The sequence below is a fragment of the Monodelphis domestica genome, chromosome 6 (assembly GCF_027887165.1).
Source record: "Monodelphis domestica isolate mMonDom1 chromosome 6, mMonDom1.pri, whole genome shotgun sequence".
Classification (NCBI taxonomy): domain Eukaryota; kingdom Metazoa; phylum Chordata; class Mammalia; order Didelphimorphia; family Didelphidae; genus Monodelphis; species Monodelphis domestica.
This window is the reverse complement of record NC_077232.1, coordinates 13,695,713-13,839,891: the sequence shown is the minus strand read 5'-3', so window position 1 is coordinate 13,839,891 and position 144,179 is coordinate 13,695,713. Positions and strand designations below refer to the sequence as shown.

The 144,179-nt window shown below is 37.0% G+C and overlaps 2 protein-coding genes and 1 pseudogene across 3 annotated transcripts in view; all 3 read right to left on the bottom strand.

Moving 5' to 3' along the window:
* VN2R645 (vomeronasal 2 receptor 645) overlaps positions 1 to 40,067 on the bottom strand; it is a gene marked incomplete at its 5' end in the record, with an annotated part of 50,297 nt that extends 10,230 nt beyond the window's left edge. The window contains 3 exon segments of the mRNA NM_001099587.1: positions 20,792 to 21,542; positions 26,976 to 27,304; positions 40,057 to 40,067. Coding sequence (NP_001093057.1) covers positions 20,792 to 21,542; positions 26,976 to 27,304; positions 40,057 to 40,067 — 1,091 coding nt within the window.
* On the bottom strand, positions 65,979 to 66,248 carry VN2R646P (vomeronasal 2 receptor 646 pseudogene; annotated as a pseudogene).
* VN2R648 (vomeronasal 2 receptor 648) lies at positions 72,563 to 139,197 on the bottom strand. 2 transcript variants are annotated; one of them, XM_056801018.1, is made up of 6 exons: positions 138,950 to 139,197; positions 136,489 to 136,780; positions 115,359 to 116,165; positions 94,917 to 95,135; positions 87,612 to 87,735; positions 72,563 to 74,080 (listed from the first exon to the last, which is right to left on the bottom strand). In XM_056801018.1, exons 1-6 carry the CDS (start codon positions 139,195 to 139,197, stop codon positions 73,176 to 73,178), a joined length of 2,595 nt encoding a protein of 864 aa, XP_056656996.1. In that variant the 3' UTR covers positions 72,563 to 73,175.
* Between the last annotated feature and the right edge of the window lie 4,982 nt (positions 139,198 to 144,179).

Here is a 144,179-nt window from a genome sequence, read left to right as displayed (position 1 = left end):
TAATGAAACAATATAAAAGACAACGATTCCAATAGAGAAAAAAGGAAAGAATTTGCTTCGTTGTGATAAATTAGGATGAAATTAAACAATAACACAAATGGAGGAATATTTGAGAAGCAATGGTTTTAAGTAAATGCAGAAAATAATTTTGACAGAAGCAAGAGCATGAAGGGAGAATTTAACATATAAAAGAGGCACCCAAGAAAGAACTTTTGCACTGTAGAAGAAAATGTAGATGGACAGGCAATTGTTGAACCTCATTCTCACCACAATTGGTTTGACAAGGGAAGAATGCATATACACATTCAATAGGGTCCAGATCGTTATTTTACCCAATTGAGAAGTTTTAGGAAAGGGAATGAAAAAAGGTAAAATATGGAACAAATAAGTAAAAAAACAGACTTTTAAGGAGAGGATGGACAAAAATAATAGGAAGGATAAACTAGAAAATAGAAGGGAAAGAAATAAGCACTGGTTGTAATCATAAATATGAATTTGAATGAATTGGACTCACCCATGATACAGAGACAGAGCACAATAGATAAGAAATGAGTATCTAACAATATGTGATGTACAAGGAAAGATAGTTGAAGCAGAAAGACCTAAAATTAAAATATGATCTGCAGTAGAGTGTGTACTATTTTAGGAGGTAAAAAACTTCAAAGGTATCAATCAAGATCTCAGATAAAACAAAAGGAAAAGGGGCCCTAATTAAAAGAGAGAGTCCAGGAAATTACCTTATGCCAAAGATACCAAAGACAAGGAAGTAATGTCAGAATATCTGGCAGCAAGATCTTCTGGTAAAGACTTCTTTTCTGAAATATATACTACATCTAGAACAGAACTAAACTTGTTAAAATAAAAGACATTTTCCAGATGATAGATGGTCAAAAGATACAAAATGACCATTTTCAGAAGCAATGAAAACTAAAACAGTTATTTGTCAGAAAATAGTCTTAGTATAAATTAGAAAAAATGGATTTGAAAACAACTGGGAGGTACCACCTTATGCTTATCAGAAATGACAAAACTTCAAGGTGATGAGATAAAAATAAATATACTCATTGATTATTGGCAGAGTAGTGGACTTCTTCCATCATTCTGGAGAACAGTTTAGAACTATGACCAAAGGGATATAAAATGGCACATATCCTTTCACCCAGAAATAATAAATCTCAGATTAGTTGCAAAAGAGATAAAAGAAAATGGAAATGGACCTATGTTTACAAAATAATTTATAGCAGTTCTTTTCCTTGTGACAAAGAATTACATACGAAGGGGATATTCATCATTGGGAAAGGGGTGGACAAATTGTAGCATGATTTGCTGGGAACCATCAGACCACAACGACGTGACAGAGTCATCCATGGTAGCTGAGGAGACCACAGAGTGGTCCTTGGTGAGATGTGATAGCCCACCTAATACCCTTATACATGACTTCTTTCATCAATGCCACTTACCTATGAATTGAAATTATTATTATTCCCCCTTATTTCCAAATAAATAATGTAAGAGCAAAATACCTGTACCCTAATTCTCTAAAACATCACCAAAAGATCAGACCCCTAAACCCAATCCCAAACAGAATATCATGGGTTAACATTAACTTAGATAAATAACTCCCAACAAAACTGCAGCTGCAGACCAAGTCCCAAAACTTCCCCACATACAGAAGCCTATTCTCATGAAGCCAGCACACAAATCAATCATAGAGGTCCAAGCCATAATTACAAGTACATCAAGCTTCAGAATGCCTCAGTGACTCGATTACACAAATCAGTAACTCCCTAGAAGACCAGTCTAAATTTGAATTGTGTTCCCAGACCCCTCAGCCTCCATGATATGTTTGTTGAATTGTCTTCTAAGAACTGCTAATTAATTATTTCATTTTATTGAAGGAAATATGTAATTTTCCTTGATTGTAAGCTCAAAACTTCTCACAGGGTAATGAGAAAATTAAGCCAGCTGTGATGAAATCATTTATCTTGTGTGCAACCTTTATTCTGTCCATAATCACAATGCAAGAATATAGAATGTTAATCAAGTGATTTGTTAAATGTTGATGTATCAGTATTCCAATGATCTCTTTGATTTTGTGTATCTGCATGCCAAGAATATGGATATAAAAATAAAGATCAGACATTGGGAAAGCGGAGCAGTTGTTAGATGCAAAGCAATCCCATGGCTGTTATGATTAAGCTGTCTTCCATTTTTTATTTTTGTTAACTGATTGTTTGCCACCAGTTGGGATACCCTGGAGTCTTGGGCAAGGGTGGACTTTGCCCGTGACATTATCTGGCACCAGAACAGGACCATTCCCGCCTATGTAAGTCCCCTTCCCCTAGCCCTAAAAGTTTTGAATGGATCAGGTTCTCTCCCTGGAAGAGATCCCAGGCCCCCCTGTGTATAGAGCAGGGTTTGGGGGGGAGTAATCCAGGGCACCCATTATAAGAGGAGCAGGCTCCCAGAGAGGAGGGGTTTCAGAACAGGTTAAGATAGGAGAAGAAAAGAGCTGCCATGGGACACAGTGAATACAAAGAAAGAAAGCTATTCACTGGAAAAAGAGGAGTTAAATTCAGCAAGACTCAACTAAATAAATTTTTGGACTTTATCCAAATTTGCAGTCCTTGGTTCACTGAGTAAGGGACATTAGATTTAAAAACTTGGGAAAAGATTGGCTTTGATATAAAATATATTATGCCGAGCATGACCCCACAGAAGCATTCTCATTCTGGTCCCTCTTTAGGGACACATTAGACCCAACTCATGAGGCCACTTGCCTTGCACAGTCCTTCTCAAACTTGTCTGCAACTGAAAAAAAACACCCTTATTATCTAGGTAAAATTCCAAGGCTGAAATCTTCAGGGTCTCAGTCTGGGACCAGGAGTCTGAAGAGGAGGAGGAGAATGACAAGAAACTCCCCTCCAGAGAGGCAGTAAAACATAACATTGATTGGGATTTTCCAGTTAGACTCAGGCCACCCCCACCACCTACACATACCAAGGGGAAAAGGAAGGAAAAAGGAGAGATGAGTCAAGGTCCACTCCTACCCCACCCTGCACTGTAGGTTTTTAGGGGGCAATACAAAATGCACAAAGAGATGGAGATTTCTCTTTTCCCTGTCCTTTATGCAGGAGGAGGAGACTCAGATGATGAAGAGGAGCCCAGGTGGGAATTTCTCCACTACAAAATGATTAAAGAAATCAAAACAGCATGCACCTCATGTGGCCCCACTTTCCCATTCACTTGAACCTAAGTAGAGACCCTTGAGGGGAACTGGATGACCCCTTATGATTGGCATCAGACTGCCCAAGCCTGTCTGACAGGTGGAGATTTCATCCTTTGGAAAGCAGAATACAAAGGAGCCACTGAGACAGAAGCAGCTAACAACAAAAGAAAGGGAAATAGGGGATCACAAAAGACATGTTGTTGGGTGAGGATGACTGGACAAACTGTGCAGAGCAAATTAAGCTGCCCAAGAAAGCTCTGTTCCAATGTACTAGCTGTGCTTTAGACTCCTGGAAAAAAATTCCAGTATCAAAAGGGCTAACCTCAGGGCTGGCCACTATCAGACAAGACTCTGAGGAAAAGTATGCAGACTTTTTGGATAGATTGTTTCAGCAAATCAAGAGAACCATCCCCCATGAAGATGCGGCTGACATTGTAATCCTTCAGCTTGCATACGAAAATGCCAATAAGACCTGCCAGGGGATGCTCCAAAATGTAAAAAGAACAGGGAACATCAGTGACTTTGGAAAGGCTTGTGAGGATTTCACTCCCTCCTTTGTCCAAGATGTGGCCATAGCAGCAGCCCTCCAGGGAAAGACATATCCTTAGATGATTAGAAATGCAGGAGCTAGAAAAGAGTGTTTCAGGTGTGGGGGAATAGGACACTATCAGAGAGAATGCCCACAGGGTGACATTAGACCAACGAGAACCCTACCACCCACATTCAACTATGGACCAAGTCCCTGTAACAGATGTGCAAAAGGTTACCATTTGCCCAAATACTGTCATTCAAGATACCAACATAATGGGTACTTATTACCTGTTAAGCCTCCTCAAAACATGCCACAGGGAAACTTAAAACAGGGCTGAGTCCCTCAAAACAATGGGGCAACAACTGTGGGGCTGTCAGAAAAACCCATTCACTCCCCAGCAATCCACTCCTTGCAGGGAGCAACACCAGGAAGCATAGGATTGGACGTCTGCACAGACTCTGGTCTCATATTGACCCCTGATTCTCCCCCTGCACTCATCCCTACAGGGGTGAAGGGGCCCCTGACCAAGGGGACAATGGGCCTCATTATAGGAAGGAGCGCTCTCTCTCTCCAGGGAATAGTTGTAACCCCTGGAGTAATAGACTCAGATTTAACAGGGGAATTACAAATAATAGTACAACCTCCAACTAAAACTGTAACAATAATGAAGGGGCAGAGAATTGCCCAACTGCTCATTCTCCCTAATGTACAAAAGGCTAATCCAATCCTCAAAACATCTAGAGGTCAGGGAGGATTCAGATCCTCTAATTGGGCATTCTGGGTCCAAGAAATAAAAAATTCAAGACCCATGAAAACTCTTAATATAAATGGAAAGAATATAGAAGGATTCCTGGATACGGGTGCAGACACTAGTTGTATAGCAGGGAAACACTGGCCGCCAACGTGGCCCAGCAAAATCAGCCCGTCTACCCTCATAGGTATTGGAAAGACCACTAAGGCAGCTCAGAGTTCTCAGATTCTAACATGGTCAGATGGGAACCTGTCAGGACAGTTCTATCCACACGTGGTCCCTTCTCTCCCTGTCACTATATGGGGATGAGACATACTATCACAAATGAAGGTCTCTTTAGTCACACGAGACGAAGATGCCCAAACGCCCCCCAATAATGAACCCCTGGATTTTCCTGAGATAACAGCTGATGCAATCACCAGGAAGTCCGATAAACCAATCTGGATAGAGGAATGGCCCCTAACAGATGAGAAATTACATGCTTTAACAAGAACTAGTACAGGAGCAATTACGTTTGGGACAAATAAAGCCAAGTAACAGCCCATGGAACACCCCTGTATTTGTCATCAAGAAAAAGTCAGGCAAGTGCAGGCTCTTACAAGATTTAAGAGCAATCAATAATGTTGTGGAAGATATGGGGAGCCTCCAACCAGGACCTCCCTCCCCAGTAGCCATTCCCAAGGGGTATGACATCATAGCAATTGATCTACAAGGTTGTTTCTTTACCATCCCTTTGTTTACCCCAAGATAGAGTCTGGTTCACCTTTAGGGAGCCCTCAGTAAATTTGAAAAGACCATATCAAAGCTTCCACTGGAAAAGTCTGCCCCAGGGCAGCAAGACAAGCCCCACCCATTGTCAGAAATTTGTTGATCTTGCCCTAAATCATATAAGAATACAATTCCCACATGCATACATAATACACTACATGGATGACATCCTGCTGGCCCACCCTGACCCTGCCAAATTGCAGGAGATTATGTCCAGCACTGTTCAGGCTCTGGCAGAATAAGGGTTAAAAATGGCACCTGATCAAATCCAGACTAACCTCCCTATCAGGTACTTAGGACAGACCATTGGGACTGAAATCTGATCTCTCATCAAAACTTACACCTGAGAGTGGATCATCTCAGCACACTAAATGACTTTCAGCACTGTTAGGGGATATCAATTGGTTTCGCCCATTCTTAAAAATCATCACTGCAGAGCTTCAGCCTCTATTTGAAGTCCTAAGAGGAGACCCTTCCCCTACCTCACCCCGAAATCTTACAGAGGGAGGGAGCAGGGCCTTGACTCTAGTAAATCGAGCAATTAGCCATCAGGAATTGTCCCACTTAGACTCTTCTCAGCCTTGGCCTCTTATAATATTCCCCACCAAGTACAATCCAAGTGGGTGCCTGTGGCAAGATTTGCAGCTTGAATGGCTACAACTGCCTCACTCTACTGGGAAGGTATCTCCTCATTGATTGTCATGTTCATCACAGAATTGATCCTGGAAGGTCATAGGCAAAGCAGGGAACTCTTTGTCATGGACCCCCCTTTCATTATCACCCCTCTAAATGCTGTGCAAGTTGACCATCTGTATTGTCAATGGAGCAACTGGCAAATCACTTTGGCAAACTACTCTGGAGAAGTCCTCTACCACCTTCCTCAAAGTCCTTTGCTGCAGTTCTTAAAGACACAGGCAGTCATGTTTCCCTCCTGGTGTTCCCCAAACCTTCTCCCCCTCCCCCACCCCCGCCCGCCATCATGGTTGTTACAGATGGTTCCTGGAATGGGAAAGCAGGAACAGTGATCAATAACAAGCCATTTATACAAGAAACAGGAGAATGTTCAGCACAGCGTACAGAAATTCTCGCAGTCGTTTATGCCTTTCAAAACTGGTTAATGTGCCCGTCAATCTGTTCTCTAATTCCCAATAAGTAGTCAAACTTTTTCCTCATATTGAAACTGCCAGCCTGCCCTCCTCTGAAAGTTCCATTGTCTCCTCCCACTAGAACTCCAAAACCGCACTCAGGCCCGCAACACTCTGTTCCACATCGGTCATGTCAAGGCCCTTCCTCATTGCCAGGCCCAATCCATGAAGGGAATCAGCTCGCAGACAGCATAACCCGGGTGTTCCTCACAGCAGTCCAGAATGCTGAGGAAAGCCACGAAATTCACCACCAAAATGGCCCCTCACTTGGACAGCAACATCTTGTCACCTGAGAAGCTGCTAGAACCATTGTCAGTAACTGGCCACACTGCCCCTCCCACTCCCATCCCCTGCCCAATGGGTTAACCTCAGGCCTCACCACCTCTGGCAAACAGCCGTGACGCAAGTCCCCTCTTTTGGCCGCCTCTCTTATGTCCATGTCTCCATGGATACTTTCTCCCCGGTGATCGTGGCCACAGCACATACAGGGGAGGCCTTCAAAGATGTCTCACAACCCCTGTTTGCAAGTTTCTCTTATATAGGAATGCCAAAAGCACTAAACACAGACAGTGGACCAGCACATACTTCTAATGCCTTTGCAAAACTCGGTGGCTCCTTTCTAATCTCCCATAGCTCGGGCACCCCCTGCAGCCCTCAGGGGCGATTATTGAGCAAGTCCACCAGACCCTAAAAGCACAAGCCAAAAAACTACGGGATGGAGATTTCTCACACTCTCCCCCCTCACATCTTAACTCATGCTATGTGTGTACTGAACCATGTGAATCTTAACAGCAATGACCATTCCCCTGTGACAAGGAAATCACTTTAAAGGACTGATATATATTAATTTAAGGTCGCCAAGGAATTCAGCTATGTAATTCCTAAATGAAAACTCAAGTCAGCCGTCAACCTTTTATAGAGTTTAATTACAAACAGGAGGAAGAAAGGAATTAGAGATAGAGAGAGAGAGGGAGAGAGAAAGGGGAGAGAAGGGAATAGGGCTTAAATACCCCTTCTGTTTAGGCTGGGCCAAAACGCCCAAGCCCTTAGATAGCTGGGGCAAAGAAAGAGATCAGTCCCTATTACTCACGTGACCAAAATGGAGAAACAGTCTTGGGGGCCTCCACCTCCAGCTTCCTTCAGAGCAAACTTCTCCGAGCACCTCTCCAACCACTCAGAGCCAAAACTCTCCAACCACACCTCATTCCTCAGACCCCTCTATATTTAAGAAACCATCCAAGTTCCCTCCCCTCAGTTCTCACATCTACCAATCACTGTCCATGTCTCCCTGTACCAATGGTAGCTCTAGCTTAAACCAGGACTGCCCAGAGGTCTGTGACTTTGCACATGTCTGTTGAAGGTCATATTCTCAAATAATTAAATCTTGATCTTTTGCTACAGCCCTTCCTAAATCCTGTTACCCTGAGTAGGGCAGAGATTGGAATAATTAAATTTTGATCTATGCTGCAGCCCTTCCTAAATCCTGTTAGGACTGAGTAGGGTGGAGATTGCAATTTCCAAGACCTGGTTCTGTCATTCCAAGTATCTCCATTGTATCAATTCTAAAATCAATCATGACTCAAAGAAATTCCTGTTCTATGCTTAAGCATAGGTCAAAGCCCTTTCCATTGTTCAACAAAAGGTTTCTGTCCTAAAGTAATCTTAAGAAGGGAGGAGGAGGAACCTCCCATGCCAATGGGGTTCACATTCCAATAGAGTTCCCACTCTCAATAGGAAATTTTTCAAATATGAAATTTCCCAATGTTGAAATTTCCAACATTTATAAGTCTAAGAAATTTTAAGGTTTACAATTTTTTGAATTTTTTTTTGTTTGAGATTGTATTTTTATAAAAATCCAAGAATTTTGCTTAAGATTTTACTGTTAAGACTTCCGGTTAAGATGGCGGCTTAGAGAAAGCTGAAGTTCAGATCTCCGGAAAACCCTTCCCGACCGATCTCAAACTAGAAGCTCCTAAGGCGCCGAAATTCAAAACGATCAACAGCACAGACCCTGGGAACCCTCCTCCTGGACCTGGACCCGGTTCAAAAGGTACGGCTCCCCTTAAAAGCCAGAACCCGAGATCCCTCGGACCTCAGGGGTAGGAGCGCAGAGTCCAAGGCTCCCGGAAGCGGCAGCCGCGCCGGGCTCAGAGAGCAGGGTCTGAGGAACAACAACCCTCAGGGTCTTCTACCCAAGTCCCAGTCCGGGTGAAAGTTACTGCCTGGGGCCTCCGCTGCAAAGAGCCGGTCGGTCCGGGTGAAAGTTACTCCCTGGGGCCTCCGCTGCAGAGAGCTGGTCAAAACAACAGCAACCCTCAGGGCGGGCAAGACAGCCTCACGGGCTGGATCCTGCTATCCAAGTCTCAGTGAAAGTCTGTGCTCTCGGAGCTTGGGGAAGCGGCAGCCCATCCCCCCGCAGGCCGACGAAACAGCCTCACGGCCAGGGATTCTGAAGGCAACTTCCGGAAATCGAGCCAGGGGGAGAGTGTGGCCTCATGGTCCGACCCTTCCATTCCAGTTCCAGTGAGGCATATTCAGTTTAACCCAGGGAACGCTCATAGAACCAACATCTGCCCAGGACTAAAGCCTCTGATCACCAGACAAAGACAAGAAAAGCCAATCCTCCACGTTCAGAGATGACAAATTCCACAGAAGCACAGAAGCCCCAAAATACCAAGAAAAATAAGAAGAAAGGGGCGACTCTGGACACATTCTATGGAGCCAAAATACAAAATACAGAGCAGATAGAAGAAGATATACAAGAAAATTCTCCAAAATCTTCCAAAGGAAATAGAAACTCTCCACAAACCCATGAAGAATTTGAATCAGAAAGGACCAAAAAGATGGAAGCCCTCTGGGAGGAAAAGTGGGAAATGATGCAAAAGAAATTCACGCATCTACAAAACCAGTTTGACCAAACTGTAAAAGAAAACCAGGCTTTAAAGCAAGAACTAATAAAGCAAAGCCAAAACACCAAGAAATTAGAAGAGAACATAAAATATCTCACCGACAAGGTGATAGATCTGGAAAACAGGGGGAGAAGAGAAAATTTAAGAATAATTGGACTCCCAGAAAAGCCAGAAATAAACACCAAACTGGACATGGTGATACAAGATATAATCAAAGAAAATTGCCCAGAGATTCTAGAACAAGGGGGCAATACATCCACTGACAGAGCTCACAGAACACCTTCTACACTAAACCCCCAAAAGACAACTCCCAGGAATGTAATTGCCAAATTCCAAAGCTATCAAACAAAAGAAAAAATCCTACAGGAAGCCAGAAAAAGACAATTTAGATATAAAGGAATGCCAATCAGGGTCACACAAGACCTTGCAAGTTCTACGCTGAATGATCGTAAGGCATGGAACATGATCTTCAGAAAGGCAAGAGAGCTGGGTCTCCAACCAAGAATCAGCTACCCAGCAAAACTGACTGTATACTTCCAAGGGAAAGTATGGGCATTCAACAAAATAGAAGACTTCCAACTTTTTGCAAAGAAAAGACCAGAGCTCTGTGGAAAGTTTGATACCGAAAATCAAAGAGCAAGGAATACCTGAAAAGGTAAATACTAAGGAAAGGGGAAAAATGTTATCTTCTTTTACTCAAACTCTCTTCTATAAGGACTACATTTATATCAACCTATGTATACTAATATGTGGGGAAAATGTAATGTATAAATAGGGGGTAAAGAAAGACCAAATAGAATAATGGTTCTCACACAAAGATTCACAGGGGAAGGGGAGGGGAAGAAAACTCCTATAAGAAGGAGAGGAAGAGAGGGGGGGGGGTTTACTTAAACCTCAATCTCAGGGAAATCAACTCTGAGAGGGAAAAACATCCAGATCCATTGGGATCTTGAATTCTATCTTACCCAACAAGGGTAAGGAGAAGGGAAAACCAAGGGGGGGAGGGGGAGAGGGAGAACAAAAAGGGAGGGAAAGAGAGGGGGGAGGGGGAGGGAACAAAAAGGGAGGGACTAAAAAGGGAAACATCAAGGGAGGGGACAAGGGGGACTGATTCAAAGTAAATCACTGGACTAAAAGGTAGAGCCGAAGAAGAAAAGGTTAGAATTAGGGAAGGCAATCAAAATGCCAGGGAGTCCACAAATGACAATCATAACTTTGAACGTGAATGGGATGAACTCACCCATAAAACGTAGACGAATAGCTGAATGGATTAGAATCCAAAACCCTACCATATGTTGTCTTCAAGAAACACACATGAGGCGGGTTGACACCCACAAGGTCAGAATTAAAGGATGGAGTAAGACCTTCTGGGCCTCAACTGATAGAAAGAAGGCAGGAGTGGTAATCATGATATCTGATAAAGCCAATGCAAAAATAGACCTGATCAAAAGGGATAGGGAAGGTAATTATATTTTGTTAAAAGGGACTCTAGACAATGAGGAAATATCATTAATCAACATGTATGCACCAAATAATATAGCACCCAAATTTCTAATGGAGAAACTAGGAGAATTGAAGGAAGAAATAGACAATAAAACCATACTAGTGGGAGACTTAAACCAACCATTATCAAATTTAGATAAATCAAATCAAAAAATAAATAAGAAAGAGGTAAAAGAAGTGAATGAAATCTTAGAAAAATTAGAATTAATAGACATATGGAGAAAAATAAATAGGGATAAAAAGGAATACACCTTCTTCTCAGCACCACATGGCACATTCACAAAAATTGACCATACATTAGGTCACAGAAACATAGCACACAAATGCAAAAAAGCAGAAATAATGAATGCAGCCTTCTCAGATCACAAGGCAATAAAAATAATGATTAGTAATGGTACATGGAAAACCAAATCTAAAACCAATTGGAAATTAAACAATATGATACTCCAAAACCGTTTAGCTAAAGAAGAAATCATAGAAACAATTAATAATTTCATCAAGGAAAATGACAATGGCGAAACATCCTTTCAAACCTTTTGGGATGCAGCCAAAGCGGTAATCAGAGGCAAATTCATATCCCTGAAAGCTCATATTAACAAACAAGGGAGAGCAGAGATCAATCAATTGGAAATGCAATTGAAAAAACTCGAAAGCGATCAAATTAAAACCCCCCAGCAGAAAACCAAATTAGAAATCCTAAAAATTAAGGGAGAAATTAATAAAATCGAAAGTGATAGAACTATTGATTTAATAAATAAGACAAGAAGCTGGTACTTTGAAAAAACAAACAAAATAGACAAAGTACTGGTCAATCTAATTAAAAAAAGGAAGGAAGAAAAGCAAATTCACAGCATTAAAGATGAAAAGGGGGACAGCACCTCCAATGAGGAGGAAATTAAGGCAATCATTAGAAATTACTTTGCCCAATTATATGGCAATAAATACACCAATTTAGGAGAAATGGATGAATATATACAAAAATACAAACTGCCTAGACTAACAGAAGAGGAAATAGAATTCTTAAATAATCCCATATCAGAAATTGAAATCCATCAAGCCATCAAAGAACTTCCTAAGAAAAAATCCCCAGGGCCTGATGGATTCACCTGTGAATTCTATCAAACATTCAGAGAACAATTAACCCCAATACTATACAAACTATTTGACATAATAAGCAAAGAGGGAGTTCTACCAAACTCCTTTTACGACACAAACATGGTACTGATTCCAAAACCAGGCAGGTCAAAAACAGAGAAAGAAAACTATAGACCAATCTCCCTAATGAATATAGATGCAAAAATTTTAAATAGGATACTAGTAAAAAGACTCCAGCAAGTGATCAGAAGGATCATTCACCATGATCAAGTAGGATTCATACCAGGGATGCAGGGCTGGTTCAACATTAGGAAAACCATCCACATAATTGACCACATCAACAAGCAAACTAGCAAGAACCACATGATTATCTCAATAGATGCAGAAAAAGCCTTTGATAAAATACAACACCCATTCCTATTAAAAACACTAGAAAGCATAGGAATAGAAGGGTCATTCCTAAAAATAATAAACAGTATATATCTAAAACCAACAGCTAATATCATCTGCAATGGGGATAAACTAGATGCATTCCCAATAAGATCAGGAGTGAAACAAGGATGCCCATTATCACCTCTACTATTTGACATTGTACTAGAAACACTAGCAGTAGCAATTAGAGAAGATAAAGAAATTGAAGGCATCAGAATAGGCAAGGAGGAGACCAAGTTATCACTCTTTGCGGATGACATGATGGTCTACTTAAAGAATCCTAGAGATTCAACCAAAAAGCTAATTGAAATAATCAACAACTTTAGCAAAGTTGCAGGATACAAAATAAACCCACATAAATCATCAGCTTTTCTATATATCTCCAACACAGCTCAGCAGCAAGAACTAGAAAGAGAAATCCCATTCAAAATCACCTTAGACAAAATAAAATACCTAGGAATCTATCTCCCAAGACAAACACAGGAACTATATGAACACAACTACAAAACACTCGCCACACAACTAAAACTAGACTTGAACAATTGGAAAAACATTAACTGCTCATGGATAGGACGAGCCAATATAATAAAAATGACCATCCTACCCAAACTTATTTATCTATTTAGTGCCATACCCATTGAACTACCAAAATACTTCTTCATTGATTTAGAAAAAACCATAACAAAGTTCATTTGGAAGAACAAAAGATCAAGGATATCCAGGGAAATAATGAAAAAAAACACATATGATGGGGGCCTTGCAGTCCCAGACCTCAAACTATATTACAAAGCAGCAGTCATCAAAACAATTTGGTACTGGCTAAGAAACAGAAAGGAAGATCAGTGGAATAGACTGGGGGAAAACGACCTCAGCAAGACAGTATACGATAAACCCAAAGATCCCAGCTTTTGGGACAAAAATCCACTATTCGATAAAAACTGCTGGGAAAATTGGAAGACAGTGTGGGAGAGACTAGGAATAGATCAACACCTCACACCCTACACCAAGATAAATTCAAAATGGGTGAGTGACTTAAACATAAAGAAGGAAACCATAAGTAAATTGGGTAAACACAGAATAGTATACATGTCAGACCTTTGGGAGGGGAAAGGCTTTAAAACCAAGCAAGATATAGAAAGAATCACAAAATGTAAAATAAATAATTTTGACTACATCAAACTAAAAAGCTTTTGTACAAACAAAACCAATATAACTAAAATCAGAAGGGAAACAACAAATTGGGAAAAAATCTTCATAGAAACCTCTGACAAAGGTTTAATTACTCATATTTATAATGAGCTAAATCAATTGTACAAAAAATCAAGCCATTCTCCAATTGATAAATGGGCAAGGGAAATGGATAGGCAGTTCTCAGATAAAGAAATCAAAACTATTAACAAGCACATGAAGAAGTGTTCTACATCTCTTATAATCAGAGAGATGCAAATCAAAACAACTCTGAGGTATCACCTCACACCTAGCAGATTGGCTAACATAACAGCAAAGGAAAGTAATGAATGCTGGAGGGGATGTGGCAAAGTAGGGACATTAATTCATTGCTGGTGGAGTTGTGAACTGATCCAACCATTCTGGAGGGCAATTTGGAACTATGCCCAAAGGGCGACAAAAGAATATCTACCCTTTGACCCAGCCATAGCACTGCTGGGTCTGTATCCCAAAGAGATAATGGACACAAAGACTTGTACAAAAATATTCATAGCTGTGCTCTTTGTGGTGGCCCAAAACTGGAAAACGAGGGGATGCCCATCAATTGGGGAATGGCTGAACAAACTGTGGTATATGTTGGTGATGGAATACTATTGTGCTCAAAGGAATAATAAAGTGGAGAAGTTCCATGGAGACTGGAACAACCTCCAGGAAGTGATGCAGAGCGAGAGGAGCAGAACCAGGAGAACATTGTACACAGAGACTAATACACTGTGGTATAATCGAACGTAATGGACTTCTCCATTAGGGGCGGTGTAATGTCCCTGAACAACTTTCAGGGATCCAGGAGAAAAAAAAACACCATTCATAAGCAAAGGATAAACTATGGGAGTGGAAACACCGAGAAAAAGCAACTGCCTGAATACAGAGGTTGAGGGGACATGACAGAGGATAGACTTTAAATGAACACTCTAATGCAAATACTATCAACAAAGCAATGGGTTCAAATCAAGAAAACATCTAATGCCCAGTGGACTTACGCGTCGGCTATGGGGGGTGGGGGGGAGGAAAAGAAAATGATCTATGTCTTTAACGAATAATGCTTGGAAATGATCAAATAAAATATATTAAAAATAAAAAATAAAAAATAAAAAATAAAAAAAAAAGATTTTACTGTTAAAAAAAATTCAAAGATTTTGATTCTGTTTGAGAAAAGATCTTCAAGAAAGAAGCTTGAAACTTTTATATCCAGAGAATGAACTGTTGCAGAAAGATGCCAAAACCCTACACTTCATCAAGAAGATCAAGAATGAACTTTGGATGTGATTGATTTGACTGAACTTTTGATTGAACACTTATTGTAACTGTATACATTTATGCCAAAAGGGACTGCCCCTAATTTGGCTTTCTGTCAATGCACCTAGCAAACATTGGTTTTGCTTTCTTTTCTTTTCTATTTCTTCTCTCACTATTCTAATTTCTCTTAGAAAATTGAATATTGTGTATATCTTTAGTTAGAAGTGAATTTAGAACTACAAAATGATTATGTTAAATGATCAATGGGGAGACTAGTCTCCCAATGATCATCAGGGGGAATTGTAAACCTTAAAATTAATATATATAATTAAATTAATATATATATCAGTCTTTTAAAGTGATTTCCTTGTCACACACCCATGGAAAGACCCCTGAACCTGGATAACGCCTTCCGTAAACCCTTTGTAAAATGGAAAGATGTGTCATCCCGTGTCTGGAAAGGTCCTGACCCACTACTAACATCAGGACGAGATTTTCCTTGTATTTTCCCACAGAATTTGGACTCACCGATCTGGATCCCCAGCCTCCTCATCGGGCCATATGTCCAGGCACCAGCAGAGGCAACTGTGGCCCTGCCCTGGTACCCCTCCCCAGTAATGCTTCATCTTCCTCTACAATCCTCTATATCATTACAATCTTCCTCTACATCTGCCTCCTCCAGATCCTGTGCACAATCTGATGGAATCTGTCCAATGTCTCTCTCCATCACCCGTTTGAACCCCCGCTCCATCAGCCTCTGCTGCTGTCCCCAACCCACCTGACAATTTCGAATCCTACAGCAAGTCCACCAACCTGGGGTTGACTCAAAGCTCTCTCACATCTGGCCTGTGATATAGTAAGATGGCAGGGCAAAGAAATAACCCCAAATCTACTTTTTGTAGCTATGCTTGCTGTACTAGCTTGTCACATAACATATCAGCTACTGCCCACTGGACAGACTTCCCAGAGCCTCCCATCCTTCATCCTGCTGCTTGCAATAATGATTTTCATTATTTATACCAATGATTCTGATTTTCTGGGAGGTCCAACAATCGCTTATATCTCACACAAGTCCGTTCCTAATTTTACTTATTTTGGCTTGTCCTACTTGCCCCCTCTATGTTTCACAGTGGGCCCAAATCCCTGTCCAGGTTGCCTTCTGACAGACATTTGCTCATAACTTACTGACTCTCCAGGAAAAGGCAGTGTAAGAAATGTATGGTTACTTCAAATGATGTCACCAGCATTTTCCTTCAACAAGTTTTCTGTTCAAACCTCTCCCATCCTCCCACGAAAAGAGATTCTAGAATTTAAATATCTGTCTGGTAAACTTTGGAATCAAATTGGTGAAGCTCATAGATTCCCTCCCTGGAGATAATGTGGGTTTCCCAGAAGGGGAGTCTAATAGGCTATTATTAATGGTTCATGTGACAAGGAAATCACTTTAAAAGACTGATATATATTAATTTAAGGTCGCCAAGGAATTCAGCTATGTAATTCCTTAATGAAAACTCAAGTCAGCAGTCAACCTTTTATGGAGTTTAATTACAAACAAGAGGAAGAAAGGTATTAGGGAGAGAGAGAGAGAGAGAGAGAGAGAGAGAGAGAGAGAGAGAGAGAGAGAGAGAGAGAGAGAGAGAGAGAGAGAGAGAAGGGGAGAGAGGGCTTAAATACCCCCTCTGTTTAGGCTGGGCCAAAAGGACCAAGTCCTTAGATAGCTGAGGCAAAGAAAAGAGATCAGTCCCTATCACTCATGTGACCAAAATGGAGAAACAGTCTTGGGGGCCTCCACCTCCAGCTTCCTTCAGAGCAAGCTTCTCAGAGCACAACCTCTCAGAGCAAAACCTCTCCAACCTCCTCCCTAGTCCTCAGACCCCACTGTCTTTAAGGAAACCATCCAAGTTCCCTCCCCTCAGTTCTCACATCTACCAATCACTGTCCATGTCTTCCCTGTGCCAATGGTGGCTCTAGCTTAACCCAGGACCGCCCAGAGATCTGTGGCTTTGCACATGTCTGTTGAAGGTCATATTCTCAAATAATTAAATCTTGATCCTTTGCTGCAGCCCTTCCTAAATCCTGTTAGGACTGAGTAGGGTGGAGATTGCAATTTCCAAGACCTGGTTCTGTCATTACAAGTATCTCCATTGTATTAATTCTAAAATCAATCATGACTCAAAGAACTTCCTGTTCTATGCTTAAGCATAGGTCAAAGCCCTTTCCATTGTTCAGCAAAAGGTTTCTGTCCTAAAGTAATCTTAAGTAGGGAGGAAAAGGACCCTCCCATACCAAGGGGGTGTTCATATTCCAATAGACTATCAGTAGGAAATTTTTCAAGTATGAAATTTCCCAATGTTGAAATTTCCAACATTTATAAGTCTAAGAAATTTTAAGGTTTACAATCATCCTTTGTTTTTGATTGGTCCCTCTATAGCCCAGGTCATGATTTCAGAGAGCTCCAAGAGTTCTCAATGGGCCTTCCAGACCTTAATTGGACTTATATCAACTAAATTTTCCTAACTGACTAACCACTTTATTGATGGTTCTACCCTGGCTGGCCATCACCCCTCTTAGTCTTTTTTGTAAACCCTTCAGCCTGTCCACTATTCACTTCTCACTATGAAGACTGATTTTCTCTCTATATACAGCAATGTTGTTACGCCCCAATGGAAAAAAAGAATTCAGACCTATCAGAACCTGCATTAGAGCACCTTTTGCATTAATCATACAGCTGCATAAAGGCTTCTCTTCTATACAGCATGTATCCCCAACAACTTATAAAATTACTCATTCAGAATGTATTCTAACAAATTGTCTTAACCCCACCATTCCTGCTTCTAGTGTGTATTTGTAAAATAACCACCATTTATCATGATCCCCATCATCATGACCATGGATTGGTACGAAGACCCAGGCATCTATCCCTTACAGTTAATATCCAATTACCTAACCCGCAACAAATGCTTTGTTGCATCCCTCATCCCAGGTATCACTGCTTTAATATCTATTATAGCATCATTAATAACAACAATCACGGCTCTCATTCAGACAGTCCACACTGCACAACATGTAGATAACCTTTCCAAGAATGCTTCCTTTGTCCTCTTAACATAGGAACACATAGATAAAGGCTTAAAAGCCTGTATAAATGTCCTTAAAGAAGCTGTTCTATACATTGGAAATCAGCTACAAAACAAAAAAGTGAGATTCAGATCAAAATGTCATGCAGAATTCAAATGGATCTGCATCTCCCCCCTCCCTTATAATCAATCAGATGTTCCTTGGCAAAACATAAAATAACATATTTTTGGCAATTGGAACCATTCAGAGTTTTCAGTTGATCTCAAAACATTACATAGACAAATCAGAAATATGAGTCACTCTGGCACCTCCCTTTATTCAGTCTCATCCATTGCTAATTCATTTTATGACAGCATCTCTTCCCTTATCTCCAACAGTGATTTGACCCACACCTTTATTGCTTAGGGATTTGCTCTTGTCTTATTTTTTCTCATTCTTCATTGCTTTCCAGTCCTCGTTGGATACCTACAGTCCACCATTAGGCAAGTCCAAATCTAACAGAAGTCTCTTCAGTTCAAAAATAAAAAGAAAGAGGGATGTTCTGGGAACCATCAGATCACAAAACTGTGACTGAGTCATGCATGGTAGCTGGGGAGACCACAGAATGGTCCTTGGTGAGATGTGATAGCCCACCCAACCCTCTTTACATGGCCTCTTTAATTAATGCTCCTTACCTATGAATTGGCAAGATTATTATTCCCCCTAGCCTCAAAAGAAATAATGCAAGAGCAAAACACCTGTACCCTATTTCCCCAAAACATCACCAAATGATAAGGCCCTCAAACCCAATCCCAAAAGAACAATTATGAGTTAACTTTTACTTGGGTACATAATTCCCAGCAAAACCACAGCTACAGGCCAAGCCCAAAAACTTCCCCACTCACAGAAGCCTATTCTCATGTGGTCAACACACAAATCAATCATAGAGGCCCAAGCCATAATTACAAGTACATCAAGCTTGAGTATGCCTCAGTAACTCAGGAACGCTCTAGCAATGACCAGAAATAATTTGAATTGTGTTCCCAGACCCCTCATCTCGATGATATGATTGTTGAAATGTCTCCTAAAATTGCTAATTAGTTATTCCATTTTATTAAAAGCAATATGTAATTTACCTTGATTGTTTGTAAGCTCAAAACTTCTCACAGGGTAATGAGAAAATTAAACCACATGTGACAAAATCATTTATCTTGTGTGCAACCTTTATTCTGCCTGTAATCATAATATAAGAATATAGAATGTTAATTAAGTGATTTGTTAAAAGTAATGTATCACTTTTCCAATTATCTCTCTTTGATTTTGTGTATCTGCATGCCAAGAAAATGGGTATAAAAATAAAGATCAGACATGGGGACAGTGGAGCAGCTTTGAGATGCAAAGTAATCCCATGGCTGTAATGATTAAGCTGTCTTCCCTTTGTTATTTTTGTTGAGTGGTTGTTCACCACCCCTCAGTATACCCTGGAGTCACAGGCAAGGGTGGACTTTTCCCATGACATCTGAGGTCATATTTGAACCCTAGACCTCCCATCACTAGGTCTGCCTATCAATGCACTGAGCTATTCAGCTGCCCTTTAGTATTGCCTTTCTTAATTGCTTTCATTTTGCCTTTCACTTTTCTGTAGCAGACTCTAAGGCAGGTGGCAATTCTAGTTAGATGGGACTAAGCAAATGCTAAGTACCCTTTTTGTCTTGGGTAGTCTTCACCAGTGTTTCAGGGCCCCTTCCCCAAGAAGACCCACATCTGGGCAGGGACCATCCTTTACTATACATTGTCAACAGTCCATTCCCTTTGACCCTACGCTCTAGCTGTGATTCTTTTCCCAAGCTTAATTGCATTCTGTCAGCATAATTTGAACACTCCCATATCCTTGTAACTGTGTCAAAGCAGCTTATCCCCTCCTCCTTCCTGAGTAACTTTTCCTGTCTGTCAAATATTCCTGACATACCACAGTTGTGCCAGGTTTGCCTCAGTGCATATTCTGTATGTCAATAAAAGTTAAGGTTTGGAGAAAGACCAGGGGACACTGACTAGGAGAATATGAGAGAAAGATAAGGAGAAGGGACAGAGCAGGAGGTGAGGGGAATGAAGAAGATAGAGGCAGGCTAGCTAGGCTCTAAGCCAGGTTACTTAGGATGATTGTCTACCCTTCCTAATAAACTTCATAAAATATATACCTCTGGGTGGAATTAAATATTGATCATTTTAATTATAACAAAACAATTGTAACGTCATTCAATTATGTTTCCCAGGTCCTCTGTTTCTCAAATGGTATATAGGTTCCCCCAATTCTTTTGTTCCTTGGTGTTGTCAATCTAGCTTGGTTGGTTCTCCCAGGGATCAGCGTGCAGAGCATCCAGAGTTCGATCCTCATACTCTGTACATTAGCGCAGCTCTATGTGGAGGCCGACTATTACACTAAACCCCTCTTCCTTGATTAAAGAGTGTTTTTTTCTGACTATTTATTAGTTCTGATTTTTTCCAAGTCAACTTTATATTTTTATTTATTCATTTATTTAAAAATTTATATTTATATTGTTGACTAAATTTATATGCCTCATCATTATTGTGTAAAAGCAAGTCCTGTTTTTCTTCCTCATTGGTATTATTTCTCTTTAAGACTATTGAATTGAGTTTCTGGAACTTCCTATTTATCCTGTGATGACTGATTGAATACAATTTCAGTTCATAGCAATGATGCTGCATTCAGGTATTTACAATATGCTCATTACAAGACTAAGTGATCTTTCTAGACCCAGATATCTCCTCTTATATTGTACGTTCTTTAAGGGTTCTCTAAGAGATAAATCTAAGGGTTCAGGAAAAATATTACCTTCCTAGAAAGAACTGAATTTTTTCCAAATTCTGATGTTGCTTTTGGGTCACTTTCAAGCAGTTGGTGGAAAGCATGAGCCAATAAATAGACTCCATTGTAGATATTATAACTCAGGTCCATTATGGTCTTATCCAAATGGATATGAGATGCATCTTCAAAGGACACACCTTCAGGGCAAAAAGAATCCAGCAGTTCTAAAGTACCCTTTTTTGAAAGTCTACAATTAAAGGCTATCTCCCAGAAACTCTTTAGGAAAATATCCTCAGTGTTCACAGTGGGTTTCACACTTCTTAGGAAATCTGTGAAACCAGGAATTTCCCTTTTGATTTGAGAAATTATTAGTGTACCATGAAAAGGGCTCATTTCTTTAGTAAAATCTGAAGAAAAATCCCAAGAAGAGGTGGTGATCAACAATTTTCCATACAAGTTAAAATCATTCATTGTAATAGACAATTCATTAAGAGAGTCTGTATTTCCATAGATGAAAATCACATTGGATGATGATGAAATGATCTTAGAAAAGAGTTTAAAGGAATTATCATATTCAAGACCCATATTTTGGGGAATTCGTTCCATGAAAGTCAGACACATACCACTCGTGGTCATCTCCTCTTTCAAATTGTTGAAGAATTGTTCCCCTCTCATGTTATCTGAAATAACCAGCCCTACCCAAGTCCAGCCAAAATGCAACATTAATTTGATCACTGTCAGATGCAGAGTGGATTCCCTGCTGCCCATCTGAAAGACATGTGGATATTGGACATTATCAGCCAGGAGAAGATCAAATGGGCCATAGCTGACCTATGTAAATATAAAGAAAAAATAATTATAATGGTGACATAGGAAATTTCTGTCCTCTTTAATATTTTTATCTCAAGCAACTATCAGAGGTGAATACATAACATGTATTAATAAATGAGTCTATGTTTGAAAGGTTATAATGAAAAAAATGTTATCTTCCTCTAAAAATACTTTTCTACTTTTACACAACCCATCCTAACAGGGCCTCTTTTCTTACATTTGTAATGAAATCAACCTCTGTGGACCATTTTTCCTTTGCTTCTAATTCTTTCATGTTGATTCCGGCAGAACATGTTGGGCATCTCTTGAATGGACCTCTAGGTTTAATATTTGATCAGAGTCGCAGATCCTCTCTAAGTGATCTCAAACATTTCTTCTTAAAATCATACATCAACCATTCCTTTATCCAACCTTGGTAGGCCAAGAAATCTTTCATATCAGGATCACAAGGAGGGACTAATGGTCCCAGAGCTGGCTCTAGACGGAAATTCTCTCTTCCAAATTCACTTAGGGGCGTAAGATGGTGACTTCACACCACTGAAATCTAATATCACAGTTGGCATTACACATTATCCCTACCCTAATAGTAAGAACTCAAGGAGATTAACTCTCCTCCACTCCAGAATTCATTAAGTACCCAAATTCCTAGTCTCTACCCCAATACTTATTCCAGCATTAGATCTCAAGTCACCAGATTTCTCCCAGCAATAAGGGAATATTTGACATTATCCTAAACTTTATCATGAATTTTTGTAGAATGAAATAAAAGAATGTTTTATAAACAGTGATTTAATCCATCTAAAATGACGCAATCAGCAAGGATATCTTGATACAGATTCCCAAACTGACACCCTTATAAGTTGAACCCACTATGGTAAGGTTTTTGGAGAAATATAGTCTCATTCTGACATCTTTATCATAACAGTGAGAAAGGGAGAAGCTAAATGAATGGTACTTCCTCATCCTATGACATGTAATCTCATACGTTATTTTTAGGCTGGTACCTATGATTAAAATTGTAAAATGTTGCCTACAAGTACGGTAATTTCATGAACAGAAGTGCAACTATGAAATGTCCCTATGTTGTCGCCACAGTTTCAAAGCAAATTCTTTGTCCTGAGTACCATTCACTAGGAAAGTATATTCTCTCTCATTGATAGAGAACATGCCATCTCACAACTCTCAAAATGGCTCCAATGAGAGAATAGGAAAATACAAATACTGCTAATAATTTTCAAAAATTGGCACACTAGTGGAATGTTGGTGTAAATGTGTTCTAATCCAACCATTTTCAAAAGGAATTTGGAATCACCTCCTATATATTGGGAAATTGTGTATACCATTTAACCCAGGAATACCACATTTACATCTATTTCCATAGATGAAAAAACTGAATGATAAAGAAAGATTTTTAAGTGTATGTAGAATTAGTTGGTGATTAAATATTTAATATTCATGTTACTTTATTGCCTATATGCTAGGAGTGGACACACTTATAAAGCACTGATTGTTCAATTAACCTCAACGTTTTTTAACCTGTCTCCTGAGACTGGATATGAGCACAGTGCATAGTACTTTTGAAAAACACACAGGACAATTGGGAGAAGGCGAGCCAGGAAAGCTGGATCAACATCCCTATAAAGAGCTTAGCAAGCCATTGCAGATGAGAAAATTGTTCTTCCAGAAAATCCCATATGCCCCTCTGCCTCTCAATATTCTTTCTTTAATTTCTGCAATAATTTCCTGATTTACTTCTGATTCTTCTTCTTTCCTCTTTTTAGGATTCTCTTAAGATTTGTTATTTTAGGGTCAGAGATTTTTATTTTTCTTGATGCCTTAGCTTCCATCTTAAAATCAATACTATGTATTGGTTCCAAGGCAGACGAGTGGTAAGGGCTGGGCAATGGGAGGTAAGTGACTTTCCAGGGTCACAAAGTTGAGAAGTGTCTGAGGCCAGATTTGAACCTAGGACCTCCTGTCCTGGCTCTCAATCCACTGAGCCACCCAGCAGCCCCCTAGGGTCAGAGTTTTTATCCAACGCTGGTCCTTCCCCAGAAATCCTTGAAGGCTTCTATTTCAGTTTCCAAGTGTTTTTATGAGGAAAATAAATTCTGCTTCTTCAGCCAATTAAAAGTCTTACCAGAATGGAGGCATCAGAAAATATCAAGATCTTTGTGGTAGCAACAATGTACCTTTCAGAACTATTTCTGCTTTATATCCATGACTGAGGCATCTTGGTGGCACCAAAAATAGTGTGCTGGACTTTGAGGCAGGAAAACAAATCTTTGTGAGTTCAAATCTGGACTCAGGTACTTATTAGCTATCTGCTCCTAAGAAGGTCACTCATCACTATTTGTCTAAGTTTCTGTTTGTGAAACATGAATTGGGGAAGGAAATAAAAAAACTACAAGAGGGTCTTTGCCTAGAAAAATCCCAAATTGGGAAGGAACAACATTTGAAAGGATGGAGCAACACAGCAGCAGAAACTTTAGAGTGCAAATATTGAACATTTCTGCTGAACTCGACTCCTGGAGTTGACATGGACAGACAATGTCATCTTCTGGCTCAGTGGCTTAGAGCAAGTTTTCTGTCCATCTGTAGCATAGCAGGCATGTTAGCATCTTGGAAATATGGTTGATGTATTGACATTGTGTCCTGAATATTCATTACCAGACAAATGGTCAGATAACTTAGTAATCATTATATGGAAAGGGACAGTCTGAAGGACTAGCAAATTCCTGGGCTGGGAGTGGCCAGCTACAGTGCCCTGGATCTGACTGCATTCCTTTATAAAGTACAGGTTCGATTAATCTCCTCCTATTTTATTTTCTCATTGTCAATTCAACCAATGTTAAAACCTATATCATGTCACGTATTCATTTATCAACTCCTACTTGACATTCCTAAGGTCTCCAATAAAAACTGGGGAACATGTGTGAGCCGCCCTCTTACTTCTCTTGCTCTTGCACTTGCTCTTGCTCCTTGTACCTCCTAATCATGCTATGGCCTATAATGGCCTCCTCATGTCTGACTGATTTATGTGGCTCAGCTGCTGTGCACATCTCCCATTAATCTCTTGGTGGTCTGGCCCATGGGGGATGTTCTGGAGTTCTCGGCTCCATGGATGTTCTCTTGTTTCTCATACATGTAATTTCTCCACTTGTTTTCTCTTTCTAGAGAGGTAATTACGGAGCTCGCGACTCCCCACATGTTTTAACTTGTGATCTCTGAGACTTTATTCCTGCATCTCTTCCTCTGACTGCCTCATCTACCTTACATCCACATTCCTCTAGCCAACAATCTCCTTCTCAGGTCACCACCTACAGGTTCTTTGTATAGGAGCTGCTGGCAGATGTATATGTCAGAATAATTTGGGGACAAGGAACCCCAAAAAGGATTCAGCAAACCTTAATATGGGAGGTGCTAATCCTTCCTGAAGACCCAATATACCTTTGGTGTCTGCCTACACTCACTCATGGCTCCTAGAAGCCCTCCCATACAAAGTGACTCCACACCAGTAAACCCTTATTTGCCAACAGTCTAAATGGGGTTGAGGATAACTGACCAGTCTCTCACCTGTTAGCCAGATGGGATATATTTACCTCAGCCCACAAGGGGCTGCCCCAACAGAATGGGCTGATGGCACCAATTTGTTCCATAGGCCATAAAGGCAGTTAAAGCGAGTGCTACAGAGCAGAGAAAGAATAGCAATTTGTGAGCAGCATTTATTTGGTGCACCCATCTGTAACTGGAAAGGCCAACAAGAACTACAGAAAGTAAACGCGATTGTTTTATGTTTTGGAAATCATCTTTTTCTTGTACTATGCCTATCACATGATACTGCTCAATCAATGTGGTTTGAATGGAATTATCCTGAATCACATTTTGGAATATTGCAATGATTTCCCTGATCCTGACTCATGAAATAAAGGCTAATTTTTATACTACCATTCATCAGACTCAGCCAAAAACAAGTGATGATCGATCACCATGATCTCTCAGGAATCAAAATTGTGAGAATACCAAAGGATAACGAGAGAAACAAGTAAAACATGAATACTTTGTGGCAGAGAAGCATCGTGGAATTGATTGAAATCCATAGATTCTTACTTTTCTAACACATATCCCCATCTTTCTTGCTATAGAGGCACTCTTGGGGCTTGCAAGTAAAAGGCATTTTGTTTTAGTATTGAATCAGCTCTTCATTCTGTCTGCTTGCCCTGATGACTCTCTATTGTAGTGTATTTTTGTGAATAAAATTTTAATATTAAAATTGTGTTTGAAAAGAATTTCAGGAAAAGAAATTTGCTAACTCCTTGAATCCAGAAAAATAAACGCTTTGAAGAAAAATGCTTGCAGAAACCTATACTGAATCAAAAAGATACACAATGAACATTTGGGTGCAATTGATTGAACAGAAGAGGATTTAGCATTTATTGTAAATGTATACTTTTATGGCAAAGGGGACTGACCCATAATTTGCCTTTTTGTCAATATGCCTAGCAAATCAATGTTTTTTCTTTCTCTCTTTTCTAATTCCCTATTATCTATAACCATTGTAAATTCCTGTTAGAAGGTGAACTATTGTATAAATCTGTATTTAGAAGGTTTTAGGACTACAAGATGATTCTGTTAAAAGATCAATGGGGGGACTATTCTCCCAATGATCATGGGGGTATTGTGAAGATTAAATTCTAATCCTCTAATTGTAACAATGAAGGTACTTAGCAAAGTAACTTCATTGTTACAATCAGGAGAGAGCTAAATTCCATCTTCACACTATCCAGACCACCAAGAGGTTTTATTTTCATCATAATATTCTCTGAGGATCCAGTTAGAAAATGCATATCAGGCACTTGATCAAGACTAACTAGAAATATGGTGTATTGATGGACAAAAATTTTGTGTTCTAAAGGCTACATTACACATTTGGCAAAACAGGCCCTAAGTGAGGAAGAAATTTCTCAGTTAAAATTTAAATATCACTGTTAACACAGAATTGGATGGTACTTGTTAGCACAAAATACTGAAGGGATGGAATGGGCTTCATACTTTTTGGGTAAACATATAAATCAATTTCCAAATAAAAAGGAAAATTCTTTATCCTGGAAGTTTTCTGAAGTAAGAGGGGAAAAAATCTTACTTCTCTCTAAACTTTTCAGAGGTTTATTCAAATATATAAAGGTGAGCTGAGAGGATAGGACTATTACTTGGGAAGATTCTTTACTTGCCTTAAAACTATCCCTAAAAACAAATAATTCAATATGGCATCACCTCATCTGAAGAATACAATGAGTTCCTTCAGAGAGGGGACTTTTTCCTTGTTTTGTATTTCTAATTTCAAGTCTATGTCTAGAGCTTCTTGATAAATGTTAACTGGCTCACTGGTGTCAATTGGCTATTTGAATGAGACAACAGTATTGCCTCTCTTACCTGTGGGACTTGATAGAGTCCTAACATGGTGGCCATGGCCATGGATAGTATAGAAGAAATTCCACCAATGACAGCCACTGATTTGTGCTGCATTTCACAATTGTAGTTAGGAATGGTTGGACCCATCCCTGACAACCAAATCAAAGAGTTCTCCACAGCTAGTTCATTAGAATGGAAGTTACTGAACAACTGGTATCCCAGAGTTATGTTGGGTAGCAAATGGGGGTCCTTGTTGATCTCGTCCACAGCAAATTGGAAAATGAGAAAATGTTGGTAATGTTTAAACATGTACCTAAAGTGACAGGAAGAAAATAAATAACTAGACACAACTTGACAGAAACAGCAAAGTTTGATATTAGAAAGGATGTAGGTCATTAGTGTTATATTTTCAAGGCTATATATATATATATATATATATATATATATATATATATATATATATGGCATAACTAATACTTAAAGGACAGTCATTGAGTGAAGGGAAAGAAGATGCTGGTGTAAAAGTTTATACATTGGTTTAAATTAAGAGTGTTCAAAAGACTGGGTCCATCTCTTCATCAGACATTGGATTATATGAAGAAAGATTGGGCAACAGTGCGAATAGTACATTGTCAAAAGAGTGTGAGAAGGAGCAGATCAAACTAATGGCTTCTGTTTCCTCAGTATATTTTAAGGTGATGTACACAGCTGAATTTGAGGAGAATGACGTGATGATACTAGAAGTTGCTAATGAAAGTGAGGATTTGGAAGAGCTGTTGTGGGAAGAAGAAGAAATCACGTAAGAAGCAGCACATGGAAGCACATTGTAACTTTTGGAATGAAAGCAGTGTGCAAGTTCTTGTGCCTTCATCAAATCTGTTTAGCAGCACCTAAGTAGGAATGAAGCAGAAGCTACTAGAAAGAATCAGGCCTGGCATCTGCCAACGCTTAAACGACGATTGGTGCTATCCAAGAAACCATCCCAGAAATTCCACAGTGGAAAAGACTAGCCATCTGTCCCTTCCTCTGCTCTCCTCATTCACTTATTAGTTAAATATATATTTACAAAAAAGCCTTCTATGTGTCAGTTACCATTCTTGGAAAGTAAATGTGGAAATTAAATCAGACTATGATTTTCTTCCATATATTTGATTGGTAGGAAATAATTTGTACACATACAACATAAACAAATGCAATCAAAGTATAAAGTAGATACAAAGAAAAGTGTGGGATTTTGTTACAGTAACATGAAAACTCAAGATAAAATACTCATAGGAAACAGTAATCATGAATAGCTTTGAAGGAAACAAAGGACATGGAGTGACTGAGTAGACATGAGAGCATCTTTCAGACCTGGGATACAGCCTGTGTTAAGGGAGCACGAAAAACTGTGATTTCACGCATGAGATAAAGTAAGTAAATCCGTTTGGAGTCAACGTCAGTAACTTGAAAGGGATTGTTGTACAATAAACCTTCAAAGGAAAATGAGGCCTGTGTGTGTCTGAAACTCTATAAGACTTTAACAGATGAGTTCTTACTTGGTTTTGAAGACCTTAATTAGGTATTGGTAGTCCATTGTGAATAGAACAGAGGATTGATATGGGCCCCGTTTTGTTATCAAATACTGTTCTAGCAGCTCTGTAAGAACCAGAACCATTCCGACCAAAGGTGAAACTTTTCAAGATACGTGATATCCTCTGCCCTTTTATTTAAGGTCATTCACTACCCTGCATGCTCTAAAAGGAACTCATTCCATTTTTACATCACTGACCATTAGGAGGTATTTCTTTCCATCAACTCTAAAATAATTTACTGGCAAATTTAAACAAACTATCCTATTTGTAACCTTTACTTAAAAGTGAAAAAATGATGTGAATTTTCAAAAGTAATCATATTTAATACATTATAATAAGTTTAATATATTATTTCAATATATTATTTAATATTTAATATATTATAACATATATAACATTTCCCCCAGGTTTCTACCATCTCCCCAACCTTTTGCAGCATTTTCTACAATCCTGGGCCCAGAAAATAACACTGAGAGACTCTCACTTTTTTGAAATATAGGACAATTCTACTCTTTCCCTCATTCACTAAACTTCTTCAATATTTCTTTCTCTTCATAACTGTGTTTCAGTCATAGTATTCTGGTATTGTTGATCTTGAAGGCAAAATTAATAATGGATATGACCTTGCTAAGTTTCTCCTTATGTGATTATTTTGCCATCCTCAAACCTTCCAATACTGTACATTGTCCTGAGTTACCATTCATTGTTTTATCAAAGCTTCCTTACCAGATACTCCTCATGCATATATTTCACCAAGCTCTGGCACAAGGTGGGACTTGAGATATTGCATTCAGGGAACATATTGCTTTAAATGACTGGGGTCCTTCCCATTGTATGCAGAACAGTGATCAGTAACTAACTTTAAAGCTGTTAAAAAGAGAATTCCAACTGTTATTAGTTTTAAGGCATACTTTAGTCCTAACAAAACCTCCTGAGATTGTTGAACTACCTTCTCCATCCCCTGCATTGTATGATCACAATAAAGATGAGACGAAGAAATTCTGGCAGAAAAGAAGAAACTAATCAAGGATGTTTAACCAAAAGAAGGGCTGCCAAGAGAAGAACTTTGAAAGAACAATATGAGGAGTCATAAAATCTTACCATGAAAAGAGGAGAATTAAAGAAGACCAAGAGAAGTAGTTTTGCCTTTACATGCCCATACCTTGGCAAAATTACACCTGCTGAGGAGTTAAATCCCACAGGAGGATCAAGGGATATTGTGCATCTCACATATCTCAGTTTGGAGATATCCTAAAAGTCTACACAATTCCATTATCTCTGAGGACATTGAGATGACCACTTACCGACAATACTAAATTCAGATTCAATCTCTATCTTCTTTCCTCAAATTGCAAAACTATCAGGAGGTTGAGAAATAATAGGGAAGGAAAGGACAGAAAGCAGAGGAAAAGATTGAGTTAATAAAAATGGGAGGAACTGTTCTAATTCTGATCTAGAAAAGTTCAAAAAGAGCCAGCTCCTTATTCAGAAGATGAATTATTTGCACAACAATGATCATAAATACAGCCAACTTTGCCATAATATTTGTTGACAGAGTTTGTGAGGCCAGGATCATTTTTTTCTTTGTTTAATACCTTCCTCATGACCTGCACATAGTGGCTAGATAATTCAGTGGAGTGAAATGGTTCTCTAGTTTATCTTTCCTAGACAAAGAGGTGGTGAAAACTCAATAGGCTTGAAGAATGCATCACACATCTAATATACATTGAATTTGTGATCATTGTGGACTTAATTGTTTGGTGCTTTATGTATAGGTACCTAATATATTAAAAAGATAGAGCTCCAATATGAAGTCATTTGACTAAGTTGTTCTAATGTTCATAAAATCTTAGAGGGACAGAGAAACCTTTTGTATTTTTCCACTGTTAAATCTCAGGAAATAAGAATTGAAGCTTTTAGTTGGATAAAACTCGGGAGTGATTGAAGGAGTCTGAATTATTTCTCTTTTCTGGGGCTTTAGTTAGTTAATGAGGGATCCTTCTCCTGGTTTGCTATATAAGTGTTGAGTCTCCCCATATGAAAATTTCATCCAAACTTGTTCAAAATATCATCCCCCAAATTTCTCCTTCAATATGCACCTAATAAGAAATACACCTTTACATATTTAGTATCAATAACCTCTTCTCAAATATGGGCATTCTTCGGGAATCTAGTTTGGTCACCAGAATCCCAACAATGAGAATATTCCCTCCCTGTTATGTCTCCTTAATCGTTGTCCTAGCTGAGTTCCTTCCATTTGTGGTGAAGAATCCCAGACTATTTGCATAGCCATATGGTGTGGCAATATAAATAGATATTTATATACTATCTCTCTTGCTATACCATATACAATGAAAAAGCTCTGTGATCAGCTTCCTGAATACCCCTTTCCTAGAAATTTCCAAACCCAGGTCTTTGCTTTAACCAAAGCTGTGAAGCCAAATAAAACACAATTCTGCCCACAAGAACAGTCAATCGGGAACATGGATAATTACATTTCACCAGTCAGAAATATAACACAGAATAACAACTTACTTTGAATTTGCAGGTATCCACCTTGGAGGATATGTGGAAGATAATTTGTCCACATAAATACCGGTCTTCAGAAAGAGGGAAAGGAAGCCCCCTATAACTAGGTCCCCTTCCTTTCTATATGTAGGACTATAATCTCTTTTTAAGTGACAAGGATGATTCCCCATCTGGTATGCAGAAAAAGACAACTGACAAAGCAGGGCCACAAGAAATCTAAAGGAAGACAGTCTCAGTTTACCCAAGCCCATGGCCAATATACCAAATGTAAAAAGATTTAAGGAGAAGTCTAAGATAATTGGGCAGGTCTTTTCTCATGACTCTATGGACATGTTCTCTGTATCTAAAGATTTTTCTTTTCTAATAAATGCTCAACTTTTGAACAATCCCTCATACACTGGAAATTCTAATGTGAGACATTAGATAGGACTCTGTTTAGGATGAAAGAAAAAGATAGAAAGAATGGGGTATATTTATAGGACATTTTTAGCTCCTGGATATTATTCACCTCATTCCCTGTGGGTAGGCAAGGAAAGTCATCATATCATCATGTCTCTCCAGTGGTAGTCAAAATAGTATGTTGACCAAAGTCTGAGAGCAAGGGCCTCCGGGGACCATTCTTCCCTGCAGCTCTTCACCTGCATCCTCCTTCCTGAGTTAAAAACTCAAGTGACAAAGTAGCTTTTAGAACTTGCTTCCATGCTTTCAATCCCTGGAGCATTAGCAGCTTCCCTGGTTTTGAGATGTCCACAAACATCTATGATCCATCTCAATACAGTGGTTATACTTCTAGAATAATATATCTACTCTGGCCAAACCAAATCTCTGCAATGACTCAATATTTCCAGATATTGCATCAAGCAGAGACCAGTTTGACATGAGAAGGGCAGGAAGTGAGAGTGAGAGTGTCAATATTGAGGGCCACAAGTTCTGAGACTGAGAAGAATTTTACATTTTCATTAACTTGATAACATGGGTCATAAGTACTTTAGCAAGTAGAGGTACACACTAAACAATAGCTGAATGAATACATGATAGTAAGGTTTTTTTTTTTTTAATTTCAACAATGGTTATAGGTTGATGAATCTCATTCTTTATAAATCTTCCTGTTACATCATTAGTGGATACCTTTGGCTCAGTAGAGTATTCCTCTCACTGATAATTAAAAAATAATCTAGAATTGGCATATATTCTATTGAACTTATAAGAGAGGAAACAGACTGAATCTGCCAGAGGAAGAAGACAAGCAGGCTCATCATACTGGAAGACCATCATGAATGGGGGAAGGGCAAGAAGGAGAGCGAATTCCAAAGGAAGAACAGAGGAACTGAGAAGATCCAGACAGCTGACCTCACTTCACTTTGAGAAACCTACCAGAGAGGTTGAACTTAGCAAACCTCTGATTCTGGAGCCCCCTTCTGTAAAACCTGATCCCAGTATCCAGTGAAGATAAATCAGAATAAGTAGGACCTTGTCTGAACGCTATTGACCAGAAGAAGATCCTCTAAATCCCTCTAGACAATCCCTTGAACTTGATAATAGCTAGGACAGTTTAAAGTCAGGACAACTCTCACAACTGATCCCTGGGGGGTCAGTGAGACAAAGCCTGACCCTGCAGGATTTGGGGAAAAGGGGTTCAATTGTTATTATTAGGGACTTCCTATTTCCCTCCTTCCCAATCACCTTATCTCACAACTCACTTTCCTTACCTTTTATATATTCTTTAGAATAAATAGCTGTTTATAAGATTAAGTGCCTACTTCATAGTAGTCAAGAAGAGAGACTTATAATCTGGGGGAAGGAAGATTATACTTCTCTCCTCAGAGAAGGAGAAGCCATCTGCCCTGTACTTCTATTTCAACCAAGTCTAAGAGGGAATAGTAATCTGTGATTCTGAAGGCAACCAGAGTGAGATTCACTAGGGAAAGAGTGAGGAAAAGCCAATCTATCCCCTCTCTTCCTCCCTTGGCTATATTACTTCTCTACCTCACTCTGGTCCTGAAATTAGTGGTGAGAGACTCCATGCTTTCTCCCTCCATTACAATGGCATCCAAGAATACAAAAGAATCCATCACCAACAGTCACTGACTGGCAATTGGAAGTGACTGTTCAGGGCAGTCATCTTGGGGTCATAGATTCTGAAAACAACTAAACATAGGATCAAGGCAGAAATTTTGATTTCTATACAACAGAAAGAGAAAAGAGGAAAAGATAGAGGATAGAAACAATTTTCCAGAAAATGATGTGGACACTTCTGGTGGTAGCCATTTCATCAAATTGGTGGTATTACTCCATCTTTGGCACCATCACTGGAGTAATATATGACATGATAAGTATTAAGAAATACTGAGATCTGATATCATTAGAAATGTCAATGAAATTGTTATCCCTCCCTGATGGATAAGGTACTCTTGCTGCTCTCTGGAAATTATACAACATTATGAAGAAGGGGATGAAGATAATTCTGGGCAAAAAGAATACAATGAACAACAATATAGATAATAGGCTAGAGCTTTTGTTCTCCCAAATGTCAACAATTACAGAGATATACCAGGAATGCAATATTAAGAAAAATGAGAAACTGTCCAAGCCAAAGGAGCTACTTACAGGGGAGGATCTTAAGGATGCTGATAATGATACAGACATATGCAAGGATACTGAGACACCTATCATAAGAGCAGTTGTGACAGTGGGGGGTGTGCACTGAGAAAATCAGGGTGGACAAACAAACACAATTTGAGGAAGTTCCAGGGGCCCAAAAGATTATGCCTCTCAGAGATTTTACTAAAGTAGTCCCAGATTCGGGTATTCTCCAGGCAAAAGAACACATGTCTTTTTCCATTTCAGACATGGATTCTCTGGAATGGAGAATGCCAAAATTCTCTGTAGAACCATTTAGATGTTTAAAGGAGCTAAAAAAAAACATTCAAACTGTATGATCCTGAATTCCAGGATGTAGAAATCTTATTATCAGAATAATTTAGCCCCCCAGAACAATCACAATTCATTAAGAAAATGAGAGAAGACAATACACTGACAAGTTGGCTTGAATATTTTGAGGATTTTGATTTTTCAAGACCATTAGCTTGACTTTCCTTAAAAAGACTAGGGAAGATCTGTTAGAGGCAAGCAAGTCCTTTTGTAGAAGTCCAAATTCTTGAGAAAATTTTGATAGATTGATGCAGGAGCAGATAGAACATCTATCTGTCTACATTGACAGATTGATGGAAAATGTGGAGTCAATTTTGGGATAGGGACAGGACAGCCAAGAATCTATTCTCCATGAAAAGAGACAATTTTTGCAGAGATATTCCCCAAATCTCAGTCATTTCCTCAAGCATTTTTGCCTGAATTTTTAATCTCTATCTCTCCAAGATCTGAGAGTCTCTGCCACATACTTATATAAGACCCATACAGAACAACAAAAAGAGAAAGAAGAATTAAAGTAGAAGCTAGAAGAGACCAAGGAAACCCTTAGACAGAAAGAGTTAGATGAGATCAAGAATCTAGCTACCATCAGGCCATTCCTATGTCAAAAACTACAATACCAAAATAGGGTAAAAAGAGATAATAGGAAATGACTTTCATGCCAGAGAGTGGGACACATAGTAAAATTCTTCCTGATGACATAAAAATATGAGTAGGGGTTCAACAGAGGTTCAAAATATCATAACAGGTCTACACAGAACAGAGGGTATAATAACAATGCATAACAACAGACATACCTGGATACATACAAACCCAAATGCTATGACCACTGCAAGGAGACAACTCCTGATCTCCAAACCATGTGACACCTGCTTACTCAGGGAGCAAAACCCCAAACTGCCAGATTCAGTGTAGGTTTCCTCTTTTACAAACTGCCATACATTAATTGGGGTCCGGTTCAACTCTTTACTCTCATCCTCACTAGACAAATGTCAAATTTTTATAATAAATTGGAAATAAATATTCATCAGGTCCTGATTGATTCTGTGCTAAGTTTTCTTTACATGAAAGACAAGAATTGTAACACTCCAAGAAGTCAATAATATCCTCATTATGACATTTTCATCCATAAATTTTTATCACAACCCAGATATATATATACACCAACCTATATACAAGAGTCTGGAAGACTCTTGTCTCAATCTTTCCATCAATTTCCCATCATGGGGCCACCGCTTACCCTACATGCATTTTCTAATTCCTTAAAACAAGATAATTTAACAATGGAGTATGCTAACACATCATCACTTATTGCTATGCTACCATGTGATCCAACATCTATATGTTTACACATAAATTGATCTCTGCACTATTTTCCTTCATAGGGCCTTCACTATAACAACCCTCCTCTGGTAACACCTATTAAAATAAGATTTCATTTTAAAATCTCACCCTTTCCATTAAGGAATTGGAGTTTACTTTATAATGTCACATAAACCCAGTGTTGTGACCCAGCTTGACTTAACTATTGCAGACCTATTTCATTCTAGTCCAGGCCTTAGAATTGGAGTATGGCCAACCATTTTATTCACAATATCTAGCACAATGCTTTGCACATAATCAGTGATGAATAAATGCTGACTGACGTCTTACTCTGAAAAAGCAAGATTGGAAAGAGAAAAGCCAAGATGACAGGGTAACAGCACTTGAAAGCTGGCACCACTCTGAGAATTCCCTAAAATCCTCCTTAAAAAGCAACCTCAAAGAGAATACTGCTGTAACAGAACCAATAAGGGACAATGGGGTGCAGTGAAGTAACTCCCTAAAAAAATGGCCGGGAATGAAGGCAGAAAAATTCCACTTAAAAACACTTTAAACAAAATATTTGATAATCTACTTGTATTTAATTCCACATTTTGTAGAGTAGTAAAAGGAATTATTTGTGGGTTTGAACACATAATGGGTTTTTTCAAGAGGAGACTAACCTGAATCTCTTATCTGATTCTCTAGCTTATGTGTGGTATTTTCCAGGTTTCTCTTAGAGAAAAATAGATACATTATTAGGTATTAAAAGCTGACTTAGGGATAGCCACATTAAAGGAAAGTTTAGGAAATTTAAGAAGATTGAGGATATTTTGTCACAACCAACATGGTCAGCCAAATTAATTGTTAAATTTGTTATGGTTGGACTTAATATTTAATTTGGTGTTTGCCAGGGATTTAATTTCTAAATGACAAAATGAATCATTTAAATAGAATTGTATTCATGGTAGTTTATTTTACAATAGAGGGAAGATATTAAGGAAGAGAGAAAAGGAAAGGGAGAGATAGCATGCTCTGGATTCCACAGATCCAGGTAGAAATTCTAAGGCCCTATTCAGGGAAAGGATTCTCAAGACAATGGGCCTTTCTCAGAGGTTCATACCTCCAGAAAGGCAGGGAAACTAATTCAGCCTTTCACTCACCATGGTGACCTTCTAAAAGGAAAGCATTCTGAAGTCTCCTGCATGAGCTCCTCCAGGGGTCCACTTCCACAGCCATGTTTCTTCACTCTAAGTCTGAATGTCTGTCTTTCAGTGACTCCTCAAGTGTCTGTCTTTCAGGCTGATTCTTCTTCTAGTCTAACTCAGAGTCAGAGGATGTATATTTCCATCAGTCTTGGTTTCCTCTATTTATAGACCTTTTTCTCTTGTGTCACCTGCCCTAAATTTCACATCTACCAATCACAGCAGATGCTCCTTTCCAGGATTGCTCACTCAATGTATGAAATGGGTGTTCACACATTTTCTGGTTAGATTATACCTTTTTGGTTATATATCATTCCTTTGGTATTTATTTGAACTTCTAGAAGTTAGTTTGTACCTTTCATAGTTAGTTCACACATTTTTGTATTTAAAATGGGTAGATCTACTTTAAATACTGAGTTAACACTTTTGGGGATTAAAATCTAAAAATAGACTGGGGATTACAATTCAATCTTCCCAATAAAGGAAGAGCTAAGTACCTTCATTGTTACAATCAGGAGAGAACTAAATCCAATCTTCACAAAATCCTGAATTCAAATCCAGCCTCAGACATTTTCTAGCTTTGTAGTCCTGAGCAAATCACTTAAGCCCCATTCCCTAGCCATTACCACTCTTCTGCCTTGGAACTGTTATAAATTCTAAGACAGAACATCTGAGATTTTCAAAAGATAAGTTCTTCATCAAAAATGAGACCATCTGGGATAGCTGGGTAGCTCAGTGGATTGATAGCCAGTCCTAGAAATGGGAAGTCCTAGGTTTAAATCTGACCTCAGACACTTCCTAGCTGTGTGACCTTAGCCAAGCCACTTAATCCTCATTTCCCAACCCTTATCAATCTTCTGCCTTATAACCAATACACAGTATTCATTCTAAGACAGAAATGAAGGTTTTGTTTTTTTTTAACGAGACAGTCATTTCCTTGGATTTTACTAAATGAAAACATGTAAATAGATAATTAAAATGAAATGCATACAAAATAAATAAAAATAATCTGGAGAAAGTTGAGAGATCAGCATCATAAGAAATATAAAGATGGAGAAATTACTCAGTTTATGGGTAGAAAAATCATATATTGTAAGAAAATCCCATATGTTGCATATATATTGTATTTTCAATTTTGTGTGTGTGTTATCACTCTTATTGGAATGTGTGCTTCTTGAATTGGGTTTGTAGATGATTTATTCTGGTCTTTGTATCACCAGAGCGTAACACAGTGTCTTGTAAATATTAAGTCCTGTAAACCTTAAAATTTCTTAGACTTATAAATGTTGGAAATTTCAACATTGGGAAATTTCATACTTGAAAAATTTCCTACTGATAGTCTATTGGAATGTGAACCCCATTGGCATGGGAGGGTCATTCTCCACCCTACTTAAGATTTCTTTAGGACAGAAACCTTTTGCTGAACAATGGAAAGGGCTTTGACCTATGCTTAAGCATAGAACAGGAAGTTCTTTGAGTCATGATTGATTTTAGAATTGATACAATAGAGATACTTGGAATGACAGAACCAGGTCTTGGAACTTCCAATCTCCACCCTGCTCAGGGTAACAGGATTTAGGAAGGGTTGCAGCAAAGGATCAAGATTTTAATTATTTGAGAATATGACCTTCAACAGACATGTGCAAAGCCACAGACCTCTGGGTGGTCCTGGGTTAAGCTAGAGCCACCATTGGCACAGGGAAGACATGGACAGTGATTGGTAGATGTGAGAACTGAGGGGAGGGAACTTGGATGGTTTCCTTAAAGATAGCGGGGTCTGAGGACTAGGGAGGTTGGAGAGGTTTTGCTCTGAGAGGTTGTGCTCTGAGAAGCTTGCTCTGAAGGAAGCTGAAGGTGGAGGCCCCTGAGACTGTTTTTCCATTTTGGTCACGTGAGTGATAGGGACTGATCTCTTTTCTTTGCCTCAGCTATCTAAGGGCTTGGGCCTTTTGGCCCAGCTTAAACAGAGGGGGTATTTAAGCCCTATTCCCTTCTCTCCCCTTTCTCTCTCTCTCTCTCTCTCTCTCTCTCTCTCTCTCTCTCTCTCTCTCTCTCTCTCTAATACCTTTCTTCCTCCTGTTTGTAATTAAAAACTCCATAAAAGGTTGACTGCTGACTTGAGTTTCATTTAGGAATTACATAGCTGAATTCCTTGGCGACCTTAAATTAATATCTATCAGTCTTTTAAGTGATTTCCTTGTCACAGTCCTTAATAAAGAAATAGTTTGTTAGTAAGGATACCTGTTAAGTACAACTTCATACCTATCAGACTGACTAATTTAAAAAAAATAAAAATAGACATTTTAGAGAGGATGTGGAAAAAAAAAGAACACTAATACACTGTAATTCGTAACCATGACCCAAGGGTCATAAAATGTGCATAACCTTTGGCTATAGCAATACCATTTTTAGGTCTCTATGCAAAGACATAAAAGACAGGGGGGAAAGGGCATATCTAAGCACAAATATTTACAGCAATTCTTTTTGAGGTGACAAAGAACTAGAAACTTGAGCTGTCCATCAATTGGGGAATGACTGAATAAATTGTAGTATATGATTTTAACAGAACATTATTGTAAAAGAAATGAGCATAGAAAAACCTAGAGAGACATATTAAATGATGTAAAGTAGAATGAACAGAACCAGCATGATGTTTCAAATAATATCAGTAATAATATAAGATAATCAACTATGAATGAATTAACTATTATCAACAGTACAAGGATCCATGCCAGCAAAAGCTATCCTGTGGCTAAAATGAGCTGAAGGAGTTTGATTGCATTGTTTGCTTAATATTCTACATTATTTTTATTTTCTAGTGTAACAATATGTTTTCTTTCACAACATGATGAACATAAAAATAATTGCTGTATAATCCACCCACAACTTACATCATATTACTTTATGTCTTGGGAAGGGGAAGGGGTGCTGGGGAGGGAGATAACTGATCACAAATTGTGAGGAAACAATGGTTAAATAATTGCATCCTAATGTAAAGAAATTACAATTATAAAAAATTATTACAATAAAATTCACCAATCAGAACTGCCAGGGAAGGTCCAAATACTGTACTGTCAGGCCAATCAGGAAGAAGACACATAACCTGAGAAAAGGGAGAATAAGACTTCTCAGGGAATCTTTTCACAGAAGAGAACATTAGACGAATCCATCATTATTTAATAGATCATATGCTTCTATTAATAAATGGTCTGATGATCAGGGAAATGTCTTTGGTGTATTTATTTAGTAAATTTCAGACACTATATAATCATGTACTGAAATGTATTTAGTCATTCCCCAGTTGATAAGCATCCTCTCACTTTCCAATTCTTTGCTAACACAGAAAGAGCTACTATGAATATTTTTGTACATACAAATCCTGTAAGGCTCACCGCCATGGTTGGCCAGCCCTGTGTGACCTCACTTGGGGTAACGAAATGAAGAGTAACGAATGGACACTATATGAAAATGCATAGCAACAAAGCTTTATTGGTTTCACACAAAGCATATATAGGTTAAGACACAAAGGAAGATATGATGTTACCGCCCAGCAATAGCAGGAACCAATAATTGGGCAGATCCATAGGAATTCATGACGTTACCTGCCAGGCACAAGGAAGAACCGAGAGGATTCCAAACAAGCTACTTTCCCACAGTCTCTCACAATTTCTCACAACCCTTATCAGTCCTCTGCTGGCTACTCCAACCTTACAGTTTCTTTCTCACAAACCGTATCAGTCCTCCCTCTGATGTTACTCCAACCTTGAGCACACAGCTGGGCAGGTTGTACACAGTTCAACCCATGACTCTCGCTATGCATCCCAAGCAGGGAGAAGAGGAGGGCTTTAACCCTTACGGTTCTGCCTCAACTACAATTCCCCCTTTTTGTTTTGCAACAGTACACGGTGTTGGGTCAGAACTTGTCCAATCCTACCCATGCTGGACACAAGGAGCTGGAATAGACAGGGAAGAAGGACCAGTAAGATAACTACAAACAGTATGAAAGTCAATATGGTTATACTCATTTGAGCTAAAGGAGGCAGCCAACTTTGGCCTGATTTAATCCAATTGTGTATAGAATCAGCAATATGTTCAGGATAAAGATCCTCAGCTAAGGAACTATCTATTTCTTCAATAATACAGTTCAATTGTTGGATGTTTTCAGAGATATTGCCTTTTAGCCAAAGACCTTGTTGATCATTTCTAATTTTTTCAAATGCATCAGACTTGTTGACTTTAGCAGGAAGAAGACAAAAAGCTGAATAACGATAATCACACCTTAATTTACCCATAATAGCTACAATTTCTACTTGATTAATTACTAACAATACATCTTTAGATATTTGTTGTAAAGCATAAAAAACCCTTGTATTGATATCTTGCTGTATATGCAAAGTTTTGGTTACATTCTGTGCAAGCCCGTGTAAATATTCTGCATCATGTTCCAGGACATGAACATTAGCTACACTTTGTGCTATAGAAACACTACTGACAGTTGTAGCAGTAATGGCAGCTATCATGGCTACAATACCTAAAACTATGCAAGAAATACATCTTTTTTTTTCTAAAGCTGATTAATTGAGATAATTTTTCCATTGCTCCATCTGCTGGTGAGTGATACCATCCCCCTGAGTGTCTAGCTTGAGTGTCTAATGTAACACTTCTATTTACTGGTTTTTCCATTATAAGTAACATTAACCTAATGAGACATATTTACTTTATCCAATGCCAGGACTATTTTTCCATAATCAGTCAAAATCTGTGTGAAATTAGCAGAATGTACCCAATTAGTTCTGGGGACGTCACCCACAAAGGTGAGCTGCATCCTCCTATAAAACAGTCATGAAATTTATAAGAATCCAGTTTCTTTCCAATACACCTTTTGTCATTATACCAATACACCCAAATCATATTTTTCCAATGAATACATGATGCCCTTTTCATGACAGCAAGGGCGGAAACATATTAACAGTATCTCCTTGTTCATATTTCATCACATATGGACAAATAGGTCTTTCTTGTCCCCAAGTACTATCACAAGATTCCCCTAGCCAACCTAGATATTGCAGTTGGCCGTAACCTTCCTATTTTACCCCATTGTTTACACGATAAGGTCCTATCCATAAAGAGTCTGACAGGTCAGGATGACTATAATAAGGCGCTTGCAGAGATCTGAGGGGCAGGCATGCAAGATGGTCTCTTTCGAGGCACACTGGGGGTGCCTCAACTAGTCCAGTCCAATTGAAAGGCACAAACAAATTTTTGGCCTGATGGTTGTCCTTAGCTTGTCTCCCAAAATGGTAAATGCCAGGAATATCAGTTAGTTTTTGTATATAAGATGACTTCCGGTTAAGCGTGTCCCATTCTGACATACTCTACCCAAGGTGGTTGTTCCCAAAAAACCCATCTCTTTATTCCAGTAGCTGCACTTAAATTCTGGAATAGAAGCAGAAGAGTCAGTATCTTATGGAGACGTTGTCAAGTCTCCTTGCGAGGCTTCTTGCGCCCTCCCCTTGTTCTTCTCTTTTTGGTCAATTTCTCGAACTCAGCGGGGAGGGAGCCATACTCTGTCTTTACCTGTGGAGCCACAAACAGAACCTCGGCTTTGCAGGACCACTGGGTGGTCCTTGCCAAGTTTGATTATCATCTTTCCACATGCCACATTTTTGTTCTGGCTCAGGGAGCACAGGAGTGGTGCCTGAATTTCGTACATAAGAAAATGCTGAAAAAAATTTTTTTCAGCTCTGGATATATTATTGGAAGTAAAAATCAAATTATTTATAGTATATACAGCTATTGCCAATCATCGATGTGGGGCGTTGTCTCCCCCTTTTTGTTTTAAAAGAAATGTTTTTTTTTTTTTTTTTAAGATCTGATTACTGTGCTCCACAATAGTTTGTCCTTGTTGGCAAAAAAAGGAAAAATTGTTTGGAAGTATAAGCAGGTCCATTATCTGTTTCAGGGAGGATAAAAATGACAGGTGAGCTACTTTCCTTGTATACTCCTGCCTTGTAATTAGCATTTACATCAACAAAAACATTAGGTCCTGATACCGGATGATCTCTTAGAATATGAGGAAAAACAATAGGATGTTGTGACAAAAAAGAAACTAAGCCTTGTGGAGTGTAGGTGGTAATAGCAATAAGGTACACTAATAGTAAAGACCATTCATCATGACTTTGTAAATATTTCTGTATTATATCTTTAGCAATGGGTACCCAGATTTCATGAAGATACTATCCTAAACCTGAGATCACATGTTCTATGCCTTTCCCATTTTGCTTTGAGATTGAACCATTCAATGACTTTTTGTTTCTCAGTTAAGGCACCTGTTGGTAGCATGAAAGTTGCAAAAATAATCACTTCTACGGCTAATTGAGGCTAATTGTGGTTAAATGGAGCCTGATTCAATTTGTCTTCTACTATCTCTAAAGCAAGAGAGGCCTCCGGTGTTAAAGTTCCAGAGAAATTCAAATCAGAACTCCCAGTATTTTGAATAACAGTTGAAATTCAGTTGTAGTAAGAAATGAATATTACCTAACAATTTCTGATTATCATTTAAGGTATTAAGGCAGTCCTTTCTTAATTATTTTTTTGAGGCATAACAGCTATTACATATAACTGAGCCCCTGAATAGAGTACGGGACTTGTTTTTTGAATCTTTTCTTGAGCAATGACTAAATGGTATTTTTGCAAGGTAATTTCCAATTAACTATAGCACTTGCTTATTTGAGATTCATCTTTAGCTGCAATAAGAATATAATCTAAATAATGGATGATGTGCAGAGCAGGAAAATGTAGTCTTAATGAAGGGCTGAAGCTACATATTGTTGGCTGAATAATCTTATTCTGGACATGGAATGTTTGCATTAAAATTCCAGAGCTTCAAATAAGCTACTCGGTCAGACAAGGCTGGCAAACTTTGTTTGTTTGAGCATTTTAAAACCTCAGTCTCTACAATTAAAATATACTCATCTTAAGTTATATCACACAGTAGTTGTTAACTCTTTGAGGTCCCTATTTCAGTTCATAAGTATCAGTGTAGAATAATTATAAGCACTTCTTTCTCCTTCCTGTGTGCAAGGAAGGGGTTAATAGCTTCTGAGAAAGTTTATCCCAAGGCTGCTTGGCTCAGTTTAGATTTATTACTTAAGAGCCTTGTCTCATCCTTCTTTAACAAGTGAGCTTACTATAATTTAAAATATTGAATTTCTCAACCCTCTTTCATAATAATTTACTCTCAGTGGATTTTAGTTTGAACTCCACAACTCCCAAATAACTTTAAGTCCTTTAGCGATGTTTCAGTGTTTAACCAAACTGAAGTACAAAGCATCTACATGCACTCCTCTCAAATTTCTGTCTAAAGTAGAATAAAACCTACTGTTTAGTTTTCTATTAGCTTAAAATATTGCTACATACCTGATTAAATTCCAATTTATAATTTGTTGTATCTATTTAACACTAGAATTCACAGTATCAATTAGTATCTCTATCCATTACTCTTATTTCTTCTGGCTTCTCCTCTTTACCATTATTGTAAGTAGAGGAAAGGTACTATCCTGAATTGTATTTAATCCTTATGACAAGCCCTTTTTGATTTCAAGGCTGTAGTTTGCATATCATATACCCTTAAATTCCTTCCTATACATTGTACACATTTTAAAAGCAATTCATATAACCTTAGTCAAAGACAACATTTAGAAATTTTCTCTTGCAAAATACCAAATTCCTAGTACTAATATTATTAAATCCCATGAACAGATTAATCACTTAAACTTCTTGTGTGTCATATAATTTCTTGTTACTAATGACAGCACATGCATGAAAATAAATCTAATTTGAAAAAATCCCAAATTTAATTTCTATAATAAGTTCTTAACAACATAACAACTTTTCTGGATGACTTTTACATCTGTAAAGTAGCCAGTGCAATTTTTGTCCTTATAAAATAAAATATTTCCTCTCTGTATCAGTCTGGCTATCAGCCACATTTAGACAATTCTCAAATTCACTGACACCATTATGCATCTCAAGATTTAACAAAATAAACTTCTAACCATGAGTTTTGTTGTGCTCAATAAAATCTGGTTAACATTATTAACATGACAAATAGTTACACAAAATTAAATTTAGAACATATCAAAATCATTACCGATACTCCCAAATTGCATACATCAAACCATTAATCTTACATGAAAAATAGCCTCTAATTGTGGAGTAAAAATCTCCCTTTTCCTGCTCTGAATTTTTCTCTTTTTCGCTCCTTTGGGGGCCCATCCAAAGGAAGAAAGAGGAAAAAATCATTGAACAGGTATTTGCTTTTGTCCTCTACTGAGGATTTTTGACAGGCAAGTTCAATCTTGCAACTATCCCATTTTGTTTTCTTTCTTTTTGTGAGTGTCCAATTTAAAAATACATAGAGAAGAGACTTTGACAAAGACAAAAATAAACAGAAACACACAACATTGTGACAAGCATGCTTTGAAAAAAAATCAGTGTTTTAGGATCCATTCTAAAGAAAAAATATAATTTCCCTCTCACCCTTAGAGTATCTCATATACTCACCACTGAGGGGATCTCTGTAGCATCAAAACTTTGCATGACCAGCACACAGCGTCAGGGGTTCTCCAAAGAGAATTGAAGGGGGGTTCCAATAAAAGAACCGGGGGGAAGAGGGTCCCTAATAGGGGACAGTTTAGAGCTATCGGGGGACAGCTTAGAGCTTTCCGAGAGGTCGGGAGAAAGAAAGATTGGAACATTATCAAAGAGGGATAATGAACGTTTTCTCGAGAGATACAACCTATCCTCTCCAATCCTCCCCATAGTGTTAACAGGGGAGTTAACCCATTCCTAGGAGATCTTGGAACTGTTTGCCAATCTTTGTCCTTTAAAAGGACAGGAATTAAATTACCCATTACTGCTAAAAGATAAACTAAAAAGCGAAAGAAATAGGGAGACAAAGTTGGGGAACAGAGGAGGCCCGCCAATGCCGCGCTCTTATCTCTGTTCAATCCCCTGCCCACCAGAGCTGTAGTCTCGCGGCAGAGGCCATTAACTCTTCATCATCCTATGACCAGCAAATGAATCAGGGTTATGAGGCATTTTGTCCCTAAATCCGGACACCATTTTTGTATGGCTCATCGCCAGGGTCGGCCAGCCCTGTGTGACCTCACTTGGGGTAACGAAATGAAGAGTAATGAATGGACGCTATATGAAAATGCATAGCGACAAAGCTTTATTGGTTTCACACAAAGCATATATAGGTTAAGACACACAGGAAGATATGATGTTACCGCCCAGCAACAGCAGGAACCAATAATTGGGCAGATTCATAGGAATTCATGACGTTACCTGCCAGGCACAAAGAAGAACCGAGAGGATTCCAAACAAGCTACTTTCCCACAGTCTCTCACAATTTCTCACAACCCTTATCAGTCCTCTGCTGGCTACTCCAACCTTACAGTTTCTTTCTCACAAACCGTATCAGTCCTCCCTCTGATGTTACTCCAACCTTGAGCACACAGCTGGGCAGGTTGTACACAGTTCAACCCACGACTCTCGCTATGCATCCCAAGCAGGGAGAAGAGGAGGGCTTTAACCCTTACGGTTCTGCCTCAACTACAAAATCCTTTTGCTTTTTTGAAGATTTTAGAATACAGTCTTAGTAATGGTATTCCTGGTTCAAAGGTTATATGTGATTTTGAAACTATAAGGACATAGTTCCAAATTGCTCTCTCAAATCATTGAATTAGTATTCAATTGCACCACAATTGCATTAGTTTCTCAATTTCCCCCTACCTCTCCAACTTGAGTCATATTCCTTTTCTGTCTTAATAGTTAGACACCTTGATAAATGTGAGGTGTGACCTCAGAGTTATTTCAATTTGTATTTATCTAATTAATAGCAATTTAGAGCATTTATTCAAATAACTGTAGATAACTTTGATTATTTCATCTGAAAACTTTCTGTTCATATATTTGACCACTTAGGGAATAATTTGTATTCTCTGTGTATTCAATAAATGAGGGGGGGCAGCTGTGTAGCTCAGTGGATTGAGAACCAGGCCTAGAGACGGGAGGTCCTAGGTTCAAATCTGGCCTCAGACATTTCCCAGCTGTGTGACCCTGGGCAAGTCACTTGACCCCCATTGCCTAACCCTTACCACTCTTCTGCCTTGGAGCCAATACACAGTATTGACTCCAAGACAGAAGGTAAAGGATTAAAAAATGAGGACTTTATTAGAGAATTTTTTATTTCACCATTATGAATACTCTGTATCATACACTAAGATGTTTTCCCTATTCATCTTCAAAAATGACCAATGCATTCTCCAAATTGCCCTGCATTTTATTCTCCCCCTTCTTCTATCTCCTCTTCCTGTTTTCCTGTAAAATAGATTTCTGTACTCAACAGAATAAATATATTCTTTCCTCTTTGATCTATTTTTAATGAAAATAAGGTTCAAACAATCCCCTCCCAATTCTCCCAGAGTGTCTTCTGTAAAAATTAAAATCAATCTTAAATATAAAATATTATTTTTAAGATATGTATTAATGATCATTAGAAGTAAAAGAACAAATAGCTAACAAACTTTTTTAAAATGTACCCATGGCTAATCAGCCTGTTTAAAATGCCTGCTTACCACCACAATAACCAAAAGGAAGTAAAGAGCCTGGGACCAGCAACTGGACTGCCTAATATCCCCTGTCTACAGGAAGTACGTAATGAAATGTAGTTTTTAGGGAAACAGATTTCTAATTGCACACTTCCAATGTAAAAACTCTAATGCTCCTCTTTGTGTGAGGTAATTTACGCAATTCTACTCGTCCCTTCACCCTTCTTTCCCTCATATTGTACTCACACTCTTACCATCTCTCTATATATACTCTGTCTAACTGCTCTAATGATAATAAAGTTCTCAGATGTCACAAATACCATTTTTCCATGGAAGCAGTTTATTGAATCCCTTATGATTTCTCCTTCCCACTAATCTTTTATGCTTTTGTTCAGTCTTATAGTTGAGAGTCAAATTTTCTATTCAGCTTTTGTCTTTTCTTCAGGAATGTTTGTAAGTAGTTATTTCATTGAATGCCCATTTTTGACACAGAAGTACTATACTCATTTGCTGGGTAAATGAGTCTAGCTCCTTTGCCCTCCACACTATCATATTCCAGGACACCTGACTCTCACATATTGAAGATGCTACATAATGGTCTTTTGTTGTTGTTGTTGTTGTTGTTGTTGTTGCTGTTTTAAATGTAGCTTTGATATTTAGATTTGTTTTTGTTTTTTTTTTACAGAATAATATATTTCCAACTTGGCCTCAGAGGGATGGAATTTGGTAGTCATATCAGTGAGTTTACATTTGGGAATCACTTTAAGATGATGACTAGTGAATTTGTCCAGTTTTTATTTTTCCTATTGACTTGAGACTATCAGGGCACTCTCCCAGGAAAATATCATGAAAAATGATATCTAGATTATTTTTTCAAAAACAGATTCCAGGTAGGTCAATATTTCTGAATTTATGCCTCCCGGTTTGTATTCAATGGCAGTAATTTCAAATAAATATTTTCTTCTATTTTTCCATTCTTTTGACATTATTTTATTGTTTCTTGAATTCTCAAGGCATTAACCTTCACTTGTGCCCAATTCTTATTTTTAAAGATTAATATTAATTTTTTTCTTTTTTGTTCAAATATATTTTTCTCAATTACATATAATAAAAATTTTCAACATACATCTTCCAACATTATGAATTCTAGTCTCCTTCCCTCTTCCCATTCAGAGGTGGTAAGCAATTTGATCTGTACCATACATGTATTATCATGTAAAATACACTTACTTATTGGTCTTGTTTTCTTTTGTTTTGTATTCTTTTCTTTTAATTTTTTAAATTTTAACAACAAATTTCTACCTAAGTATTCCAAAGTTATAGGATCCATATTGTTTCTCTCCCATCTTCACTCCCCTCTACCAGAGCTAACAAGTAATTCAATCTGGGTTATACATAAATTATCATGCAAAAATTTCCACATTATTCATATTTTATAAGTGAATAATCTAATTAAATGAAAACCCCAAAATATGTACCAAAATAAATAAGTGGGAAATCATATGCTTTCATCTGCATTCTTACTCCAACAGTTCTTTCTTTGGAGGTAGAAAGAATTCTTTTTTAGAAGTCCCTCAGAATTGTCCTGGATCACTGTACAACGGTATCTTGACACACAAGTTTAATTCATTCCATGGCCAAGCTCATAACTCAATTTTTTCAGGTGTCAAATTGAGATTGCCCTAAATTTAAATGAATAAAAGAGCAATTAATCTGTTCTATTCCCCCCCCCCAAAAAAATACACACAAATTCTTATATATAATGACGGTGAGTCATTTGAGAATCTTTTCAAAGTCATATAGAAGAGTTGACCAGAGCTTAAAGTGTAGTTATTAAGTGATGGGAAAGAAGGGACAAGTCTTAAAGTTTGTAGGTTGGCAGAAGTTATGACTGGGCAAATGATTGGATCCATCTCTTCAGAAGCCACTGGATTGAACAAAGAGGGAGAAGGTACAGTTAAAGCTCCTGACTTCTGTTTTCTCAGTAAAGTTTAAGATTAATATCTTCAGCTGAGAATGAAGTGAATGAGGGGATATTGGGAGTTTGCAAATGCAAGTGAAGTTTTGAATTAGCTGTTGTGGAAAGAAGAATAGAAAATCAAGTAGGAAACATTACACACATTGACTAGGAGCAGAGAGAACCTGATTGAGATGACATAATATAAAAGTTTTAGTGCACTCAGACGGTATTTTGTGTCTTCTTTTTTCATTTTCTTATTCACTAAATGTGTTTTCAAGAACTCCCCTTTGATATGCCAATCACTATTCTGACTGCCAGGGATCAAAATAGAGAAATGGATATGTCTTGCTTAAATTTGATTGTTGAGAAACAACTTGAACACATACACACACAATAATAATAGAAAATAGAAACACAAAAATAGATACAAAGAAAGTTCTGGGGTTTTGTAACAGTAGCTGGAAGACTCAGCTAAAACTTCTTTTAGCAAGTGGCATTCAAGATTAGCTTTAAAGGGGGGCAGCTGGGTGGCTCAGTGCATTGAGAGCCAGGCCTAGAGACAGTAGATCCTAGGTTCAAATCTGACCTCAGACACTTACCAGTTGTGTGACCCTGGGCAAGTCAATGGTTGTTTCTGGCTTAAATTTGATTGTTAAGAAACAAATTAAACATGTACACACACAATAATAATAGAAAATAGAAACACAAAAATAGATACAAAGAAATTTCTGGGGTTTGGTAACAGTAACTGGAAGGCTCAGCTTAAACTTCTTTTACCAAGTGGCATTCAATATTAGCTTTAAAGCAACCAAAAGATTTCAGGTGATAAAGATACATGAGACCATCTCCTAGATATGATGAAAAGCCTGTTTAAAGATGCCATGAAAAAAAATGAGACTCTATGTATGAGATGCAAAGAAATCAATTTGGATTCCATGTCAATTACTTCATGGGGGGTGTTCAAAAAATCTGCAAAAGGCAAGCAGCAACATTCCACCTGCTGTGCAGGTAAAACCCAGGGGAGGAAAAAGAAATGGTGCTCATTTCATATACCTCAATTTGGAGATATTCTAGAAGAGAGCACAATGGCATTTCATTATCTCTGACATTTTATAACCTCCTAATGACAAATGCAAAATCAGATCTATTATATCCCTTCCATAAATTTCAAAACCATCAAAGGATTGAGAAAGAGTAGGAAAGGAAAGAATAGAAAGCAGAGTAAAATGATTTATGTTAATAAGGAAAATGAGACAATTTTCCCTAAACCTGATCTCAAAAGGTTCAAAAAAAAGCATTCACATTATTCAGAAATTAAATTTTGTGTGAATATACTCTTCAATATAAATAACATTACTATGATAGTAAATGACACAATTTTTGAGATCATGGTCATTTTTATTTTTTAATCCATCATTCATGGCAACACCTAAGGGTGAGATTCTTTGATCCAGTGAAATTGTCCTATACACCAAAAAGAGCCCTACAATTTGTAGGACACTTCTAGGCATAGAAGTGGTAAAAACTTAATAGAATTCATAAATTTCCAAACAAACTAAAGTACAAGGCATTTTTGGTCACTATAACTTTGCATTGTTTGAGATTTTATATACAGGTTGGTGTGGAGATTAAATTTAACTCTCCCCTGCTTGTGAAGATTAAATTAATTCTCCTCTGCCCAATTTTAGATTTAATCAGTTGAAGTGTAAACACCCCATTTACACTTGAGTAAGGGAGGTCTGTGAACCAACTGTGTCATAGTGAGTGAGGTATCAGAATGGACAGTCCTAAACAAAGATTTAGTTGTAATTGGTAGAAGTAAAAGTGGAGAAAGGCACAGGAAGTGATGGAATAGAAGTGTCATTAAAAAGGAATTACAGCTTCTTGTGAGGAATTCTTCTGGAGTTTGGAGTTCGAGTTGGAGGCTGGTGAAGAATCCACTTATGAGACCTTGGACTTGGTGTGACTGTTCTTAAATCTCTCCCTTTGGACTGACACATGGTGAGTGAAAGAAATGACTCCTTTTCTGGATTTTTGAAGAGACCGGCCTCATAAGAGACCTGCCCCTTGAGAGAGGCTCCCTGCATCCCCAGGTCCTCAGATTAAGGCTGAGGACCCTCAGACTAAGGACAAATTATCTCTGCCTGGGTTGAGCCAGGGATTGGAGAAAATACTTAGTGCTTAGGCTAGATATCTTACCCTATTCTCTGTCTGATTTTCTTACTTTCATTCTTCCTATATTTTATAATTAAATTGTTAAAATAAATCTCTTTGGAATTAATTAAATTCCTGGTGACTCTATTCTTAAATACTCCAGCCCAACCTTTTATAAACCCCTCACATTTCTCCACATTGCACTGGTGTTATAGTTATAATAATAGAACTTCTATATGAAATAACAGACTAAACTGTCTTAAAGCCTAAAAGCTGAGGCAAAGATAAATGTTTTTTTTTCCACTATTTAATCTCTTTCAGGCAATAAATCCTGAAGCCTTTGACTGAATAAAACTCTGGACCGAGAGTAGGATTCTGAATTATTTTTCTTGTCTGCTATCTTAAATAATGTTGGATTCTTTAGTCTACCCAAACTTCATCCAACCATGACATAAATAACTGATCTAAGAACATCTTCAAGAGTCTGGGTCTCATAAGGAATATTGTCTTCCATGGTTGGGAACAATAACCCTTGCTCAACCAAGAGAATTCTTAGAGAATATTATTTTGCCACCTGAGTCCCATCTTTCAGTGTATTCCCTCCCTGACATGTCTTCCTTACCTGTGACCTTGGTGAGTTGCTTCCATCTCTAAGGATGGATTTGTGACTGTCTATATTGTCATATCCCTTAGTTTTTATTTCTCTGCTTCCTGTGCTGTAAATGATAAATCCTATTAATTTTTCAGCTTCCTGAATAATAATTTTCTAGATCTTTCCTAATCAAAGTCTTTGCTTTAACTGAAGTCGTGAGGCCAAAAAGCACAATAATTCTCCTGAGAAGGTCAATCAGTCTGAAATATGGATAGCTGTATTTCACCAGACCATGGGAAAAACTCAGAAATAGCAACTTACTTTGTATCTTCAGTACTTCAATTTGGAGAATAAGTGAAGTAGGACTTGTCAATATGAGTCTCAGCCTTCAGAAATAAGAAGAAACCCCCTGTGACCAGGCTCCCTTCCTTTCTATATGTGGAACTGTCATCTCTTTCGAAGTGACAAGCATGCTTCTCAGAAAAAGAAAACTGAAACAGCAGGATCACAAGTAATCTAGACAAAGAGAGCCCCAGTTTATCCAAGCCCATGGCAAATACCCAAAATTTATAAAGATTTAAGGAGCAAGGGAGTCTTAGGTGACTGAGGGTCTTTGTCCATGCATCTATAGACATATTCTTTGTCATCAAATTTTTTTCTTTTCTAATAAATGCTCAAGTTTTGCTCAGTCCCTCACACTTGCAAAATCATATTTTAAGCCATTAGCCAAGTGTCTCTTTATGACAAAGGCAAAAGACAAACATTACAGGATATATTTGAGGTATATTTTTGCCTCCAGGCATTCATCAAATCCTGATTCTGTGTCAAGTTTTTGTTGACACAAAATCAAGGTTCACAACACTCCAAGAACCTGGTTCTTGTGGGTTCACTGTGGGTTTTTCCTCCATAGATTTTGATCGCAACCCAAATATGCCTGCCCATTCTGACAGAGTCTTATCTCAGTCTTCCCACTGATTTTCCATTGTGGTGCCACCACTTGTCCTGAAGAAATTCCCTAATTTCTCGAAAAACATAAATCTAACAATTGAGCACACTAATGTTTTATCACTTAAGGCCAATATTTTCCATGTCATCCATCCTTCTTGTATTTTACCCATACATATAAGGAATGATGACTATCCTGGTTTCCTTAAAAAAGCCTTCGTTATTATAACCTTCCATCTGGTAACAACGATTAAAACAACAACAATGTGTTTTTAAAATTTCACCCTTTTGATAAAGGAGTTGGAGTTGACTTTGCAATGTTTTATCAAGTCAGGGTTGGGACGCTGCCTGAATTAACTACTTCAGACCAATGTCATTCCAAACCCAGAATTAGCTACAATTAAAGTAGAGCATGAACTATAATTTTATCCATAGTGCTTGCTCAGGACTTTGCACAAAATATTTGACAATTAAATGCAGGTTGATTTCTTGCTCTGAAGAGCAACATTGGGAGATGACAAAATTATTTGACTTCAGTCTAAAGTAGATGTTGACAAAAGATAAGTACAAGGGTTCAAGTGCAGACCTATAGACAAAATTTGGTCTTCTTATATTATTTTATACTATATTGATTTTTTAATAAAATAATTTTTTAATATTTTGAAAACAAAAAATCTGAAAGATGGAGCCTAAATTGTGAAATAGGGGTGAGGAATGCTGAGACCTTAATGAAAATCCTCTCCAACCAATCACAAAATAATGCTTCAAAATTAATACTGGAATGATAGAACCAACAATGAGATAGAATAAAGCCATTTTCCTGCAGAAAACAACAGGGAAGTTAGACAGAAAGCATGAGTTTCTTTGGGGGCTAGAAAGGGAGCCTTCTCCCTAGCAAGGCCACACCAAGGAGCACAGGCACAAGACAACAACAATTCCCCTCCAACTCCACACCTACTTCTCAAGGATCTCAACCTGGTCCCAAGACAACTTCAAAACCCTTAAGATGCTGCTGAAGCCAAAAGCAGAGCGTTTCTATGCCCACCTCTTGAAGATCTCAGCCTTAGCACAAGCCTGCAATGAGGTCCCAAGGTCTACTATAACACATGTGGCTGGTGCAAGCAGAAGGGGTGGCCCAGAGCCTCTTCCTAAGACTGCAGTAAGGCCTGGAACACCACATCTAGAAAGTCCATAGCGCACCCAGCTGCTTCAAGCTGAAGGGAATACCCACAGCTTCTGTCTGATATAACAATGAGGAATTCAACCCCAGCATAAGACAGTCCTCAGTGTTCCTGGCCAGTTTAAGCCTACAGCAAGCCCTAAAGTCACTGCCCAAATGAATGGCAACATCCTGACCCCCATTAGAAGTTTAACTCATAAGCTCTAAAGCCCATAAGCCATCAGTGGAACTTGAGGTAGACGGACTCAGCAGTGGGAAGTGGCTTTCAGAGCTCCCAGTCCACAAGCTTTCATGACACCTTAGAAGAACTGAAACTTGCAGGGAAAAGGAACTAAAGCGGAGGGTAGCAGTGAGTAAAAACTGAAGTTTAAGGGAGTGCTCCCTCTAGTATAAGAACAGAGCCCATCTCTAAAATGAAAATAAAAGTCAAGAAAAATATTGGGAAAATATTTTTAAAACAACACCTAACCATGGTTATGAGGAATATTGATCCTGATATTCATTGGTATTGATACTTATTGGTAGGCTATTACTTATTAGGAGATTCCATTGTTGTCCCTTGAGATAATCAACTGGATTTACAATTGAGGAAATTTGCTGGAGACAAGATATAGAAAACCTGTTTATTTAACTCTAAAGATTACAGGGAAAGGAAAAGGAAAAGGAAAGTTAGTTAGCATATTGATTATTATTTTTTTTTATTTAAACATTATTTTATTTGGTCGTTTTCATACATTGTTCATTGGAAACAAAGATCGTTTTCTTTTCCTCCCCTCCCCCCCCTTTCCCTCTCCCATAGCCAACGCATGATTCCACTGGTTATCACATGTGTTCTTGACTCGAACCCATTTCCCTGTTGTTGGAATTTGCATTATAGTGTTCATTTAGAGTCTCTCCTCAGTCTTATCTCCTCCAACCCTGTAGTCAAGCAGTTGTTTTTCATCGGTGTTTTTACTCCCACAGTTTATCCTCTGCTTGTGGGTAGTATTTTTTAGATCCCTGCAGATTGTTCAGGAACATTGCATTGATACTAATGGAGAAGTCTATCACCTTCGATTGTACCACAATGTATCAGTCTCTGTGTACAATGTTTTCCTGGTTCTGCTCCTTTTGCTCTGCATCACTTCGTGGAGGTTGTTCCAGTCTCCATGGAATTCCTCCACTTTATTATTCCTTTTAGCACAATCGTATTCCATCACCAACATATACCACAATTTGTTCAGCCATTCCCCAATTGATGGGCATCCCCTCATTTTCCAATTTTTGGACACCACAAAGAGCGCAGCTATGAATATTCTTGTACGAGACATTTTCCTTATTATCTCTTTGGGGTACAAACCCAGCAGTGCTATGGCTGGATCAAAGGGCAAACAATCTTTTATCGCCCTTTGGACATAGTTCCAAATTGCCCTCCAGAATGGTTGGATCAATTCACAACTCCACCAGCAATGAATTAATGTCCCCACTTTGCCACATCCCCTCCAGCATTCATTACTTTGCATAGATGTCATGTTAGCCAATCTGCTAGGTGTGAGGTGATACCTCAGAGTTGTTTTGATTTGCATCTCTCTGATTATAAGAGATGTAGAGCACTTTTTCATGTGCTTATTAATAGTTTTGATTTTTTTGGCTGAGAACTGCCTGTTCATGTCCCTTGCCCATTTGTCAATTGGAGAATGGCTTGATTTTTTGTACAATTGATTTAGTTCTTTATAAATTTGAGTAATTAAACCTTTGTCAGAGGTTTTTATGAAGATTGTTTCCCAATTTGTTGCTATCCTTCTGATTTTAGTTACATTGGTTTTGTTTGTACAAAAACTTTTCAATTTGATGTAATCCAGATTATTTATTTTGCATTTCGTAACTCTTTCTAATTCTTGCTTGGTTTTGAAGTATTTCCCTTCCCAAAGGTCTGACATGTATACTATTCTGTGTTCGCCTAATTTTCTTATAGTTTCCTTCTTTATGTTCAAGTCATTCACCCATTTTGAATTTATCTTGGTGTAGGGTGTGAGGTGTTGATCTAAGCCTAATCTTTCCCATACTGTCCTCCAATTTTCCCAGCAGTTTTTATGAAATAGTGGATTTTTGTCCCAAAAGCTGGGATCTTTGGGTTTGTCATATACTGTCTTGCTGAGGTTGCTTGCCCCCAGTCTATTCCACTGATCCTCCTTTCTGTCTCTTAGCCAGTACCAAATTGTTTTGATGACCGCTGCTTTGTAATATAGTCTGAGATCTGAGACTGCAAGACCCCCTTCCTTTGTATTTTTTTTTCATTATTTCCCTGGATATCCTTGATCTTTTGTTCTTCCAAATGAACTTTGTTATGTTTTTTTCTAAATCAGTAAAAAAAAAATTTGGAAGTTCCATTGGTATGGCACTAAATAGATAGATGAGTTTGGGTAGGATGGTCATTTTTATTATATTGGCTTATCCTACCCATGAGCAGTTAATGTTCTTCCAATTGTTCAAGTCTAGTTTTAGTTGTGTGGAAAGTGTTTTGTAGTTGTGTTCATATAGATCCTGTGTTTGTCTCGGGAGATAGATTCCTAAGTATTTTATTTTGTCTAGGGTAATTTTGAATGGGATTTCTCTTTCTAGTTCTTGCTGCTGAGCTGTGTTGGAATTATATAGAAAGGCTGATGACTTATGTGGGTTTATTTTGTATCCTGCAACTTTACTAAAGTTGTTGATTATTTCGATTAGCTTTTTGGTTGAATCTCTAGGATTCTTTAAGTAGACCATCATGTCATCTGCAAAGAGCGATAATTTGATCTCCTCCTTGCCTATTTTGATGCCTTCAATTTCTTTTTCTTCTCTAATTGCTACTGCTAGTGTTTCTAATACAATGTCAAATAATAGAGGTGATAATGGGCATCCTTGTTTCACTCCTGATCTTAATGGGAATGGATTTAGTTTATCCCCATTGCAGAACATATTATCTGATGGTTTTAGATATATACTGTTTATTATTTTTAGGAATGACCCTTCTATTCCTATGCTTTCTAGTGTTTTTAGTAGGAATGGGTGTTGTATTTTATCAAAGGCTTTTTCTGCATCTATTGAGATAATCATGTGGTTCTTGTTGGTTTGCTTGTTGATGTGGTCAATTATGTGGATAGTTTTCCTAATGTTGAACCAGCCCTGCATCCCTGGTATAAATCCTACTTGATCATGGTGGATGACCCTTCTAATCACTTGCTGGAGTCTTTTTACTAGTATCCTATTTAAGATTTTTGCATCTATATTCATTAGGGAGATTGGTCTATAATTTTCTTTCCCTGTTTTTGGCCTGCCTGGTTTTGGAATCAGTACCATGCTTGTGTCATAAAAGGAGTTTGGTAGAACTCCCTCTTTGCTTATTATGTCAAATAGTTTGTATAGTATTGGGATTAACTGTTCTCTGAATGTTTGATAGAATTCGCTGGTGAATCCATCAGGCCCTGGGGATTTTTTCTTAGGAAGTTCTTTGATGGCCTGTTGGATTTCTTTTTCTGATATGGGATTATTTAAGAAAACTATTTCTTCTTCTGTTAGTCTAGGCAATTTATATTTTTGTAAATATTCATCCATATCACCTAGGTTGGTATATTTATTGCCATATAGTTGGGCAAAGTAGTTTTTAATGATTGCCTTAATTTCCTCTTCATTGGAGGTGAGATCCCCCTTCTCATCCTTGATGCTGTTAATTTGCCTTTCTTCTTTCCTTTTTTTAATTAAATTAACCAGCACTTTGTCTATTTTGTCTTTTTTTTCAAAGTACCAACTTCTAGTCTTGTTTATTAGCTCAATAGTTCTGTCACTTTCTATTTCATTAATTTCTCCCTTAATTTTTAGGATCTCTAGTATGGTTTTCTTCTGGGGGGTTTTAATTTGTTCATTCTCAAGTTTTTTGATTTGCATTTCCAATTCCTTGGTCTCTGTCCTCCCTAATTTGTTAATATATGCACTCAGGGATATGAATTTTCCTCTAAGTACTGCCTTGGCTGCATCCCATAAGGTTTGTAAGGATGTTTCGCCATTGTCATTTTCTTCAACAAAATTGTTAATTGTTTCTATGATTTCTTCTCTAACTATCTGATTTTGAAGTATCATGTTATTTAATTTCCAATTAATTTTTGATTTGAGTCTCCATGTACCCTTGCCAATCAATATTTTAATTGCCTTGTGGTCTGAAAAGGCTGCAGTTAATATTTCTGCTTTTCTGCATTTGAGTGCCATGTTTCTATGACCTAGTGTATGATCTATTTTTGTGAATGTGCCATGTGGTGCTGAAAAGGTGTATTCTTTTTTGTCCCTATTTATTTTTCTCCATATGTCTATTAACTCTAATTTTTCTAAGATTACATTCACCTCTTTTACCTCTTTCTTGTTTATTTTTTTGTTTGATTTATCTAAATTTGATAGTGGTTGGTTCAAGTCTCCCACTAATATGGTTTTACTGTCTATTTCCTCCTTCAATTCTCCTAGTTTCTCTATTAAAAATTTGGATGCTATACCATTTGGTGTATACATGTTGATTAGTGATATTTCCTCATTGTCTATACTTCCTTTTAGCAGAATATATTTACCTTCCCTGTCCCTTTTGATCAGGTCTATTTGTACTTTGGCTTTGTCGGATATCATGATTGCAACTCCTGCCTTCTTTCTATCGGTTGAGGCCCAAAAGGTCTTACTCCAACCTTTAATTCTAACCTTGTGAGTGTCAACCCGTCTCAAAAGTGTTTCTTGAAGACAACATATGGTAGGGTTTTGGGTTCTAATCCAATCTGCTATTTGTCTACGTTTTATGGGTGAGTTCATCCCATTTACGTTCAAAGTTATGATTGTTATTTGTGGATTCGCTGGCATTTTGATATCTTCCCCTAGTTCTGACCTTTCTTCTTTAGCTTTCTCCTTTTGAACCAGTGATTTACTTTAGGTCAGTCCCCCTAGTCCCCTCCCTTGAGATGCTTCCCTTTCTATCCCCTCCCTTTTTATGCTCCCTTCCCCTCCCCCCTCTCCTTCCCTCCCTTTTTGTACTCCCTCCCCCCGCCCCCTCCTTGGGTTTCCTTTCTTTCTTGCCCTAATGGATAAGATAGAATTCAGGATCCCACTGGATCTAGATGTTCTTCCCTCTCAGATTTGATTTCACTGAGAGTAAGTTTTAAGTAATTCCACTTCACGCTCTCTTCCTCTCCTTCTCATATGAGAGTTCTTCCCCTCCCCTTCCCATGTGTATCTTTATATGGGAAAGTTTATTCTATTGATTCCCCCCTATTTCTTGAAGTTAATCTTAGTATTATCGCGGTTCCCCCCTCCCTTTTCCTTTCTTTGCCCCAACTTTCCCCAAATCTTCTTAATGCCCCAATCTTTCCCTATGCATGTTTCTTCTAACTACTCTTATGATGATACAATTTATGAGAGTTACACAAAATATTTTCCCCACATATTGATATATATATAATTTGATGTAAATGTAGTCCTTATAGAAGAGAGTTTGACTTAAAGAAAAAGATAAGATTTATCTCCTTTTCCCTTTCTTTCATATTTACCTTTTCATGTTTCTCTTGCTTTCTGTGCTTGGATATCGAACTTTCCACAGAGCTCTGGTCTTTTGTTAGCAAATGCTTGGAAATCTTCTATTTTGTTGAATGCCCATACTTTCCCCTGGAAGTATATAGTCAGTTTTGCTGGGTAGTTGATTCTTGGTTGGAGACCCAGCTCTCTTGCCTTTCTAAATATCGTGTTCCATGCTTTGCGGTCTCTTAGTGTGTTAGCCGCTAAGTCGTGTGTGATCCTTATGGGAGCCCCCTTATATCTGAAGCTCTTCTTCTTGGCTTCTTGCAGGATTTTCTCCTTTACTTGGAAGCTCTTGAATTTGGCAATTACATTCCTAGGGGTTCAGCTCAGCCCGCCCCAAGTACAGCTCTGATGGATTCTCCAGTGAAAGCGCCCTGAGATGTTTTTTCCTGGCAGTCCCCAGATCCCAAGGACCCTGGAGTGCCCCCCCCAGACAGAGATGCTCCCCACTCACTCGCTGTCCCGGTGAGCGCTCAGGTAGCTCACTCTGGTTTAGTGGGGGAGGTGGGGTGGGGGAAGGGCGGCTCAGTTCACTTTTCTGTGCAAGCTTTTCCTTCTTATTTTAGTGTGGAAATGTTCAAGCCCCACGTACCTTTGCCTCTGTGGGGTACTGGGGAGTCCTTCTGTTCCTCCAAAGGTGATTTTATGCTCCTTTGATGTAGTCTATTTCGTTCGGTGCCGGGGAGAGGAAGCGTGTGGCGTCTAGATTGCAGCCATGATTACCCGGAAGTAGCATATTGATTATTGATAGATGTATTTCCCTAAGCTACAAAGCTCCAACTAATACCCTGATCCTAATTCTTTACCGCAAGGGAAATCTTCATATCTGAATGAATTTAGATCTAACCTGACTTCCTAACTATCTGTAAATAATTTCTGTCTTACTAACCTATTCTAAAATTCTAAAAGCAAATCTTCAATTATAGAGTTTCTTAACTTAAAATAAAACTCCTGCAGCAACTTCTCCGCTATTGATCAAAACAAAAGTTCATTCTTCTGGCAGAGCACAGGAGGCTGTCAACAGTCTGTGAACTTGACAGTCTTCTGTCTGAGGAGACTGGTGCCACCTGCTGTCCGGTTCTCTATCTGCTGGAGAAAGAGTCAGAGTTTCTCATTGTAGCCATCCTCTCCTTAGGGGTTCTGGGAATTCTATTTATGTGATGTGAATGTTAGATTTTTCTCCACCCTGATTAGTCTTTAAAATGCTAGCAACCAGGAATGTCTACCCCCCTATTTAAGGATTAAGTGTTGAGGAAGATGGCCTATGACAGACATGTGCTAGTAAGTGACAAATAAGAAACAACCGACAGACCCCCGGGCTGTCCTCAGTCAAGCTTAAGCTACCATTGGTACATGTTAGATGCAGGAAATGATGTAAAGAACTGTCTATATATTTCATGTCACTTCCTCTCTCCGGCTCTCTCTTGCAAAGTTGTGACGCTCTCTCTCTGGCTTGTGTGGCTCGTGGCAGCGTGGTGGATGTTTTAGTGGTTTGGGGGTTGTAGCTTGCTGGTGAGGTGACTGGAGAAGCTCTGTAGCATGGGTTGGATGAGGCGTCTTCCCTGAGAATCCTGGGTGAGTGGTTAGGCTGATTCCTCCTTTCCTTAACCTGTTAAAGCATTATCCTTTTAGGAGGTCCATCATCTCAGAGTAGACCTTGTGGTTGGAAGCCAAGCTAGTTTTCATCTTCTAAGGAGGCCTTGTGACTGAGTTCTCTGAACTTCCCTTGGCTTAGGCTACGTTGGAGAAATATTATACCCTTTTCTCTCTCTTCTTCTTCTTAATTTCTTCCCTCTATTGTAATTAAACCACCATAAAAATCCCAAACTGATTTCAGTATTTTATTGGGATTGAATTAATCCCTAGCAACCACTAGTATAATATATTCAGTCAATAACCCCTACTTTTACCCCTTACACTGACCTACACAAAATTCTTTTCTCCCTTAACAGCTGCCAGTAGAATTTATAGCTCTCTCTATGCTAAAATCTTACTTCTGACTAAAATCTATTCTTAATTAAACAGATTAGCCAATTAACTCATACCATAGAAAAAAGATTCTGGTGCCAAAGAAGAGGAAGGCACAAATTCAGAAGGGGATGAAAACAGGTACATGCAAACCTCACAATTTGAAAGAACTTAATCAGATGTCAAAAATATAATAGGGGAGGTAGAGGAAAAAAGAATAAGCAAAATTAAAGAGATTAGAGAAGAAAAATACTCCTTCAAAAGTATCAAGTAAAAAAGAAATTAAAAATCCGGTGAAGAACAGAGTATCTTAAAAACTATGACTGGTCAGATGATAAATGTAGTTTGAAAGCTTATGGAAGAAAATAATTCCTTCAAAATTAAAAAAAAAATAGAATTAGGCAAGTAGAAGCTAACGAATTCATGACACATGAAGAAACAATAAAATAAAAACAAAAAAATGAAAAATAGAATAATACATGAAATATCTCATTGAAAAAAGTGATCTGGAAAATAGATCAAGGAGAGTGTTATGAGTATCTGTTAATTAAGTAAGCGAAAAATGATTATTGATAGGTTAGGTAATACATGATTGGAGAGATGAGTTTGAATGAACTGGATTTCTTTAAGACAGAGCATAATCTCAAAGAGATATGATGGGAAGAGAATGATCCCAAGGAGCCATTGGAAAGGCAATGGACCAAGAATTCACTCTTTGGACTTTCCTCACTAAGGAAGGTGGTTCAAGGAGGCTGCTCTATGAGTTGAAAAACATCTGTTTGGTTTTTCTTGAAACATCTTAGCAGATAGGAGTGGTGCTGCAATTCCTTCATGATCACCAACAGGTGGAAGTAAAGTATTGTAGTTGAGTGAAAGTGTCTGTGGAAAAATACTGACAGCCTGTCCTGTGTTATATCTGAGTTGAGAGAAGAAATCCAGTTTATTCTATTTTGTTTATAAAATTATATTTTAGTTTTAGGATAGAAAGATGGATATTTGGGGAATTAAATTAGATAGTGTAGAATAAGAAAGATCACTCTCAGTGATCTTCCCTTGTGGGAAAGATTGGTTTGGAGATTCATTTAGAATTTATTAGTTATAGGAAATATTTTCTTATCAATACCTATTTTTCCTTTTAATTTCCCTTTTATACAACCTTTTAATATTCATAATAAATACGGTTTTATATAACTTACCTGAACAGGAGTTTTTTTTTAACTGCTTGAGCAGCCACTTTTCCTCAACTAAAAAACCCAAAGTCAACTCAAGAGACTATCCATATCACTATCATCTATTGGTAATACCAAAACCAATAATTAATAAGAGTCAATACCCCTTATAACAAGAGACAATTTTAATAATCAATGGGCTATCTCAATGCAATGATAAAAAATAAAAGTCATCATATTAAAAGATTATATTTTATTAATATATTATATACACATATATTATATACATATATATATATAAATTGTTTTAAAAGAAAATTTCACCTATGTTTTTTAGCATTGTGATGAAATGGAATTTAAAAGAATCCAGCAATCAGCTCCTGATATAAATCCCTCCATGACATCTTTCAGGAATGCCAACATCAAATTCCAGAGTTCTCATGTCAAAGGAAAAATAGTGCAATTAGAAAAAGAGAATTCAAATATAATAGAGTCACAATTGGGATTACTCAAGATTTAGCAGTTTCCACATTAAAGATCAGAAGTCTTGGAATATGATATTCTGGAAAGCAAAAGAACTAGGTTTTCAACCAAGAATCATTGACTCAGAAAAATTCAGTATATTCTATCAAAGGAAAATGATCATTCAATAAAACAAAAGATTTTTAAACATTCCTAACTATACTATAAAGCAGTGATCATCAAAATAATTTGGTATGGGCTAAAAGACAGAAAGAGGGATCAGTGGAACAGACTTGGTATAAGTGACCTCAGCAAGACAGTCTATGACAAGCCCAAAGATCCCAGCTTTCAGGACCAAAACCCACTATTTCATAAAAACTGCTAGGAAAATTGGAAGACAGAATGGGAGAGATTAGGTTTGGATTAACACCTCATACCCTACACCAAGATGAAGTCAGAAAGGCTGAATGACTTGAATATAAAGAAGGAAACTATAAGCAAATTTGGTGAACACAGAATATTATACATGTCAGATCTTTGGGAAAGGAAAGATTTTAAAACCAAGCAAGAGCTAGAAAAAATGTAAAAACCATAATTTTGATAACATCAAATTAAAAAGGTTTTGTACAAACAAAACAAATGCAAACAAAATTAGAAGGGAAGCAACAAGTTGGGAAACAATCTTCATAACAAAAACCTCTGACAAAGGTCTAATTACTCAAATTTACAAAAAGCTAACCAATTGTACAAAAAAAATCAAGCCATTCTCCAGTTGATAGATGAGCAAGGGACATGAATAGGCAATTTTCAGTTAATGAAATCAAAACTATTAATAAGTACATGAAAAAGTGTTCTAAATCTCTTATAATCAGAGAAATGCAAATCAAAACAACTCTGAGGTATCATCTCACACCTAAGCACACTGGCTAAGATGACAGCAAAGGAAAGTCGTGAATGCTGGAGGGGATGTGGCAAAGTCAGGAAATTAATGCATTGCTGATGGAGCTGTGAATTGATCCAACCATTCTAGAGGGCAATTTGGACTTTTTCCAAAGGGTGCTAAAAGACAGTCTGCCCTTTGATCCTACCATAGCACTGCTGGGTTTCTACACCAAGGAGATGATAATGAAAAAGATATGCACAAAAATATTCATAGCTGTGCTCTTTGTGGTGGCAAAAAAAATGGAAAATGAGGGGATGCCCTTCAATTGGGGAATGGCTAAACACATTGTGGTATATGTTGGTGATGGAATACTATTGTGCTAAAAGGAATAATGAACTGGAGGAATTTCATGCAAACTGGAATGACCTCCAGGAATTGATGCAGAGCCAAAGGAGCAGAGCCAGAACATTGTACATAGATACTGATACACTGTAGTACAATTAAATGTAATGGACTTCTCCATCAACGACAATGCAGTGATCCTGAACAACTTGGAGGAATCTATGAGAAAAAAACATTATCCACATTCAGTCAAAACTGTGGAAGTAGAAACACAGAAGAAAAACAACTGCTCGAAGACAGATGGGGGGTGAGGGGATTGGCTGGGGATGTAGACTCTAAAGGAACACCCTAAAGCAAACACTAACAATATGGAAATAGGTTCTGATCAAGGACACAGGTGATACCCAATGAAATTGTGCGTGGGCTGCTGGAAGTGTGGGGGAAGTGGAGGGGCGGAAATAATGTGATTCTTGTAATCAAGGAATAATGTTCTGAATTGATTATATACATTATTTTTTTAAAAAGATTTTTAAGCATTTGTGATGAAAACACTAGACCTAACAGTTCTCTAAAGAAACTTAAAAAATATAAACAAGAAAGACAAAATTTAGAGATTCAAGATGGTCAACAGTAGTTGTTTTTTCTCTTCCTATGTGGAAAAAATATTCTTATCTTAAACTTTCTATCTTTATGAGGGAAGTAAGGAGGAATATACATAGATTGATGTTGCAGGAGAAGGTGGATTAGAATGGCATTGTATTCAAAGAAATCAAGGGGTGAAAAAGAAGATTGCATTGACAAAAAACGGAAGGAAGATACAGAAGAGGATAAATTATCTCACTTAAAGGGGCATGCAAACAGCTGGAGTCAGAATCCAGTTCCAAGCATACTATTTTCCCCTTTAGTTTATTGATGTTTTTATTTGGGGATTTTGGTTTAATATAAGTATTTTCTTACAACAGTGACCAATATGGAAGGATATTTTGCCGAATAATACAGGTATGTCTCAGCTCAAATTGATTACCACCTCTGAGAGGGGAGAGGCAAGGAAGGGAGGGAGAAAATGTCAGACTTATGTCAGAAATCATATGCTGAAAATTGTTATTAAATATAATAGGGGAAATAAATTATGTAAAAAAATAAACTAAATAAAATGTAAAAGCCATTTCGAGTTGATCTTCTTTCTGAAAAATAGGAAGCCAGATGAGTTTGTTTCAGTTTTAGCTCACCAAAGTTGAAACTAATGAACTATGACTGTTCTATGATATGAAAGGCGTAGCTGAACATATGGGAAATGCCTTTGAATGAGGAGTGGATACAGTTAAATGGGAAAAATGGCAGGAACAATTTCAGCCTTAAGACTTACAACAGTCCTTTTCTTAATATTTTGGAAAATACAATAAATTAATCATGAATAAACCAGAGACAGGCACTTTGTCAGCCCAGGACAGCATTAAATATAGAAAAATGGCTCTGTCCAATTCTTAGAGCCCATAGAGATATTCAAGGATATCACAGCAACAAAAGAGATGGGCCCATGCTTGCTGCCCACCAGGGTGAAATGGGTGAATAAATAGTATCATTTCAAAAACATTTCAAATGGAGAAAGTTTCTAAAACTCTTGGCTTCAGACTCTCCTAAGTATATTATCTTTAAAATATCCCTAAATAAAGCTTTAATAGAGAACAAAATGGAAAAAGCCTCCATGTCCACCAGGGCCTTCCTCTTGGTGCTCTGCTATATGGGTGGGAAGGAAACACAGACACTACAGAACACCAGCATGCTGTAGGCACGTGGATTCATTGAAAGTTTCTGCCAGATTCCCTCCCAGAAAAACTACCATAAAGCTAACCAAGGCCAGGAAGCCCATGTAGCCAGGACCCAGTAGAAGGTGAGGAAGCCTTCATTACACCAAATGACAATGAAGTCAGCATCAGAGTATATACCGTTTTTATTTTTTTTAATTAATTAATTTAGTCAGTTTAGAACATTATTCCTTGGTTACAAGAATCACATTTTTCCCTCCCTCCCCTTCTCCCACACTTCCCGCAGCTGATCCACAATTTCATTGGATATCCCCTGTGTCCTTGATCAGAACCTATTTCCATGTTGTTGGTGTTTGCTTTAGGATGTTCATTTAGAGTCTACATCCCCAGCCATTTCCCCTAGACCCATGCCTTTGAGCAGTTGTTTTTCTTCTGTGTTTCTACTTCTACAATTTTGACTCTGAATGTGGATAATATTTTTTCTCATAGATTCCTCCAAGTTGTTCAGGATCACTGCATTGTCGTTGATGGAGAAGTCCATTACATTCGATTGTACCACAGTGAATTCGTCTCTGTGTACAATGTTCTGGCTCTGCTCCTGTGGCTCTGCATCAATTCCTGGAGGTCATTCCAGTTTGCATGAAATTCCTCCAGTTCATTATTCCTTTGAGCACAATAGTATTCCATCACCAACATATAACACAATTTGTTCAGCCATTCCCCAATTAAAGGGCATCCACATATTTTCCAATTTTTTGCCACCACAAAGCATGGCTATCAATAATTTTGTACAAGTATTTTCCCCTAATATGTTTTTGTGGTACAAACCCAGCAGTGCTATGGATGGGTCAAAGGGCAGGCAGTCTTTTTGCATCCTTTGGCTATCATTCCAAATTGCCCTCCAGAATGGTTGGATCAATTCACAACTCCATCAGAAATGCATTAATGTCCTGACTTTGCTACATCCCCTCCAGCATTCATTATTTTTCATTGCTGTCAAGTTAGCCAGTCTGCTATATGTGAGGTGATACCTCATAGTTGTTTTGATTTGTATCTCTCTATTATAACAGATTTAGAGCACTTTTTCATGTGCTTATTAATAGTTTTGATTTCATTAACTGAAAATTGCCTATTCATGTCCCTTGCCCATTTATCATTTGAAGAATGGCTTGATTTTTTGTGCAATTGGTTTAGCTCTTTATAAATTTGAGAACTTAGATCTTTTTCAGAGGTTTATGTTATGAAGATTATTTCCCAACTTGTTGATTCCTTTCTAATTTTGGTTGCATTGGTTTTGTTTGTACAAAAACTTTTTAATTTGATGTAATCAAAAGTATTGATTTTGCATTTTGTGATTTTTTTCCAGCTCTTGCTTGGTTTTAAAGTCTTTCCTTTCCCAAAGATCTGACATGTATACTATTCTGTGTTCACCTAATTTGCTTATAGTTTCCTTTTTTATATTCATGTCATTCAACCATTCTGAGTTTATCTTGGTGTAGGGTATAAGATTTTGATCCAAACCTAATCTCTCCCATTTTGTCTTCCAATTTTCCCAGTAGTTTTTATGAAATAGTGGATTTTGGCCCCAAAAGCTGGCATCATTGGGCTTGTCATAGACTGTTGTGCTGTGGTCACTTATCCAAAGTCTATTCCACTGATCTTCCATTCTGTCTCTTAGCCAATACATAATTATTTTGATGACCACTGATTGATAGTATAGTTTGAGATCTGAGACTGCAAGGCCTCTTTCCTTCACATATTTTTTTCAGGATTTCCTTGGATATCTTTCATCTTTTATTCTTCCAAATAAACTTTGTTTTGTTTTGTTTTTCTAATTCAGTAAAAAAGCCTTTTGGTATTTCAATGGGTATATCACTAAATAAGTAAATTAATTTGGGTAGAAATGTCATTCGTATTATTTTAGCTCAACCTACCCATAAGCAATCAATGTTTTTCCAATTGTTTAGATCTCCTTTTAATTGTGTGGAGAGTGTTTTGTAGTTGTGTTCATATAGTTCCTGCATTTCTCTTGGCATATAGATTTGTAAGTATTTTATATTTTCTAGGGATTTTAAATGAAATTTCTCTTTCTAATTCTTGCTGCTGAGATGTGTTGGAAATACATACATAAATTTTGATGATTTGTGTAGGTTTATTTTGTATCCTGGAACTTTACTAAAGTTGTTGATTATAGCTTTTTAGGTGATTCTCTAGGATTCGTTAAGAAGACCATCATATTACCTGCAAAGAGTGAGAACGTGGTCTCCTCATTGCTTATTTTAATGCTTTCAATTTCCTTTTCTTCTCTAATTGCTACTGCTAGTGTTTCTAGTACAATGTTAAATAATAGAAGTGACAATGGGCATCCTTGTTTCAATCCTGATCATATTGGGAAGGCTTATAGTTAATCCTCATTGCAGATAATGTTTGCTGATGGGTTTAGATCTATACTGTTCACTATTTTTATGACAGTCCCTTCTATTCCTATACTTTCTAGTGTTTTCAAAAGGAATAAGTGTTGTATTTTGTCAAAAGTTTTTCTGCATCTATTGAGATAATCATGTGATTTTTCTTAGTTTGCTTGTTGATATGTTCAATTATATGGATGATCTTCTTATTATTGAACCATCCTTACATTCCTTGTATAAATCCTACTGGATCATAATGAATAACCCTCATGGTCACTTGCTGAAGTCTTTTGGTTAGTCTTCTATTTAAGATTTTTGCGTCTATATTCATTAAGGAGATTGGCCTATAGTTTCTGTCTCTGTTTTTCACCTGCCTGGCTTTTAAATTAAAGGAATTTGATAGAACTCCTTCTTTGCTTATTGCTTATTATGTCAAATAGTTTGTATATTATTGGGATTAATTTTTCTTTGAATGTTTGATATAATCCACTTGTGAATATATCTGGTCCTGGGAATTTTTTTCTTCTTTGATGGCTTGTTCAATTTATTTTCTGATATGGGATTATTTAAGAATTTTATTTCTTCTTCTGTTAATCTAGGCAATTTACATTTTTGTAAATATTCATTCATATCACTTAGATTGCCATATTTATTGGCATATAATTGGGCATAATAGTTTTTAATGATTGCCTTAATTTCCTCTTCATTTGAGGTGAGGTCTCTCTTTTCATCTATGATGCTGTTAATTTGCTTTTCTTCTTTCCTTTCTTAAATTAGATTGACCAGTACTTTGTCAATTTTATTTATTTTTTCAAAATACCAGCTTCTAGTCTTATTTATTAAATCAATAGTGCAAATGGTCTGCCTGCTCTGAGCTTCTCCTCTTGCTGCCTCTACTCCGCAATTGTTCTAAACCCTGAGACTGGCACAGCTTTGCCAACAAGGTTCTCCCTCCAGCCTAGTGTCCTTGCCCACCCAGAGATTCCAGCCCCCACTGCAGGCTCAGCACTGTAGGTGGGGGAGGGGTCCTAGGATCTTCCTTCTTCCTTCTCCTTAAACCTGCATGTTCTGGAGTTCAGTTTTTGGGGGGTGTACCTTTTAAGTTGGGTCCAGGAGCAGGGATCTCTAGCTCTGTCTTATGTGAAAATTGGATTTAGCTCTCTCCTGATTGTAACAATGAAGATACTTAGCTCTTCCTTGATTGTGAAGATTAAATTGTAATCCCCTGATTGTAACAATGAAGGTACTTAGCTTTTCCTTTATTGGGAAGATTGGATTGTAATCCACCATCTATTTTTTTTTATTTTAATCTGCAAAAAGGTGGCAACTCGGTATTTTAAGTAGATCTACCCATTTTAACTACAAAAAGGTGTTAAGTAACTTCAAAAGGTGAAAGAACCAGAAAGGTGTTAAGTAACCCAAAAGGTATGATCTAACCAAAGAAGGTGTGAATTAAAGAGTGGACAGTCCTAAAGAAAAGTGTCTGCTGTGATTTGTAGACATGAAGTTTAGGGAAGGTGACACAAGAGAAAAAGGTCTTTTAAAAAGATGGCAAAAGGCCAGAATAAAAGATATATTCAATACAAGGAGATCAAAGAGCTCTTTGGCTTGGAGGAGAGACTGGAAGACAGACACTTGAGGAGTGACCAGAAGACAGACACCCAGACTTCTTTCCATTTAGATGGTCACCATTGGTGAGTGAAAAGCTGATTTAGTGACCCTGCCTTTCTCGGAGGGCTAAACCTCCGAGAAAAGGCCCATCAATTTGAGACTTTTTCCCCCTAATTGGGGCTTAGACATTCTAACTGATATCAGAAGAAGTCAGAGATCTCTACCTCTTTCTCTTTTTCTCTCTCTCTTCTTTTCTCTCTTCCTTAATATCTTCCCTCTATTGTAAACACACTACCATGAATTCCATTTAAATTGGTAATCCATTTTGGAATTTAGAAATTAAATCCCTGGTGACCACATAATTAATATATTTCAGTCTCAACCACAAAGTAAATTTAACACTCATTGTTAGATTTGGTTTTCAATCCACTGGAAGCACTACGTTTTTGATTGGTGAGGAAGAGTTTATAGAGGTCTGAATTTTTGCTGCCTCTAAGCCTCCATCTTGACTCCAACTCTCTGATAAATCTCATTTTTCATAAATCTGCCTGCTATGTTACTAGTGGGTTCATAGGGCCATCCTCCCAGAGGCAATTGGGACATAATCCAGAAGAGAAAAGTACATCACACAACAATTGTCATGTTTTAATTGGGGACCATTTTACTCTCATTGACAATAGGCCAATGTCAAGATTAAATAATTTATTTGAAATAAACATTCATCAAGTCCTAATTTTGAGTCAAGTATTTTTTGGAACTAAAGAAAAGACTTAAAACACTCCAATAAATTGATGATTTCACTGTGGGTTTTTCCTCCATAGACTGTGATCAAAATCTGGATATATCTGCCCTTTCTGGGAGACTCTGGTTTTTGTCTTTTCGTTAACTTCCCAAGTTAAGAACATCTCAGGTCTTCCACATAACCTACAGTTTTACCCAAAATTATAAGGTTCCCATGGAGCATATTAATACTTCATTTCTTACCAATACTTATTGCTACTCTTACTATATGACCCATTCTCCTTATATTTTACCCATGCAGTTATGGAATGATGCTCTTTGTCCTTATTTTCCTCTAAAAAGCTGTCATTCTAACCCAATCCTATCAGGAAATACCTATTAAAAGGATTTATTTTTAATAATATTACCCTTTTGATTAACAAGTTCAAATTTATTTGTTTTGTTAATAAGTCATATCAACTCATTTCGTGACCCTCTCTGAATTAGCTTCTTGCGACCAATTTAATTCCAAGTCCAGAATTTAGCTACTAGCAAATTAGAGCACAGTCTACCATTTTATTCACAGAGTCTAGCTCTGTACTTTCCATGAAATCGTTGATTAATACATAATCCTTGACTTCTTGCTCTAAAGAGTAAAATTTGGGGAGGACAAAATGACTTGACCTCCATCTAAATAGATGTTGGCAAAATATTAGTATGTAGCTTCAAATTAGGGAAATCTTGGCTCCTACTCCTTCATTTTTAAAGAATGCCAACAATTTTTGATATCTCTTTTTCCAAGTTACAAACTTCACTGATACATATATGGTGTTCTTCTTGGTCTTCAGAACTATTTTGGTTCCTTGTTCTCAACTCTCTTTGTCACAGGGTAGGAAAAAGTGTATGTGTTTAACTCAGAAACAGAGCAACTTAAATTTTTCCCAGACTTATGGGTCTTAAAAATTTTCTCTCCTAGAACATGGGGACCTGGAATAAGAGAATTAAGGAGTACAATAAGGAAATATGTGATGTCCTCCACTTACCCAGGAAGTAAGGAAAAATCTTTCACCTTAGATTCATCCCCTGCCAAAGAAATTGCAAAGGCTGAAATCCAAAATAGAGAGTCTAAGTTTGAAGCTGCCAAAAGGTTCATAGACATGTGGTATACTTGTGATTGTACTGTGAGGTGGTTTTCAGGTCAGTTGCTTTTCTAATGATAAATATGACATTTCCTTATATTTTTCATTGTTATTTTATTTTTTCTTGATTATTCATGGAGTCATTAGCAGCAACTTGTCCAAACCTTATTTTAAAAGAATAATATTCTTCAGTGCTCTTATATACCTTTTTGTCATTTCACCAATTCTAGTTTTTAAGTTCTTTTCTACAGTGAATTTTTATACTCCTTTTCCTTTTGATTATAATAGATGCATCTTTTTAATCACTTCTCATGTAACAACAGTTTTATGTTTCTTGTCATTTCAAAGGGTGATGGAAGAAATGTAAAACAGTAGAGAATTTGGAATTTGAGATTTTAAAACTAATAAAATAAGCCTTCTGAAATTGAATTGCAAGACATATACAGAAAAAATATTTTTAAATGAAGGAAAAAAACTGAATAAGTTCTGATGCATGATTATTTTCTCACTTTTATTATGTCTTATGGCAATCAACTACTGTTACATTCAAAGTATCATTCATGAAACAACAGGAAGAGAACAATTAGGCTTTGGCAAAAGATTGTCCATAACGGATTATCATTATATGATAAAATAATTTATAGAAAGGAATCAAAGGCATAATAGCTTACTGTAGCTTGTTATACATGCAAAATCATCCTATTCAGTTGGGTCTTCATAATTCTTCAACAAATCATCTCTCCCATATTTACAATTCATCAAACAATAACCAATAAATGTAATGACTGGTATGACCCAGATAAACATATTGGGGAAAGAATAGATGTCCAGCTTTGCAAATCTTTTTAAATCAGAATCCTGGATAGGCTTATGCATATAGAGAAATGTGATATAAACTCAACCAAGAATTAGAAATCAAGCCTTCATATTTTTAAATCCGTTAATTATTCCATAATTATATTTATCATCCCTATTGTAGGTGTCTACTCCATATAATGTATTTCTATATAACTACTTTTAATTCTTCCTCTATTAAAAAATCAGGCAACATGACTCCATTCAAAATATTACTTGATTCCAATGAGAAAGAAAGAAATAACAACAGAAAATAAAAGGTATACAAGCTAGGCTATTTTTTAAGACTCTAGGAAGTTAAGAGCTGAATCTCTATGATTGGTGAGGAAGAGATTGAGATCACATTGCTCCTCAGAGACTAACTTTGTTTTTCAGTATCTCCAGAGTATTTCTGTCTGACCTCAGAAGGATCACATAGCATTTGGGAGCAAAGAAACAAGTGAGAATCCCAGCACTAGAGAGTAAGATGGACAAGACCTCCATGGCCACCATGGCCTTCCCTTTGGTGCTCTGATATGTGGGCAGGAAGGAAATCCAGACGCTGCAGAAAACTAACATGGCGAAAGTCAAATACTTGGCTTCATTGAAAGTGTCTGGCAGTTTCCTTGCCAGAAAGGCCATCATGAAGCTAACCAAGGCCAGGAAGCCCATGTAGCCTAGAACAGAGTAGAAGAAAAAGAGCGATCCCTCATTGCACTGAATGACAATGAGGGAAGCCTCGGAGTGTATATCCCTCTCAAGGAATGGGGTATGTGTTCCAAGCCAGATGCCACAGAGACACATTTGGATAAGAGTACAGATACAAATGAGAAAATAAGATGTTGTGGAGCCCAGCCACTTGCGGAGCCCACTCCCTGGCTTGGTGGCCGCAAAGGCCAGAACCACAGTTAGAGTTTTGGCCAAGATAGAAGCAATGGCCAAGGTGAACACTACTGCAAATGAGATTTGTCTCAGCAGGCAGGTGGCTTGAGTGGGAAGACCAATGAAGAGCAAGGAACAGAGGAAACAAAGGGTGAGGGAAATGAGAAGAGTGTAGCTGAGACTGCGGTTATTGGCTTTGACTATGGGGGTGTCTCTGTGCTTCACAAAGACTCCAAGGACTAGAGCAGTGAGCAGGGAGAAGCAGAGAGCTGCAGAAGCCAGAGCCATTCCCAGAGGTTCTTCATAAGCCAGGTAAGTTATTGTCTTGGGGAGGCATCTATCTCTCTCCTTGCTTGGATGCTGATCTTCAGGGCATTGCAGACACTTCTGTGCATCTACGAATAAAACAAAAATGAATCTCTCGTTATATATAGTTTTATTTCTCCAGTAAATCACAATTTTAGTCATTCTACATGAAGCTCCATCTTTTCTTCCTACTACTCCTCCGGCAGGACAAGAATTTTAGAGGCTCAATAAGATATACCCATATTTCAGTATCTCCACATCTTTACATATGGATAAAATAATGTATTAAATTATTGCTTTACTATCATTTCCTTAATAGAAAAAAATTAAAGTGTCTCTAATCCATTTAAAAATCAAACCTTCTACAATGAGGCCTAAATTGATAAATAACCAATTTACATATAATCATCTATGTTCAAAATAGAAATGAGAAAATGAAATATTTTATTATCATTTTTCATAGATAGACCGCATATCATTGAATAAATGAGATGAAAAAGGGTTTTTATTAGATTATGACTATTTTAATATTTTATTTTATATAAGTTTTATACAAGTTATATTTTATGTAACTTCAAGTCTTCTGAGTCATTTTGGGCACATGATTATGGTGATGTAAATATTCTTCAATTAAAGTGACTACTGTTAGTTTTGTAAAAGATCTTGACTTTCTCATCAGAACCTAGATTTTGCATCTGTGACGACTTCCTAGATTCAAGTTTAGTAAAAATAAATTTCTACCCTGATATCTATATGGTTTCCATGCATCTGGGTGGTATTTCTATTGTATACATATTAATTACTATAGCACCCATGACTATTCCCCATACTAGGTGGATATCTTGACTATGTACATAAATATTCAAGTCTTTTTTTTCATTTTTGGCTCAACTATTAAAAAATGGTATGATCATGAACTTTGTTATTTATTTAATCTCATGTGATTAGGCTAGAAAGTGAAATATAAAGACATAAGTGAAAGCTTATTTAAAAACAAGCTTGATTAACTGGGATTTAATCAAAATGTGGTACCTTAGAAATAATTCATCACTCAATTAAATAGATATAGTAAACTTAATCATTTTTTGAAAATATTAGGGGATAAAATATCTTTCCTACCATCAAATCTGGGATAAGAATATGTAATAAATAAAAATTAATCTTGAAGACTTTATACTAAATATATAAGTATTTATTAGTAAAGAGAAAGAAACAGAGAAAAAAAATATCACCAACAAACTCCCCTGAGTCAGTAGCCATGTTACTTCCCCTTCATCAGATCCTGGATTCCTAATGGGCCCTGATCTATTTCATAAGTTGGGGCCAAGGGGCCGAGCTACCCATATAATTGTGCCAGACAAAATGAAACCTGGCAAGGAGCTAACCTGAGTGCAGGAAGGTATGGGAGCCCAAGAGACTGTCCCTCTGCATCCTACCTTAATGTACCTGTGCCAACTATGAGTTATATTTTATGTTATTTTCACACAATATATCTGAGAAATGAATAAGGAGTAGGTAGAAAGAAGGGTGACAAGTCACCCTACATAGTTTATTTTTGGAGTACATCTACTCAATATCCCAATTTCATTCAAGTGTCACCACCACAAGATTCATAACATCCTCTTCATTACACCCATCAGGAAATGGAGGCAGCCATAAATTTTCAGCATATTGGGCCCTGGTTATTTTATTCAACCATGGCAATCAAGAGAGAAATTATGTAAGAAAAGTAAATAACCTAAAATATGGTACTCAATCTCATATATTCTATTCTGGTTATGTACTAGGAAAAAAAGCAAAGGAAGGGAAAAGGTAAATAGGTTGTGGTGAACCACACAGTTTATGTATCAGTTATAAATATTAAGTAATTCTCAATGTGGAAGACTTATCAAGGGAGTCATAAATTGCTGTTGTTTTTCCTAATGTACATCATTCCTTATAACTACATCATATTGTAAGTATATTGTTGTTATATTCCTAAAATCATTTATATTATAGAGGCAGAGCTAAGATGGCCACAGAGTAGCAGGGAGTACAAGAGTCTTCTCACAACCAATCGTTACAAAGCATCTCAAAAAGACAAAAATCAAAATCATATGAGTGAAGGGGCTCTGTCATGGGGCATAGCCTCAAAGATGGGCAGGTTTTGGACATTTCCACACTATATGGGTATAAATTACACCTAACAAAGCTCAAGTTGATCACCCCTCCATTATACTACCTACCACGCCAGAGTCTCAATGAGCACCAGTACAATCTCTAAATTCTCAGAGAGTGTCTGAAGGCACCACAGATGTACCCCTGAGGGCAGTGCAAGGCCTTGGCAGTGAGACTTGGAACCGAATGTTGAAGAACACGGAACCTGGGTACAGAATTAGGGCAGAAATGGGCTGCCCAAAACAGATGCTACAGAGACTTGAAAAATAGCCTCCAAGCAAAACACTTTATAACTCTCTGCACAAATAACTGCCTGACCCCCTCACTCAGACTTCTGGCTAGGATGAGAAGATAATACAGAACCAAAAATTAAGACAGAAAAGACCACCAACATGCAGAAACCACGATCCATAAGAATCCAAAGAAATATTCTGCATTAGAAAAGTCTTTGAACTTGGTTAAGTTTGATGGAGAAAAACAGCAAAATAAAGAAGCAACAGCAGAGAGTGACAAACAAGTAAATGCATCCAAACTTTCATTAAAAAATGGAAATTGGTCACAAGATCTCAAGGAACTAAAAAATGAGTTCAAGAACAAAGTAAGAAAAATAGGAAGAAAAGTGGGGAAAATAAATGATTGTAATTCAAAAAGAAAATAACAGTTTAAAAGACAAAATTTCCCACTTGGAAAAAGGAGCACAGAAATCAAATGAAGTAATAAGCCAATTGGAGAGTAGAAGTGATCTGCTGGAAGCCATGAAAAGTAGGATAGACCAAACTGAAAAGCAAAACCAGAAGACCATACCTGAAAATCAGTCTTTAAATACCAGAATTGGACAAGTAGAAGCTAATGATCTTGCAAAGCAGAAAAAATAGATAAAGCAAAATCAAAAGAATGAAAAAATAGAAGGAAATGTGAAATATCTCATAGAAAAGACAATTGACTTGGAAAACAGATCCAAGAGAGACAATTTGAGAATCCTTGGTTGCCTGTAACAAATTAAAGCCTTGACATCATATTATAAGAAATTATCCAAGAAAACTGCTCTGATATTCTTAAACAAGAGGGCTAAATAAACATTGATATTATCTATGGATCACTCCCTACATTAAATCCCCAAAAGGAAAGCCTCAGGCATGTTATAGCCAAGTTCAAGAGCTTGAAGGCCAAATAAAAAAATATTGCAAGCTCCCAGAAAGACAATTCAGAGATCAAGAAGCCCCAGTCAATATTACACAGGATCTGGCAACTTACACACTAAAGGACAAGAAGGCTTAGAATATGATATTCATAAAGGCAAGAGAATTGGGTCTACAACCAAGAATCTCCTACCCATCACAACTGACTATATACTTTAGTGGGAAATTATGGGCATTTAGCAAAATAGAAGATTTTCAAGCATTCTGAAAGAAAAGACCATAACTAAGTAGAAAATTTTATGTTCAAATATAAAATTCAAAAGAAACATGAAAAAGTAAACAGGAAAGTAGGAAAAAAATTTTAAGGGCTTCAGTAAGTTAAAATTGTTTATAATCAATATGGAAAAATGATATTTGTAACTTTCAAATTTTTTCACTATCATAATAGATAAAAGAATTGATCCTAGGCAGAGACTGGGTACTAAGTTGTTTAAGATGATATGTAAAAAGGGGGATAAGTGGAATAGAAGATGGCACACAGAGAAACTTAAAGAAGAAAAATAGGATCAATTATATCACATAAAGAAGCTTATGGGGCTCAGGGGGGAAGAACACTTATAAGAAGGAGAGGAAGAGAGTGATAATAGGTAATACTTAAACCTTACTCTCTGTGTAATCAGTTCTAAGAGGGAAGAATAGCCTGATCTATTGGAGTATAGAATTCTATTTTACCCCACAGAGAAGTTGAGAGGGAAAAACCAAAGTTGGAGAAATAGGGCAGGGAGTATTCAAAGTGAAGGAAAGTTGGAGGGGTTGCATTTAACAGACCTTAAAGACAAATAAGAGGGGAATAAGAATGGAGGGGAGGAAAGGAAAGTAAAATAAGTGTGCGGAATGAGGGGACTGATTAAAAGCAAAAAACTAGTGTAAAATGAAGTAATGAAAGAAGAAAGAGCAAGACGAAAAGAGGAAATAAAAATTATGTGGAATACACAGGTGGTAATCATAACTCTGAATGTGAATGGGATGAATCCACCCATAAAGTGGAAGCAGAGAGAAGAGTAGATTATAAACTAAAATCCAACATATGTGGTCTATGAGAAACATACATGAGGCAGGTAGACACACACCAGGAAAAGGTAAGAGGCTGGATCATAATTTATTGGGCATCAAATGAGAAAAAGAAAACAGGAGTCTCAATCATGATATCTGAAAAAGCTGAAGTAAAAACAGATCTGATTAAAAGAGATATGGAAGGTAATTACAACCTGATGAAAGCAGTATAGACATTGAAGAAATAACAATACTCAACATGTATGCATCAATAGTATAGCACCCAGATTTTTAAAGGAGAAACAATTGGAGCTTAAGAAGGAAATAGATAGTAAAACTATACTAGTGGGAGACCTGAAGTTTCCTCTATCAGAACTAGATTAAACAAACCAAAAAATAAATGAGAAAGAGGTAGGAGATGTGAATGAAATGAGATGTGAATGAAAATAAATAGGGACAAAACGTAATACACCTTTTTTTTCAGGAGGACATGGTACATTCACAAAGACTGACAATATACTAGGGCATAAAAACATTACAAACAAGTGCAAAAAAGCATAAATAATAAATGCATCTTCTTCTTCCAGATCATAATGCAATAAAAATTATAATTAGTAAGAGTACATGAAGAGGTGAATCAAAAATTAATTGGAAATTAAATAATGTAATTCTCCAAAATTCATTTTAAAAGAATAAATCATCAAAACAATTAATGATTTCATTGAAGAGAATGACAATGAGGAAACAACATATCAAAATCTATAGGATGCAGCCAAATAAGTACTCAGGGGAAAATTTATGTCCCTGAATGCATATATCAACAAATCAGAGAGGGAAGATATCAATGAATTGGGCATGCAAATTAAAAATAAGTAGAAAGAGAAAAATTAAAAAGCCCCAGACAAAAACTAAATTGGAAATTCTAAAAATCAAAGGAGAAATTAATAAAGTTGAAAGTAAAAGAACTATTTATTAATAAATAAGACTAGGAGCTGGTACATCAAAAAAAAAGAAATAAAATAATGTACCAGCTAATTTAATTAAAAAAATATAATTAGCTGTACTAAAAATAAAAAGGGCAACCTCACCTCTAATAAAGAGGAAATTAAGGTAATTATTAAGAACTGTTTTGCCCAAATACATGGCAAAAATATGACAATCTAAGTAAAATGGATGAATATTTACAGAAATACAAATTACCTATATTAACAAAAGAGGAAATAGAATACTTAAACATTCTCATTTCAGGAAAAATAAATTGAACAAGTCATCAACCAACTCCCTAAGAGCAAACCCCCAGGGCCTGATGGATTCACAAGTGAATTCTATCAAACACTTAAAGAGCAACTAATTTCAATACTATAAAAACTATTTGACAAAAAAATCAAAGAAGTTTTATCAAATTCCTTTTATGATACAAATATGGTCCTGGTTCCAAAGTCAGCCAGACCAAAAACCGAGAAAGAAAAGACCAATCTCCTTAATGAATATAGATGCAAAAATCTTAAATAGAATCCTAGCAAATTATTGATTATGACCACGTGGGATTTATACCAGGAATTTAAGGATGACGTAATATTATGAAAACCATCCATATAATTGACCACATAAACAACCAAAGCATCAGAAATCATATGATTATGTCATTATATGCAGAAAAAAATATTTTAAAAAATACAACACTCATTCCTATCAAAAAACAATGCAAAGTATAGGAATAGATGGGTCTTTCCTAAAAATAATAAACAGTATAAATTAAAAACCATCAGCAAGTATCATTTGCAATGAAGTCAAGTTAGAAGCCGTCCCAATAAGATTAAGAGTGAAACAAGGATACCTGTTTGCACCTCTATTATTTAACATTGTACTAGAAACCCTAGCAGTAGCAATTAAAAAAGAAAATGAAATTGAAGGAATTAAAATAGGCAATGAGGAGACCAAGCCATCACTCTTTGGAGATAATATGATCGCCTACTTAAAGAATACTAGAAAATGAACTAAAAAGCTAGTAGAAATATTCAAAAACTTTAGCAAAGTTGCAGGATACAAAACAAACCCATATGAATCATCAGCATTTCTATATATTTCCAACACAACTCATCAGCAAGAGTTAGAAAAAGAAACCCCATTTAAAATCACCCTAGACAATATAAAATAGTTATTTATCTATATGCCAAGACAAACACAGGAATTATATAAACACAACTACAAGATACTTTTCACACAATTGAAACTACATCTAAATAATTGGGAAAATATTAATTTCTCCTGGGTATGAGGAGCTAATATAATAAAAATGACAATCCAAACCAAATTAAGTTACTTATTCAATGCCATACCTATCAAATTACCAAGAATCATTTTTTTATTGAATTAGAAAAAATTATAACAAAGTTCATTTGGAAGAACCAAAGATCAAGAATATTAAGGGAATTTTTTTTTTGAAATGTGAAGGATGGGGACCTAGAATTACCAGATCTTTAACTGTATTATCAAGCAGTAGTAATCAAAACCACATGGTACTGGCTAAGATACAGAAGAGAGGATGAATGGAATAGACTTGGGGTAAATGGCCTATGAAAGATAGGATACAATAAACCCAAAGATTCCAGCTTTGGGGACAAGAACCCACTGTTTGACACAAACTGGGAAAATTGGAAAACAATACGGGAGAGATTTGATTTAGAACAACAGTCTGGACAGTCATTTTTGAAAAAAAATTTCTCACTACAGCACAGGCATTTTTAACAGTCTCCTGATGTAAGAAATCATCTCCTCTAATAGTACAAGACCCAATTGCAACTCAGCAGCTTCCATAAATTTGTCCAAGAATGCAGCAGGTGATGCCCCTAGATCTTACTTAATGTATTCAAATTTTGACCAGGCATCAGGTCTTCTTGACTTCCTTTTCATAACCTCAATTATAAATTCTCTAGCTTGTTTCAATACTCTATAACTGTACAGTGAACCTAAGTCAATTTCCTCATAAGTCTCTGATCATGGTGTTAGATCAGGATCATTCTGGGGTTTTTCTATGCACTGTTCCCTCTCCCTTCTCATTAATAGCTCTTCCATAAGAAGAGAGAAATCAGCATAGTCAAGGTCAAAGATCTCAATCGCCTTCTTGAATTTGTGGACAACCTTATGAGGTTTATCAAAATATCTAGGGATTTTCCTTTTTATTGCATCTAATTCAGCTGAGGAGAATTTCTAATGGTGTTTTAGATGAATAATCCCCCTGACTGGAGTAACAATAGGCAGGTCTCTCAAAAGAAACAACAAAGCAGGTGTTTTATCTAATGCCTCAGTTTCCCTTTCTAGTCTACTTGGGAGTATTTGGTGTTATATCACTTCCCTATGATAATTTCTCAACACCAGGCACATCAACATTTTAAAATTCAAAACCAGTTTTTTCCCTTTACATTATTTACAAGAGTTGCATTAAAACATTTCTCCATCATATTCAGCTTTGCTTGCATTAATACCATCATCTGTTTCATCTCTGAGACCGTGAATACCATTGTAAAAACCATCTTGATCTTATAGACAACAGCAATAAAAATCCATTTATATTTATATATAATAGCAACACCCACCAAAGCCACAGGTAACTGTGAACACACTGTCTGTAGTGACAATTGCATTATTGGTCTTATCATATCCCAATTTAACAATCCATACACACATCCTGGTATAACACTAAACAATTTATATGGTATCATCAGCAAATAACCATAGACAACTTCCATTAGTGCCTGTAACATGTTAGCAGTCATACAAGAGTAATGAGGGAATAACACTGGATATAGGAAGGGTTCTGTAAAATTACCCTCCACTTTGAAAAACCCAAGCCTCTATCAAAGATCTTCACTTCCACAGTGGACAGCAGCTTGTGCTCAGTGATAGATGCAACTGTGGTGCTGAAGGAGAGCAGCCTCCTCCAGCAAGCACCTTAAAATTCTACTGCCTGCTGGCACTTGATTGACAGCTTCAGGAAATTCCAAGCCTCTGAGCTCAAAGTTTCCTCTCAAGTGTCAGTAAAAATCACTGACACAAGTTTGAAAAAAATCCCTTACTCCCTTGCCCCAAAAGTAACCTAAATCCAAACCACCTGTCTCAGCCAAACTGTAATTTAGAGTGGTTTGGGGATGGGATTAGATTTTTTTTTTTTAAAAACCCTTACCTTCCGTCTTGGAGTCAATACTGTGTATTGGCTCCAAGGCAGAAGAGGGCTAAGGGCTAGGCAATGGGTGTCAAGTGACTTGCCCAGGGTCACACAGCTGGGAAGTGTCTGAGGCCAGATTTGAACCTAGGACCTCCCGTCTCTAGGGCTAGCTCTCAATCCACTGAGCAACCCAGCTGCCCCCGGGATTAGATGTTTTAATGTAGGCTAGTATCCGAAGGACAACTGTTTTGGGAAGGCTAACAAGTCTGGTCTAGGCAGAGCCTGACCTGAGGAAACAAACACAGATCACTCTATAACAGGGACAGATTGTAGAATTTATTCAACAAGAGATGGTGAAAAGGGGATTGGGGATAATCCTAAACTAATGTCAACTATCTAAAATCTGGCAGATCTAAATAACATTTCATAGAGATTTCTTCACAGATTTTGAGCTACACTGATTCTTACCTATCTGTCTAAGATCCCAGACCCTAATAAAAATAAACCTATACTAACCCCCAAACCTCCTTTTGATGGTGAAAGAGGTAGTGGGTTTTGGCAGTTAGGCAGTACAGGGCCAAGGAGAGGTCTTGGATCCATATGGATCTCAGAGCTAATCTAACAGACAGATGTTTCAGGATCACACCAGGAAGCTCTGTGGATACCAGCAATCAGGGAAGCAGGTAAGACTGAAAAGATATAGAAACTGACACCAAGAGGAAAACAGCCAGTCTCTCCAAGTCAACAAGAGAGGTGGGGAGATAGAAGGGGGTGGGGGAGAGAGAGAGAGAGAGAGAGAGAGAGAGAGAGAGAGAGAGAGAGAGAGAGAGAGAGAGAGAGAGAGAGAGAGAGAGAGAGAGAGAGAGAGAGAGAGAGAGAGAGAGAGAGGGAAGGAGAGAGAGAGGGAGGGAGAGAGGGAGGGAGAGAGAGAGAAGGAGGGTCAGAGGGAGGGAGAGAGAGAGAGGGAGGGAGAGAGGGAGGGAGAGAGAGAGAGAGCACTCAACTATTACTTAGCAACAGCTTAACTCTCCCCTGAAGAATTCCAGAATCTTTTACTCTGCTTCTCCATCTCCCTAATACTGTAAGGAAAGTGGTAAAATTTGAAGAAAACTGGCATGAGACCAGCAGGAAGATTCTGGAACTTTGGAAGAGGTTTAGGCTGACAGCAAGACAGTTAGGGGGCTCTCTGGAGAATCTCTGGAAAAGTCAGCTGCAGATTTCTTGGTGGTTATCCTTTCCTGATTCCTGTTTGCTGTTTTTCATCAAGGTAGCTCTTGTTGAGCCTGATCCAGCTACAGAGACTGTGAGATCAAGTCTGGATCCTTTTGGATCTAAGACCTTCCCTGGCCTTAGCAAAGCCTTACCTAGATCCTTTCCTTAATTCTAACAAAGGGGGCTATAGTTGAGGATTTTAGTTAAGATTAGAGACTGTAGGTTTGGGTTAGAGAGAAACAGAGTAGAAAATTTTCTAAGAAGAAATCCCTTTGAAGAGATTATTAGATCTGGTGGGGACAGATAGATTAAAATTAGTTTAGATAATATCAAATCTCCTTTTCACCTTTCCCTTATTTATTAAACCAAAACTGTCCTGTGTTTATATATTATCTGTGTTTAATAGCTCAGGATCTTGCTCTGCCTTCCTGGGCTTGTCTACCCTTCCCAAACCAGATTACTGTCCCTAAAATATCTTGCCTGAACCTAAAAGTTAACTCAGATAGTACATATATATATATATATATATATGTGTGTGTGTGTGTGTGTGTGTGTGTGTTAATAGTTATATCACTGCAGATCATTTGCTCTCTTACTTATAACACAAAGATAAATTCAGAATTGGATAAAAAATTTAAATATAAAGAAACTATAAATAAATAAGGTGAACATAGAATGATGTACCTGTCAGATCTATGGGAAAGGAAAGAATTTAAGACCTAGCAAGGAATAGAAAATACTATAAAATGTAGAATGAATAATTTTGATTACATTAAATTAAAAAAGATTTTGTACAAACAAAAGCAATGTACCCAAAATTAGAAGGGAAGAAACAAATTGGGGAAAAAATCTTTATAAAAAAAAACATTGACAAAAGTCTAATTTCTCAAATTTATAAAGAACTAAATCAGTTGTACAAAAATATCAAGCAATTCCCCCAACTGATAAATGGGCTAAGGACATGAAAAGAAATTTTCAGATAAAGACATCAAAATTGTCAATAAGCACATGAAAAAGTGTTCTAAATCTATTATAATTAGAGAAATGCAAATCAAAACAACTCTGAGGTATCATCTCATACCTAGCAGGCTGGATAATATTACAGCAAAAAAAAAGTAATAAATGTTAGAGGGGATGTGGAAAAATTGGGACACTAATGCATTGCTGGTAGAGTTATGATTTGATCCAACCATTCTGGAAGGCAATTTGGAATTTTACCCAAAGGACTTTAAAAGACTGCCTACTCTTTGATCCAGGCATAGTATTGCTGGGTTTGTACCTCAAAGAGATAATAGGGGAAAATACTTGTACAAAAATATTGATAGCCATGCTTTGTGGTGGCAATACATTGGAAAATACAGGAATGCCCTTCAATTGGGGAATGGCTGAGTAAGTTGTTGTATCTGTTGGTGCTGGAATACTATTGTGCCAAAAGGAATAATAAATTGGAGGAATTTATGGTAGCACATGGTAGCACAATCAAATTTAATGGACTTCTTTACTAGCAGCGATGCAATGATACAGGACAATTCTGAGGGACTTATGAGAAAGGACACTAGTCACATTCAGAGAAAAAAACTGTGGGAGTAGAAACAGAGAAGAAAAACAACTGTTTGATCACATAGTTCGATGGGGAAATGATCACTCTATTGTAAATATTTATAATGTGGAAATAGGTCTTGATCAATGATACATGTAAAACCCATTTGCATTGCTCATTGGCTATCTGAAGGAGGATGATGGAAGAGAAGGAAAGAATATGGATCATGTAACCATGGGAAAATATTCTAAATTAACTTAATTAATTAAAAAGTAATATAAAATAAAATCTCTTATATTTTTGAAATTTTAGAAATCAGAGTTAATGGAACTTTTCTCCTGTTATGGTATATATCAGTCAGTCAGTGCCCTTAACATTGTTATAACTATATCCTTCTTCTTTTCATAGCAAGTTTCTATGATCAGGGCAAGTCAGCAATAGAAGTTTGGTAAGTACAATATTAAATCTATTAAATAATAGATTGATACTAGACCAACTCTGAGTTCCTATAATAAAATGCAAGAAAAATTTTATAATTGTAATCATCAAATTATATATGAATTATAGCCTCCCAATGGGACAATTAGACAAATCAAAAAGACAAAAATGGATGGGATGAAAAAGTTTTCTAATTAAACAGAATAGCAAAATTTGAGAAAGCAACAGGATTTAAGAACTACATACATGAGCACATGATTGAATTCCAAGTTGTTTTGTCATAAAAATTCAGACTTTGTCTTTTAGTAATCAGTTCTTAAATATAGATTAAGGATCTGACATTTAAAATTGTAGAACTAATTGTAAAGAAAGTTAAATTATTTTCCCATTTTAATGTATCTTTCTGATCATTTTGAAAGACAGAAGAGTTTATTTTACAACTTATACCCTCATGCATTTTTAAAGATTTTTATATCTGGCACAGTATTTTGATACAGATAAAAATAGCAACAGATATGTAAAAAAAGTAATTCTCTGCCACTTCAGATATGGAGAAACAAATTTGAAACAGTACTGAATTATATTGTCTAGTCATTGCCATATTTTGTCAGAATTTTCTAGGAATCTCAACAAATGGATTAGAAACAGAAAAAGACCCTTTCACAGCTGCTCTGAAAAGGAGGCCTAATCCAGAATGTCCAAGAGACGACATTTCTAAGGATCAGCTGATAATCAGAACTAGTTCTGTTGATTAAATGGATATTGGGATTGGGTGACTAGTATGGAAAGAGATTTAATTTTTCAGATATTGATGATCATAATTATATTGCTTTAACCTTGCGTTTCGTGGTTTTTATGTTTGGTGAGTTTTGCTGCTTGCCTTGGCGATATGAATCTCTGTCTTCAAAATTAGTTTTTATAAGATCTCTAATCCATTTGATCTGTAGGTTGACATATATTTTGATTATGAAAGTATAAAAAACACATAGCTTTGACTTATAGATAATTGATTCCTTGAGGAAGTATCTTTGCCCCTCCTTCATAAGTCAAAAGATGAAATTTAAGGAATTAGAACTGCAAGTGGTAGTGAGAATTGATTTAAAGTCACCAATTTCAGGGCAGCTGGGTGGCTCAGTGAATTAAGAGTCAGATACAGAGGCAGTAGTCCCGGGTTCAAGTCTGGACTCAGACACTTCCTATCGGTGTGTCCCTGGGCAAGTCACTTAACCCCCATTGACTAGCCCTTACCACTCTTCTGCCACTGAACCCATATATAGTACTGATTTCAATATGGAAGGTAACAGTCTAAAAAACAATTTTAAGTCACTGACTCTTTCTTTTGACTCAATTCTGGATTTAATTTGGTTTCAATTCTAATCAATTATTGATCTAATTCTGTTTGTGTGTTGTGAGAAAAATTCATTCAATTAAGCAAATTGTGCAAAATCCTTATTTGATTGCTTGAATCTAGCATTGCATAGTAGGGAAGCTAAACAACCTCTAACCCACAACTTAGAGATCCTTAATTAAGAACCTCAGTTAGGCTGACCAAAAACCCAAAGACTGATGACAGGAGCTTTCTTATAATTATACATCTAAAGCAAACTATATGTATTTTCTAAAAACTGGCCCCATACTGAAAACTGGACCCAGAAAAAAAAAAGCAATTTCTTCTTGGGCAAGAACTTTGCCTTTTATTCTGTCTTCTTGACTTGTCTAATATTGTGCTGTTCCCAAAGAAGGCACACAATTCATTTGCAGTGAACACAAGTGATTGAATAAATACAGGGGTTTTTTTTTAGTTCAGAAATTTTAGTATAGTGAGGAAAACTTTTTCTCAGGTTAAGATTCAAAATAAAAAAGAAAGAAATCCAATGTCTCTAATTCGAGAGGACCATTTGTCTTGAGGCACCCACCTGTCTGATTGGAAATTTCCCTGTCAGAGCACAGAGTACAGTCGAAACAGCATATGGGCTCCCTTTCACGAATTATCTTCTTGAAACCAGGGCCACAGCTCACACTGCATATGGAAATTGGAGTCTGAGTTTCCATCAAGAGAAGAGAGAAAATATCATGGTAAGAATGACTGATGAAAGATAGATACACTGAGGCAAGGATGATTCCAGATCTCTCCCAAGGAAGGCATTTAGAATAAGGATTTGCAGTGATTCAGAGCAAGAATGATATATATCTCAATAGAAATTTCCTTCTTTTTTCTTCCATCGCTGCAAATCAATGTTTGCCCAAGTCATGATCACACACAGATGCTCCACAAAGCACAATAAAGTGCCTGATTTTTTAAACGTTTATGTGGCCGCCACATTTTCCATCGAGTACATCATACTTGTACATCTCCAAAGTGCATTTCATTTTCTACAAATACTTCTGAAGTAATTCAGTGGCCAGGCTGGTGGAGGGAAACTTTTTCTCCAAATAGACCCTATTCTTTCTTTTTTGGTGAAGAAACCTGAATGTTTCAATGAGTCACAGCTTTAGAGAGGTTATAATATAATTATTTAATTAAACCATACAGCATGATTGAATCTAAGAATCAGGTGATTTGATTGGTTTACCTTGTTTTTGAGGCTGGCATTTAGAGTTAATTCTGGAGAATAATAAAGGGTAGGATTTTTTGAATGACACAGAAGAATGAAACTGAAGCTGAATATAACTATATATATATATATGTATATATGTATGTATGCATGATCTACATTAGAAAAGGACATAACCACAAAAATTGAATTTAAAGATGCGTCAGTTTCTCATTTGTGTCCATCTCTTCCTAGCTCTTCTTGGAATTTTCTTGGTAAAGATTTTTTGCATGAGTTTGCTATTTCCTACTCCAACTGACTTTAAAATATGAAAAAATTGAGGCAAATGGGGTTAAGGATCTTGCCCAGGGTGATAGCAGTAGTAAAACGCTGACTATAAATCTGAACTGAGGAAAGGGGTCTTCTTGACTCGAGGCACTGTCCATTGCACCAACTTATCTAAATTAAGAATCTCTAAAAGAGAATTGCATACTGGGAGTTAAGATGACAAATTAAAATATAATGCACTCCTCCAACACACACACACACACACACACACACACACACACACACACACACACACACACACACACACGATCTAATTGCCTGAAAACCAAAGTAAAGTCAAAGGAAGATGTCTCATTGGGCTAAGAAGACAGAGTAGCCAAGGCAGCCCAATATCTGTGGAAAATGGAAGAACTTAAACCAGTTCAACATGCTTTGACTCTGCCAGAGGCCACAAAGCTCTATCCAGGGAGCAGACCCAGTCCAAGCCATTCAACATGCATATATCAGGCAGAGAGGGCAAGGAATGGAACCCAGCCAATGTAGGCCATTTGAAAGGGGTAGTGAAGTAAAAGAGGACAAGAAAGCTACAAAAACTCACTTAGCATCAGAGTGCCTGAGGCAGAAAGGGAGCAGAGCAGAGGACTGGCAAACTGCTGAAACTTACTCTTCCCACATGGCAACAGAATGCCTGAGGCAGCAGATCCCAAAGCAATGGAGTGACAGAGTGGGAAATCTGCCCAGCTTAAACCACTCAACAGGGGCATTGAAGGCAAAGGCAGGAATGAACACACTTCCAGATGACAGAAGAGTGTCTTGAGCAGTCAATCCCTGAGCGGGTAGTTTGTCCAGCCAAAGGCAATTGGCAAGAAGAGGAAGTAGCAGAGTAGGGACCCATCCAGCCCATAAGACAACAGGGGAACTGGTAACACAGGGTGTTGAATCTGGTTGGACAAAAACAGCAACAAGCCTCCCTATGGCAAGCTAACAGAGCCACATTCTCATTGGACTCAGTGTGGGAAACAAAGACAGTTTAGCGTACACTAAGTATTAGAGTATAGTACTCTGCAATTTATAGCAGTGCTCCCTCTACCCCATGAACTGAGAAAACCCTCAAAATATAGATAAGGAAACTGGGGAAAATGAGCAAAAAAAAATAAAAAAACCTTATCTTAGAAAACTATCTTAGTGGCAGCAAATATAAAAATATGAACTCAAAAGAAAACAATAATTTTTAAAAGGGAACATGTGAAGCTTCAGAGGAAAGTATGAAAGGATGCTTTGTCCCAAAAGAATGCCTGAGAGAACCTAGCAAGCAAAAAAACTAAATAATATGACACTTGACAGAAAACCTCTATAAATGGGGGGAAAGTCTCCTGAAGAAATCAACTCCCTAAAAAATAAAATAAGTAAAAAGAAAATGGAGACAAAATAATACATTGAAAAAAGAAGACCCTGAGGAATAAGAAAGGACAAAATAAAAATTCAAGCCAAAAAATATTGAGGGGAAAAAACACTTTAAAAAGTAGGATCAGTCAAGTGAAAAAGTAAACACAAAAACTCAAGGAAGAATATTAGACATTAAGTTAAAATTAACATTAGACAAAGAATTAATGAATCCATGTGGCATCAGGTGATAATGAGACAAATTTTAAAAATTAAAAATAAAGGAAAATGTAAGTGCCTCTCAAGAAAAATATCTGACATGGAAAATAGAAGGAGAGATAATCCAAGTATCATTGGAATACCCAAAAGCCGCAGTCAGAAAGTGAGCCTGGACATCATATTATAAGAGATCCTATAGGAATGTTTTCCTGATACCCTTGAGCAAGAGAGGATAAAGGAAATTGAGAGAATCCACCAATCACTTCCTGAGAAAGACCCCAAAATAAAATACACCAGGCCTATTATTATCCAAGTCCAGATCTCCCAAGACAAGAAAAAAAAATATAACAAGCATTCATAAGGAAAATATTCAAATATCAGAGAACATAGTCAGGATTTCACAGGACCTAGCAGATCCTATATTAAAGGCCTGGAAGTCATGAAATGTGATATTCAAAAAGGCAAAGGATCTAGTAATATAATCAAGAATTATATACCCAGCAAAACTGAAATTCATACTACAGGGGGGAAATGGAATTTAATGAAATAAAGGAATTTCAGACATTCTGGACCAAACAGTCAGAACCAAAAAGAAAGTTTACTAAACAAATTCTACATAAATAAAATGGATAAAAACCGAAAAAGATAACTTAAGGGTTTCAATAAGGCTGAATTGAGTACATTCATACATGGTAATGTAAAATTAAATTAAACCCCAAATTAGAAATCATTAAAATCAAAGAAATGTTTAATAAAATGGAAAATAAGAAAAACACTGTACTAATAAATAAAACAAGGCATTGGTTTTATGAAAAAAATAAGAAAATATTTAAATTATTAACTAATTTGATTTCAAAAAAGAAAGAATAAAGCCAAATTATTAGTATAAAAAAAGAAAAAGGTAAAATCACAATCAATGAAGAAGAAATTATACCAATTATTGGAAGATATTTTTCTAGCTATCTGCTGTTATGGTTGAGAATGAATATATTTTAGTTGGTCACCAGGCATTTAAATTCTAAATCTCAATGAAATACTCAAGGAATCGTGGAATTTTATGGTGGTTTATTTATAATAGAAAGAAGAAATTAAGAAAGAGACAGAGAGAGGGAGGTGGGAGAAGGAAGGATAGCTGCCCAGGCCTCGTCTGAACCCAGCAGGAGTTCAGAGGCCTCAGACAAAGGGCTTTTCCAGAGGTTGTTGCCTCCAGAAAAGCCAAGGCAAGGGGCATCAGGCTTATCACTCATCATGTTATTATCTAAGGGAAGCAGTCTGAGGTCTCACACTCAAGTTCTTTCATGAGTGAGTTCCACAGCCTATCCCCTCTCACAGGAAGTCATGTGAAATATAAAGGCAGTTCTTTACATCTCTTCCTGTGTCTTACATGTAACAATGGTTGCTTAAACTTGGTTTTGGAAAGCCCAGGGGGTCAATCAGTTGTTTCTGATTTGTCACGTATTAGCTCACATGGGTCATAGACCTTACCCTCCCACACTCAATCCTTAAGTGGGTGCGTCTACATTCCTGGTTGCTAAAATTCTAAAGACTAAACAGGGTGGAATAAATCTAAAATTCACACTGCCCAAAACAAATCTGAAAATCTAAGTGAAATAGATGAATATCCACAAAAATATAAATTATCCAAGTTAACAAAAGAAGAAATAGAACACTTAAACAACCCCATCACAGAAAAAGAAATGGAACAATCAAAAAAACTAACTAAGAAAAGGTTCAGAGGGCCAAATAGATTTACAAATGAATTCTACAGAACAATCAATGAACAACTAACTATATAAGTACATAAACTAGTTGGGGGGGGTAGGGAAGGAAAGCAGGCATCCTTACAAATTCTTTTTATTACTCAAATACAGTAATGATAACTAAACCAGGTAGGGCTAGAAACAAAGAAAGAACACTACAGCTCTATCTCCCTATTGTACATTGATGTAAAAATTTTAAATAAAATACTAACAGATTACCACACTATATCACAAGAATCATATACCAAAATCATGTAGATTTTCTGCTAGGAAAACAAGGTTGTCTTGATATTGGAAAAAAACATTGGAATAGATGAAAACGATATGATTATTTCAAAAGATGCAGTACAAAGAATTGGAAAAAATACAACATGGATTCCTTATAAAATAATTAGAAACCATTGGAATAAATAGAACATTCCTCAAAATGATAAATGGTGTCAACTTAAAACCATCAGCAAGCATTATCTATAATGGAAATAAAATAAAACCCTTCTCAGTAAGATTGGGGTTAAAGCAAGGATGCCCATTATCATCTCTAGTAATTAATATTATACTAGAAATGCTAGATATACCAATAAAGGAAGAAAAATAAAGATGAAAGATTTAAAAGAGTCAACAAAATTATCACTCTTTGCAGATGACATGATGATATACCTAGAAACCCCTAGAGAATCAACCAAAAAACTAATAGAAATAATTTACACCTTTAGCAAACATCCAGGATAAAAAATAAACACACATAAACCATCAGCATTTCTATTTACTACCTATGAATCCCAATAACAAGATATAGAAAAGGAAATTACATTAAAATAACTCTAGAGAATAAAAAATATTTAGGGGCATGCCTACCAAAACAATTATGCAACTAAATGAACAAAGTTATAAAATACTCTTCATACAAATAAAGGCAGACTTAAAATATTCAGAAAATACTAATTACCAAGGGGCAGCTAGATAGCTCAGTGGATTGAGAACCAAATCTAGAAATGGGAGTTGCTAGGTTCACATGTGGTCTCAAATACTTCCTACATGTATAACTCTGGACAAATCATTTAGCCCCTAATGCCTGGCTGTAACCCTTAAAATTGCACAGACTTATGAATGTTAAAAATTTTACTCCATATTGAGGAATCCTCCAATTCCCTACTTGAAATAATTCCCTACCAGATAGTGAGAACTCTACTTGAATGTGAAAACTCCTTACTATGGGAGTATCCCTACTCCACCCCTACTTAAGACTGCTTTAGGGCAGAAAACTCCTTGCTAAACAATGAAAGTACATGAAAACCATACTTATAAAGGAAAGGAGTTCTTTGAGCCATGCCTGTTTTTGTAATTGATACAATGGGATGCTAGGTGCCAATAAAGGTGGGGCAACTTGTAAACTACTTAGACCTAAAAGGTGAAAACTTACTCAGAGGTTTTCTCTTAATGAAATTAATCAACACAGCAGCATTTTTTTCTGATTTACTAAAGAGATTAATCTACTCAGCTGTGAATTCAAAATGGGCTGTCTTTTGGAAAACATCTACAGTGATTGGTAGATGGAAGAATTTAGGGGAGGTGACATAGGAGATTTTGCCCTTAAAAATAAGAGCTCAGAGAAGAGCTGGAAGTCATTCTGAAACATTCAGATTGAGGAAGGACTGGTTCTGAAACATTCAGATGAAGGAGGGAGCTGATGAAAGCAGCTGAGATGATGCTGGCCTGGTGTCACTAGAATCCTTGCTTAGGCAGACCTTGTGGTGAGTATTAAAAGACTGACTGACTGATCTCTCTCTTAAGACTCAGGTCTAGGCCATGTTGGCTTAAGGCCCTTCATACTTATTTCTTTGTCTCTCTTTCTCTCTTTTCTTTAATTCCACATTTGTATTAATTAAAATCTCTATAAAACCCAGTTGACTTGGGTATTTGAATAATTGGGAATATTTCCCTGGCGACCACCTTATATTTGATTTAAAAACCAAGACACTGTAGTGAAACATATTTTCTGTGATAAAATTACTCACCCTCTCTTATATCTATCACAATTTATGTCTTCCACCATTTTAACTCACTACAGTTTATGGGTTTCACTATTTTAAATCTTACATGGCCATTAGCACTCTTATGCCTTGAAACCAATACACTGTATTGATTCTAAGACATAAGGTAAGGATTAAAAAATATACTAATTGTTCATGAACGGTCAAACCAATATAATAAATATAATAATCCTACCTAAAATAATATACCTATCCAGTGCTATACAAATAAAACTACCCCCAAAAGTTTGTAGAACTAGAAAAAAAGTAAAATTCATCTGGAAGAACGAAAGGCAAAAATATCAAGGGAATTGGTGAAAAAAATAAATAAAGGAAGGAGGTCTACCTATGCCAGATCTCAAACAATACTATAAAGCACTAATCTTCAAAACAATCTTGTCCTGCCTAAAATTTAAAGTAATGGATAATAGAATAGATTAGGTAATCAATATAATACTGTTAATGTCCATACCATTTAGTGTTCAATAAACAAAAAGATGCAAACTTTGGGTGAAAAAATTCACTACTTGACAATAATTGCTTGAAAACTAGAAAACAGTATAGCAGATAAGTATAGACAAAAATCTCACACCATACATTACAATAAAGTCAAACTGCTAAATATGAGCTTCAGTTTCTTGACATATTTTGTGGTAATTTGAGGGAAAATACTTCTCTGGAATCACTGGGGACAAAGACCATGGGCCTTGTCGCATTCCTTTTCAGCAAGGAAAATGTACACTGGATGGACACAATAATATAAGACTTCTCCCAAAAATTTCAAGTAGGGAAAAAGAAATGCAAACTTTTCTCCCCATTTTGAACAATTATCGATGTGATTTGAAATATGTGAGACAGTATCCCAAAAGACCTTGAAAGTCATCCTGGTCCAAGAAAGCTTAAAGGGGATCCTAATTTAAGAAGAATTATCTTCATAGTAGATACTGAGAGATAACAGGTCCAATTAGTCTCATTTTAGGAGCTCATATTATTCACCTGTTCCTTACCTGAGGGAAATCTTCTGGCCAAGCAATGTCTTCTTCATTAATAATTAATCCCTTATTAAAAGGACTGACTTCTCCAACTTTCACAAGTGTCTCAAAAGAACCAGGAAAAAATTGAAGATTTAGGACGTCATATGTCTCTGCCATGATCCTGGATTCATCCCCACATACTTCATCATTGGCACCATGGACAGGATTGACACACTTCAGATAGTAGTGGAGCTGAAGGCAAGGACAGTAATTTGTTACTCCATGGGAAAAGAAGGATTCATTAATGTCCCAATACTTGATTATCAACATAAAATGAGCTATGCATTTGGAACTTGACAAAGTTATCATTCTCCCTTAAAATTCTTCATATTGAGCTCTTCTTAGCATTCTGCACTCAATTTCTCTTTTTCCCTAGCAAATCATAGACAACAGAAAAACAGAAAGGCCAGGAAACAAACATGAATTCTAGTTAATGAACTTACCTCAAAAGTAATTTTATCTTTCCTCCACTAAATCATAATGTTTTTTTCAAATATCTTTGATACCTGGCATTATAATTTCTTTTGTAAAATCTAGATTCACAGGGAACTTAGTGTCTTAGACAATGACACCCCTACTACTTCTTCCCCATTAGATTCCTAGTTCATCAAAAACAAACTCTTTTCTGTATTTATTTGCATTTCCCAGAACTTTTAACAATTCCTGGTACATAGTGTCCCCTGAAACCTTCATTTTCCTACTAAACTTATCTCTTCCTTATAACAGAGAGTATTTTAAAAATGTGTGTTAGCACCCTGATTTTAATAGAAATCTGATAACTTTTAAAAAGTCTCTTTAAAAAAGTCCATATGAAGTCTGTGGAGTGGTTGATCAGGTTTTCTTAGGAATGAAGGACAATATGATATTCATGATGATAAAGTTCAAGGCATAGAAGTAAAAGGAAATACAAATGATTAAGTGGTAAAACAATTCCCAAAAAATCAGTGAAGAAAAATATAGAGGGCACAGAGTCAAGATGACAACATAGAGAAGCAAAAGTTCAGACCACCGACAACCCTTCCTCACCGATTAAAAACTAAATGCTCCTAGGGATCTGAAAATCAAACCTAACAACAGGACAGAGCTGAGGAACCCTCCTGATGGACTAAACTTAAAAGCTATACCCCTAAAATGCCTGAATTTGAGAACACTAAGGAGAAGGAAGAAGGAAGGTCCCAGGACTCCTATAGTACTTAGCCCCCAGCAGTGACTGGAATCTCTGGGATGCCAATGGCACTAATATAGAGGGAATACTTTGTGGACAAAGCTGTGCCAGGCTCAGGGCTTTGAACAAAGTGGTGGGGAGAAGCACAGAGCAACCAGCCTAGTCACAGCAGAGACATTCCATATTGCCCGCCCCATTCCTGAGGTTTTGGCCTAGGGGCAACTCCAGATATGAAAGATCAACTCCTCTGGGATTAATCTTATCAAGCTTTCAGAGGGCAGGGAGTCTCAAGCCCCAACACCCATCTTCCACAGACTACTCTGAGAGCTCTGCTGACTAAGCTTCAATGGTGAAGGTTGACAGAAAAGCCCTAACCCACAGATCCAGCACATGATGAGAAGAGCAAGAGTGCAGGCAACTACAGGGGGAAAAGAAGGGGCAAATATGATGTAACAATAGAAAAAAGAAATTAAAATTGACATCTGCTATCCAGGCAATGAACAAAGAACACATGTAATGGGAAGATCAAGGAACACCAAACAAAAATACAGAAACTCCATCAAATTGGACTCAGGCTTTGGAAGAACTCAAAATACAATTCAAAACACAATTAAGAGAGGCTGAAGACAACTGGGAAAAGAACTTAATAGTCAAGATAAGTCACCTGGAAACAGAGGCACTTGAACTAAAATGAGAAAAGAATGTCTTGAAAGCCAAAATTAATCAGTTTGAAAATGAGGCAAAAGAGATGAAAGATGAGGTAAAGAAGATTAAAGATGACCTTCAAAAAAAATCAGAAAAGAAAAAGGATGACCAAAGAGGCAGGGATGAAATTCAGTCTTAAAAACCAGAATACAATAATTAGAAGCAAGAGACTTCACAAAGCATCAGGAAAGTATAAAACAAAATCAAAAGAATGAAAAAATTGAGGAAAATATGAAATATTACATTCACAAAACTGAAGACTTAGAAAAAGTTCCAGGAGAGACAAGTTAAGAATCTTTGGTCTACTGGAAGACTATGACAAAATAAAAAGGCTGGACATCATCCTACAGGAAATCATCCAAGAAAACTACCCCCAACATTCTAGAACAAGAGGGGAAAGTGGAGATTGAAAGACTCCACACATCACCTCCTGTCCTTAATCCCCAACTGACAACATGCAGGATTGTTATAGTCAAATTCAAGAACTACCAGACCAAGTAAAAATATTACAAGCTGCAAAGAAGAAGTCACTCAAATACCATGGAACTACAGTGAGGATAACTCAGGATCTAGCTGCATCTACATTGAAGGACCAAAAGATATGGAATATGGTATTCTGGAAAGGAAGGGAACTAGGTCTACTACCAAGAATCAACTCCCAGCAAAACTGACTATATTCTTGCAGGGGAAAGTATAGTCACTTAGTAAAATAAAAGAATTCCAAGCATTCCTAAAGACAAGACTAGACCTGAATAGAAAAATTGCTGCCCAAATACAGAAGTCAAGAGAATCATCAAAACGTAATTAAGAAAGGGCGAAAAAAACAAAACAAAAAACCCATTTTTTTAAAGGACCCAATAAGTTAAAATGATACGTAACCCTACAAGAAGAGAGGATATTAGTAACTCTTAAAATTATTATTATCACCTGGGTAGCTAGAAGAATTATACTTAGGGGGAACATTGACAAACTGTATATGATGAAGTGTCAAGACATAAATATGTATATAGACATATGTATGCATAAATATATATGTAGTATAGGGGTAGTCTCTCGGTGACCAAGATTGACTATTGTCTTTGTGCAGTTTCATCTACGGTGTACCCTCATGTGGCTTTGGAGTCCAAAGGCTGAGGCACAGAGTTTGTGGCACATGGGGCCTGGGATGCCAGTTGTTACGGGAGGTGCGGTTGTGGCCTGGTGTCAGCGTTCACGCGCAGCGGCAAGACGTCAACGTCTTTCCTCTTCAAAGGTGGAAGCGGTATGGTGAATGTGGATTCGCCAGCTGTTTCTGTCAGAGGCAGCAAGTTCTAGTTGCTTTGGTGTCATGCCAGCCCACTTCAAGTTGGACTTTAGCTGATCCTTGAATATTTTTTTGGCCGGCCTTGTTTCCTGAGTCCAGCTGACAGTTCACCATAGAATACCTGTCTTGGTATTCGCTGTAGGTCCATGTGGATGATGTGTCCAGACCATTGTAGCTGGGCTTTGAGGACCAGGACTTCGATGCTGGTTGAATTGGCTCTATCGAGGACCTCCTGATTGGTGATTTGGTCCTGCCATAGGATTCTCATGATTGACTGGAGGGGGCGTTGGTGGAATTGCTCCAACTGCTTCATGTGCTTCCGGTACAGTGTCCATGTCTCAAAACCGTTCAGGAGTGAGCTGAGGACCACTGCGTTGTACACTTTGAGCTTCGTCGCAGTGCTTACACCGCTGTGTTGGAGGACTTTGCAGTGCAGCCTCTCGAGTGCCTGGCTGGCCTTTTGGATCCTGGCATTGATCTCGTGGTCTAGGGACCCGTCGTTGGCAATGGTGCTGCCCAGGTACTTGAAAGTGTTGACGTTAGAAAGCTGTGTGCCATCGATTGTAATGCACGGCTGGTTCGTTGGCCTCCCTGGTGCAGGTTGGAACAGCACCTCTGTTTTGCTGAGGCTGATAGTCAGGCCAAACAGTTTTGTTGTGGTGGAGAACCTGTCCACAATGGTTTGGAGATGATTTTCTTGGTGTGTATATATATATATATATATATGTATATATATGTATATGTATATATGTATATATATATTTACATATATGTGTGTGTGTGTATATGTAAATATATATGTATATATATACATATATATAAAACTAGAGTTTTTTAAGTGGTTAATACTAAGAGAAATGGGAAAAGAAACAAAATGGGATGAATTTATATGTCACAAGTGCATGGCAAGATGGGGGGAGACCATCAATACACTGGAATGGTAAAGAGGTTGGAGACAGGAAATATGCAATTCTTATGTTCATTGAAATTGACTTTGAGAGGGAAGAACAATCAAATACACTGGGGCAGAGAAGTAATTTGCACCCTATAGGGAAGTAGAAGGTTAACAAATGGACTGATGGGGAGAGAAGCAATACAAGGGAGGTAGAGGGTCAGTGTAGTCGAAAAAGACTATAAAGAAAATAAGAAGAGGATAAGAAGGGAGGGATAGAAAGGGAAGTAAAATAAGGGTGTGAATTAGGGGGACTGATTAAAAACAAAACACTGGTGTAGAAGGAATTAGTGAAAGAAGGAAGAGTAGGAGTAGGATTGGAAATCAAAATGCTACAAAATACACAGCTGGTACTCATAACTCTGAATGCGAATGAAATGAACTCACTTATAAAGCACAAGAAAATAGCAGAGTGGATTAGAAACCAAAACCCTACCATATTCTGTCTACAAGAAACACACATGGGAAAGGTAAACACGCATAGGTTAAAAGGAAGAGGATGGAACCAAATATATTGGGCATCATCTGAGAAAAAGAAAACAGGAGTCACAATCTTGATATCTGACAATGGTAAAGTAAAAATAGATAAGTGAAAAGAGATACAGAAGGTAATTACATCCTGATAAAAGGGAGTATGGACAATGAGGAAATATCAGTACTCAACATGTATGCACCAAATAGCATAGCATCCATATTTCTAATGGAGAAACTAGTGGAGTTCAAGGATGCAATAGATAGAAAAACTTTACTAGTGAGAGTCCAGAACCTTCCTCTATCAGAACTAGATAAATCAAACCAAAAAATAAATGAGGCAGAGGTAAGAGAAGTGAATGAAATCTTAGAAAAATTAGAGTTAGTAGATATGTATAGAAAAATAGGGATGAAAAGGAATACACCTTCTTTTCAGCAGCATATGGTACATTCACAAAGATTGACCATGTACTAAGGCATAAAAACATTGGGAAAAGTGCAAAAGAGCAGAAATAATAAATGCAACCTTCTCAGATCATAATGCAATGAAAATAATAATTAGTTAGGGTACATGTAAAGGCAACTCAAAAGCTCATTGGAAATTGGACAATATGATTCTCCAAAATCAGTTAAAGAACAAATCATTGAAACAACTATTAATTTCATTGAAGGAAATGACAATGATGAGACATCCTTTCAAAACCTATGGGATGCAACCAAAGCAGCATTCAGGGGGGAATTTATATCCTTGAGTACATATATTAAAATTAGGGAGCACAAAGGTCAATGATTTGGGCATGCTAATTAAAAAACCAATAAAGAGAATAAATTAAAAATTCTCAGATGAAAACTAAATTAGTGATCCTAAAAATCAAAGGACAAATTAATAAAATTGAAAGTCAATGAACTATTGATTTAATAAATATGACTAGAAGCTGGTACTTAAAAAAAAAACAAATAAAGTGGACAAAGTACTGGTCAATCTAATTTAGAAAAGGAGAGAAGAAAACCAAATTGACAGTATCCAAGATGAAAAGGGATACTTCACTGCTAATGAGGAGGAAATTAAGGCAATTATTAAAAACTATTATGCCCCAATTATGTGACTATAAATATGGAAATCTAGGTGATATGGATGAATATTTACAAAACTATAAATTGCCTAGATTAAGAGGAAGAAATAAAATCCTTAAATAACCCCATATCAGAAATAGAAATCGAACAAGTCATCAAAGAACTTCCTAAGAAAATATACTCAGGGCCAGATGGATTCACAAATGAATTCTATCAAATATTCAAAGAAGAACTAATTATAAAATGTATTTGACAAAATAATCAAAGTCAGAGATCTCCCAAATTCCTTTCATGATACAAATATGATACTGTTTCCTAAGCCAAGCAGATCAAAAACAGAGAAAGAAAACAATCTCCATAATGAATATAGATGTGAAAATCTTAAATAGGATACTAGCAAAAATGACTCCAGCAAGTGGCCATGAGGGATATTCATTATGACCATGTAGGATTAATACCAGGAATGCAAGGATGGTTCAATATTAGGAAAACCATACACATAATTTACCATATTAACAAGCAAACTAAGAATAATTGCATGATTATATCACTAGATGCAGAAAAAGCCTTTGACAAAATACAAAACTCATTCCTATTGAAAACACTAGAAAGTATGGGAATAGAAGAGCCTGTCCTAAAAATAATAAACTGTATATATCTAAAACCATAAGCAAACATCATCAATGGGGATAAACTAGAAGCCTTCCCAATAAGATCAGGAGTGAAACAAGGATGCCCATTATCACCTCTACTATTTCACATTGCACTAGAAACACTAGCAGTAGCAATTAGAGAAGAAAAAGAAATTGAAGGCATCAAAATAGGCAAGGAGGAGACCACGTTCTCACTCTTTGCAGGTAATATGATGGTCTTCTTAACGAATCCTAGAGAATCAACTAAAAAGCTAGTCGAAATAATCAACAACTTTATCAAAGTTGCAGGATACAAAATGAACCCACATACATCAACAGCATTTCTATATATTTCCAACACATCTCAGCAGCAAGAATTAGAAAGAGAAATTCCATTTAAAATACTTAAGAATCTATTTGCTGAGATAAACACAGGAACTATATGAACACAACTACAAAACACTTTCCACACAATTAAAACTAGATCTAAACAATTGGAAAAACATCAACTGCTCATGGGTAGTAGTAGTAGTATTCTCTCGGTAATGGAGGATGACGATTGTCTTTGTGTGTTTTCATCTATGATAGATGAGTGTGCACAAAGACACTTGGGCGTGAAGGAGGTTTAAGTGGAAAAGTTGATGCAGAGAGACAGTCCCACTCTCTCGGCGTTGGAAGCCTTGGTCCAATAGCACGAAAAATCATTACACCTGGAGACTTCCTCAGCTGCATTGGATGGCCGTGTTGTCCTTTGTGCTCCAACATGCCCTAAGCACTCCACAGTGCTTTGCTGCATCGCTATCTCAGCTGATGAACCTTTTTATTGGTTTCTTCCGTCTGTTCAGTCAAAGCAGTCTTCACATGCTGGGTGAGCAAAGCCTTGGTTCACCAGGGGTCTACAACCTGATGGCTACCCTCACAAGGTTTAGCCGGCCTGCCGAAGTCATTGCCCGGGGTGTGGGCCCTGCCGCATGCTAGCAGCTACTAGGGTCCACAAGTGAGAGCTGGGTGTCAGGAGAGGGTCAGAGGCTGGAGAGCTGCCCTAGGAGGGCACTACAAGCCCTCCATACCAGAGATACTACCCCTGCCTGAGCACCCCATACATGGTGTAGAGTGTAGGCTCATGGGTAGGACAAACATAATAAACATAACATAATAAAAATTACAATCCTGCCTGAATTAATTTAACTACCAAAATCCTGTTTGTTTTAACTGAAATTGAAAAAAACATAATAAAGATCATTTGGAATTAAAAAAAGATCAAGGATATCCAGGGAAATAATGAAAAAAATGAGAAGGAAGGTGGCTTTTCAGTACCTTTTCAAACTATACTATAAAGCAGTAGTCACCAAATCAATATGGTACTGACTAAGAGATAGAAGGGAGGATCAGTGGAATAGACTTGGGGGAAATGATCTCAGCAAGACTGTCTATGATAAGCCCCAACATGCCAGCTTTTGGGACAAAAATCCACTATTTGATAAAACAGCTGGGAAAATTAGAAGATAGTATGGGAGAGATTAGGGTGGGATCAATATCTCATACCCTAAACCAAGATAAACTCAGAATGGCTGAATGATTTGAATATAAAGAAGGAAACTATAAGCAAATTAGGTGAACACAGAATAGTATCCATGTCAGATCCTTGGGAAAGGAAATAGCAAGAGTTAGAAAAAATCACAAAATGTAAAATTAATAATTTTGATTATATTAAATTAAAAATATTTTGTACAAAGAAAACCAATGCAACAAAAATTAGAAAGGAAGTAACAAATTAGAAAACAATCTTCATAATGAAAACCTCTGACAAAGGTCTAATTATGTAATTCTATAAAGAGTTAAATCAATTGGACAAAAAATCAAGCCATTCTCCAATTGATAAATGGGTAAGAGATATGAATAGGCATTTTTCAGAAAAAGAAATCAAAAGTATTAATAATCACATGAAAAGTGTTCTCTTATAATCTCTCTTATAATCAGAGAGATGAAAATCAAAATAATTCTGAGGTATCACCTCACACCTAGCAGATTGACTAATATGACAGAAAATTTAAGTAATGAATGCTGGATGAGATGTGGCAAACTTGGGACATTACTTGACTGCCGGTGGAGTTTTGAATTGATCCAACCATTCTGGAGGGCAATTTGGAACTATGCCCAAAGGGCGCTAAAAGATTGTTTCCTCTTTGATACAGCCATAGTACTGCTGGGTTTATACCCAAAAGAGATAATAAGGAAAAAGACCTGTACAAGAATATTCATAGCTGCACTTTTTGTGGTGGCAAGGAATTGGAAGATGAGGAGATGCCCTTCAATTGGAGAATGGCTGAACAAATTGAGGTATATTTTGGTGATGGAATACAATTGTGCTCAAAGGCATAATAAACTGGAGGAATTCCATGTAAACTCAAATTGTCTCTAGGAATTGAGACTGAGTGAGAGGAGCAGAACCAGGAGAACATTACACACAGAGACTGATACACTGTGGTACAATCCAATTTAATGAACTTCCCCATTAATGACAATGCAGTGATCCTGAACAGCTTGGAAGGATCTATGAAAAAGAACACCATCCACATACAGGGGGAAAATTGTGGAAGCAGAATCACTCAAGAACAACAAATACTTGATTACATGGGTCAAGGGGGATATGACTGTGGGTGTAGACTCTAAAATATCATCCTAGTACAAACATCAACAACATGGAAATAGGTTCTGATCAAGGACACATGTAAAACCTAACGTAATTTGGTGTCAGCTACAAGAAGGTGGGAGAGGGGAGGGATGGAAATTATGTGATGCTTGTAACCAAAGAATAATGTTCTAAATTAACTAAATAAAATTTTCAAAAAATGAAATAAAATAAAACATTTTTTAAAATGAGATGAGGACAAAAAAAATAGAAAAAAAAAATAAAAAGAGATAGGAAGGATAAGAATTCCAGTTCAAGAAAATGTAATTGTGAGTTGTATGGAGTCAACCATAAAAGAGAAACACAAAACAGAATAGAATAGAAATCAGAATCCGACAATATGATTTATTAGGAAAAAATCCTTGAAGCCAGAAGACAGAGAAAGAATTCAAATAAGGAACTTTAATAGAATCTATAGCATTTTGATAATGTAAGAAAGTCATGGGAAACAATCATGATCTCAGACAAAGCAAAACTGAAAATGTTCTTAATTAAAAGAGATAATAAGGGATATTATATTATGATAAAAGATAGAAAAGTAATATTTAAAAATTTTTAATGCAAAATCATGAGGTAAAGTCTACATTCTTTAATATATTCATAGTTATAGCATACTTAATGTAAAACTGATTGAAATTTATTAAAATAAGGGCCATTAATCAATTATTGTTATATAATTATACATTACATTTTACATAATGATGTTATATTTTATAATTATATCATACACTTTAGGAACTATATATAAATATTAATAATATTATTATAATTTTCATTAAAAGTAATTTATATATATACATATATTATCTAATAAATGCCAGATATTTTGTTAGGTAATTTTAAACTATTTTTTTTTTTATCAAAACAACTCAGATTCCCTGAAAAGATAAGAAAAAAGACTCATACAAAAACATGCATTGCTGTGCTCTTTGTGGTGGCAAAAAATTGGAAAATGAGGGGATGCCCTTCAATTCGGGAATTGATGAACTAATTGTGGTATATGTTGGTGATGGAATACTATTGTGCTCAAAGGAATAATAAGATGGAGAAATTCCATGTGAACTGGAACAACCTCCATGAACTGATGCAGAGTGAAAGGTGCAGAACCAGGAGAACATTGTACACAGAGACTGATACATTGTAGCACAATCGATTGTAACAGACTTTCTACTAACAGCAATGCAATGACCCAGGAGAAGCCAGAGGAACTTAGGAGAAAGAAATGTGGAAATGGAAATGCAGAAGTAAAATATGTGAAAGATCACAAAGTGTGATAGAGTTTTGATGTTAAGGGATTGCTATACCGCAGATATGAATAACACAGAACTAGGTTTTGAACAATGTATAATGCAGTGGAAGAGCTTGTAGGAGTTGGGAAGGGCAGGGGTGGGGGGGTGGTCATGAATCATGTAACCATGGAAAAATATTCTAAATCAATAAGGAAAAAAAAACACTGAAAAAATAAAACTACCTGAAGTGGCTGATGCTATTCTTATCCCCATGTTATAGTTGAAGAAAATCAGAAAAATAGAGATTAAATGAGGTCATATAGCTATTAAGTGTCTGAGGTTAGATTTTTTAAATGAGATCTTTCTAAATCTAAATACAATACTCAGTAAATGATCATAGCTATCTCATCACTTTAGCAGGGGGTGGGGGGCTGGGGAAAGTCAGTACAAGATGGGCAGGTGGTTCTCCCACTCATTTATGAGCACAGACCCAGAGTCTCAAATGTCCTCAGAAACACTAATCAGTTGATCCAAAGCTTAGCTCCTGGGTTACCTTCATCCTTGCCCTGGTTAGAATATCCTTTATCTATACATTTATTAATCCACATGTTCTCAACTCAAATATTATTTGCAGGGATTTCATAATCTAATTTCAAATTTGAATAGAAGTAGCCCCCAAAAGACCAAGATGGAAAAATTACCCCTGCCTGCATTTTTAGGGGACAGACCTGGTCTCCCTTCCCTCCTGGAGAGACAAGCTATTTAATCAGATAACAAACTGGTTTCTGCTTAGCTTGGGGGGGGGGGGCAGGAGACAAAAGAGGAATTTCAAGAATATCAATGGGTCAGGGAACTAACATTTGACTAAGTAAAGATAAACGCTCCTTAGATCACAACTCCAGGTTGGGCTTCTTGTCTCCAATCTCAAATTCCTGCATTAAGGTCTGTGTATTGTCAGATAAGAACCTATATGTGAAGAGAAATAACTTGTATCTTGGAAACCTATAAAAACTGTTCCTTAATGTCAAACCAGTGAAGTTTTCCATTAGGGAATTCTGCCCCCGCTGGTAGATTCTTTTGTTTTCTCTCTTTTATTAATAAATTGGGGTTCCAATAATTGAAATTCTAGCTGTTTGAATGCATTTGTGAAGTGTACCACTTCAGTTGGAGGCCCCCAGCAAGATCTGAAGCCCTGGGAACAGGAGGTAAGGACTTTGGAGAGGGCTGCTGTAAGAGTGTGTGTGTGTGTGTGTGCTTGCTTAGGGAGAGTTCTCTAGGCCCGCAGCTGGGGTTCAGCTTTTGCTAAGCTGGGACCTGTGAAGGAGACTTGAACCCTTATCCCTTTTAGAGGTGTTTTTGAGTGCTGACTTGGAGAGTATGCAGTTCCCAACTCCTTCAAGGGACTGGGTCAGAAATCCAAGGAAGTGAATGGTGTCCTCTCCAGAGCCCACCCCTGGTTCTGGTATTTGAAATCTCAGACAAAATTTGGGTTGGTTTTTGGAACCATCTGTCCTATTCTGTTCTGTTCTGCTCTGGTAACTTAGCTCTGTTTCTCTAGAATTCTGTTTTGTTGTGCCCCATGGCCTGTTTTACTCTAGGAGTCTGCCTGTTTGAAGGTTTGGTCCTGAAGTTCTGCTTGGGTCCTAGAGTCCTGTTGGCCATGGAGTTCTGTTCTGTTGTATAAATCTGGAATCAGTAGAGGCTTTTGGGTTTCTGGACACAGCTTAGTCCCACAGTCAGGTCACTAAAGAGATGTCTTTCAGTAACTTCAGGGAACCTTCGGGTTCAAAGGTGTATGAATGTGTGAGAGTGTGTCCTATAGGTTCCTGTTGAGTCTTTGTTGTTTTTGTGTGGCTAAATGAAACAAAGAGGCAAAAAGAGTTTAAGATACAGAGGGGAATTTCTTTTGTAGTGGCTGTTCCCTGCTCCCTCCAACTGCATCCCAACAGGGCAGACTAGGGGGAAGGGCTGGGCTGTGTCCCAAGGCAAGCTCCTAAGCAGGAGAGAGAGTCTGAATAGGAGGGGATTTATGAGTCCCTTCCTTGAGAAATAAGCCAACCTCAGGGATCAACTCACCTGCAACCCAATTGGGAGCAGATAGTTTTGTCCAGATACTACAAGAGCATTTTGTTAGAAATCACAGTCAAAAAGAGTCAGTTTTTGATAGATCAGTTCAGAGAGAGCTAGGGAACAAGAATGTCAGCTCAGCCAAGCAGATGGCTTAGCTCATCACAACTTCCCCAAGTATGCTGAAATTGTTTCAATGAATTTTCTCCCTGCAAATATTTTTTTCTTAAGAATGGACCCTAAAAACATCAATTTTTTCCTCTCAAAGCATGCTTGTCACAGCATTGTATGTTACTGTTTATCTTTGTCTTTGTCACAGACTCATCTCTATGTAAAAGGGGGGAAGTTGCAAGCTTGAACTTTCCACTGTCAAAAATCCTCAGCAGAGGACAAAAGCAAATACCTGTTCAATGATTTTTCCCTCTTTCTTCCTTTGGATGGGCCCCCAAAGGAGAGGAAGAGAGAAAATTCTGAGCAGAAAATGGAGATTCTTACTCCACAGTTAGCAATTTTCACTTAAAATTAATTCTCAACTTGGGAGGATTTTGATATGGTACAAATGTAATGTATTGTGCTTACTGTTTGTCAGTTAAATGTGAAATGTGAGCCAGATCTTATTGAGCACAAAAACTCATGGTTAGTGGTTTGTTTTGTTAACCCTTGCTATGCATAATGGTTTCAGTGAATTTGAGAATTGTCTAAACGTGATTGATAGCCAGACTGATACAGAGAGGAATGTTTATTCTGTATGGACAGAAATTGTACTGGCTACTTCATAGATATAAAAGTCATTCAGAAAAAGATATTATATGGTTTAGAATAACTTATTCTAGAATTTAAAAATGGGAATCTTTCAAATCAGATTTTTTAATGCATATGCTGTCAGAACTAGCAGCAAGAAATCATATGACACACAAGAAGTTTTTAAAGTGGGTAATCTGTGCATGGGATTTAATAATGCAAGAGTTAAGAATTTTGGTATTTTGCAAAAGAGAGAATTTCTAAATGGTGTTGTCTTTGGCTAAGGTTATATGAATTGTTTTTAAAAATGTGCACAATATATAGAAAAGAATTTGTGATCTAGAGATGAACATGTATTCAGATACAAATTCCTAGAACGTAATGGAGTGAATAAAATTATGTGTGCATTTGTTCTATAGAGAGAATTGTTTTTCACCTAAGTAGATTAGGGGCATATGATATACAAACTGTATGTCCTTAACAATACAACCTTGACCAGCCCTGAAATTAAGAAGGGCTTGTCATGCATATTCAATACAATTCAGTACAGTAACTTTCCTCTACTTACACTAATGGCAAAGAGGAGGAGCCAGAAGACATAAGAGTAATGGATAGAGTTATTTGTTGATACTATGAATTCTGGTGTGAAATAAACAGAACAAATTATAAATTGGAATGAGGTTGATGGACTTTAATTAGGAATGTGGCAATGTTTTGAACTAAAAAAAAAACTAAACTGGAGATTCTATTCTACTTTAGACAGGTTTGAGAGAAGTACAGGTAAATGCTTTGCACCTCAGTTTGGTTACACTGAAACATTGATAAAGACTTAATCAGAGTTATTTGGAAGTATGGAGTTCAAACTGAAATCCACTGAGAGTAAATTGTTATGAAAGGGGTTTTATACATTCAAACTTTAAATTATAGTAAGATCACTGATTAAAGAAGGATGGGACAAGGTTGCTAAGTAATAAAATCTAAATCAAGCCAGGCAGCCTTAGGATAAATTGCTCAGAAGTTATTAACCCCTTCTTTGCTCACAGGAAGTAGAAAAAGGTGCTTATAATTGCTCCACACTGATACTTAGGGACTAAAATAGGGATCTCAAAAGAAGCTGACAATCACTGAATGATAGGACTTAAAGATGAGCATATTTCATTGTATATTTTGGAGGTTTTAAGGTGCTCAAGCAAGCAAATATTGTCAGTCCTGTCTGACCAAGAAGCTTGTTTGAAGCTGTGGAATCTTAATGCAAATATTCTAGGTCCAGAGTGATAAAATGAGTTGAGTGATGTGTAAATTGATAAGTCACCTCACACGGGTTTTGGGAATATGTTGGTTGATATTCTGATTACATTTTGATCTGTATAAGGATATATGTTGCAAACAGTAGCCAAAGAGTAGGTAGAATGTTAAAAATGGCATATATGTGAAAAATGTTTGCTCAGAATTTTATGATTGTTATCTGAGTTGCTGCTAAAATCTGTGTTTTAAGTATTGCTTGGATGTGAATAAAAGCTCATTGCCTGTGCCATAGATTTTGTCCCATATTCAGTGGTTACCTCAATTTTCCAATTTGTACTATGAACTGAAATTTATAATGGATGAGCACTATGCTAAAGATAGTGTTTCAATGATGTAATCCTTTAAATCGGAATTTGTTTGGGTTACTGATTAGCAATTGAGGTGATATCACCAGTATGTTTGTTTGACTTAAGTTAGTCAGAGAAGGTGGAATGGTATATTGGATTTGAATTTGGAAGGAAGTGACTTTGATCTAAAGTCCATAAAGTTTTAGTATGTCGTTTTGTAAAGGAAGAAGGGAAGTTGTGTTCTGCTTTTTAAGCAGAGGGGTTTTGAAGGAAGAAAGAGAGGGAGAGAGCTAGTGAGGGAAAGAGTAGGTAAAAGAACACAGATAGATGTTCTGGTCTTATAACTGGATCCCTGGCCTATGGAGAATCTCTAAAATTAATGTATGAGTTGTGGGAAAATTAAACATGATTCTTTAATTTTTCTGGATAATTGTCCTGGAGTGGTTTCTGTATGGCCTTGTCTTAGTCTTTCAGAGGGGCTAGGTCCAAGAGATGATACAGGTCTGATTTATATTACTATGGAGCTACTCAATTCAGCACTCATGTTCTTTATTTCAGGTTTTGTGACTAAAGTGTGATATGTAAATTATTGCCAAAATACATGAGAATAATTGAGTGATCAGCCTTGTGGGGATATAAAAGGCTTGTTTGAGGGTATGGAGATTTGTTTCTGGACTGCCCATGAGCAGAATTTCTCTCAGCTGAAATGGGTGAGACTTGTCTTTTACAGCAAATGGAGGCTTCTGGGATTTAATGGTGACAAAGTACACCAAGGACAGAAAATGTCCTGGAATGGTTACAGAGGCATGTTCTGGGCTCACCTAGGAATGGACCTTTTCTGACCATCTAGGCTGTTAATTACCTGCATGTGAGGCCACTCACTGTGTCCTTTAGGAGATGAGGAAATCTCTTCCTTGGTAACGAATTCCCATGATCAGCACATATTGCAAATTGTGAAATTAAAGTTTCTGTTTCCTCAAACAACCCTAATAATTGAGAACTCTCAAATTCTTAGGAGCATACTTTGAGAAGTAGGTGAAGTTTATTCATAAATGGATTGTATTTTTAGCCTTAATTTACCACATTTGAAGTTTGGATCTTAAACTTGGACATATAGCTCAAAGCTTTCTTGAATTTCCTCTAGAATCTGGGGTAAAGGAATGCATGTGAAAAATATTGTTACTCAAATGTTTATAAATGTTATAGTTAATGTGTACTTTGAAAAAGAATATTCTTTAACAGTAACATCACATACCAGCTCTGCAAACAACTGAGGAATCTGATTTACTAAAGGGATCTATTCCTGATGGAGGATGATTTCTAAAGAGGAAGTCTGTTGGCTAAGATACCCAAATGCAAATGTGTGATGCCAATTACTGTTGTACTAATTTTCTGTTTCTATGTGGTGTTCTAGTGTTTGCCCCAGTCCTGGTTTCTATACTTCTATCTTAGGGGCTGACTCCCCCCACCCCTTGTGTCCTGTCTGCCATTTGGGGGAAGCAGTAGCTGGACACCCTTCAGATCTCCAAGCAGGTATCCACTGAACTGGGACCCCGGCATTCACTGAGGACACACCCCTAATGACTCAGTGTCTGCAGCCTTCCCCTCCCTATTTAAGTTTTGGCTACTCCCCTGTGGGATATGTATTCATATACATTTGTAACCTCAGCAACCATTTTGGCCTGAAGCCCTGGACATTGACAATACCTCTCTCCTGACCATAGGCAGGGACAGCTCTACACCCATTCTCAGCTCCGAAGAAGCTACAGAAGACTGCAACCATCACCATTTTTCCCTTAGATACTTGGAGAGGAGAGGGGATAGGATGGCAGGGGGCACTGAACCAGGAGGGGCCTGAGATTCTGGCCTTCATGGAGGCTGTATGGTTCCCCTATAGATAGCTGGGCCTGCCAGATGGCAGGACTCTCTTACCAGAAAGAGTGGGGAGAAAGCTAGAGAAAAGTATACATGACACCACACATATGAGAGGCACAAAACTGAGTGATATGCTGGACAGAGATTTTGTCTTTCATAATCTGCACCGAATCTGCAATGACATCACTTCAAGATGGGAAACATGTGTACAGGTTAATCAAAAGGGGGGACCAAAGGAACCAGGGGGCACCAGGTGAAGAAGGCTGGAGCCAGGAGAACAGTGGGAGGTAGACTTTACAGAAATCAAGCCAGGGAAATATGGGTACAGGTATATTTTATTCCTGGTAGATACTTTTTCAGGTTGGGTAGAAGCCTATCCAACAAAACATGAAACTGCCTCAGTGGCAGTTAAGAAATTAATATCAGAGACCATTCTTGGGTTTGGACTCCCATTGGGAATAGGGTCAGATAATGGGCCTGCTTTCGTAGCCAGGGAGACTCAGCAAGTAGCTAAGACCCTGGGCATAAATTGGGAATTACATTGTGCATTTCTGACTCAGAGTTCATGACAGGTCAGGACCTCCCCTCCTTCCTAAATTGGGACTAGAAAATTTGACTGAATGTGATAACCAATATCTGTTCTCTTCCCTGAAGGCTTTGAATAAGCTCAGGAAAACTATCACTCAAACTGTCTGGGCCTCCCATCCCTCACCCCCCAAACGTGGCTGCCCCCTTTTACACTTGAACCAGGAGACCTTGTGTGAGTTTGGAAGATTCCTTCAGGGGCTCTTGAACCACGGTGGACTGGACCTTATGTGATAATACTGACCACCCCCAGAGCTGTAAAGGTGGCAGGAAAGAAATGCTGGATCCACGTGTCTCAACTGAAACCTGTTAAACCAAGGGTAGTAGCGCAATGAACAGAGCAGTGGAAGATGACCAAAACCTTGATCCCTTAAAGATCAAGATTCATAGACATTGAACACTGTGGGAAAAGGAGGATGGAGTGGAGCTATGCTTGAACTTGTACTTTTGGGATTTTTGGAAATTAGTGTACCCTTCCAGGTAATTCAATACCAATGGGTAATCAGTAGGACAAGGGATAGGAAGGAATTAATTAGTGACAGGCCAACCTGGGAGGAGAGAATCCCCAAAATCCTTTTTCATTTGTGTGATTTATTTGGGAGTGAATGAACAGATCCCTCACAGACCCTTTCATGTGCAACCCCATCAGGGACTCTGTATCTTTCAGAAGCCCCCATCTATGCTCTACAGGGCCACTGTCATGCAAATCAGGGGGAGAATTCTATTGTGCCACCTGGGGATGTGAAACTGTTGCCCTGTGGCAGCAGGAAGACCCCAATATCATACTAAAAAGGGAGAGAAGCAGGGTCTGGGATGTCACTCTTGATTTCAGGAATCCCCTTTCCCTGACTATTAAAAACCCAGAGGATAAAGGATGGCTACTAGTCCGGACCTTGGGGACTTAGACTGGATGTGGGAGGCCAGGACCCAGGAATAAAATTTACATTACAAGGAATAGCTGACAAAATGCAACCCTCATGAGTCCACCTTGATCATAGCAGTGGCAGGACCACTCCTCATAGGACCCTGCTTGATCAACTGTCTTATGACTTATATCCGTCAGCGTCTTCAGGCTATTAAGCTTTTGGCCTTAAGATCACATTATTCTCCTCTGTCTGAGTCAAGAATCAAGATAAAAGGAATTCTACTAAAATAACTCTAGACCATATAAAATACTTTGGAATTGACTTGCCAAGACAAACACAGAAATTATATGAACACAATTACAAAATACTTTTGACACAAATAGTCAGATCTAAAGAACTATAAAAATATTGTTTGCAAGTAGGCCAATAGTATAAATAACAATTCTATCTAAATTAATTTACTAATTCAGTGCCATGCCAATCAAACAACCAAAAATATTTTATTGGAAAAATATTCTAAAACATTTCATAGAACTGGAATAACAGTAACAAAATTCAACTGGAAGAATTAAAAATCAAGGATATCAAGGCAACTATTGGAGGAAAAAATGTGAAGGAAGGGGTCCTAGTAGCATAAGATCTCTAACTCTACTATAAAGTAGTAATCCTCGAAACAATGGACTAGCTAAGAACTAGAATGATGGGTCAATGCAATACATTAGATACAAAAATATACAGAGGTAAATGACCCCAGCAAACTACTATTTGGGGATAAGAGCTCACTATCTGACAAAAACTGCTTGAAAAGCTGGGAAATAGTATGGTAGAAATGAGGTATTAGGGGGTAGCTGCGCATTTCAGTGGATTGAGAGCCAGGCCTAGGGATGGGAGGTCCTAGCTTCAAATCTGACCTCAGACACTTCCCAGCTGGGTGACCCTGGGCAAGTTACTTGACCCCCATTGCCTAGTCATTACCATTCTTCTGCCTTGGAACCAATACACAGTATTGACTCCAAGACAGAAGGTAAGGATTTAAAAAAAGAAAGAAAGAATGTATAACCTAGTATCTCACACCTCAAATGGGCTTATGATTTAGACATAAAGGATGATACCATAAAAAATGGGGAACATAGAATAGTTTATCCATAAAATCTATAAATCTATGGAGAAGGGTAGAATTTATGACCTAATGAAAGATAGAGAGCATTATAATATATACAATGAATAATTTTAACAATATTAAATTTTAAAAGGATTTTTTGATAAACAAAAACAATGTAACCAACATTAGAAGGGAAATAACAAAACAGGTTAAAATTTTATAACAAATTTCTCTGATAAAGATCTTATTTCTGAAATATAGAGGGAACCAAGTCAAATTAATAAGAATAAATAATTCTCCAATTGAAAATGGTCAAAAAATAAGAACAAATAGTTTTCAGAAGAAAAAATAAAAGCTATTAAAATGATATGAAAAAAATTCTAAATCGCTTTTAATTAGAGAAATGCAAACTTTAAAAACTCTGAGATATCACCTCACACCTATCAAATCGGCCAATATGCAAATGCAAATGAAAAATGTTGGAGGGGATATGGCAAAATTGAGGCACTAATACACTGTTGGTGGAGGTATGGGCCGATCCAAACTTTCTAGAGAGCAGTTTAGAACTATACTCAAAGAGTAATAAAAATGTGCATATCCTTTTTTTACAATAATACTACTAGCAGTTCTATATACCAAAGAGATTTAAAAGGAAGCTGAAAAGACCTAATTATATAGATTGTTTATACCATATTATTTTTGTGGTAGCCAAGATTGAGAATTGAGGGGATTTCCATAAACTTGGGAATGATTAAACAAATGATGTTATATGATGGTGATGGAATACTAGGATGATAATATGGTGTTTTTACTTAGGGATTTTGTTTTTTTATGAGTATTCATTTGCAACAATGAAAAATATGGAAATATATTTTGCATGACAAAACATAAACCCAGCAAAAACAAATAATTGTAGTATTGCAGCAAATGTGTCCAAGTACAAATATCAAATACTTTGTTTTTCATGTAGCTGTTGTTAAAAGTTAAAATAATATTGATCAATCAGAAATCCCATGGAATCATTATGGCATTTGCAAGATTAAAATCAAGACCAGTATCAATACCCTAATTTGAATTAGATTCATTGAAACTCTCTTGCCACAGAGACTCATATCCTGAGGGATGTGTATGCGAAGAACACCAACAATATTGCAATTATTATTATATAAGATTTGGAGAAAATGCCTATTGAGAAAATCCCATACCCAGAATATAACACATGTGAAAAGACGTCAGAAAAATATTAAGGAATAAGAAGTATTCATGAAATATCAGGTTATTGCTCCATCATTCATATAACAAATCTAGCCATTATAGGATGTGAGTAACCTGTTCTAAGTTCAAAGGTAGAAGAGAAAAGATACCTTCCAAGAAAGAAGTGGATGGACTCCAAGTTCCAGTGTCTCTTTTATCTCCATCTGAAGCATTTGGTGGATAGCATGAGCCAATAAATACACTGCATTGTAAATATTAGAACTCAATGTCATTATGATTGTGTCCAAATCATGAGTAGGTACATCTGCCAAGGACAAACCTTCTGGGCACAAAGAATATACCATTTTTACAGGACTTTCTTCAGAAATTCTACAATGAAACACTACCTCCCAGAAAGTCTTTAGGAAAATGTCCTCAGAGTTTACAGTGGAATTTATGCTTCTTAGGAAATCTTTGAAACCAGGAATCTCTCTCTTGGCTTGAGAAAATATTATTGTGCCATGTAAATGGCTCATAATTTTACTATTACGTGGTGCAGAAATATCCCAGGAAATGGTAGTGACCAAAATCTTCCCATATAGTATATATTGAGTCATGAATATAGAAAATTTTAAAAGGCTATATGTATTTCCATAGATAAAAACCACTTTTGATGATGATTCAATGACTTTAGGAAAGATAAGATGATCTTCCCTATCTTCTTCGTTAAAGTTTTCAGGAATTTTTTCCTTAAAAGCTAGACACATACTATGCATAACCATTGCCTCTTCCAGATCAAGGAAGAACTGTTGCCCTCTTGGGTTATCTGAAAAAAGAAGTCCTATCCAAGTCCAGCCAAAATGTAGCATCAATTGGACCACTGCCAGGTGTAGAGTAGATTCCTTGCTGCCCATCTGATAGACATACGGATACTGGACTTTATCAACCAGGACAGGATCAAATGGGCCATAAGTGATCTTAAAAAAAAAAGAATAACTGAAATGCTAATTTTAGAAACCCCACAGTCTTTTTATTTGCATCTCAAATGTATCTAATTTGTATCTTTTATTTTCATCAGTTTTTTATAAACACCAGCTATTAATAAATGCCAAATTTTAGAATGTGACATTTTGAAGGGAATTCTAAATCTGTACGTGACCAAGAATCCTTTTTCCAATGTTTCTTTAAGAAATTATTAAGTATATGTTGGAAAATTTTCAGTTAGGAAAAAATGGACCTCTCAGTTAAATATTGGAGCACAGTTATCTATCCTTTCTAACTTAACACATGTCTTCTTTGGTTCAAGCATCAACCATTCCTTTATTCAGCTTTTTTAGAGTGAACATTCTACTCCTGTCATGATCCCAGGGAGGAACACATGGTCCCATAGTCTTGTGTAGGAGGAAAATTTCTTTAGCCCAAACTCAATCATGGATAGAAGATGGAGACTTCTTTAACCTGAAATCGATTTTCCAGGTTGGCAATACACATTATTACTACTTTTTGATAAGAACACCTAAAAGAAAACCTAATTAAGAAACCTTAATCAAATTATATTCATTGTTTACATATATTGTCTATATGTAAATAAATGTATTGTTTATTGTTAAATTGTATATTTATTGCTTTCTTAGAACTGTACACTCTGCATGAAATACTATTAGATATGCAGTATTATAAGAATAGATTATTATAGTAATAGCAAACTTTTCAATCATTGATTCAATAATCATATATGAGAATCTGAAATTAATAATCATTGTGTGAGTAAAATAAAAAGGAAAAATCCTCTGGAAGGGCTTGACAAAAAATCCTTGCCAATGGGAATTTTGTGTGCCTTCAACATCATGGATCATGTCCAGATGATCTAAGAGATTCATGGCCTCTGTAAAAATAGACTCGAACTCTGGACTTCAATCCCCAGAAGCCCTTGCTCCACTTCCCCAGAATGCTTTGAATTCTCACATGGGCTGAGATCAAGAAGGGATTTAACCGGATTGCAAAGGCTTTTGTGGCCTTTTGGAATTCCATTTTAGCAGACATGGCTCTTTCCATAATTTAGGTGAGGTCTTGTCTAGGCCTCTCTGGCCTAGGCAAGTGTTTCTTATTCTGTATTTTCTTTAATCCTTAATCTTCAATAAACCTCTAAAAATATAATACTCCTTGCAGAGAGAAACTAATTTCTACCTGCCTCAGTCTCCCCTAAATTTTAATCTTTACACCTCTTATTTGACTTTGAAGCTACAGTGATGTTGGCTGTTACCATATATGGAATGCAGATTATGTAATTGCCTAGAGTATTAGAACACTTCACTTTCTTGAAAAAAACTTTCTAGCAGATGAAACTCTGATTTCACCATTGAGAAAAAACAATGAGCTGATCCTTCTGATTGTGTAATATGACTCTTTTGCTGACTGTATATATATATATATATATATATATATATACATATATATACTTTTCACTTCATTAGATGTTTGTATATCATAATACTGAGTGTGTCCAGACCTTGGTGCTATGATCACTTATCTATCAATATCTATCAATAAATGTCAGTTAGAATAAGATAACCACTTTCCAGTATTTATTTTTCTTTTATAAAGGGCAACCTCAGATGGACTGCAAATTGGACTGAGATTCCTCGTACCTGAGCTCCTTCAGGAGAATCTCCTGGGGACATCCCAGGAAAACCCCAAATCAAGACACGCTAACTAGTAAAGGAAGTCAACTCACCTAAGATCCCGACTTCTGAGACTGGTGAATAACTTTAGCTGTTTTAAGAAGTAAATTGGCCCTGTACAATTTTTATAGATACTTGCTTTTTTTTTCTCTTTATACATTTTAGTTGTTATATATTATTCTTCAGAATTTTGTTGAACTTGAGGATTATCTTATAACCAGCTTGGATTTTTTTGTGGGTTTCAGATTTTGTTTGAGGGTAGGGGCTGAGGTTCATTCAATAACCACTATTTTTATAAGTTGATAAGATTAATTCCTTCACAAATTTTAAAGTTCTTAGCAGAAAAACAAATAATCTTGATTTCCTAGAGCTTATAACAGAGTTCCAACATTTAGTGTGTGTGTGTGTGTATGTGTGTGTGTGTGTGTGTGTGTTTAATTTCAAAGGGGCTGATTCTGCAGGAATAAGATAAATTTATACCTCCAATTCTGAGTGGTCTATTAGTATGTTGAAACTTAGAGTTGTTAAAAGTTTCTCTGACTTTATGTATGTGAGTGTCCACCTACTGAGTGATTTGATTTTAAAAGATGTTTCAGAAAATGTACAAGTTTTAAATAAGCAATCTAATCAGTTAAAGAACTGGACAAAACCAAACAATAAAATCTAAAATCTGTAGGGACCACAATTAATAATTATAATACAGATACTCCAGACTTTATAGCCAGCAATATTCCAGTCCACTCTCATTTTCTTGCATGTCCTTCACTTCTGCCAGAGCATAATCAGGCAAAAATAAAATAGTCCAAAATGAGATGAGGCTTGAGAATATCTCTATATCATCACACATGGGATTGTTACTATTGTAAATGAAATATGTACTCATTGCATATCCCAAACAACCTAGTGAGTTGGGAGTTGAACTTATCTGCTAGTTAATGTTTACATAATAGAATATCACATTGAGTCTCTGAAACACCTCATTATTTAAGATTATAACTAACTTTTGTGTAAAATCTTCTTCATGATTAATTAAATGTATCTGGAGATCCCAACTGAAGTTCTTGCTCAATTGGAATTCTCATTCTCTTTAAGTAAACTGTGAACCTTAAAAATTCCCCATTGGGACCATTCCCCATTGGGACCATTCCCCATTGAGACCATTCTCCATTGGGACCATTCCCCATTTGGGCAGTGAAGCTACTTAGATCAGGAATGTGAGAACTCTACTTAGATCAGGAATATGAGACCTCTACTCCACCCATACTTTAGCCTGCTATAGGGGAAATAACTCCTTGCTAAATAATGAAAAGGACTTAAACCCATACTTAAGCCATGCCTATTTTTGGACTAAAAAAAAAGGGTGCTATGTACCTATAAAGGTCAAGCAACTTGTGAATTTTACAAGGGACAAAGAGGTGAGAAACTTACTCATAGCTTTCCTGGTGTAAATTACTCAAAAGATTAGTCTACTCAGGTGTGAACTAAGAATGGTCTGTCCTTTGAAAAATGTCTACTGTGATTGGTAGATATAAGGATTTAGGGGAGGTGACATAGGAGAAAATGCCCTTTAAATAGGAGCTCAAATTCATTCAGAAGACATTCAGATTGAGGATTGAGCTGGTGGAGGCAGCTGAGATGAAGCTGGCCTGCTGTCACTAGAATCCTTCCTTGGACAGATCTTATAGTACGTGATTAAGGACTGACTGATCTTTCTCTTAAGGGCTTAGGCCTGGGTTGGCCAGGACTGCCCTGGGCTGGCCTATCCATTTCTCATTATTTCCCTTTTTCTCTCTTTCTCTCCTTTTCTTTAATTACTTATTTGTATTAATTAAAATCTCTATAAAACCCAGCTGACTTGGGTAAATTTGAATAATTGGGAATATTTCCCTGACAAACATCTTATATATTGATTAAAAACAAGACACTGTAGTGAAAACATATTTTCTCTGGTCACAACTTGCTCATCCACTCTTTTATCTACTATAATTTAAGTCTTCCACTTTTTAATCACTACAGTGTATGGCCTTCAACCATTTTAATTATTACAAAACTCATGTGCACCATCATTGAAATTAGGGAGTGGAGAAATTATATCTGCCAAAGTTCTTATGATTTTTATATTTGGCATTAAATTCCTTATAACATCTGGACATCCTAAAGAAAGTGAAATTTATTGGAGTGCAAAGTCTTGAAAAAGTAATGGATTAAACTATTCTGTACTTCAAATGTAATGAATTCTAATGGAATATGTTTAAAAAAACCCAAATTTTCTGCATTTTAAGGGCACTGTGAGTTTCTGACAGTTCATAGTTAAGAAGATTAAGACTACAAGATTTTGGATGATTCTTAACACCTCAACTAGATATTGGAGAAATAATCTTTGAAAAGGTGTACTGATTTGTATCAAGATCTGCTTGGTAAATGACTTTAGCAGGAACATCTAATGAATCTCTATAAGCAACTTAGAACCAATGAAGCAAATCTACTAAAAAGGAGACATATCCCAGAATGTCTGAGAGAAGCTGGTTTTGGAAAACTACTTCAGATATCTGAGATCTGAGATGAATTTTGTCACCATTGGAGATGGCTTACTGAAAAGCAAAGAGACTCATTAGTTAATATTGATATACCTTTACTTTTTGTTTCACTATATAGGAATACTAAGTTCTGTTTACAAGCTGAAAGGATAAATAAAGGATTTAAGACCATGATAGGCACACTTTAAGTCAGAAACTCACCTCACAAGGCCTGATATTTTGCCTTTAGCTCTCTTCAACTTGGAGTAGAGATAAGGGGGTGGATATTATGTTTCATCTCATAAAATATTTTGATCACCCTATTTTCTATGCTGAACCTTTTGTCTAATGTACATATCACTACTAGAAAGAGACTTTTCTATTTCTTCTCATATTAGATCACTGCAGAGATGGCTAAAGAAGCTAAAACAATCAGACATTAATACACAACTTGGAACTCTTGATTTTTTCTCTATATGGATTTTCAAGCTTAGGACCAAGTCTAAATGAAAAATTTGCACTATTTCCTAACTGTGTGATCCTGGGCAAGTCCTTTAACCTCCATTGCCTAGCCCTTATCACTCTTCTGGCTTAGAACCAATACACGGTATTCATTCTAAGACAGAAGGTGAGGGTACATCAATATCACTATATAGGTTAAAGAAAAAGATTCTTGGATCCTTTGCTTTCACGCTGAAACAGTATACAGGATCAACTTGTTTTTACCTTCCTCAGTGAAGTTCAAAGAGGGGCTTATGCCACCATTAATGAGTACTGTTGCTAATACATAAATATCCCTGATGACATTGTTACACATGTCCAACAAAGGATCAGATGAAAACTTCACCAAGTTGTAAATGAGAATCCTGTTTCTCCCTCTCAACTATGGTGAGACCCATTTTGTGACTTTCCTCAGCCTTTTCCTGGCTTTTGGATATTAGAATTATGCCTACTATTTTGAGATAAGTGCTCATTGTTCTAGCCATTATTATCCTTGGTCCAATGTTACTTAGATGATGCTTTAGTTGCTATACTAGACTGTGTTCATAACTGTCAGTCTTCTTCTTTACCTTTATTGCCAAGAAACATGGAAAGTCAACACATACTTTGTCAGACCTTATAAGGATGATTTACCTCACAATCATCCCCAGACAACCTTGCTCCTGGTACAGCATCTATATAATTTAAGTGACCATAATTTTCGTTGTCTCTAGATTTATAACACCATAATATGTTGCTTTGATATAGGCACTGTTTGACAAATCTATTTCCCAATTTCCCTTTTCATCTTTTTGTTTCAGAAGGGGAGTTTTCCTCTGCAATTGTTCCTCATAAAAATAAACCTCTAAGCAATTTGATTGTATCAGCACATTTCTTAAATTGGGTCCATAGTTGGAGTGAAGGGGGAAATGTAAAAGATATAAATATAATGTAATAATAAATGTAATAATATATAAAATAATAAATGTAAAAGATATAAATCAGCATTTCTATATATCTCCAACACATCACAGCAGCAGGAAATAGAAAGAGAAATCCCATTCAAAATCACTTTAGACAATAAAAAACACTTAGGAATCTATCTGCCAAGACAAACACAGGAACTATATGAACACAACTACAAAACACTTCCCACACTGAGCAATTGGAAAAATATTAATTTCTCATGGGTGGGATGAGCTAACATAATAAAAATGACCATCCTACACAAAATTATCTATCTATTTAGTACCATATCCATCGAACTTCCAAAAAATTCTTTACAGAAGTAGAAAAAACTGTAACAAAGCTCATTTGGAAGAACAAAAGGTCAAGGATATCCAGGGAAATAATGAAAAAAAATGTGAAGGAAGGCAGCCTTGCAATCCCAGATCTCAACCTATACGATAAAGGAGTGGTCATAAAAAAAGTTTCGTACTGGCTAAGAGCTAGAAAGTAGGATCAGTGGAATAGAATTGGGGTAAGGGACCTCAGCAGAACAGTCTATGACAAATCTAAAGACCCCAGCTTTTGGGAAAAAAAATCCACTATTGATAAAAATTGCTGGGAAATTTGGAAGATAGTGTGGGAGAGTTTAGGTTTAGATCAACACCTCACACCATACACCAAGATAAATTCAAAATGGGTGACTGGGACTTGAACATAAAGAAGGAAACAATAAGAAAATTAGGAGAACACAGAATAGTATACATGTCAGGCCTTTGGGAAGGGAAATACTTCAAAACCAAGCAAGAATTAGAAAGAGTTACAAAATGCAAAATAAATAATCTGGAATACATCAAATTAAAAGGTTTTTGTACAAACAAAACCAATTTAACTAAAATCAGAAGGGAAGCAACAAATTGGGAAACAATCTTCAAAAAAACCTCTGACAAAGGTTTAATTACTCAAATTTACAAAGAACTAAATCCATTATACAAAAAAATCAAGCCATTCTCCAATTGATAAATGGGCAAGGGACATGAACAGGCAGTTCTCAGCCAAAGAAATCAAAACTATTAATAAGCACATGAAAAAGTGCTCTACATCTCTTATAATCAGAGAGATGCAAATCAAAACAACTCTGAGGTATCACCTCACACCTAGCAGATTGGCTAACATGATAGCAAAGGAAAGTAATGGATGCTGGAGGGGATGTGGCAAAGTGGGGACATTAATTCATTGCTGGCATTGTTGTGAATTGATCCAACTATTCTGGAGGGCAATCTGGAACTATGCCCAAAGGGCAATAAAAGACTGTCTGCCCATTGATCCAGCCATTGCACTGCTGGGTTTTTAGCCCAAAATGATTATACAGAAAAAAAGAGTTGTACAAGAATATTCATAGCTGCACTATTTGTGGTGGCAAACAAAATGGAAAAGGAGGGGATGCCCTTCAATTGGGGAATGGCTAAACAAATTATGGTATATGTTGGTAATGGAATACTATTGTGCTAAAAGGAATAATAAAGTGGAGGAGTTCCATGGAGACTGGAACAACCTACAGGAAGTGATGCAGAGCGAAAGGAGCAGAACCAGGAAAACATTGTACACAGAGATTGATACACTGTGGTAGAATAGAAGGTAATGGATTCCTCCACTGGTGGTAATGCAATGCCCTGAACAAACTAGTGGGGTACAGGAGAAAAAAAAACTCTATCCACCTCGAGAGGAAAAACTGTGGGAGGAAAAACACTAAGGTAAAATTACAGCTTAATGACATGGGTCGAAGGAGATATGGGTGGGGAAATAGACTCCAAATGAACACCCTATTGCAAGTACCAACAACTTGAAAAGAGCTTCTGATCAAGAACACAGGCAATACTCAGTCAAACTGAACATCGGCTATGGGAGGGGTAGGGGAGGACAGGGAGAGAAATAAAATGATTTTTGTAACCAAGGTACAATGTATGAGATTAAAATTTTTAATTAAAAACTTCACTGTATCACATCCAATTGTCTTTATTCGAAAGCATATGTTGAATAATGTAGCTGTGTGCCAAGAAAATGGGTATAAAAATAAAAGCTAAACCTGGGCATGGTGAAACAGCTACTTCATGCAGAGCCTTGCCCAAGGTAAATACATATACACAGCTGCCTTCCATCATTTATTTCCATCTTGCCTCTCCACCTGCTGAGGAACCCTGGAGCCATGAGCTGGACTGGACCCAGGTTTGCGGCACAGAATCAACAATTTTTTTAATATCCTCAATCTTCCCTTCTGAGAGAGAATCTCACTCCATTTTCTTCCCTTCCCAAGACAGGAAGAACTATCAATACCAAGGTCATTATGAAGAACCAAGATCTTGCAATGAATTATTATATTTCTTCCAAAGGTTGAGAGTATTGTAGTCTCTTACAACATCATTAGAAATGGGGCTTGTACTTATGAAATGTGCCACTGAACAGAAGGGAAAAAACTTATTAAACAAGGTACCAGGAAGTCAGAATATCATTCATAGCAAAAACAAAAATGAACAGAATCAACAAAAATGAATGAATGAATATCAGCAACCCATGCAACAGAAATAACACAATATAATAATACTTGTTATATTATATCAGCAACTCATAGTACCAGTTAAATGTACCATATGCCACAAGCGAATTTCTCTATGACACCTGAAAATAGATTAAATAAAAGTGTTTGAGAGAAAAATAATAACAATGGATGACCTAATAAACAACATATTAAACCAAATAGCAAAGGAAGCAAAAGTACTACCAAACAGGTCTAGCTCCAATACAAAAAAAAAAAAAAACTCAGTATGAAAAACATATAAACTATTTCATGAGTGCATGATTTTATGAATATCTAAAATTATATTCAAGACAAACATTACAAGAAGAAACATGGACATCATCAGGTTATATGTGTGATCCTTTTCCCCATTTCATCTTGGATATCATCAGTGAGATAGAATAATCATCACCTAAATCTGGTCTGATCAAGGGCTTGGTCCATTAGTTTTCTTAATTATGAACTAAGAACATCGTCCATTCACAAGGAATTACTACGTGTGAAGCATTATGCTGAAATGGTACTTTCACGGGATTGGTTCAACTCTGCTTGTTTTGCTTTGGTTGGGTTTGGATTTTTGCATCTAAGTTAATTGAATTGTAATTAATTTTATGTAAACAAAAGTTTTTAACATTTGTAATAATTCCTGGCTCCAAATTCCCTCCCCCTTTTTAGATTATATACATAAACATATATATTATGTGACTATATATAGTCATATAGTCAGATGCAATTTTTCCACTCAAGCCTTGTTGCAAAAGAAAACCCAGACCAAAAATCCAAGAATAACAAAAGTTTTAAGTATGTTTTTAATTGTGTTTTAGTATGTTTAGATCTTCCTTTTCCTCTTCCTTTTCTGTAGAAAGATAATATTTGTAAAAATTAGATGCTGAAACGCCTTCTGAGAAATGATCTGGCTTTATTATGACAAAGAAATCAGATGCCCAGAAGTCTGCAGGTTTCCTCCAAGTTCAAAACCCAGAGTGCCATTTTGCAAATTGCACATGCTTTTATAGTTTCCTGTCTGTACCTAACCCCATCCTCACCCCTAACCTCCACATTCCCCTGGCCCCTTCAGGAGGTCTCCAAGAGGTGTAGAAGGCTACTTCCTGAGCTCCGAGGATCTTCAAAGAGATATCAGGCTTTCTGGAGCTCCTTCTGGAGCTGGGATTTCTAGAGCTCCAGAGCCTTCAGGTGATCCCCTGGTTCCTGTGTGAGCTACCTTGCTCAGAGTACCTTGTGAATGGATTAACATAATAACTCACTTATGATTAATATAATACACTTAAAATTATTCTAACAATACAAACACATTAATAACTTTAATAATCCACTTATTATCCTGTAACTACTTTCCTGATCTGGTTATATACACAGATATTTGCATGGGACTAAATTCTTACTCCCAAATCACAGTGTTACAAGGCATCAAACTAAAGAGATTCTTAAACTAATACAAAAGAGGAAATTTTCTTCTTATAGATTACCGTGAAGCATTGTATTTCTGAGAATAGTTGTCATACACACTTTACCATCATGGAATGTTGCTAATATTTCAATTAACTACTATAAAAATTTCTCCAGTTTCTGCTCGCTTCATTCTGCATCATTCCCACTAATCATCCTGGGATTTTCTAAAAGCATCCTACTCATCATTTCTTATACCCCTATAGGATTCCATCAAAATCATATAGCCCAATTTATACAGCTATTTCCCATTTGATGGGCAATCCTTTCATTTCCAACTTTTTGCAATCACAAAAAAAGAGTTTCTTTAATATTTTGATATGTAAAGGTCTTTTATTCTCTTCCTTTGATCTCATTAGGTAATAGACAGAATTGTGATATTGCTGGGTAAAAGAATAGGTATAGTTTTCCAACTCCTTGGATACAGCTTCAAATTCTTCTCTAGAGGGGTTGGAACAATTCAAAACAACAATAAGAGTGTTAGTGTCCCAATTTTTCCAAATGTCTTCCAACATTTGTCATATTCCTTTTCTGTCATATTAGTATCTGGAAGGTGTGAAGTGGTAGCTCACATTTGCTTTAATTTGCATTTCTTTAATAATAGTAGTTTAGAGTAGTATTCAGATATTTATCTACAGCATTAATTTCTACATCTGAAAATTACATGTTCATATCCTTTGATCATTTATGAATTATGGAATGATTTGCATTCTTAGAAATGACTTAATGCTCAAAATATTTCAGGAAAAAAGTTCTTTATCAGAGAAACCTGCTGTAAATTTCCCCCACCCAGTTTGCTGCTTTCCTCTCTATCCTAGGTATATTCACCTTATTTCTTTGAAATCATTTTAACTTCATATAATCAATATTATCAATTTTACATATCATAATGCTCTTTATATCTTGTTTGGCCATAGATTCTTTACTTATACATAGATATGATAGGTAAAGTCTTCCATGCTACCTTATTTATATTGTGTTATCATTTTTATCTAAATTAGTTTTACTGTATCTTTCAATATGGTGTTAGCTGTTGATTATACCTCATTTCTGCTAAACTGCTTTCCAGTTTTCCCAGCAATTTTGTCAAATATGGATTTTTATCTCACAAACAATTTCACTTACATTTCACTTGAAATATGAGCATATAATTGGGCAAAAGGATTCCTAATAACAACTATAATTTCATCTTCTTTGGGGAAAAATTCCCCCTTTTCATTGTTGTTATTGGCCATTTTACTTTTTTCTTACATTAAAAAAAATTCATCTATATTTTATCTCATGTTTTTTTTCTTTGAAAAACAAAAACAAAAAAAATTGTCCGATTCATTGACTTTTATTTTCTCTACTTTAATTGAGGTATTGAGAGATATAATTATTTCCCTAAATACTGCTTTGGTGCTGACCCATAAATTTTTATATGTAGTCTGATTGTTTTCATTTCCTTTAAAGGTATTATATTTTCAATGATTTGTTCTTTGACCCACTCATTCTTTAGGATTAGATTTATGGGATCTAACTAATTTAGAGTCTCTTTCAGTAGCTCCTTGTGGAGTATAAAATTTTATTTCATTATGGCCTAAAAATGAGACATTAAAAATTCTACTTTTCTTCACTGGTTTATGCATTTTGGGTCAGTTAAAAGCATTGCATATTTTTAAGAATATGTGATATATACCTGAGGGAAAAGTCTCCTACAATTCCCAATTAATTTCCTTCCATGTTTTATCATATTGAAATTCTCTAAAATTCTATTCACATACTTTATTCTTTTCGTCTTTATTTTCTGATTAAATTTATGTAGTTTTAAGAGGGAAAGGCTGAACTCCCCAACTAACATACATTTATTCACAATTTTCTCTTATAATTAACTTTTAAGTATTTGTATGTGATACTATTTGGTAGAGATGTATTTAGTATTCATATTACTTTATCATCTCTCTGCTAGGAACAGACATTCTTCTAACTCATTGATAGTTTTGAGACTTTTCAGTTACCCTCAAGTTAGTTTAGCCTGCCTCGTGAGTCTGGATTTCTGGACCCAAAACACACTACAAATTCTTGGAGCCACACTGGACAATTGGTGAAAGTTGGCCACCAAAGGTATGTAAGTATTCCTAAAAAAGGATCAGCAAGCTCTCAAAATGGACTATTAGTCCTTCAAAAAAAAAAAACATTCATTCCTCTGTATATATATATATATATATATATATATATATATATATATATATATATATACTTAAATTTCCAAAATAATGGTAAAGTTCTTCGATGTTACAACTATCATCTTCCCACAGAAGAATGTACTTTAACCTCATTGATTTGTTTATAATATCTCTTTCTTGTTTGTCTTTTTATAATTCTCTTGAGTTTTTTATTGAAAGGTCAAAATTTTCTATCCAATTCTTGTCTTTCATCAAGAATGTGAGGAAGGGGACTTCCAGGTCAAGATTGTTTCTGAGTAGGAGCAGAGCTCTGCTTCTCCTCTCCACCAATCAAGACAGAGTGCTTCAAATAGCCAAAACCAAAATCAAAGGAGCGAAGGAGTTCCAAGGTAGGACACATCACAGCAGGTAGGCAAAAATAGGGCATTTTCCTCGATAAAAAGGGGTAAAATTTCCCCCACCAAGTGGTGGGCTCACCAACCCTCCCCACTTCACCTACCTTTCCAGAGTCCGAGGGAGCATAAGACAAAATTCTAAATTCTAGGAGGGAGGCTGGCTGAGGTCAACACAGACTTACCTCTAAGAGAAACAACTCAGAACACTGGGAGGCTGAGGAAACATGAAGATGGGGATTGGGGAGATTGGGGAGAGGGGGTGGTTCACAGGAAAAAAGGCAATAGAAAACCATAAAAATCCCTTGGGCTAAAACCTCTCCAGTGCTCAATTAAGACACCTCTCTACACTCTACACGCAGACCTCCTCCAGGCAACCTCTAAGTTCTCTGGGGTCTGACATGCCCACAAGAACAGCAAGACTAGGGACCCCAGGAGGCAGAGGAAACATGGAGATAGGGCACAGAGCTTGAGCAGAAAAGAGAGGCTCAAAAAAACCACCACAGAGACCTGAAAAATAGCCTCTGGACAAAAATCCCTCCAGTGCTCAATACAGAGACTTGCCTACACTCCACACCCAGACCCCTGCAAGGCAGTCTTTAAGTTCTTGGGGGCTGTACCTGCCACTGAGAGCAGCTGGACACTGCTGAGGACTGGGGAAAATATATTCAGGGCAAAAACCTCTCCAGAGTCCAATATAAAGATCACCCACATTCCTCACATAGACATCTGCCCAGAAAGGAACAAGGCAATGGCCACCAACTCCCAGGAATGAAAATCCACAAATACAAAAAAAGGGGGGGGGAAGAGGAGGAAGATAATTTAATAAACTTTAAAAAATAAAAAGGGAATTAAAAGGGAGGGGCAGAAAAGGAGGGTGGGGAGTAAAGTAATTCAAGGGAGGGGGAGTGTATAGGGTAGCTTAAAAAGACCGCAAAAGAAAATTAGAGAGGAATATGAAGGGAAAGGAGAGAAAGGAAAGTAAAATAAGGGTAGGGATTAGGGGGACTGATTAAAAACAGAATATTGATATAGAAGGAAATAATGAAAGAGGAAAGAGCTGGACAAGGAAAGAAAATGAAAATGTTGAGAAATATACAAGTAGTAATCATAACTTTGAATATGAATAAAATGAACTCACCTGAAAAGCAGAAGTAAAAAGCAGTGTGGACCAGAAACCAAAATCCTACCATATGTTGTCTACAAGAAACACACATGAGGAAGGTAGTTATGCATAGGGTAAAAGTATTCAGATGGCGCAAAATCTGTTGGACATCAACTGATGAAAAGAAGGCAGGAGTCACAATCATGATATCTGACAAAGCCAAAGTAAAAATAGATCTAGTTAAAAGAGATAGGGAAGGTAATTATATCCTGATAAAAGGCAGTATAGACAATGAGGAAATATCAGTACTCAACATGTATGCACCAAATGGCATGGCATCCAAATTTTTAAAGGAGAAAATAGTGGAGCTCAAGGATGAAATAGATAGAAAAACTATAGTATTGGAAGAACTGAACCTTCCTCTGTTGGAACTAGATAAATCAAACCAAAAAATAAATAAGAAAGAGGTAGAGGAAATAAATGAAATCTTAATAAAATTAGAGTTAGTTGATATGAGGAGGAAAATAAATATGGACAAAAAGGAATACACCTTCTTTTCAGTAGAATATGTTACATTCACAAAGACTGACCTTGTACTAGGTCATAAAAACATGGCAAAAAATCAAAAGAGTAGAAATAATAAATGCATCCTTTTCAGACCATAATGCAATAAAAATAATAATTAGTAAAGGTATAGGGAGAGGCAAATCAAAAGTTAAATGGAAATTAAATAATATGATTCTCCAAAATTAGGTAAAAAGCAAATCATAGAAGCAATAATTTCAGTGAAAAAAAATGACAATGAAGAGATATCCTTTCAAAATCTATGGGATTCAGCTAAAGCAGTATTTATGGTGAAATTTATATCCTTGAGTTCACATATTAAGAAATTAGAGAGGGTAGAGGTCAATGTATTTTGGCATGCAAATTAAAGAAATTAGAAAGTAAACAATTTAAACATCCCCAGATGAAAACTAAATTAGAGATCCTAAAAATTAAAGGAGAAGTTAATAAAATTGAAACTAAAAAAAAATATTGAATTAATAAACAAAACTAGAAGCTGGTACTTAAAAAAAAACAAATAAAATAGACAAAGTACTGGTAAGTTTAATTTAAAAAAAAAGGAAAGAAGAAAATAAAATTGACAGAATCCAAAATGAAAAGGGAGACCTGACCTCAAATGAAGAAGAAATTAAGGCAATCATTAAAAACTATATTGCCCAATTATATGGCAATAAATATGTCAATCTAGGTGACATGGTTGAGTATTTGCAAAAATATAAATTGCCTAGATTAGCAGCAGAAGAGATAGAATCCTTAAATAAACCCATATCCGAAAAAGAATTTGAACAAGCCATCAAAGAACTGCCTAAGAAAAAATTCCCAGGGCCTGATGGATTCACAAGTGAATTCTATCAAAATTTCAAAGAACAGCTAATCGCAATACTATACAAACTATTTGAGATAATAAGCAAAGAAGGAGTCCTACCAAATTCCTTTCATGACACAAATATGGTACTGATTCCAAAGCCAGATAGATCAAAAACAGAGAAATATAACTATAACCCAATTTCCTTAATGAACATGGATATAAAAATCTTAAATAGAATGCTAGCAAAAAGACTCCAGCAAGTGATCACAAAGGTTATTCATTATGATCAGGTAGGATTTATACCAGTAATGCAAGGATGGTTCAATATTAGGAAAACCATTCACATAACTGACCATATCAACAAGCAAACCAACAAAATAACATGATTGTTTCAATTGAAGCAGAAAAAGCCTTCAACAAAATACAACACTCATTCCTATTGAAAACACTAGAAAGCTTAAGAATAGATGGGCCTTTTCTAAAAATAATAAAGAGTATATATTTAAAACCAGAGGCAAACATCATCTGCAAATAGCGATAAATTAGAAGCATCCCCAATAAGATCAGGAATGAGACAAGGATGCCCATTATTACCTTTATTATTTAACATTGTACTAGAAACACTAGCAGTAGCAATTAGTGAAGAAAAAGACATTGACCGTATTAAAATAGGCAATGAGGAGACCAAGTAATCACTCTTTGCAGATGACATGATGGTCTACTTAAGGAATCCTAGAGAATCAACTAAAAAGCTAGTGGAAATAATCAACAACTTTAGCAAAGTTGCAGGATACAAAATAAACCCACATAAGTCATCAGCATTTCTATATATCTCCAACTCATCTCAACAAAAAGAGTTAGAAAAAGAAATTCCCATTAAAATCACCACAGACAGTATAAAATGCTTAGGAATCTATCTGCCAAGATAAACATAGGAACTATATGAACACGACTACAAAACACTCTCCACATAATTAAAACTAGCTTAAGTAATTGGAAAAACATTAATTGCTCATGGGTAGGATGAGATAACAGAATAAAACTGACAATCCTACTCAAACTAATTTACTTATTTGGGGTCACACCCATCAAACTACCAAAGCACTTTTTTACTGAATTAGAAAAAACATTACAAATTTCATTTGGATGAACAAAAGATCAATGATAACAAGGGAAATAATGGGGAAAAAACTGTGAAGGAAGGTATCCTAGCAGTACCAGATCTTAAACTGTACTATAAAGCAGTGATCATCAAAACCATATAGTACTACCTAAGAGACAGAAAGGAGGATCAGTGGAATAGACTTGGGGGAAGTGACCTCAGCAAGACATCCTATGGCAAGCCCAAAATCCAGCTTTTGGGACAAAAATCCACTATTTAATAAAAACTGCTGGGAAAATTAGGAGACAGTATGGGAGACATTAGGTTTAGATCAACACCTCAGACCCTACTCCAAGATAAAGTCAGAATGGGTGAATAACTTGAACATAAGGAAGGAAACAATAAGTAAATTAAGTGAACACAGAATAGTATACTTGTCAGATCTTTGGGAAAGGAAAGATTTTAAGACCAATCAAGCCAGAAAAAATCACAAAGTGCAAAATAGCTAATTTTGATTACATTAAATTAAAAAGGGTTTGTACAAACAAAACCAATGTAGTCAAAATTAGAAGGCATGTAACAAATTGAGAAAAAATCTTTACTTTTTATTTTTTTTAAACCCTTACCTTCCAGCTTGGAGTCAATATGGTATCTTGGCTCCAAGGCAGAAGAGTAGTAAGGGCTAGGCAATTGGGGTCAAGTGACTTCCCCAGGGTCACACAGCTAGTGGCTGAGGCCAGATTTGAACCTAGGACCTCTCATTTCTAGGCCTGGCTCTCAATCCACTGAGCTACCCAGCTGCCCCCTAGAGAAACAATCTTTATAACAAAAACATCTGACAAAGGTCTAATCACTCAAATTTATTATGAACGAAATCAATTGTACAAAAAATCAAACCATTTCCCAGTTGATAAATGGGCAAGGGACATGAATAGGCAATTTGCAGATGAAGACAACAAAACTATTAATAGTCACATAAAAAAAGTTTCTAAATCTCCTATAATCAGATAAATGCAAATCAAAACAACTCTGAAGTATCACCTCACACCTAGCAGATTGGCCAACATGACAGCAAAGGAAATTAATGAATGTTGAAGGGGATGTGGCAAAATTGGGATATTCATGCATTGCTGGTGGAGTTGTGAACTGATCTAACCATTCTGGAAGGCAACTTGGAACTATGCCCAAAGGTCTCTAAAATACTGTGTGCTCTTTGAGCCAGCCATAGCACTCTTGACCTTATTCCCCAAAGAGATAATAAGGAAAAAGACTTGTACAAGAATATTCATAGCCATATTGTGATGGCAAAAAAATGGAAAATGAGGGGATGTCCTTCAATTGGGAAATGGCTGAACAAATTGTGGTATATGTTGTTGATGGAATTCTATTGTGCTCAAAGGAGTAATAAACTGACAGGATTCCATGTGAACTGGAAAGACCTGCATGAACTGATGCAGAGTGAAAGGAGCAGAACCAGGAGAACATTGTACACAGAGACTGATGCACTGTGGTAAATTCAAATGAAATGGACTTCTCTACCAGTAGAAGTGCAAGGATACAGAAATATTTGGAGGGACATATGAGAAAGAACACTATCCACATTCAGAGGAAGAACTGTGGGAAAAGAAACACAGAAGAAAACCAAACCCTTGATCACATGGGTCGGGGGGACTATGACTGAGAAAGTGGACTCTGAAAGATCACCCTAGTGCAAATACTAATAATAAGGTGTTGTCTTGATAATAAACTGGAGGAACTCAATGCAAACTGGAATGACCTCCAGGAATTGATGCAGAGCCAAAGGAGCAGAACCAGAACATTGTACACAGAGACAAATACACTATGGTACAATCGAATGTAATGGACTTCTACATGAGTTGCAATGCAGTGATCCTGAACAACTTGGAGCAATCTACAAGAAAAACCACTATCCACATTCAGAGTCAAAACGGTGGAAGCAGAAACCCGAGGCAAATTGTGTGTCATATATGAGAGGGGAATGATAGGAGGGGAGGGAAGGAACATGAGTTTTGTAACCATGAAAATTATTCTAAATCATCTAATGAAATAAAATTTTAAAAAAAAGAATGCGAGGAAGTTCTCTATTTCAGGCTCTTAGATTCTGGCACATAAAATAATTTCTTGCTCCTCAGAAGATTAGAATATTCTTTCTCTCTACATAGAAGGAATCAGAAACTATATTGATCTGCGTGCTAGCAACAGTGTACTTTTCAGAGCAAATTTAAGTTTACATCCCTCAAGTATGGCATCTAGGTGACAAAACAGATGGAATGCTGGACCTAGAGTCAGAAAAGTGTATCTTTCTGAGTTAAAATGTGGCCTTAGATACTTATTAGCTGTGTTTGTCACTGTTTGCCTCACTTTCCTCAACTGAAAAATGAGTTGGAAAATTAAATTACATACCACTCTAGGATTCTTGCCTCAAAAACTCTAAATAGAGTCAGAAAGAGTGGGACCCGTCTGAAAGAATTAAACAACATTAACAAAAATCCTTAGAATACAAATATTCAGTATTCAGCTGAAGTAGATTCCTTGATATTAAATAAACATAAAAACTTACTCTGTGCCTCAGTGTTTTGAACAATTTTTCTTTCCAGATCTCCTACCTCTTGTAGTCACTAAGGCCATGAACGTCCCAATTCAACTGGGAATCTATATTCACTGATACAGCAATGTTCAATGATTTCCTTCAGCATTTGTTTGTATTGAAAAGACATTGAAGAGAAAAACTAGATGGATATTGTGTGGATAGGGGATAAAGTTTTGGTGTGACCCCACCTCTCTCTCTCTCTTTCCTTGAATGCAGCTGCTGAAGCTGGCTTTGAGCCAGGCAGGAGAATTTACACACAACATCTTACTTTAGTTAGATAATTAGGTTTTGTATTTTTTATTTCTTCTACTTCAAGTGATTATTAATAAATTTTATTAATTAATACTTGAAGTTATTGATATTAATGTTTATCTTACAAGAGATATATACAAAGTAGATGACTGTGTATATATGTATATCAGAATAATTTGTGAATGAGCAGCTCTGAAAAAGTCATGACATCCTCAGACCAGAGGTGCTAGTCCTCCATGAAAACCCAGTACACCAACACTCCTTTGTGGCTCCAATAAGCTATAATATGCAGTGGCCACACACCAGTAAAACCTTCTTTGTAAATAATCTAAACCAAGTTAAGGGTAACTGACTGGCTTCAGATCTCATCAGTTGGGATGTCTACCTCAAGCACATGAAGATAATATCCACAAGAATGGGCAGATGAGAATTCATTCCAAAATGGCCATGAGGCAGCTAAAGCATGTGTTATGGAGCAAAGGAAGAACAACAACAATTTGGAAATGTAATTTAATTAGGGTTTCATTTGTGACTCAACAGGACAACAACAACTACATGAAGGAATAGGAAGTTTTTATATAATTAATTGAAATTTCATTCAACATGATCCCTACCTTCTAGCACGATGCATGTCACATGAAACAGACTAATAAAAATGTTAAATATAGAATCGTACTCAATCTCATTTGGTTTACAATTCAGGGATTTCAATAATCCTGACATGTTTCCTGAAATAAAAGCTGATTTTTGCTTTTTAAAAGCTGATGATGGATCATTATGATCTTTGAAGGATAAAAATTGTGAAAATACAAAAAGATCATGTAAGGACACAAGGACACTATAAACAAGCTATGGTATAGAACAGCAGTGAATTTATGGACATACATAATTCCTTACTTTTCTACTACGTGTGCCTATCTCCTCTGCGTATAGAGGGATTGGTTTTGGCACAGATAAGAAAATGACATCTTGAATTTACACTTATTCATCTATTAATTCTGTTATCCTGCCTTGATGTTTCTCCAAACAGATTGCACAGAGGCCATAGGTTACACTTGATGAAGAAATGAGTTGAATTGAATGAATAAGCCATTTCTATTATGAAGGGATAGATCACATCTTTATCAAATCAAACCCAAATTCTAGAAGGAAGAAAATACTTACTAGAATTAGAAGATATCTGTAACACAGAATTGGATAGAATTTATGAGTATAAATGCTGCAAGGAAGTTCTAGTATTTCATACTTGTCATGAAAAGGCACAGATCAATTCAAAAATGGAAAGGAGAGAGAAAAAGAAATCTCTTCCATCTTATATCTTCAGAGTGGTATTCGAATACAAAAAGGTGAACTGAGAGGGCAGGACTACTCATTGGGAAGGTTTTTATTTAGTTCAGAACCAACAGAGGCAAAACAAATGAATCAAGAGAGCATCACCTCATCTAGAGGACACAGTGAATTCCATCAAGGAACACAATTTTGCCCACTTTTTTGGAGCTTCTGTTTTCAAAACAGAGCCTACAATTTCTTGGTCTTTGCTAATTAAATCACTAATACTGCAGCAGGACACATTATAAAGGATTTGTCTATTTGAACCACAAAGGGCAGATTGATTAAAATATGCAAAAGTTGCTTACCTGTGGGACCTTATAGAGCCCTAGAATGGTGGCCATGGACATGGACAGTGCAGATGACATCCCTCCAATGACTGCCACTGACTTGTGCTGCCTGTCACAGCTATAATTAGGGATGGTCAGACACTTCCCTGATAAATATGTTAAGGAGTTCTCCACAGCTACTTTGTTAGAGTGTAAGTTATTGAGTAACTGGTATCCCAGGGTTATGTTGGGCAGTAAATGGGGGTCCTTGTTGATCTGATCCACAGCAAATTGCAAAGTGAGAAAGTGTTGATAATGTTTGAGCATGAACCTAAAATGACAGAAAGTGAAGAAATGGGCAAAATGCACATGCACAGAAACATGCACAGAAACAAGATGTCATAGTGGAGAGACTCTGGGTCATTCAAAGCCATGAAAAGAGGTGACCAGTGCATAAAGGGTAGCCATTAAGTGAGTGGAAAAAGGGGACAATGTAGAAGTTTAGAGGTTGGTAGAGATTATGAGTGAGCAACTGGTTTCATCCTTAATCAAGTGCTGGATTACACAAAGGCAAAAGGAGCTCTTAGATGAACTCTACATTGTATAGAGGGAAGACAGAAGGAGAAGATCAAAATAATGGTTTCTGTTTTCTCAGTACATTGGAAGATCCTGCCATCAGCTGAGAATAAGGATACTGAGGTGTTCAGTGAAGTTTGTGAATGGAAATGAACACACTGATGAGCTGTTGGAAGTAATACCCAAGTGGCCTTGTATCAGGGAGAGCTCAACTGGGATGACATAATACAATTTTGTAGTAGATCCAGTCTGCAGCATTTTCTGACTGCTTAGTTCATTCATTTATTCATTAAGTCTGTCTGCTAACTTCCCTTTGTGTGCCAATCACTGTTCTAGGAGCTAGAGATCAACATAGAGGAATTCAATCATCCTGGATATTTCTTGCTTATATTTTACTGATAAGAAACAACTTGCACGCATACAAACACACCCAACAAAAATGGAAAATAGAGACACAAAATGGATAAAAAGAAATTGGAGGCTTTTTGATAGTGTAACCTGAAGACTCAGTCAATTTCTTGTAGAAAGTGGTACTCAAGATGTGCTTTAAAGGAACCAAAGGATTGGAGTGACTGAGACACATGAGAACATCTTCCTGACATGGGGAACAGCCTGTGCTAAGATGTCATGGAAAGAAATGAGACTGCATATATGAGTTAGAGCAAGTAAATCAGTTTGGAATCAATGTAGATTACTTCAAGGGGAATATTGTTCCCTTCTAAGGCAGATAAGCCTGGGTCAGAGCCTGAAAGGCTAGCAGACCTCAAAAGATGAATTCTTATTGGGTTTTACAGGCAATAACTAACCAGGGATGTTCTTTTGTGCTAATAAGGACACAAAATCTCTTATTATCAAATACTCTTCTGGCCATTCTGGGAAGACACAAATCTTTCCACCATACAGTAAGGGTTCCTTTGCCATTTTATTTCAGTTCCTTCTCCAAGGAGGAAGACCCCACAGTCTCCAAGCAAAAGCATGCCATATTTAAATCACATTAACCATTAGGAAGTGTTTGTCCATCATCAAATTTGAACCATCTCTCCAGTAATGATCTTTGGTATAATGCAAAAAAAATCAAATGAGTCTTCCAAATTAAATGTCTTTCACATATATATGTATATATGCATATACATATATATATATATATAAATTATAATGTTCCCCCACCCAGGTTTTTAAAACCACTAGGATTCTTTAAAATTGAATACCCTATGAAATGTCTTAAGACTCTTTCTTCAGCATACTTCTTGCCCATTTACACAAGTTTTCTTAGCATCATCTACATCCTGGGACCAGAAAATAATGCAGCACTCCAGAAGTGACCTGATTAGAATTTTTGAATTTCTTAGTTGGATAAAATTCTGCACTGATGGTAAGATTCTTAATGATTTCTCTTTTCTAGTGTCTTAGGTAATTACTCTTAGATCCTTTGATCAGTTTTCTGTGTAAAGATAGAAAGACTCTCCCAACCCAAATCTTATCTGAGGCTGACACAAATAAATGATCCCAAGAACTTCTTTATCAATATGGCTCTGATAAAGAATACTTTCTTCCAAATATGGAAGCAATAACTTCTCAACAAAGGATATTCTTGAGGAATATCATTTTGCCACTTGAATCCCAACTTTACCCTACAAGAGTTGTTTCAGTCTGTAAGGATGAATTCATAATTCTTTCATTTGAGATCTCCTGTGTGTATAGATTTTCTATTTTCCTGCTTGTTAAACTGCACAATGATTTTAAAGCCTTTGATTTTATCTGTTTCCTGAGTACCAATATGATAGACATTTCCAAACCCAAGTCCTTGATTTAACCAAATCTGTGAGGCCATATAAAATATTACTCTACTGACAGAGTCAATCAGTCAAAAATATGGATTACTATATTTCACCAGGTAAGAAAAAAAACAGAAATAGCAACTTACTCCTTGGCTGCAACAATCCATCTAGGAGAAGATGAGAAGGTTGACTGGTAAATATTAAGCTCAGTGAGTGAAAACATGGAGAAGAAGCCTGCTATGACTAGGTCTCCTTCCTTTGTATATGTAGGATTGTACGGTCTCTTTAATTGGCAAGCATGCTCCCCTATCTGGTACTCAGAAAAAGAAATCTGAAAAAGCAGGAGGATCACAAATACTATAAAGAAAGGGAATCCTAGTTTGCTCAAACCCATGGCAACTATCCAAAATCAATAAAGTACCAAGGAATCAGGGAGTCTAAGATTACTGAAGGTCTTTTTTCATTCAGCTATCGGCACATTCTCTGAGACTAAAGACTTTTCTAATAGATGCTCAAGTTTTGCACGGTCCCTAATACTTGGGAAATCAGTGTCTGACATGAGACCTGCCCCTGTTTAAGACAAAGGGTTTCAGGGGATATTTATAGGACACTTTTGCCTCCTGGATATTATTCTTCTTGGTCCCTCTGGACAGATAAGGAAAGTTGCCACATCTTCAGACCTCTGGAGTGCAATTCAAACAACTATGTTGACCAGTGTTTGAAAGTGAGAGCATCTGGGAACCAATCTGCCCTGCAACTCTACACCTGCAGCCTCCTTTTTGAGTTAAAAACTCAAGGGGCAAAGCAGCTGCTTTTCTGCTTTCCGTCCCTGAAGTATCCGTAGCTTCCCGGAGTTTTGAGATGATCCAAAAGTCTCTCTGATCCCTCTTGAGCTGGGTTTCAGGGTATTCTGAAGTAATACTTCCATTTTCACCAGACCAAATCACTGCAATGACTCAGTATCACCAGATGTTAAATCAGTCAAAGAAAAGTCTGACATGAGAATGACACAAAAGGAAACGTGAATGATACTGACAAGATCTAATAAAAATAGAACCTTGATGATGTTTTAGATTAAAGTTTCCTTCATCAAAAATCTGCCCATACCTCTCTCTAGTACAGGAGTCCCCAAACTATGGCCCGCAGGCCACATGAGGCCCCCTGAGGCCATGTATCTGCCCCCCACCACACTTCCGGAAGGGGCCCTTCTTTCATTGGTGGTCAATGAGAGGAGCAATGTGTGTGGCAGCATCACTCACGTACATTACTACTTCCGGTGACATAATCTTTGCGTGGTGCCTTGTTGTGAGAGTAACTGAAGGAGAACGAGGCACTGCACAAAGGATTATGTGGCTGCACAATGGAAGACGTCAGCATGGCGAGCGGCGATCTGGGGAAGAGGATTCCACACTGTGTGTACTGCTGCCTAGATAGTGGTGGCTGTGATGGACCTGTGCAAGGTGGGACAGACCCATCCCAGCCAGCGCTGCAGCCTCCACTATCCCAGTGTCACAGGCCCAGAACTGCCTCCAGTACTGTATACACACATTGGATAGGGGTGATCTGGCCTGTGACATCAGCGGGGGGCCTCTACTGTGAGAAGCCCACCACAGCCACTGGGTGTTTTATAAGACACCCTCTGGTTTAGGGGCATCAAATTAATATAAGACAGTGTCGTATTTGGGGGGGAAACATGGTAGTACGATGGCCCTCACACTCCCCCAGATGCACTACATATCATAGAGGCCATTATGTTGTGCATCTGGGGGAGTATGAGGTTGCCATTTTACTATATGGGGGGACTGAGGCATTTGTTTTTCATATTTCGATCTATAATTTCAGATCCATGAATACAGACCTCAAGAGGACACACACGTGTCATGTCTTCTTTCTTCCTGCTGTGGAATCTGGTTGCATGGGACTTACCCACAGATCTCAGTGCAGTTCACACAGGGTAGCGTGAACTGGAAAGGTGGTGGAGGAATTGTGCTAGTGCCTGCACCGCACCAGTGTGAGCCTGAGGTAAAAGTGGAGTTCCACCAATATGGCCCCTGGTAAGGCTGAAATGATGTGGACTGGGAAGGCTGCATTGATGGACACAGATCAGACTGCATTGATGGGCAATGCAGTTGGTAAGTTGGTATGCCTCTGTGTGGACAAAATTATTGTTGGTATACTGTTTTTGTAGGGCTGAATATATATATATATATATATATATATATGTATATGTATTTTACTAATAGCAATTTGGAATCTCTTGGGAACAAAGTCATAAAGAAAGAGAAAAATTGACTCAGAGTGTAGGATGTTCAAAGAACAGTGGACTTAACATTACTTTTTCATGCAGTACAAGGAAAGAGTTGTGTGTTTGATATGCCAGAATATAGCATCTGTCTTCAAAGAATACAATTTGTGTTGCCACTATCAAGCTCACCATGAAGATGAATATGATTGTTTGGTTGGAGATGTGAGAAAAGAGAAGTTATTAAAACTGAAAAATACATCGACAACTAAGCAAAATACTTTAGTGAAGCAGAAGCAGCTAAATATTTCATCATTGTGAGCAAGTTTTCAGGTTGCCCAGCTAATAGCATGCACTGGCAAACCATTTGTGGAGGAAGAATTTGTTAGAGTGACTTTTTTCTGTTTCCAAAGAGATGTGTCCAGAAAAGGCAGACATACTTAGTACAGTTAGTCTTTCAGGATCTACAATTACATGAAGGATTGAATAAATGGGAGACAATTTACAGAGGTCCGTCCAGTTGCCTCTCTGAGGACCCAGGGTCTCTCTGCCCAGGTGTGGCATCATGGAAGGAATAAGGAGATGAGACACACCGTGCATTCAACCCACATATGTAGGTATCTGCTACATGCACCCAGTGCTCTGCCATAGTATCATGGTACGTTTATTATATAGGTTTTTTGGTACACACACACATAATGAATTCTCTACATATGTGACATTCTGCAGTTTGATTGGATATTATCAAATCACCTAAACAACACTCTTGTGATGTTACTACCACAAAGAATTCTGTGATCATTTACTAGGTTTCTATGACACTCTGTGATAGATATGATTAATGTGAATAAAGCTATTTGTAAGTTAGTGCCCCTTGACCTGTTGAGAGGATCTTTGTGGTTTTGGTCAGCTTTTACTATCCATCATAATTATTTGTGAGATTATCAAAAGACAAAAACAAAAAAAATAATTTAATTAAAAAAAACATATTCATATCTAAGTGTGAGGACTTTAGCCAGACCAATTTTGGAGTTTTCCTCAATTTACAAGTTCTGTTTCTCTTGTTTTACTTTGAATTGCCTAGTAATACTGCTTGGCTTCTGTTCCAACAAATGCATTCTAGTGTGGTGACTGTAGGACAAGATTCATTATAGTACTTGATCTTTCCGCTGGTGTTTATTGTAGGGCCTGGGAACATATCTTGTTGCTTGAGAGAGGAGGGGTCATTGGCAGTAATCTTTGGGCTTTTATTCTGTAATTGCAACCTTTTGGTGGGCTTAACCTAGTGGGCTTAAAGTAGGGTATATATTTGTTGATCTTATAAATACTTGCTCTCATGTTATTTCTCCTGTATTGAGAAGAGAATAATAAGAAGTCCACTAGTGGGAAAAATTTAGGGAAAGAAGTCACAAAGAGGGATAAGCAGGTGGCCCTCATTCTGGGGTCTGCTTTGCTGACCTTCCTTCCTCAGACTGAGACCTTGCCAATCAGTCGGGGTATGATGACCTCTGGCAACAATTTGCATCAGCATTTGCAAAACTCTGCAAGAAAGCTTTCCAATTTTTCCTTGGCACTCAATGAGAGCAATGGTATTCAGATTCTTCACAACTTCTAATTTCTCCTACAGGAGAGGATATCTATGAAAAGGTTTCCCAAACCTGTGAAGTATTTGGAGCTGGACTAGGATAAACTAGCCGCTGCAACAACTGATGGTGCTCCTAGGATGGTGGCGTCTAAGAAGACTAACTACTTGCATTAACCAAGAGATGGACAAATGTAACCATTCTTATTCCATAGCCATACACTACCTCATCTAACACCAAGCACTGCTATGTAGTAAATCACTGAAGTGGGGCTCTGTTATGAAAATTGTGGTGTCTTCTGTTAACTTAATTAGAGCTAAAACACTAATCCACAGACAATTTCAGGAATTTCTGTCTGACCTAAAAGTTGCCTATGAAGGTGTTCTGTTCCACAAAGAAGTGCATTGGCTGAGTTGAGGGAGAGTTTTGAGAAATTTCTATGACTTACTTCCAGAAATTACAGCTTTTATGCTTTCAAAAAACAAAGAAGTACAAGAGCTCAATGATGCAGAATGGAAATGGCACCATCTCATCTTTCTGACAGATATAACAGAGCTACTCTACAGTTTCAATGTGCAACTTCAAGGAAAAGGGAAACTCATCTGTGATATGCAATCATATGTAAAAGCTTTGAAGTAAAATTAGGCCTCCTTATCAAACAAGTGAAGGATGTGAGATTTAAAATGGTGAAGGTCTTAAACTGTAGTGATTAAAATAGTGGAAGATATAAATTGTGATAGATATAAGAGAGGGTGAGTAAATTTGACCTCAGAAATATGTTTCACTACAGTGTCTTGGGTTTTAGAATCAAATATAAGGTGGTTGCGAGGGAAATATTCCCAATTATTCAAATACCCAAGTCAATTGGGTTTTATAGAGATTTTAATTAACAATACAATGAGTAATCAGAGAGAGAGAGAGAGAGAGAGAGAGAGAGAGAGAGAGTAAGAAAGGAATAAGTATGAAGGGTCTCAAGCCAATATGGCCTAGACCTGAGTCTTAAAAGAGAAATCAGTCAGTTTTTTAACACTCACCACAAGGTCTGACTAAACAAGGATTTTAGTGACACCAGGCCAGCTCCATTTCAGCTGTCTTCACCAGAGAGTCTTCCAGCCACAGACTGTTCCAAAAGGCCTCTCTCAAGAGATTCTTCCCAAATGGTCCTCATCAGAGATCCTCCAAAAGGCTTTCTCCAAAGGGATCTATATCCTCAGGAGATTCTGCTTTTTCTTATATAGGGGTTTTTCTCCCATATCACCTCCCCTAAGTCCCTACATCTACCAATTGCTGTAGATGCTTTCCAAAGGACTGCCCATCTGAATTCCTGCTAAGTCGACCAAGATCCTCAGTAAGTCTGAACAAGAGAAAACACAGCTGAGTCAACTAATCTCATCAAGATAAAACTTGCCCGACCCTTTTAGGTACCTAGCATCTCATTGTATCAATTCTAAAAACAGGCCTGGCTCAAAGAACTCCTTGCCCCACCATAAGCATGGATCCAAGTACTTTCTTTGTTTAGCAATGAGTTTTCTCCCCTAAAGCAGTCTTAAG

What these genes read in the sequence shown, in the direction of transcription:
- VN2R648 (XM_056801018.1), bottom strand. Translation starts at nt 139,197, where the DNA reads ATGGGTTTGAGCAAACTAGGATTCCCTTTCTTTATAGTATTTGTGATC. An exon ending in GGCTCTATAAGGTCCCACAG is followed by an intron (nt 116,166 to 136,488) that starts GTAAGCAACTTT and finishes TTTTTTTTTAAG; the next exon opens with ATCACTTATGGCCCATTTGA. An exon ending in ATCCACTTCTTTCTTGGAAG is followed by an intron (nt 95,136 to 115,358) that starts GTATCTTTTCTC and finishes CCTTGCCTTCAG; the next exon opens with CTCCACTACTATCTGAAGTG.